Source organism: Anguilla anguilla, chromosome 6 (genome assembly GCF_013347855.1).
Source record: "Anguilla anguilla isolate fAngAng1 chromosome 6, fAngAng1.pri, whole genome shotgun sequence".
Lineage (NCBI taxonomy): Eukaryota > Metazoa > Chordata > Actinopteri > Anguilliformes > Anguillidae > Anguilla > Anguilla anguilla.
The window spans coordinates 9,716,958-9,859,617 of NC_049206.1; the positions used below are offsets into that span (position 1 = coordinate 9,716,958).

General features: G+C 46.7%; 5 protein-coding genes across 6 annotated transcripts; 3 read left to right on the forward strand and 2 right to left on the reverse strand.

Annotated features, from left to right (window-relative positions):
• The first annotated feature begins 723 nt into the window (after positions 1-723).
• Positions 724-4,754, forward strand: LOC118229010 (protein Dr1). The gene is made up of 3 exons (XM_035420623.1): positions 724-1,519; positions 1,894-2,057; positions 3,495-4,754. Exons 1-3 carry the CDS (start codon positions 1,300-1,302, stop codon positions 3,636-3,638), a joined length of 528 nt encoding a protein of 175 aa, XP_035276514.1. The 5' UTR covers positions 724-1,299; the 3' UTR covers positions 3,639-4,754.
• A 4,927-nt stretch (positions 4,755-9,681) lies between these two features.
• Positions 9,682-28,683, forward strand: wls (Wnt ligand secretion mediator). Its single transcript, XM_035423774.1, has 12 exons — positions 9,682-9,949; positions 14,484-14,756; positions 18,713-18,837; positions 19,223-19,384; positions 20,323-20,459; positions 22,165-22,333; positions 22,731-22,828; positions 24,060-24,123; positions 25,908-26,051; positions 26,306-26,389; positions 26,495-26,648; positions 27,508-28,683. Exons 1-12 carry the CDS (start codon positions 9,844-9,846, stop codon positions 27,615-27,617), a joined length of 1,626 nt encoding a protein of 541 aa, XP_035279665.1. The 5' UTR covers positions 9,682-9,843; the 3' UTR covers positions 27,618-28,683.
• A 2,863-nt stretch (positions 28,684-31,546) lies between these two features.
• On the forward strand, positions 31,547-89,474 carry gng12a (guanine nucleotide binding protein (G protein), gamma 12a). Of its 2 annotated transcripts, none has more exons than XM_035422743.1 (4): positions 31,547-31,913; positions 85,313-85,363; positions 85,798-85,906; positions 86,540-89,474. In XM_035422743.1, the coding sequence occupies exons 3-4, from the start codon at positions 85,814-85,816 to the stop codon at positions 86,663-86,665; spliced, it is 219 nt and encodes a 72-aa protein (XP_035278634.1). In that variant the 5' UTR covers positions 31,547-31,913; positions 85,313-85,363; positions 85,798-85,813; the 3' UTR covers positions 86,666-89,474. The 2 variants fall into 2 exon arrangements, with proteins under 2 accessions (XP_035278634.1, XP_035278635.1); XM_035422744.1 differs by lacking the exon at positions 31,547-31,913 and adding an exon at positions 49,131-49,313.
• A 6,108-nt stretch (positions 89,475-95,582) lies between these two features.
• On the reverse strand, positions 95,583-98,762 carry gadd45aa (growth arrest and DNA-damage-inducible, alpha, a). The gene is made up of 4 exons (XM_035421502.1): positions 98,539-98,762; positions 97,908-98,009; positions 97,508-97,721; positions 95,583-96,472 (listed from the first exon to the last, which is right to left on the reverse strand). Exons 1-4 carry the CDS (start codon positions 98,586-98,588, stop codon positions 96,359-96,361), a joined length of 480 nt encoding a protein of 159 aa, XP_035277393.1. The 5' UTR covers positions 98,589-98,762; the 3' UTR covers positions 95,583-96,358.
• Positions 98,763-106,390: 7,628 nt separating this feature from the next.
• Positions 106,391-109,736, reverse strand: LOC118229509 (zinc finger protein 501-like). The gene is made up of 2 exons (XM_035421498.1): positions 109,265-109,736; positions 106,391-108,165 (listed from the first exon to the last, which is right to left on the reverse strand). The coding sequence occupies exon 2, from the start codon at positions 108,136-108,138 to the stop codon at positions 106,738-106,740; it is 1,401 nt and encodes a 466-aa protein (XP_035277389.1). The 5' UTR covers positions 108,139-108,165; positions 109,265-109,736; the 3' UTR covers positions 106,391-106,737.
• Between the last annotated feature and the right edge of the window lie 32,924 nt (positions 109,737-142,660).

Genomic DNA, 142,660 nt, shown 5'->3' on the forward strand with positions numbered 1-142,660 from the left:
CTTGCTGCAAGTGCAGCGTCGAGAAACAAAATGTACTGAACCCACACTGTGCAATTAAAGGAGAGGAAATGACAGAGACCCAGTCCTCTCATGTCGCCATCTGTTTCACAGACAGGCAGACTGCAGGCTTCAGGGCTCCCCTGCTCACATTCACTGGCCAAGTCTCACAAGCTGTTTCAAGCACACAACGGCATTGGTGATCTCAGTGTCAACAGAAATAGTCTGAGAAAATCTGCCTAAACTATGTGTGTTGCAGTTAAAATGGATCAAGTGGCAAACTAGTGGACAGTCTCCCCCTTTCTGCTCCATTTCGAAATAATTTTGAACTATGGTAGCACACTGATTTACACTATGAAATCTAAACGATCAAACAAACAGCAAATAAACATCTTTATCACGAGACGTATTCATGTTTTAGATCCTAAAAAAAACAAGGCCACCCCAGCTCATTCACATCATAGACGTCCCGAAATTGTTACCGATTAAATCTGATGGAATTATTACAGTACAGGGTTTTCATTCCTATATTATTAATATGAATTACCGCAAAACCGCGTCACTGTTTTAGAAGATGGAAAATATATGATACATTAATGATTTCTCATCCAAGTAACAACAACAAACGGTTGAAACTATAGACACAAGTTTATAGCGTATCACGCACAGAGCCACAAGAAGCACCACGCTGTTCAATGCAAGCGGAAGTAGAATAAATGAGTGCTTCAATGTTGGAAAGATCGTTTCCGGAGAAGGTTTGAGCTTGTTCCGGTGCTGACATTAGTGGGAATAGCTAGTCAGCCAGCTAACAGTCGTATGAATTAGCTAGATAATTCACCCACAAGGATTTTAAGCTCACACTTTCGGAAATCTGGTTACAATTTTTGGAAGAAAAGTAGGCACATTTCGAACAAGTGGAACGACAATGTCGCTGACACCGGTCACAGTAGCTACAAGTTAGCCAGCTTGCTAACTAGCTATGTTCACAACAAAAAGCGTTCGTGGGAACATCGTTCACCGGCGTGGGGGACCAGCAGCTGCTCTTGTTTTTATTGACTTCAGTCAGTATTTTTGCTAGTGGTACCTCTATCACATATATAGCTATATATACACTTTCAACTTCAATTAAACTATAGTGGACGGGTCTTCGCCGAGTTTACGTAACTTAGCTAGCTAGCCAGTTTACTGGTTTTGTTCGGTTGTGGATAGCCGGTGAATCTGTCTTAACATTAGGCCATCGTAGAATCCCATTGCAGATATTCATCGTTTTTTTTTTAACTTTGAAACGGAAACTTTTAAACGATGGCCTCTTCGTCTGGGAACGACGACGATCTCACCATACCAAGAGCAGCTATTAATAAAATGATCAAAGAAACTCTCCCTAACGTTCGGGTTGCAAACGACGCCAGGGAACTCGTGGTGAATTGCTGCACTGAATTCATTCACCTCATATCGTCAGAGGCTAATGAAATTTGTAACAAGTCTGAAAAGAAAACAATTTCTCCCGAACACGTTATTAATGGTAAGTTCCTCCAAATGTATGTATACTGTAGCCTGTGTCCCGATGTTAATGTATCATTGCTTCGGTCAATTGCAACGATTTTTTTCCTCTCTAAAAATGGCCAAACCCTTGGAATTACGCATGTACTTTAGCTAGGTATTAATGTACTGTTGTATGGTTTTGCTATGCTGTTTAATGTGTTGCCAGTCAGTCCATTCCCTGATCAATAAACCTGAACCTTTTTGTAAACTGGTTTGTTGTGAAAACGAAATCGCTGACCTGGGCGTCAGTGTAGGCATGATTTGTGACTTCAGTGGATAGATCACTATCTAAACCTACTATTGTCCTTTAATCAACTGAATAATCTTTTTATTTGCATCCTTGTCTGTGCGCAGCACTTGAAAGCTTGGGCTTTGCGTCCTACATCACCGAAGTGAAAGACGTCTTGCAGGAGTGTAAAACTGTAGCACTTAAACGAAGAAAGGCAAGCTCGCGCCTAGAAAACCTTGGCATTCCAGAAGAAGAGCTGCTCAGACAGCAACAGGAGCTGTTCGCCAAGGTAAAAGTCGCGATCTGTGAGCTTCTGACCGCTGTCTCGCCGCTTATGAGTGTGGGGCGTGTCTGATGGCTGGTAGTTGATTAGCAGTACAAATGAGCTCTCTGACTGGAGGAGCTGGACCTCTTTTTTTTTCTTTTTTTTTTTCATTCGACCTCTCCTGCAGGACCCATGTAACAATGTTGCGTTTGTGTTTTTGGTTGAACTTGCCTTACCGGCGCTTGGATACAAGTCCAGTCATCCAGACAAGTGTGCATCACAGTACTAATTATAAAATAGAATTCTACACGTTCAATCAAAGAAACTACAATCATGTCCACATTTGGTCTCCCACTTGATGGATTTCTGTAGTCTGCTTGAGATGCTGTTTGTATTACATGCTAAGGGGTACTGTGGTAATTCGTATGGCAGCTGACTTACTCTGACATTATGTACTCCGCCCTCACTACCAGTCCATCAGGAAAGACTGCAGAAGACTGAGCGTGTGTCTTGGAGGGTGGATGCATCTTCAGCCTCTGAATTTCCCATGTTACTTTGCTTCACATAGTTTATCTTGAAATGCACTTGCTCCTGAAAATTATTGTGCGCTAACTGAAAAAAATAATTTAGGAGTACATCTACTAATTGGGATGCATTAGTGTGCTCATAAATTTTTTAGCTTAGGAGCAAATGTGCTCTTTGGCGGGGGGGGGGGGGGATTAGCAAAGAGCACTGACCATCATTATTTAATTGGGAAATTTAATCACAATGGTCAGTTTTCCTGCTGTGTGGAGGCTTGATGATGACAGAAGTGTTAGCATGTGATTGTTACCTGCTGGCTCTGTGCGGGGTCCTGCCATGTTTGTGTTACCTGTGTGCGCGTGGTCCTGACGCATCTGAATTGTGTGTATGTGTGTGGTCCTCCTGACATGACTGCGTTACATGTGTATTCGTGGTCCTGACGTGTCCCTGTTATGTGTGTGTGCACATGGTCCTGACGTGTCTGTGTTGCATGTGTGTGCCTGATTCTGATGTGTGTGTGTGTGCGGTCCTGACGAGTGTGTGTGTGTGTGTATACATGGTCCTGACGTGTGTGCGTGGTCCTGATGTGTGTGTGCTCCTGACGTGTGTGTGTGCGTGGTCCTGATGTGTGTGTGTGTACGTGGTCCTGACGATTGTGTGTGTGTGTGTGTGTGGTCCTGATGTGTGTGTGTGTGTGTGTGTGTGTGCATGGTACTGATGTGTGTGTGTGTGCGTGTCCTGACTTGTCTGCGCTGTGTGCTCCTGATGTATGTGTGTGCGTGTGCGTGCGTGGTCCTGATGTGTGTGTGTGTGTGTACGTGCGTGGTCCTGATGTGTGTGTGTGTGTGTGTGTGCGTGGTCCTGACGTGTGTGTGTGTGTGCGTGGCCCTGGACGTGTCTGTGTTGTGTGTTCCTGACGTGTGTGCGTGCTCATTGCAGGCGCGGCAGCAGCAGGCGGAGCTGGCGCAGCAGGAGTGGCTGCAGATGCAGCAGGCTGCGCAGCAGGCGCAGTTGGCCGCCGCGTCGGCCAGCGTGCAGCAGGCGGGCTCCTCTCAGGACGAGGACGAAGAGGACGACATGTGACCCCCGCACACCGTGGCCCCGCCCCAATCTCCCTACCCACCCCCCCTGTGAGGAAAGCGCCATCACTGCCTGGCTGCTCCTCCTCTCTCCCGGGTAGAACATCAACAGTGTCGAGATTTTGGGACCCTTCCTTCCCACCAGCTTAAAAGGACTCGTGCCCGTTTTCACTTTCACTGCGAGGCTTTGCCTCCTGTTAGACTTTGTCAGGCTGGAGTCGGGAGATCTCCACCATCTTGATCTCCAGCCCCTCCCACCCCATCCCTCCCATTCTTCCGGCAGTGTGGTTAACAGTGTTTTGACATTATTCAAAGGCATATTCAGGATATGCGCCCTCCGTATCAGTTGGTTTTTTTTTTTCCCCCATCCCTTTATCTTTGGCTTTGTAAGGATTTGTTCTAGATTTGTCACGTTCCTGTGCGTGGAAGATTAAAGAGGCGTCAAGTGAAAGTCGAACAGAACATGCAATCGTTCACTTGACTGGCAGGATCATTGTAGATGGGTAACCTTCACATTCTCCAAATATTGACCTCTTTATGTTATGTGACGTTTTTTTTTTCTTCCTATATATTCAATTAAAATTTCAGTTAAATAATTGTTGCAAGAAGATGTTCTTGCTTGAAGAGATTTTTTCCCCCTCTCTGAGTTTCATTGAGGGTTTTTCTGTAAATTGAATTAAAAATGTGACTATGTGAACTTTAGGTATTTTTTAAGACATTGTGTATTTAGGGCTAGCCCCAATTCCCCAATACAGTATTGCGGTGAAAGTAAACCCTAATGGATATAGGAATTACTTTTTGTCTTGTAGAACCAAAGAGAAGAATAAAATGAGAGAAACAGTAGAAAGATGGATTTAAATGTGAGAAACTATGGATTGTCATTAAGTGAGTGCTCTCCATAGTATTTTATAGCTACAACAAGCTGGTGAACTGTAACATCGCTAAATTGGTTTTGACATGGAGAGCCATCCTTTTTTAAGCGATGTGTAAAAAAAAGCTGCATTGTGGATGAGTGATGTTTTGACTTCTGATTGGTTACAGCTGTTCGTAATGACCGTTCTCTTGCCTTCTCACAAGCTGTATTCTGAGCAATAAAGTCCACGTTTTATAAAAAAGAAAACGAAAAGCCTCTCTATAACCTCTCTGAAAGGATTAATCGCAGCTTTATAAACACGCCCTAAGTTACTATAAGGACCTGTGATGTGCTCAAATCTGCTCTGTTAAATTGCCTGGATATATCATATCCCTTTTCTGAGGAACTTTTGCAGAACAACTGGAGTAAATGCGGGTTCGTTTTAACCAAACATGCTGTAAATACTTTGAAAGCCAGAGGGGCAAGCAGTGTTTTGCATCATGAATCCGACGCTTCCTAATTGTTTCTAAATTTCATCAGGCCACTGCAGCTGGGACAGGATCGGTCCTGTCCGGCTGGTCTTCAACCTGCCGAAATTCACTTGTGAAACATCAGTTTTGAACTCCCGTCACTGGCTTCTGGTGACTGCCTGCATTCGAATAAAATCTCCCACACTGACATACCTGGCTACTAACTGCAATGGCCCTTTCTGTCTGCTGACTGTGATCCCACCACACGATCACAGAGAGCTCTCCATTCAGCATCCTCCTGCCAGCTGGCTGCCCCATCCCACATCTTCGCTCACCTCATCCCGCAATGGTGGAACAACCTGCCGTAATCAGGAAGGTAGATTCACTGGCCATCTTCTGAAAATGTCTCAAAAACTCGCATTTAAAAATTACACCTCACTTTTTTTAGTTGCTTCGGCTAAAAATGTCCGCTAAATGACTGAATTGTAAATTCACTGATTGTGTAATTTGACTTCTGACCACAGGGTGGTGCTGCGGTTATGACTAAACGGAAATATTGACTAAAGATCCTGCTTATTAGCGGCTCTGGTGCTGTTCAAATGCACTTAATATGTGGTGGTCTGCCCTAGGTTAACAACTTCTATCGTATGCTGTCTTGATCTCTGCTGAAGTATAAATATGTGCCGTTGGCGTTGGCTCCAACTGCCACGGGGATTGACAAACTTAACCAGAAGCATCCAGAGAGATCTGGTCTGTATGAAAGTCTGATGAAAGTCTGGTCTTTGCACCGCTCCGTGTTTGAGTTGGCTCAAGCAGAAAGATGATTAGATGAAAGCACGTCCATTTTGGGACCAATGCAGAGGTGGTAGAGATTAACAATTGATAACGATGGTTACAGTGATAATTAACAGAACAAAATGGTTAGTTCTGAGAAAATGTCAGTCTCTTCTCTATCTTGTCATGAAAGAGATGACACTGGATTCACTGCTTTTCATTATCACTAGACGCACACAAGTTTGAGTCATTGGTATTTGCATTTTGGCTGAGGGGGCCATCAAGTAAGCTTTTATGCGTAACCTCTATTTCACTGAAAAAAAATGGTCTGACTCCGAGTTTTCACCAAATAGGGCTTTTTTGGTTGAGAATAACAATTACACTGCCAACTATTTTGGGTGGAATGAGTATTTGTGATAAAACAGAGATTAAAATGGAGATTACAGGTACATTTTAAAAGGCTTTAGCGCATTTGGGGCAAATTGATGTTCTTGTAATCTATAGCCTATCGTATTGTGGAAAAATATCTCAGATGTAAAGTAGGCTACCACAAAGGCTAGCCAAGCCCACAGGCAAAATAACCCGAAGTGCGCTCGAAAGTGGTTTCCTTTATTTAAGCTTGTTTAACGAGCTCGTTTTAAGTCGCATGCCTCCGCAGAAACATCTGTGCTTTTTGCTGAGTCATGCATTTTCTTGTTTAGTTTTTCCAGTTCTGTTTAGTTAGTTTTGCAGTCCACTACCATGCGGCAAGAGATGAAAAAGAAAAAATATGCTTCTATGGCAATAAACAGAAAGCTAGTATTCTACATTTTGCGCACATTCTTTAAAAACATTCGTTTTCAATGGACTTTTATTTATTTTATTTTTTTTTATAGAGCAGTGCTTCTGAATTACAATAGCTTACAATTTTGGGATTCTGAGATTTTAGTAAAATGGTTTTTAACATAAGATCATTGTGTTTTTGTTACACAGTAACACCTAAAATAATTTCTTAAATATGTGAACATTAGCTATACTACGTACACGAGGTACACAATGCCAATATGGGACAGAGAAAAGATTTGATCTATCAAAACCACATCTGCAGTTGAACAATTATAAACCCTTTCTTTATATACGTTTATGCGTTTGTTTCTCAAATAGCATGCGACCAACAAATGACTTATTTACTTAAATAAATTATACCATGCATTAATGAAATATAATTGCCAAAAACAGTTCCACCAAAAATCAGGGCCAGCATAAGACCTCAAGCGAATAAAGCTATTCAACAAATATTCTGTAATTTGAATTCAGCCTCAATTGCCTTAGCTGTGTGCGTTCCTGTCTGGCCAATTAAATCGCTCTCTTTGTGCAATTATAGAGCTGGAGGGAGTATTTTAGTTGGTACCGTCTTTAGTCAGAGCCGCTGAGCCGGTTTATTGACGCGACCCTTTCGAAACCAGAGGAAAATGAAGGGCCAATCTAAATATTGTTGTACAAAGAACGGCGTCTCTGCGTGATCCTCTTGAAGACACTGCAACATCGCCGCGGGAGCGTCTATTCGATCTTTGTGCGAAACGAGAAAAGGGGGAGCGGGGGGGCTCCCGAAAAACTCCCACGGAATAGCCAGGCCTATCCTGCACCGTGTATTGAGTGCCTCAGCAGGCGAGCTGGGTATTACCCTGTCCGAGAGCCGCGAATTCCGGAGAGCTCTTTCTGTCTTTCGCGCAGCTGGTGGCAGGGGGATATTACAGCATGAAAGCGGCGCTGTCAGTCTCAATCATTGTTACTCAAGCTGATGCATTCCAGAGGTTCTGCTGGTCTCCATATTTTATGGCAAACTCCAGAAATAGTGAAACGGCGGGTGTCGGCATTTGTATGCACGTCCACAGAATTAGAAAACGTAGGCCTACTGCATCTATTATTTCGCGGGGGCTCTCTCCACGAACCAATAGTCATTTACAAACATTTCGGTATCATTTACGTGTAGGCTATTCCCTCTTTTGTACATGAAGCTAAAATAAGCACACTCTTCAAGCACACGTGAAATGGGGTGAAATGTTTTTATGCCTAAATTTGAAACATAAAAGTTCACATAATTCCAGTCTTAAAAAGTACTCCATCAGAGTTGATTTCACACTGAGAATTTTGTATGTGCTGTGTTTCCCATCATGCAGCCCAATCCACATAATGGCGCACCCCCAAAATGTGCTGTGCAGAAAAATAGCCTACACACATGGACAATGCATACATATAAAGACAATTAAGGCATTTTTATAGGACAGTGCTTATTTATTTATTACATTGCATCCCAAATTGTCTGGTTCAGACAGGCAGTCCAAAGGGTTAAGGACCACTGCAGTTGATCCATACATTTACATTTTTTATAGTTTTTATTGAGTGGAGGCTTTCATCCACCAGAGCTACTTAAAACGCAGTGCATACAAAACCATTACACCATTCATTAATTATACCACAGAACCCATACAAGTATTATAGGGCAACTCGTACATTATTGAAAAGAACCCTTGAACTTAATTGTTTGATGGAAATGCTTTAAGATGTGATAGGATGTGAGGAGGTTCTTTATTATTTTCAGGTGACCAAAAATCAAATAGCCTAGTAATTTGGGGGAGAGCTATGAATTTGCCCACAACAGTGAATATTGTTAGCATCTATACACTTTGAAAATACATCTCAAAGAAATTCATTAGGTGATTTACAATTATTATGACTCCCAACAAAGCAAAACAGGCATAATGGAAGATATTTAAAGACATGGTAGCAACAAACCTGTCGTACTTAGGTGATCAGAATCATCAAAATAAAAGTGGATTTGAAACACCTTTCCCACAATATTGTGAAATATCATTCAGGATTTGAAACTCCAACACAAAATGAGAAGAGGACATACCATACGTTATAAAATTGGTGTGAAAATTAGTATAGTATTAAATTTCATAAAATGAATACTGATATAAAAATACTGATAGAAGCATATTTGTGTTATAGACATATTTAACTAATAACAATACCAACAAATATATTCACAACCAAAAATTTGAAATATTTAACTTTACAAATGTAATAAACAAAGACTACATTCTATCTGCAATATTAACTTGGCACTGTTTAAAAATAATAATACATAACATAAATAATTTGGGCAGTTGTGCTATATGCTGGGAGTTGTGCTGCATTTTATTTTTTTATTGAGAATGCAGAGATCAGGCAGGTGCCAACAGGTAGCATTGTAGGCTCTAGGTATGAGCGTCCACTGACACAAGAAGAGGGCCTCTGTTAAATGGTCGGTCACATATTATTATGTGGCTCTGGCGTGGCTCTTCCTTCTAGAGGAAGAAGTCCGGGCCGAATGCAAACTATCCAGAACAGAGGACCTGATTGGCATTTGTCATGCTAATTCACTTCCCGTCCTGGGAAATTGCCCGTTTATCCGTTTCCCAGAACCCTGTCTGGGATTCAGGTAAAGAGGGATTAATAGGGGTGCTTCAACTGATATACTCTCCTAACGTCTTTGGTGTGAGATTAATTCTAAATGGTCAGTTTACAGGCTAAATTAACACGCAAATACTGCAATATAGTCATTGTAAGGTCACGCACAATCGCCCATCGACAATCACTGGCAATATTCCTCTGTTGGTTTATAATTAACGGTATATGATTTGGCAAGTTGGCGCATGCAGATGTTAAACAAACATGTATCTGTGCAGGAATGTGTTATCTGCGTTGGTGGAAGTTAAAAAATATTGTCGCACAAAAGGGATAATTTACATAAAATCTCATTTGTGACCGCAAAATCAAAATAATTCGAATCTGGAAGAAAAGCGATTTGGAGGCTGAAAAAAAAAAACGTCCCGGAGAACTATATAGACAAGCAATTTACCCGTGGATACGTATACTCCACTGTTCAGAGCTCAGCGGGCGCCTGCCGCTTTCAGGGCGGTCATGTGATTATTCCTTTCCCCCTATAGTTCTCCTTTAAAAAGCTTGAAGGCAGTAGAGAGCCAGCTACTCTTCAATCTCAGGCTCTGGCGTGGCTGGATGTGGGCACACGTCTGTCGGAGTCACCTTAGTTTCTTTTAATTACAAGGCTTCAATAAACTTTAAAAATGGCCGGAGCAATTATTGAAAATATGAGCACGAAGAAGTTGGTGATTGTCGGAGTTATTCTGCTCTTATTCCAAGTGTTTTCCTTCCTTGTTGGAGGCTTGATTGGTAAGTTGAGCTTTATTCATTTTAATGTTCTCCCGTGTTGGATCCTTTGTTAGCTGTTTGTTACAGTACCATCGACTCGCTCCTGCGATCTAATTGGTACTCTATTGTGAATCGAGACCTTGAGCTGCGTGCGACTGCGAGAGTGTTTCGTTCTTTGTAAAGCCTTTTTAAAGATGGAAAAGTTTTGGCCTAGTTTCAGCAGTTAAATTTCGATTGTTAAGGAAAGACATCTCGAGCACGGTGGCTGATTCAGTTAAAAGTTGTAGCATGGATTTAAGTTTGTGTAGTGTGTGCCCTAGCTAACACTGTGGCTTTTGAAGGAGCGTTCTGGATCATGTTGTTTTCTCGTCATTTCCCCCGGCCACATTTGAGTTGTCCCCGTTTCGTTGCTAGCATTATCGGTGGGGTGGAGTGAGAGCAATTCGTGGATTTTTCCCACTGCAGAAACCGAAGTCCTTTTCTTCCTTTGCTGTCTCAAACAACACCATACACGAACAGTGGTTCTACAGAAAAGATAGTGATCCTTACGCAATAATAAAAAAATAAAAAAAACTTTTGTAACCTTGAACTGGACGGAGGAGACTCCATTTCATTTGGATAAGAACTTGATCTTGTATCAATAAGTGCAATGTTTTAAACATCGCAGACATTTTATTAGTGTGTGGTATATCACTGTCAACTCGATTTTAATGTCATCCATCAGAAGCCAATACGTGAAACACCTCTTACGATTACCTCCAGTCATTTGTGTACGTTGTAGTGCACCATGGTTATTGAATTTGCGATTTGCTTATCAGTAGGGAGCTTGTTAACTGGTAAACCGGTGGAAACCGATGAAGGAAATTTGTTATAAGATGGGTGTGCGTTTTGGGAGATGCAATTGGAATGAAGCTCTAAATGAATAAATGCATGCATTATTAAATTAACAATATAATGTATTATTATGCTTATTATATTACAAATATATGTCTGAACATGGTAGCCTATCCATTTGGAATGTGATGTAATTAATATAGTTTTTTTTATACTCTTGAAAATTAAAGTTGTATTAAGTTTATTGTGTTAAGTTACTGTTCACCTTTCGAAAAACAAGTCCTGCCACCATAGGACGTTGTTGCATTATCCTGAAATATTTAATATGCATGTAAGACTTAAATCTGCTTCATTAAGTAACTTGGATGCGTGGATAAATGTGTCAGTGGGGAAAAGCAGGGAAATTATTAAAATTCAGGTTCTCATATCCTTTTGTCTTGGAACATTTGTGGTATTAGTTGTAAAGGCCAATTGATTAATAAAAGCCCTGGTTAGCACTTAAGTTATCCATTATCTCACTGGAAAGGAATTTGAAGGCATTGAATTGTTAAAAAAAAAAGAAAAAAAAAAAAAAAAGTGAAACCCTCCCAGATATAAAGTAACTGAGCAGTACTCCTCTTCCCTGTGTTCTCCCCTGGGCTGATCTTCACTGTTCAGTTTCCCCGAACCGCTTGCCTGCTTGTGCTGTATATTACTTGTGCCTGATCCACGTCCTTGGTCTTCCTGAATAATTCTCCTTTCTACTCTCATCTACTTGAATTTTTTCCTGTCTATATTTTATTTCCTGTTGTCTCTGGGGCTGTAGCAGAATTTCCCGATTCTTGTGTGTGTGTGTATGTATATATGTGTGTCTGTGTGTGTGGGGGTGTGTGTGTGTTCATTCTTGGGGCATGGTGCTTAATCATCTAAGTGCTGCTCGTCCCTCCTCTTGGAAGGCCTTGGTGCCAGTAGGCTTTACATTCAGCGAGATGAGTGTAACCTCCCTCCCTGCTGGAGCGCGAACGGTTAAGACTGAACCAGTTGACGTATCCTTTGGGGTTCTTGGCCGGTCAGCGGTTGAAACAAAGGTGGAAAAGCTGCGGGATTGCAGCGCTCCAAGACGGGGGCTGAGTAGCTCGAGGCCACAGGCTCCTTCCTGTCTGTGGACTGTAATTGGCAAGATTTTCCCCTTGTGGCGTCCTATGACTCGCTAACCTGAAATCAGTTATTTTTCTGTTGTGGCTTCCTGTTTTGGGTAGGTTCTGTGGTTTTGTTGAGCTTGATACTTGATAAGGTTTGATTCACGTTTTTGCTCTGTTCAGACCAGGTTACTCTGCGTCGTTTTAGGACCGTTAGAAGTGTCCTCACATAGATAGAAGGGGACGTTTGACATTTTGTTCCTGCCCTTCACACGGTACTCTTCGCGAGATGTTCCTCTCCGGGAGAGTTGGGAGTGCTCCCAGTTGCCTCGGTGGACGCGGCAGAGTCTGGATCCCCGGTGATAAATTAGCCTGGTCAGGTCGTCCCCGCCTGCGTTTGATTTAATGAAGCCGAATGCCATTGTGTTTGCTCGGTGGCCGGTGGCAGCCTGGGTAATTGAGTAGAAAGGCGCACTGCTGTCCCTGCTATCGGGCGACTTCGACGCTGCGTGAGGTCACTGAGGCTGAGGGCCGCTGTCGTTGTGGATACATTGTGCTCTGGCATTCCTGGGTCAGCGGCTAATTCGACCGCAGCAGGTTCCGGTTTGGTAAATTCCACATTCCTTGTTATTTATTAAATTTTTTTTTGACATTGTTTTGGCTGGGCACTTAGAGGGCATGTTCTTTTGCGCCGTGGAAGAAAGTGACTCCTCCACCCGCAAATGTGTATTTCTGCAAGGTGAGACGGAGTGGCGAACCTGTTCTTTAAAAGGTTAGTCCTTCTGTGAGGTGTCGAGGACTTGATGTCTGCAGTGTATGTACATGCTGGGGTGGATACAAAATGGAGGCCCTCTGCTGTTTTAAGTGTCCCGATCTGTAAATAATTAGATGTGACTCCAACAGCTAATGGGAACCATCTGTCAAGAGTGTGGTCCAGAAATCTGGGATGTTGGTTAGATCTTGTTTTTTTTGTTTACTGGTTGGTTTTGAGGGGAAGGCGTTTTTTTGTATTTGGTGATTGTGCTGCTACTCTCTTGAATTTGTCCAGTAGGACTTTAAATAACAAGTCACTGGTAACTTAAAAGGCAGAAGGAATTTACCTGAGTGTTTTATGTTTGCCGTGTTCTTTAGTGACCCTGTTTCCCATGATCTCATTTTGTAATTCAATTAGACCGTTGTGCTGCAGGAATTTCTGTGCATTACGATATTGCTCTGAACATGGTTCCCCAGCTGCGCGCTCAAAATAATTCCCCCGTGGTCTAGTGCGAACATGCCTCTGCGATCCCCTATTCTTATATTTCCAGCCTTTGCCATCTGACGAGACATGAAAGCAGAGCTGCGATCTGTCCGTCGAAGCCCAGGGCCAGGGCCTGGTTGTCATTTTCTTCTTTTTTTTTTTTTTGTTCCCGGTCGTTTATGGTCTTCAGGTGTCCCGAGTGACGCAGAAATAGTTCCATTAGCTGACAACACAACGAGCGCCCGCACCCCCCTCCAGGAAGTTAACTTCAGAGGTTCTGGTGCTCTCTAATGTCGTTGCTTAGATCTTGTGCCACGGAGCGAATGCATTTGATCTTTTTTTTGTTCTTCTTCCTCGCGGTGCTTCGGGAAATGGGAGCTTGTCTCGTCTTGAGAGACGTGAACGAGCCGGTTCCCTGCCAGGTGCTTGTTACCGTAGTGCCCGTGGTGGAAGTTTATGCTGTGATTTCTGTTATGAATTTCCCTTCCTCAGTGTTCCTTTTCTTCAAAGCATCCATGCACTAATGGAGGCTTGCCTGTGCTGGCGGGAATGTCTGGGTCTTACTTTGTTTCAGTTGTTCGTGCTAATGAAGAGATGTGTTCTTTGTCTATTTAACAGATGTGTATTAGCGAAATGGAATTCTAAGGTGTGATTTGGGTGTTGCAACTTGCAGGGAACATTGTTCTCTTCAAAACAAATACACAACACCATGTGTAAGTTGGCACATGTCAGTTTACTGCACTCTGTCTTTGGAAAGGTAATTACAGTGCAAACATTAGTGATTTTTCTCAGCTGTCAGGGTAGACCTTTGGGGAAAAAAAAGCCAGGTGAAACCCAAAACCACGCCTACCTGGTTACAGGTATGGTGTGTTATAGCAGTCTCTGAGGAAGAGGCTCAGCTTGATGAACAATGTCAAATTTGGACAAAAATTGTGTGCTGGGGTGTTCTGTGGGAAGCAGGTGGACTGCTGGAGCGTGAATGTAAGGGTGGTCTTAAAACTCAGGCTAGCAGCAGGCTTGAGAAAACTGGGTGGATCAAAAGGCCTGTTTCTTTTTTCTTTTTTTTTTTTTTTGGTCGTCGGCAGCGTAAACCTTTCTGCTCAGGAATGCGGCCAGTGTTCCACCAGCCAATCACGGCGTATCTGCTCCAGTTCCACTCTTGCCCTCCGGCGGTGTTTACGCTCCGGCGTGCTGTGGGACAAAGCTGCTCTCCGCCGGTGTGGCATCACAGACCTGTCTTCCATGTTTGTTTGAGAAGGAAATTTCTGGATTAAGGGAGGGAGAGGAGTGTGTGGTGACACCTCGATATGACTGACCCTGCCGTTAATCCCTGTTTTTTTCCAACATCCCCCCCCCATCCCTTCAGCTCCGAGCCCTACCACCGCGGTCCACTACATGGCCACCAAGTGCGTCGATGTTCGCAAGAGCCAGCAGCGGTCCAAGTGGTTCATGCCCTGGGGCCCGAACCAGTGCAACAAGATCCGCGACTTCGACGAGGCCATGGTGAGGATGATCGAGGCCAACGACATCGTGTTCGCCGTCCACATCCCCCTGCCCAACAAGGAGATGAGCCCCTGGTTTCAGTTCATGCTGGTCATCCTGCAGTTCGACATCGCTTTCAAACTCGTCAACCAAATCGGTAAGCGATGGCCGTCTGGTCACCTTATGCTGCTGCTCTCCTCTGTTAGACTGTGAGTTTTCCCCACTGCAATCATATAAAAAAAGGTGTGTGCTTGAGTCCTGCCCCTTGTATTAGGTCTCTGTTGCTGTCACAGTCTTGGACTTGGGTCATAGCCACACAGCAAAAAAAAATGCAGGCCTCGTGTGCCTTGCGGGAAGCCCTGCTGATGCTACGGCTCGCGGCGTGAGCTGAACGCGTGAACACCCAGAGGAATTCCGCCCCCGCTCCCGCAGCGAAGCGGCCGTCTCCGCACATGGCACGAGCGTAACAATGATGGATGCACCGTTTTCCCCGCAGTAGTCCTAGGGGCCCCCCGACTTGCCAAATAAAGGCTTGTTTTTAAACTAGGCGAGGGTGTAACCAAATTGAGCTGTAGTGTTTTGCTTTTTTAAAATTGGAACTTGATGACCAGAAGATTGTGCACATTTTAACCTGTGTCTTCATTAGATGTTCTATTTCACAGTCTTCCTTTCCTTCTCTAGTCCCATTTCTATAGACGGCCTCTGAAACATTAAGTATGCTGGCATGGGAATGCCTTTTACATGTTTAGTTGATTGATATAATTAATGCATCGCTCTCCACTGATGGGATGGTTTGCCCTTGTGGTGAATATTATAGCGAATGCCAGACCAGAAATAGCTTGGAAAGTGTTGGCATCCATTAAAGTGAATTGTATGTGATCACTAACTGCCATTCGAGAGGATGTGATGGCAGACCGAGAGACCAAGGGAGAGAGAGGAGGAGGAGGAGGAGGAGGAGGAGGGCAGGGTGGGGGGGAAGCGGAGAGAGATTTTTCAGCCACTCCTCAAAGGAAGTTCCTGTGCTGTGCTGTCTGCCGTAATCCGCCTTTTCCTTGTCTAAACAAGATTGTGGGATTGTTACACCCATAGCACAGTGAATATTTTGGCCATTTTCGTTCAGAGGACATTCAGAGGGTGGGGGGATTGGCGGTAGCACAGAGCTGCCTTTCAATGGGGGGATTAAGGGATAACATCGGCTCTTAATGAAGGGGGCGACGCCGCCGCTGCCGCAAGGCTCTATGGGAAAGCCGCTGGAGGACGGGCTCCTGCGGTCAGAGGAGCCCCAAAGAGGAGCATGCTGGGTAATGATGGACTGTTTGGTGACAGTAACAAACGTAAACGGTTTAATGCTGGATGATTCAGGATTCATGAGAGCGGCATGAAGTGGGTTTTGTGGAAACTGGCCTGTCATCAGAAGACTGGACGAATCTGGGCATGACTTTGCGATGGTTCTCCTGAGCAAAGAAATGAATGGTATTATAAGCATGTCTACGGTTTACGATATTACGGTTCTATCCTTTTGGTAAACTAGTGAATACTGCAATCAAAAATAATGTCTGACATCTTAATTATGGATAAGCATAAAGAAAAATGTGCATTACCTAGTTCCCCCCCACATGCACCCCTCCTCTTGATCGTATCATATGAATATTACAGTTCTCTTATTACGGCTTAATGACTTCCACTGTGGAAGTAAAAAAACGTTTTGCTGCTGGTGAGAAGCGCTTTGATTCCTGGTGCTTGAGGAGCTGCCCTGCTGTGTGTTTGCTGTAGACACGGTCAGCAGGGCTGCCGAATGGTGCCCCCCCCCCCCCATGCTCATACCTGTCCAGCTGCTGCTATGTACCAGCCTGCTCATAGCAGCTGGGGCAGCCTCCTCAGATCCGCTGCCAAAAAAAGCTCCGGCGTGGCCCTCTAGCCTCCATGCCAGTCTGTAATGAAGGCCTCGCAGTCGACAGAGCGCGGTCTCTCTTAATGGGAGCGAAGGGGAAAGCTAGTTATGTTGCAAATATTTTCACGGTGCGCCAGGGATGCTGCGTGGGGTTTGTGGTCATGTTAATTTGCGTCGCTAAACCGGTTTCCTCTGACCGCGTGTGACCGTCCTCCTATAAAGAATGCTGTAATTTTATATGGTCCTTGTGACCAGGTTTCCAATTGACGCTAATGAGGAGAAAATAAGTAGATACTCTTTATTTTTTCAACACTGCATGAGTTCAGCCCGACAGAGGATTGAATTAATTGATGAAAGAGGCAACATAACTGTAAACAGAGCCTCCAATCCCCTCTCGGCGCAATAAAGCCGGGCTCCCTGAAATGAATACCCCGGCAACAACCAGCCCTGGCGGAGGTCCAGCAATAACACAGCTGTTGAAATGGCTTAGTCGCCGTGGCGATGGGCGCTGCGCTCGACCGGAATGCTTGTGTGCAGTAAGCTGACATTCAGACTCTTGGCAGAGGGGAGTGGGGTTTGGGGGGGAGAGATAGTGGAGAGAACCCACCCCCCCACCCCCCTCCCATTCCCCAAATCCTTGTTCTGACCACAGATTTTTTTCCCCCTCTCTCTCTCTCTCTCTGGCTTGTTTCATAACAGCACAAGAGTTCCTTTAGAAATGTGAAGTGCGGTGGCGTGTCTGTGCAATCCGATCTAAACCGGGGCTGGCGGTTTGGCAGCCATGCCTCAACCCCAAATGGCATCCCGGGGCGGTGCGGGGTGGGGTGGGACGCCGCTGACGGATGAGCCAGAAATGGGGCCTTTTTTTTTTTTTTTTTTTTTTTTTTGTTTAGGGGGGGGGGGGGCTTTTAGCACTCCCACTCTGTCTCTTTATCATTCTGTGCCTTTGAAGGGAAATGGAGGGAGTTTAGGGTTAGAGCTGTGAATGCTAACGTGGGCGTTTTGGCTGCTCGGCCCCTTTTGTGAGGGGAACAAGTGAGACCCTGCTGCATCTAAGTCTGTGTGCTTTCCTGTTTTTTTTTTTTAATTTATCTTAAAGATTATGTTTGAGGAAGATGGAACACTTCCTTTCCTTTGGTGCATTCTGATAACTGGGTGACACAGTCTTGAAACTTTTGGGAAGGGGGGAGTGGAAGAGTCACATGACCAGACCTCAGTTTTCTTCTCAACTGATCATGATTTTTAAATTACCATTCCTTGTGTTTTTATGGAGACTCAGGTAATGATGCGTTACCTGCCCGAGCAGCTTAACACCCCCCAATATTAACGCTGAGGGTGATGTGTGTGTGTGTGTGTGTGTGTGTGTGTGTGTGTGTGTGTGGGCACGTCATCTGCTCTCTCTCCAAAATGTCAGCTTGTAGATTGGCTGCACTGAGCGTGTCCTTTTCAGCGTTTACACAGGCCCCCGCTGGAATTCTCCCTGAAGGCCAAGGCTGCGTGTCAGTCATCAAGGACTCATTTTATTTCTGGGTCCCCTGTACTTCTTAAAATGTGTTTTTAATTTTCAATTTTCTTATTAATTTGGGATGCTCCATTTAAAGTTTAAGCTCACCCCACTGCTCTCAGCTGGGAGATTGCAGACTAGTGCACAGGCCCCCTCCCCAGTAGCGCACAGATTTGCTACTGCTTGTCTCTCTGCTGCCCATCAGCATTTGCTCCTGAGGCCTACAGTTGTTTCACAGCTGGATTAATTAGGTGGCAGGTGTCTGACCAGCCAGAGGAGTGCACTGGTGTGCATTTGGGTGGAGGGCACCCTGATGATTAAAACTGCCTCCCTGAGATAAAACTAGTCTACTGTGTGCTACCATGGAGGATTCACAGCCATAGTTGGCACTGGGATGGTCAGCATTTAGATTCTGGACCATTGGACCATCCGTGTACTTCTGTAGTATTGACTTAAAGCTAGCCATTTTTATAGCCATTTCTGTGCTCAGTATACGAGAAGTCTCTAAGTTTTAAGCTGGAAGTTGTGTTGCAAAATCATGTTGTCGCAACGTGTCACGCGCATGTTCTCTCTTGTTTTTGAACAGAAGTTACATTTAGATATTGATTTTAACATTTTTGTATTACACAAAATACTGTGAGAAATCGGTCAAACAGCTAGGTTTATCTGTGTAGCCCTTCTGTTATCTTGGTTGCTAAGACCCTGATGTTTCGTGCAGAGGACGGTGCAGTGGTCACCATCGACGTGGGCCTGGCGTACCGAGATGACACCGTTAGCGATTGGACAGAGATGGCGCATTCCATAGAGCAGCGGAAGCTGAGCTGCAACTTCACGACCCCCAAGGTTAGCAGGCTCGCGTTAGCGTGCTAATCAAAATGACAAGGATACATTACAAACCACAACACATTATCCAGTGTACTGTAACATAGTATTACGTGCTAATTTGTAATGCTTGTGCTTAGAATGGTCATTGAAAGAAATGTATGTAAAATAGAGCACTATTTTACACACAACACTATCAATACTGATTTGAATCCACACCACAAGGCGATTTTAAAAGAAAAAAAATGTATATAACCGGGCATTCACAGAACATAATTGCAAGGGTATACGGGGCAAAGAGAGTGCGGTATGTGGTGCAGAACTGCAACTGTGCCGAGACGACCAGCGTTTTCACACGTACTCGTCCTTTCCGACTTCTCTGACCGACTCCGCGTGCGCCCCGCAGACGTTCGAGAACGAGGGCCGGTACTACGAGTGCGACGTCCTCCCCTTCATGGAGGTGGGGAGCGTGGCGCACAAGTACTACCTCCTCAACATCCGCCTTCCGGTGAGCGAACGCAAGCGGGTCAACGTGGGCATCGGGGAGATCAAGGACATCAGGCTGGTGGTGAGCCCCAGAAAACGTCTTCGTTTTGGTTTCGTTTTTTAGCACTTCCAGTTTCAGCCGTCAGAAAAGAAACCGCGCGTATCGTTCTCCTAACAGCGTGCTTATGATAAAGTATCGGAGCCTTCTGTTGGGTTGAGGGGGGGGGGGGGGGGGGGAGGGGGAAATCCACCCTTGTCTTGTAATACAGGCAATCCAGTCAGGAAAACACTTCACAGTCGATCCAATTATAAGGGTCTTTATTCCTGCAGATGGAGTACTCCTGCTGACTGAGTCAACACCATGTTAAAGGATCGTTATTATGCCCTCTCAAAGAGGCTGTGTAACCATGTGCATGTGTCAGGACCAAGGACACCCACCTCATTAGGTAGAAAAGTAAAACTTCATTTCCCACCGTGCAGCTACACACTCCCTTTTTGTTCTTGGCTCAAGGCCTGTAGAACTTTGTGGATTGGCCCCGCCCGATGATATATTGGTACTTGACTCACACGGTTATTCAGCCAGCCCTGATCGAATGGGGAAAATAACAAGCAATGTTGAATGGGGCAGAGTGCACCATTTTATATAACCTGTAATATAAGATGAGAAATGTAGTGTGTGTAGACTACTATGCAGTGATGACTGTGCATAAGGATACGTATTGTAGAGTCAGCATTGTGTTATGAATTAGTGAATCACCCCACCATACTGTATTGCAAAAATTGAATTTATTAAATTAAATAAGTCTAGGGTGAATCCAAATGATGACATTAATGTCTATTATGTGTACATCAAATGGGGCTGATTGGGGAATTTTTGTCAAGCCATTTATGTGGAGTTTGTGCTATTCTAATGGAATGAATCAGTCTAGAATATACTTCAGTCAATTTAATGACTGTAGCCATTTCCCACAGTTGCTGTCATAAAGAACAGCATAAAATGGCGGCTCCCTTTCCCCACAGGGCATCCATCAAAATGGGGGCTTCACAAAGGTGTGGTTCGCCATGAAGACCTTCCTCACGCCCAGCATCCTCATCATCATGGTCTGGTACTGGAGACGCATCACACTGATGACACGCCCCCCTGTCCTGCTGGAGAAGTAAGACTTTTTTGGGGGTGGGGGTTAACTGCCACTAATGTGTGACATTAACTGCGTTCTGTCTCTGCCAACACGTTCCTTCTGTGGTGTCATGTGCCTGAGTACCAGTGCACTGAAATGTTGACACACAACGCTTATTCCTTGCGGCATTGCACGAGGTGCATTTTCCAGTCGATCAGCATCTTTTATCACTGGCATCTGCGCTTTCGGATGTTTAGAAATTAAATACTCAATATAGCAGACTACATATTCGCAATCTCGAACTTCGGCTTTGAATTTGAATTGTATGAATGTCGAGAGCTGCTCTAAACTCAGTTTTGAATGCTCGCAATGCGCGGTGACGCATCAGGGAGGTATTTTGTGCTTTTAGGCTGGCCTTATGACGTGCACTAGTGTTTCCCATTATCGCTGTGTGATGTGGGACTGCGCTGCTCAGAAGCCCAATCTCTCTATAAAGTGAATGAATGAAAAAAAATAAAAGCTGGTGATGTGGATCACTTCATGTGTGTGTGTGTGAGAGAGCCAGACCTTAGAGGTGGTGGAGCAGACTTGATCTTGTTACACGTGGATAAGCCTTTTTACACAAGCACTCATCCTTCCTTCTGCCTATCAGCTAACGGCTGGAGTTTCCCTAGAAACACGAGGGCCCTAGAGTTGTGTCCTCATGGAGAACGTGTGGGGGGGTGGGGTGGGGGGGGAATTATTTTTTCATGTTGTGAAAGCTTCGGCGGTTGTCTGATGTCGTGCTGCTCCACCGAGGCACCATGACGGAAATCGGAGAGCTTTCTAAACTCGGCAGAGGGGGGAGAGAAAAAAGAAAAACGTGGAAAAACGAGCTTGCGTTTCAGGTGCTCCCTGCTGTAATATACTGTGGGAGCGGGGCCAAAATGGCGTTCCGCTCCGCACAAGCAGGGTATTCGAAAGACATCGGCATTTGGATAAGCCTGAATTTGTCTGAAAACGGTCTGCGTCACGGACCGTAGTTTGTGTTTCAAATTATAGCCCCCTTGTGTTCCTGGCCTTGGCTTGCGTCTTGAAAATTTCCATGGACAGTTAATCAACTTTTGGGTCTGTCTGCAAAAGAGCTGGGCTTTTGCCATATGGTGTCATTGCTCAGTGAGTTCTCAATCCTCTCCTTTTTGATAAACCGTGTGAATCGCCTGCTGCGTTTTGGATGAATTGCATGCTTTCATGGAAACGATAGGTCTGCAATGTACGCCGCATGGTTCCCGGGAGACCAATTTGCTTGCCGAACCAGCATGCGAGCGCAGCAAGATTTGTGTCTGTGAGGTTCCTGTTTTTGGGAGTGATTTGGGCGGGGGGGGGATGGGGGTGGGGAGCTTGTGGATTAAGAGCTGAGGAAGCCCTGAAGCCTGTCCTGTTTGAGCCTTACTCCTTTCAACCCCCCTCCTCACCTTCCCTGTGAGTGCGGGACATTCCTGGCATACCAAAGCAATGTGGTATCTCTCTCGCTCTCTTTCTCCTGCGTGCCGCGGCCTTTTCAGCTTTCAGTTGGCTCGAGCTGGAATGCGATTCATATTTCGGGATTTGATTTGAACCTAGTTGCCACCCTCCCCTCCCCCCTTTCGTCTGGCTACTTACGATCTCACTCAGGTAGGCCCAAAGCAGACCCCAGTTCTATCTTTAATTGTCATTCGTGGAGATCTGTTCATCGTTTGTCTTTCCCTCTGTGCGTGTTCTCCAGGGTGATCTTTGCTCTGGGGATCTCCATGACCTTCATTAACATCCCTGTGGAGTGGTTCTCCGTGGGGTTCAACTGGACCTGGATGCTGCTGTTTGGGGACATCCGGCAGGGCATCTTCTACGCCATGCTGCTCTCCTTCTGGATCATCTTCTGTGGAGAACACCTGATGGTTTGTGTTCCCATCTCTGACTCAATGCTGTACGTGATACAGGCCTGCCTTCAATCCAGTTCTGTCCTTAACTTTTGACTTCCCAGTAAAAGTGAGTGGTTTTTTTTTTTTTTCTTCACAAACACAGTATAGCAAGTTCAGGAATCAAGTTCTCAAGGAAGGAGTTGAATTGAACTGTTGCATTTAGTTGGAAGTCTGAGTTAAGGGCAAATGTTGATTTAATCCAGGCCACATTCTCAATCTGCTGTTTCTATGCATTTTGTGTAGAAATGTATCAAAATTGTCTTGGCGAGCGCTTCATCTGTCATCAGTTTGAGCTTTATGATTGAACCTTCCCCTGGAAATCTTCGCCTTTTGGTTTCTTTCCTGATTTGGTTCTTCTCTCCTTTTGCTACAGGATCAGATGGAAAGGAACCGTTTTGCTGTGTACTGGAAGCAGGTTGGGCCCATCGTCTTCGGTTCCTTCTGTCTGTTCATCTTCGATATGTGTGAAAGGTGAGCTCCGTTCCATGTCTGGAGTTACTTATTGTTAATCGCATGGGGAAGAGCATGAGGAAAATGTGCGGTTAGCCACTGAAGACCAGTGACCATCTACTTTCTGTCATGCATCCAAAAACTTTTAGTTTGTTCTGTTTTCAAAGACGCTTATAGTAATGTACTTATGAAAGCTAATAGATCTGTGTTGGTTGAAATTAATTTGAGCATGTATTTCCTATGTGATTGATTTGTTGTATGATTGTGTGTGGATATATTGTAATCCTATCGACACTGTAGCAGAGGTGGAAAAACTGATGACACTTGAGAAGGAAATAAAATTCAAAAGAGCAGGTGGTACAGGTTCCTTTGCATAAAGGACGAATTGTGGCAGTTCACTGTGTGCCAGTCGGTCTTGCTGCCGCCCCAGTGATTTATGGGTAATTCGGGAGAAGGTGGCAACTCTGACACAGATCAGACAGATTAATGGCACTTGGCAGTGTGAGCCAAGCAGGGCAGTTAAATGAAAGTAAGGGGCTGCTCCCTTTTGCGAGTGATGTCACTCCCATCCGCGGATGAAAATGTCACCCAGCAAATCCGGCGGTTTTAAATCAAGCTGGCAGCCGGTGGGGTAGCTGGCCCGGACCTCTCTGAGATTGATTTCCTTCGCTTTTTGAAGCTTGGCAAGTCTCTGGCGCAACGAGTCTGAATAGGAGTCTCCCTGTGAGCATGGGACAGACCCACTGTGCAAACCTAAGCAGACTCCATACAGAGGAGCCTGGCAGCTTGGCTTATAACACTGTGTCAAATTTGGCTTGTTTGAAAGATCCCTCACCTCACTATTGCTTTTTCTTTTTTGTTCAGCAGACAGTTATTCAGAGAAACTTGAAAGCTTGTTTGCGTTGGTATGTTTCCCGTTAGAGAGTTTGTGGAGCCAGCACTAAATTGTCGGCTGTGTTGTACAAGACTGACATTCCCATGCGAAATATCACACTTCACTATTACAAAGGGTTTTTTGCGCAGACCGTCTTATAGATCGTTCTCGGACCTTGGACCTCACCTATAACGTCTTTTGATTTGGCATTCTTTCACTGAAGGCATTCCAGAACCAGGTGGTGCTTTTTTGGGTTTGAAAGATCTGTCCTGGCAGTGTTCTTGAAGTTACACCAGTATTAAAACGTAACAATGTTGGAAGATATTCCTGTAGATTATATTATAGAATGTAATTTTATTAAACTTTTTTCCTTTTCAGAGGGGTCCAGCTGAAGAATCCCTTCTACAGTATCTGGGCGTCAGACGTTGGGACGGAACTTGCTGTATCCTTTCACCCGGATAGTTGAGGCTCAGATCTTTACCTGGCCCTATTCTTCATTCTCCAGAGAGGGGCATTCTTTTGAGGCTAAAAGATACTGGTTGCGTTTATTTTATTGAAACGCATATTTTCAGTGTTTTGTTTCTGCCCTACAAAAACAACTTTTTATTTCAGCTTGAATGATCCTCCATTTCAGTTTGTTTCAGTTTGGGTTTATTCAGAAACTCTAGCAGAAACCACTCTCATAACCAAACCGATTAAGTGGTGTAGGTCCACGAGCTCTCCAAGATTTAGTCCTGAAAATAAAATGAATTTCTTTTTTAGTTGTGATGGATGGATCAAATTCAGTTTTTTGAACACAGTATTATCATCGGTTTCTGTATGTGAGCAGTTGTAAAAGGAGCTCTGTCTTTAAGGAGCCCGCTTGCTCGGGGAGGGGGTGGGGGTGGGGGGGGCTCTGCCAGTACGTGCATGTCCCCCCCCCCTTTGTTTCTGCACATCCCCCCCCCAGCCCGGGGGCCGTCATGTAGCGGATCTGCATGCAGCTCGCGCCTCTTCCCTCCCGCCACCGCCGCCGCCGCCGTTTGATTAATCCGCTGGAGCGCCGCTGACGACGAGCCGGCGAATCCCAGCTGAAAACCGGCGGGCCGATTTAATGCAAGTTTAATTAGCACTGCGCGCCCCCCAGCGCCAGCGCCCCCCCCACACCCTCCCACCCCCCCCAACAAAAAGCCTGGTTTCCGAAGGGCTGCGTGTCTCGCCAACGCAAACGGCTCCTCCCCTCCACCCCCGCGTTTCGGCCCTGTGAAAAAGAGAAGGCCTTTTTCTTCTGCCAGCCGGCCGGGTGGAACGCGACGCGTTTGTTTTTTGCGTTTGACGCGTTTATGAGGATTCTTCCTCCTCGGCCGCGGGCCAGACGAGCGGGTGCCGTTGGGTCAGCCGCGCTCCCAGCTGCCTTCGGGTTCTGTCACCGAGCCGAGAGGAGGCGGCCCGATTTTAGCGGCGGTCGGTGCGAACAAGGCGGCTCTGTAACACCCCGTCCCCCACCCCCCCCCCCACACTCCTCTGCTCCCCTCCCCCGCCCTGGTCCGGTCTCCCTCTGCTCCTCTGGGAATGCCCTCTTCGCGCCGCCGGAGTGGAATGATGTGTTCCAGCTCGCTCTCGCCTGTCCTGCGTCAAAACCCCCGCTGGCGGAAAGACCTCCCCGTCCGCCGTGCTGCTGAAGCGGGGTGTTCCTCCTCTCCACTCTGCGCTCGCCGCTCTGTGCTCGTTTATATGACCTGCGCCGCGGAGACCGCTGCAGCACAGGCGGGCGAGTGCAAGTCTGGGCACGAGCGGGAATGGCTCCGGTCCTGCTTCTCCTCGCATTACCCTGGCTGGTGGGCGTCGCTCCCCTGTGGATTGGCGGTCATTCAGTATTTAGTGTTTTTGGAAAGGGGCATGGGTGCCGTCAGACCAATTCTGCAGCTTCACAGCTTCTAATTAAGCCAACCACGGATCAATACGCACAGGAAAAAAGATCTGTGGGGTACTGCATTTTGATTTTGTGAGTTCACTATTTATGATTCTGAGTGAATAATGGAAAAGCCTGGAGATCCACTGGGAGTTTGGAGCTTTAAAATCAGCAACAGATTTACACCCAAGAAAACAAGTGACTGCACAATTGACTGCTTTAAGTGCAGAGTAACAGTGAAATCCAGTAGACCCTCCGGCTCTACAGGACTGGGGTTGCCCAGTCCTGGTCTAGGGGTGAGCGATCATTGGAGTTCTCCTTGACTGAACCTGCAGATGGCCTTCATCATTGTGGCCGGGATATGTGCCTGCCTCTACTTCCTCTTCCTGTGCTTCATGGTCTTCCAGGTCTTTCGCAACATCAGTGGGAAGAGGACCTGCCTGCCAGCCATGTCCAAAGCCAGGCGGCTGCATTATGAGGTGGGGGGGGGGGCAGTGAAAGACTACTACTTCCTGTGACTAGACTCAAATTGTTGCTCTTCCCACTTTATGGGTTGGCTTTCATTCCAAGTGGTGTCTTGCAAACCTTTTGTTTTAGAATGACATTAAAATGTGTCTGCCACTGGGACAATCTGAAAAGAGCAGTCTGCCTTGCGATTGGATCTGTAGGATGAACTGTTTTATGTTTCAGCCACGTTTGTCTGTACGTTTATGCCGTGTTGTGCCGTTGCCAGGGCCTCATCTTCCGGTTCAAGTTCCTGATGCTGGTCACTCTGGCTTGTGCCGCCATGACGGTCATCTTCTTCATCATCAGCCAGGTGAGCCAGAAGGAATCACTCCAATTTGGGGGGGGGGGGGGCTGGGGCTGGCTTCTGGCTTTAACAGAGCCAAAATAACTGGGCGTGTGTGTCTGTGATTGGCAGGTGAACGAGGGCCACTGGCACTGGGGTGACTACACCGTACAGGTGAACAGCGCCTTCTTCACCGGGATCTACGGCATGTGGAACCTCTACGTCTTCGCCATCATGTTCCTGTACGCGCCCTCGCACAAGCGCTACGGAGACGAGCAGTCCAACGGTACGCTCGACCGCCATCAACGTCGTCCTCCTCTGTTGGCACTTCAGCACGGTCTTTTCCCATTGGTGGAGTGATGGAGTAGCACATCCCTTCTCACTGGGGGTTCAACTGGCAGTATTATTTCCTGATTGTGAGATGAAGTAGCTGCATTTGCCAGACCCTCTTTTTCGGAGCGAGTGCGTATACATCGATTTAGGCAGTGAACAGAGCTCATGCCAAGTCATCAAGTATACATTTTTTTGCAACACTTCAGTTTGAAGTATATAAAAGCAGCACTTCAGTATGCTAAGTAGATATACACGTATATAAAACATAAAATCTACTGGAAAATGATGCATGTTTTAATTACAGGTTGTTGGTGGATCCCTGATTTGCTCTAGCCAGGAGGGTTTTGGTACATGGTTGCTTTGTTTATTTTCCCCCCCACCCCACACCCACTGTGGAAAGAAAATCAGCTGCTCCTTTAGCCCATGAGAAAGGAGTTTCTAATGTAGACTTTGCTTGCTTCCAGAGGTGGTTTTTAATGAAAAACTTTAATCTGACGGTTCAGGGATTTCCTTCCTCCTGGAAAGATGCTGATGATCTTGAGGGGTGTGTTTCTGGATCTCAGGATCTCCTCAGCAGCAGGCTACTGAGGACCAATCACAGACCGGAGAACCTAACCCCCCCCACCCCCCCTAAAAAATATAATAATAATGCCCAAGGTTATGGTCATCATGTGAAATCACACTCCAGATCATTTAGTGCCATCTCTCCCATGTTTCGGAGAGAGACTGAACGTGAGCACCTGACTAAGGTGCAGTGCTTGCACTGCTAGTGTGAACATTATGCGCTGTATAAGTGTCTTTGTGTCACACAGGTGATCTGGGTGTGAACAGCGGGGAGGACATCCAGCTGACCACCACCATCACTCACGTGGATGGCCCGACTGAAATCTATAAGATGACTGGCAAGGGGGCCCAGGAGTAGAGCCTCCATTTTACTTCACTGTGCTCTGACCACCCACTCCCGTCGCCCTTACCGTTGTTCAACAATTTAAACTTTTATTGGTACTTTTTTTTTTTTTTTTTGTCCAGGCATTGCAAATACGATTGCTTTCATAATCCAATCTATGAACAGCCCTGGTACTCTGGAACAGGTAAAGCATTGGTGTAAAAACTATTTATCGCAGGACCGCACATTTCTGATAAAGGCCAGCTTTTATAAAGGCTGTCTGTCTGACTTTCCGATTTGATTGGGTTGTTAAGAGGGATGTAGCACCACCTGGTGGCAGATGGAGGGAAAGAAATGGCACAGTAGTCTGTGGAAAACTGCTTTTTTCTGAGTCTTTAACTCTCTCCTTGTCTGATGGAAAACTGTTGAAGCTCTCGGGGTTGTCTGGGAAGAAAGGGAACACTGAGAAGCAGAGAGTTCTTATTTTGGGCGTGTACTGGCAGCCTGTCTTCCATTCAGTAATGTTTGAGAAATGGGCAGTTTCTTTCTTTTTTTGGTTTCTCAAATATTTGACATTCACCTGATACGTGTGTAACACAATTTTTTTAAAAGTCGACCACACTTTTTTGTGTAAAATTTGTACTGCAGGCATTTCAATATCTTCCACAATTCACTGTAACTATACAACTCAATGTGCAGACTTTGGTACCTCTGTACATTATATTGTTGCCACTTTGGTATCAGAAAGGAACTCCCCACCTCATGTCCTATGTATGTACTTATGGAGCTCTGTATTATGCTTAAAACTACTGAGTTCATTAAGGTCACAAAAAAAGGTGTGGGATCTTTGGCACTGGGCTTGAGTGCATGGATGTTCTGAAGGTCTTCTATAAACACTATGCTCATTATGTTATGATGTAGATATATTTTTTTATAAAGTGCTCATTTGTATGCTTAGGGAAGACTTGCATTTAGATGTATCACCAGTTGTCAGTTCGACGAAATTATCTTTTCTGGATGTTAAAAAAAGATGTTTGTATGACACGTGAGTGTAGAGTTTTGCTTTTTATGCTAATTTAAATAAAACTTTTACTTCATGCTGCTTTTTCCTCAAATTGCACTAAGTATATTTACTGTGATTTTCCAAATACATATGTTTCATTCCTAATGTGGTCAAGTGTTGCCACAACAAGAAACTGCAGAGTTTGTTTCATTTGTGACATTCCCTCATTGTGAGCAATACATAATTTAAAAAGCTGAAGAATCGATGTGTTAACTGGCCTGGGCTGTGTATCAGTGGTGTAGTAGCGGCACCTAGTGGTGAGAACTTACAAGTAATTTATACATTAACTCCTCAAGTTGGGAGGGACCAGGGGCCTCACAGGGTGGTGCACAATTGCCCTGAATGTCACAGAGGGAAGGAGGGTCTGAATCAGCATGTTTCTTCCAGTCTCACTGTGGGGAAAACTGATTCTTGTGAAATTGGGTGCTGACAGTCTGCCCTTGGCAGCGGTATGTGAAATGCACAATATGGCTCTGCCTTTGTACTGAAAGGAGTGGTAGCTGACTGGATATGCTTCAGAGGAGTGCGCTCGTTTGTCCGGACTCTCGGGAATCGGCAGTGGACATTACGGTGGTGGGATGGGTCTGCAACAGTGATTGGGCACTCAAAATTGTAAATGGAAAAAGGATTGGAAAAAACAAACAGAAACCTTCCATTGTGAAGACAGACGTTCCCACCACAAGGTCACTAAACTGACATGCATCCAGAATATAGATTTTATGAAAAATGTGGTTTGACCTAGGAGGGATGCAGAGGTGCAAGGTGAGCACTCTCTTGGGAAGTTCTACAACTAATCAAGGGCTTGATTCGTTGTATCAGGTGTGCAAATACTTGGATCTGGCTTGGGGTCCCCGAGGAGCGGTTTGGGAACCATTGCCATGGGGAGGGGATGCTGAAGCCCCTGTTATTAAAATCTGTAATCACGTTACAGGGCAAATTGCAATAGATCAGCCTCCCCCCCCCCCCGACCATGTTCCTGGAGGTTTACTGTCCGGTAGGTTTTCATTTCAACCCTAATTTGGCACAGCCGATTCTTCTAGTTCGCAGCTCAACAAGATTTCCAAAACAAGATGTGTTTTGTTAGGGTTGGAGTGAATGCCTACAGGATCTCCAGAAACAGCTGTTGGTCAGCCCTGCAGTAGTTCTGAATCCATTATATCATGACACACTAGAGAAGGGGGCTGGCCTCTAGAGGACGTACTTGGACATGAATCTGTTCAATCTGCTCCAGTTCAGATGTAGGTCATCGGACGCTAGTAGCTCACAAACACAATACGGAGAAGTTACTACCAAGATAAGATGACCTTTTTCTGTTTCACAAGACCTTGAAGTTCCGCTGGGTAACTGAGAACCTATTACTTCTGAATGCACCTTAAGCCAGCGTGCTCTTTTTCTCCCTCCTGTTCTATTATCCGCAATGTATTCGAGTAATCGCTTATTGGAGTACCACCTCAGAACTGTTGTGTGTGTAGTTTCATCTTTCATCTCTTTATAACTACTCCGTTTAACGTGGGAATCCTCTGCATTTTCAAGAGGACTGGCAGGTGTTTCTCTTTAACTGGCAGAATTATATAGTAATTTAATACCGGTGTCTCCAGGGCGAGTAGAGTTCTGCTGCCATGTCTCTTCCTCTGTCTTTTTTTTATTTTTTTTTTAGTCTGTCTCATCAATCCTCATTTCTGGTGCAAACCAGTTTTGCATGAAGTTTGTTTTAAACTCGGAACATTTTTAGAAGTAATATGCTTTTAGCTTAAATATGACCCATTTATGGAAGAAGAATCCAGGTACTATTTGTTCCTTGTGTTGTAACGCATACAAACCAATACAAATGCATATTATTTTAAACTGCATAAAGCTTCAAAATCCATTTTCGACAATGAACCTATCAAGTGAATTAGCTTTACAAGGAAAATTCATAAAGCCTGTGAGTGGACTTTTTCCTCTTTGAGTGGCCCTAGGTGCCCTTATATAAACTATACTGTTTCATCCCTACCCATTGCAGTGCAATAGATTCACAGACAGTGTCCTGCTGAAAATTCCAGCTAAAAACAGCAGGGATTCTAAAATGGTCTCTGTCGGTCATATCTGGTCCGTGGGTGGTTAAACTGGTCGAGTAAGATGGTGGCTAAACCGTCAGACTAGCAGATATAGGCTGGTCAGATTGTGAACAGCTGGTTAAATTGTCCAACCAGCCAAAACTCGTTTGACACGCCTGGGGTGTTTTAAACTGGGATTTTCAGCAGGGTGGTGTTTGTATCACTCGGCCATCTCTCCGTACTTATTATGCTGCTGCTCTCTTCAAAGCCGATGTCTGCTCCTCAATCGGCCATTCATATCCTAATAAAGGGGATAATCAGCGTCTGCCTCAATGTATTCTTTTAGAGGTTAGCTGCCAGGTGCACAGTACAGTCCTTTTATAATGCGACAGATTTAGGGTTCCCTTGATGAAGAAGGTGCGTTTTTATTGTGACAGTTGTAAAGACGTTATGGGATAATTATTCTAAGTGGCCCTTCATGCTATAAGGCACGGTGACTGTCAGGGAGACTGCTTACTTGATGTTCACACCTGCGAAGGTTCCACCGGGTATCGCTGGCTCGTCAACTGTTAAAATGTAATTATTTTTCAATTCTAATTCTTTAATGACAGAGCTTATCAAAGATTACACACTACGTAGCATTTTTGTTATACGAAAAGGAAACCCAAACAAACAAAATCCACTTGACTCATTTGCGTAGATGCCACAAACCCTGGTCAAAAAAGTTTTATTTTTTGTTTCATTTACATACTGTCTTCAAACCGCTACAAAATAATAGCTGCAGTTTCGTAAATGCAACTGTTGACATTTATACGGGGCTTTGTGGTTGGGGGAAATGTTGATTCAATTCACACGCATTCACAGACAGAGGGCGCCCAGGATGTGGAACAGAAAAGATGAACGGATGAAAACCTCCACCGTTCCCACCATTCCGTGTCTTTAGGCGGAGCGGAGTGAAAGGTCGTCTCTCCTGTCCAGCCGGTGAAGCGAGTACAGTTGATAGAAGTGTGAAATAAACGAGAGCATGCAACGCAGTCTGAGAAGGGCATAAGTATTAAGAAAGGTTTTCAAAGAGCTCACGAACACGTTTCCAGTTTCGAAGACTGTAAGCAGCTCAAAATTGTCAGTTAAGGTGTCGAAGTACAGCTTGGTTCAAGTATCGTAAAGGTCCCTTATACCACTCTACGGGTTTACAGAAAGTCCACCAGTACTCACGGTGACGCTCTAAACCAGGTAAGTGTTCAGACGGAACAGTACGAGCTGGCTGTATTTGGAATTAAAGTGAAATAATTACAATTTTCAGTGGAACTGGATGTCAGTGGCGTTTTATCCTACTTGGTGAATGTGTTGCGCGTATACAGCAAGTGATCGAAACAATAGCTACGCGTTACGATTGTTGTGGATTAAATGTAAATATGGCCAACTCTTATGAGTAGGGACATGATACGTTTATGGCACGCCGGCCATAAACGCCAAATGCAATTTTAGACCCTTTGTTTTAGTGTAAATTTTGCAGTATATGCATTTGTTAACGATGTATCACTTTAATCATGTTTTTTATTTAAGACAACAAGCAGTTGCAGTTATATACTAGGCTAAATAGTTAAATTTAGCGAACTGTGTTGGTGATAAATTATGTGCCAATTTAACAGTGTCGTTTCCGGGAGTATGCTTAGTGTCTGGAAAAATGCTCGCTAAATTGTATTTAGTCTCAGCAATAAGTAACAATGATAATTAAACATTAGCCTATAGGATATTGTGATCAGTGTGTAATTAATAACAGGAGACATCGTACATATTACTTTTGCCTCAGAGCGAATACTGGGTCTTCCTCAGAGCTATGTGGCTCGTGCCGTCCCTCATTACATTTGGATATGCATATAATAATGACAGCGAAACACTCGTTTCAACTAATGTTTGTGTCTGTGTGTGTGTGTGTGTGTGTGTGTGTGTGTGCGCGCGCGCGCGCGTGTTTTAAAGAATGTTTGCACGTATGAAACATAGATTCATTTCAGGTCTGAGTATATGCGGTCATATTTTCATAGTCTACTTTATATGATTTAGATAGAGGTGCTGTATGAGTGGACGAGGGACAGAGGTCTCAGCTGAGTCTTGTTGAGTTTGCAGAAATAGGATGTCACCTTCTGGGCGGCAAGTTTGATTGTCCTTCAGACTGATACTGAGGCTAATCAATTTCCCTGCTGCACACCTCCCTCTGTACCTTTGCTTTCCAGCCTTTCTCTGTGTATTATTTATAGCCGCCAAGGTACTGCATTTTCTCAATGCCGTAGATCTGTTGTACCATCATCAGTGCCAAGAGTGGTGAATCCAAATTAGACGGAGGAAAAATCCAACGCAAAACGTTTTTGGGGTTTCCTTGAATTTATTTGCTTTGCGGTGGCCACTGTTGACAAGTTTGCAACAGTTTGAGCATCTGTAATGATGCTGATGATGATGATGATGATGAGCTTGATTCAGGGTTCCGCCCAGGAAAACAGTTAGCAGAGGGGTGGTTGCCTAAACGACGGTAGTGTAAAGCGGCAAGCCGAGGTGTTCGCGCAGCATAGCCCACACCTGACCTGGGGAACCTGGGGGAGTTTAGTTAAATAGGGCGTATTTATTGAGTCGTTCAACATAAGATTACGGAGATCTCAGTCTGAGGTTTCATTGATTTTTCTCAGCGTCTCTGCTATTAATACCTGTGAGTAATGCCTGTTAATATCATGTGATTGATTGCATTTATAGCGCACCTTTCACAACCTTAAGGGTGCTTTACAGTGAAAAGGGTGAAGGGGGGGGGGGGAGCTTACTTACAGCCCCCACCTAAGGGACAAATGTGAGTGATGTGATCTCATAAGATGCTAAAGCAGTGGCCTTTAAAAAAAATTTAAAAAGAAGAATAAATGCCAGGGGCGAAGGTCATGACCTTGCTGTTCTGGGAAGCCGGTGACTCTGTAAGAGATGCGATCACACGGACATCATGCTGTAGTTCAGCCCTCTGTGAGGCCTGCCTGCCCTGGCTTCTTTATGCTGTCAGCTTTGATCTCCACATTCAGCTCAGCGTGACCAGCACAGAAGGGGACTGCGGGTGGTTCACCTCAGAGTGGCTCAAACTCCGGACGTCCGTCATCAATCTCCTCTTTCCCTACCGTCATACAGTAGGCGAGGGGAAAAAATGAGCAGGTTTACCGTTGAACAGATTTCATCATAAAGGTCCTCCTTTTAGTGAGATGCTGTGCACTTCCGACGGAACAGGTCGATTGTATTGTTAGCCTCGAAGAAGAAGTGGATTTTTATACCTTGATGAGCTATCAGCATTGTAAAGTTTCTGGCCTGCCGGTGCTCAGGCTGCTAATTAAAGCGATGTTACGGAATCCGAGCCGTTCATGTGACAGACGCCCGGGTGCCCTCCCCTCGAGCGTGTGTACAAACAACACAACTCTTTGTGCTCCCCGAAGTTGCAAGGGGAACGGATTCCGACCGCGACTCGTATTTGGATGTCCTGACCCGCCTCCCGGGCTCGTTGAAATCCGTCACCTCTTTGAATTTCTGTGATCTTAATTATATAAAATTTTTCTAATTATACGAATGCCCTTGACTGTCACCTTCATTCTGTTTGTAGAACAGCAGCTGTGGGTCTCCACCTCCGCCACTGAGCATGCACAGTTTGTCACAGTTGGGGGAAACTGCCTTCATTACAATACCTCCCTTCAGCTCGCCCTGTCTGTGACGATTATCATGTCTGAGAAAGTCACCCGAAGTAAAAAAGAAAGAATCACGGATGATTTTGTTTAGCTGTTTATAGTTTATCTAACTCTAATGGCGTGATGGCCGTTACAGGTAGATAAACTATACGCTTGGGGCCTTTCGCTTGAGCATGATAATCCCACGTGCCACATGCTGTCAATATAAATTTGCCTTTGAATGTTGTCTTGATGTAGGCACTGCATGTCACTCATTCATTGTGGATCTGTCCCACCTAAATGAACAAATAATGGCTTTTGCCATATTATTGTCTGTCTATCTGCGGCTTGTTGTTAAGGGCTCCACGGTTAGGGGCTCGCCAAGTCTCTCCCCTGTCTACTTCAGCTTGCTCTGTTTCCCCGTAGACAATGGATGAATAAGGAAACCGGGGGTCCACAATGGCGCCGTGTTGAGCCGGCATCTGCGGCCTGGCGCAGCGTCCCGGTATGAAAGGAGGGCAGTGTCTCCCTCCGCTGTGTGCGCTAACACAGAGTCGCACTGTGCGAGAGGGACGCGCCGATGAGCACTGAATGTAGATTGGCGTTGGCGGCTTCGCTTCCCTCCTTCCCACTGGCAGTTTGTTTATTTATTTATTTATTTATTTATTTATTTTTTATTCTCGGGCGGCTATGGAAAAGAAACGTCGGCGGGCGCCTGGTTTATCGATTAGCCGCAGATTCAGCGTGTCCTCGTGGTTGTCCTCTCTGTGTGTCCGTTTTTAGTCCCCGTTGTCTTGCACATAGTTTGCAAATGACGTTAAATGTAAACGACAGGCCACAGACTGATGCCAGGTGTGATCTGTCACAGGTTTAGCACTGTTTTTACACAATCCACCGATGCTGTATTTATTACCATCTTTATTTTACTCTTAACCTGGCTGGAATTGTATTTGTTAGTGTCATTTCACAACCAAAAACAGCGGAGTCTTACAATTAAAGGATAAAATTGAATTTTACAGTTTTCCTAAAAAATCTTTGCAGGATTTCAGAGTACATGAAGCAATCATTTTGCTTATTAAAAGAATAAGTTTCATTGTTCACAAATTCTCTGCGATATTATTACAATCTAAATTCCGGTAGACTACACAAAACATGGTGTCATTACCGACTTAATTCAAGAAAAAAAAAAAATCCTTTTTGGCTGGACCACAACAGCGAGGGCCAGCCCTACAAACGTGAATGTCTGTGACTGAGTGAGTGACTGAGTGAGTGATGAAGTTACACCATTGGCCGGCTGGATCACGTGTGTCAGGTCCAGCCATATACTAGGTTTTAACCTGGTCTTGTTTAACATTGAAGCATGTTAGCCGCCAGTACCGCCTTTCTCTGTATGCAGCCCAGTGTTCAATCACTGTAGACCAAGCTGCTCTCAGATGCCAGGCTGGACAAGTATATCTGACAGTGAGTAAAATAAGTACAATTCAGGATGCGACAGGTTTGAGTACGCAGTTTCTAATTCAGTAAAGTCTTTATTGAGAGCAAATGCAGCGTACCAAAATGTTCTGCTTTAGATTTAATAGTGTGAGTGAGACTACTGGGAAATGCGTATGAAGCATCTGGAAAGATAATCATATTTGCTAAAGTGTGTCCTTCCCTGATGTACCAAGAGTTTAGCAAGGTAATTGTATAATGACTAACAAAATTGGTATTTAGAAGCTACGTGGAGATTTACCAGTTTAGAACTGGCAGTCACGGCTTTTGTTTATGAAGAGAATTGGCGAGAACAGAAGGAAAAGCAGACAAGTACACACAGTAGGTAGACTTATATAGAATGTGCTGGAGTGGTATGTTTTCTAGTGGTCTAGTACAGTCCTTCTTGTAAGCTTTGGCGAGCTAAACTTGGTGCTCAGTGTCGTTTTATTTGACTTTCTGACCTTCAAGAAATTCAGGAGGTGCTCACAAGAGCAGATACCGTGGCCACTGGCCAGCCCAAAACTTGCCGTGAGATCCCTGTCTTTGTGTGGGCCTTGCCTGATTGCAGTTTGCTCGCTTTAAAACTGTAGCAGCTTCATAACAACTTTTATCAGGATACACTAGAAAACAGACATTTTGTATATAACGATCAAGCTAAAATGTTCACACCATTTCAACCTGCTGTTTATCAGTGAAAGCTGTTGTTCTGTTGGCAACCATATACCTCATATCTCCCCCAAATACCATATATCTCAAACAATGTCAAACCAGTCAATGTAATGCCAACATATCTTTTTATCTGCACAAATGTGTTTTGTTTATTAATGTAGCTTCTTAGATATTCTAATCCAGGAAATCATTTTGCCATAGAGTGAATGCTATTTCCTTGTCCCCCTAAGATCCAGCATCACCTGTAGGAGATGTGAGTCTTTGGTCTTAATCTCAAGAACCATATATTCTGCTGAAATGTGTTGCTCAAGGGAAATTCATTAACCATTAAATTAATAATATTTAAAAAATATTTTCACCGCAACATGTTTTTGTCTTCCAAGACACTTTTACGTCAGAAAAATGTAAATAGTTTCTGCTGGAAGTCGGGTTATAGAAAATAAGCCTTCAAAAAAAAAAAACGTAATTTGGTTCATGTCATGCTTTGATTCAGTTTATAAACATGATTCCTGTGTGAAAATCGAAGCATCATCACAGCAGGTTTATGCCTCTTTTGAGTTAAAGCGGGAGGAATTCCGGCAATGCCGCGGAACTGGCTGAACAAGATGGCTGAACAGCATGGCTGCCGTGTTGATTGACTGGCTGATTGACTGGCTGTGATGCTGATCTGATGGGGTGGGCCTGCAGCTGTTAAAGCCTGCACTGCACTTCTGTGCTTTAACTGTCCACCTGATTTGCAAGGCCTCGCGGTTACATGTGGTTAACTGGAGGGCCTTGGGTTCAGGCTTCGGGCTAGATTACACCGGTGGTTTAGAAAATGGCACCCACTGCCTCTGCTTGGCACTCATCGATCAAAAACCCGAAATGGATTCGGAGTCGCTAAGCACTGTGTGATTGAGTGGTGTCCTAGTCCCCGGGGTGAATTTGTACATCACGGTGCTTTACTCTTCGAATAGAATCAATCAATCAATCAGCTGTTTTTCATTTTCATTTTTTTATGCCGCCGTTTACAAAAATATCCTCACGCAGCACTTTTCAATAGACATACAGTTTTCAGGCCATGGTTTGAGAACAGCGCAAATCGGGTACGGGCTATTTGTGAATTGTTGGGAACGGAGGTCGAATTAGAGGCAACGGTAGATACCTCCGGCACGTTCTGAGGAAGGTCATTCCAAAGCCTTCAATCTAGAAACTCTGAGGCTGCATTTTGGATCAGCCTAAAAGAGAAGACTATATACAGTTTTGACCGCTAGATAAAGTGTGGTGGCGATCTAACCTTGAAGACTCAAAATGAGCTTGTCTTTAAATGATACAAAAAAAAAAGCTTCATACTCGTGGACAAAAGAATTTTGCTCAAGCATGAGTGACTGATTGACTAGCTTAGTTACATTTTCATGCTCCCTTAAAAAGAAAAGAAAAATCGTTTTATGTGGTTAGGCCCAGCTCAGAGCCATGCTGTCTACATGGCAGTATTTTAAATGTATGTTTAGCTGTGAACTATAGTATATTACGGGGTGGTGTGGAGCATTCTGCCACATCATTCTGAATACAATGGTCAGGCACCACCCTAATCTTCATATGAACTGGGAGTGGAGCCTGTGGCTGTGGTAATCCGTAGGAAGATGAAGACCGGCTGGGCCACACCTTCTCAGCGGGCGACCACACCCACACCGGTCTCTCATGACTGAAAACCTCCAGCTCAGGTTGAGCCAGTTGAAGACAGCAGGCAGGAGCAAGCAGCGGCTCGTTCCCAGTCTCTCTCTGCATGAGGTGTGCAGTCTATATGAGCTGTGAAGTCTGTATGGGCTGTGCAATCTTTATGAGCTATGCAGTCTCTAGTATGAGCTGTGCAGTCTTTATGAGATGTGCAGTCTCCCTGCATGAGCTGTACAGTCTCTCTGTATGAGCTGTGCAGTCTGTATGGGCTGTGCAGTCTTTATGAGATGTGCAGTCTCCCTGCATGAGCTGTACAGTCTCTGTATGAGCTGTGCAGCCTGTACAGGCTGTGCTTTCTTTATGAGCCATGCAGTCTCTAGTATGAGCTGTGCAGTGTTTATGAGATGTGCAGTCTCTCTGCATGAGCTGTACAGTCTCTCCGTATGAGCTGTGACAAAAAAAGATACAAGATGTGGGAACAAATGTCTTTGCTTCTGTGAGAATGAGCTGTGTTACAGGGGACAGGCTGAGACATATCTCTCAGAAACAATGATGGACTGGTGGTTACATGTTCAGAGATAATGGCTATTAGTTAAGTAATAATCATATTTCATTTATAATCTGTCTTTTTATTTACTTAAAAAACAGAAAGTCAGAATGTGCACACCGGATGTCAGTTTATCTGTTGTACAGATAAGGCTTTTGAATTTTGACCTGGTTTCCTTTTGAAGAAGTCGAAAAGTAAAGTTTGTATAATTTTATCACCGGACTAAAACATAATCTCTGTCCATTCCTTACAGTGCAGCTTGCATGAGAAAAATATTATCCTGAGAGCACAATTCCTGCTGCCTGCCAAAATATCCAAAAAATAGAACATTCTCCGTCTCCATCAGAATGGATACCTTGGACCTGTGCCGTTGGAAGTATGAAAGTATGAATCATAAAGTACTAAAAACAAACCTTTGCTTTCCCGGGCACCCTTAATATGTTTTATATGATCATTTATTTTGTGTGAATATATCACTGGAATACTTCGCAAAATATTTTGCCAGATGGAGATTCACCAGTTCCACAGTGTGGGAAGTGTGTGTTCATGACTAGCTGTGTCCTTTTGCCATGAATTTTATTTAACAGAGCTTACATTATTGTGTCGCTACATATCGAGTCAACACAGGTCAGAATGTTTTCCGGGAAGCTCAGCTGTCCGCGTTTGTGCAGAGGCAGTTATGAAATGTTATGGTGGCGGAGGGAAAGCGACGGATTGAAAGGGCCGCTTTGTCTGATGAAACTAAACATCACGTGCTCTTCGGCATCATCATCACAGCCCCAGTTCACCGTTTGCTCCATTTCCTTCCCTTTTACAGTGTAGCTACATTACCCAATTGATTAATTTAAAGAGGCAGAAATGAATGGGTAGTAACTAAAAAAATAAAAATAAGAAAAGGGATTTTTAACAGAATGTTTTCTGAATCTTTTTTCTGTCTGACTTATTTCGGGTCTCTTTCCCTCCGGTTTATGTATGAAAGTTTTTGTTTTTGTCAGGATGGGTAATCGTGGGTGACGGTGAATCATTTTTAAACAGAAATTGATGCAATCGCAGTTAGTTTAGGGTGGCGGCTCCTCTGTGCAGCTCCCAAAATGGCGGCGCAGAGAACTGCTGCCCAGCTTAAAGAATAACCCGGTAGGCGCCGCTACGGGATTGGCCTCGGCTCAAACGCGCGTTCCTGTTGAGCGTCAAACAGGCCGAGCGTCCAGGCTGCTGTCTGCTGGCGTCAGTCAGGGGAGAGAGCTCTGATGCTGGGGAGCTCGGTGGGGAGAGCCCCTGCTGCTCAACACAAGAGGCCATCAGCTTGTTAACCAGCCCTGCCCCGCATGGCCTCGTTCTGCGGGGGGCTGCCTGCCTTGGTTACCTCTGAGACCGAAGGCTGTGATTTTGCCTAGTGAGCTACCCTGCAGCCCCAAAATGCTCTTTTCAAAGGGGTGCAGTCGCACGCATAATGTAGAGGGTTCTGTTCGAATGAATATACTCTTCGAGGCAATGTGACGTTAGCCTTGTATTAACTCAGACCAGAATGTGTGACTTTTCAAATACTTTTCTAAATATTTTGCCTATATTTGCCAACAACAGGCTGCAGTTATTTGTGCCTGCCCTCTTGTATCGTGTTTGTGTTAATCCATTGAGAGTAAAGCTGCGTGGATAGGATTATGCAGTTGTATTATGTATAGGAGCTACTGTATGCAGTTTAGTGACTGTTGTGCATTTAATACATTCAGTAATAAACAGCTGTTTGGTGTGTGATGCAATTATCACTTCCACACTGGTGGTAGAGCTCAGGGAAGCTTTTGAAAAGGATTCCAAGATTACTGGTCAGAGTTATTGCATCATCGTGACAGGGTAACGCCCCTGTGCTCTTTTCTAGCGCAAGCTAATGGCGCGAGTCGGTTCTGGAGCCTGAGGGGGGCCTTGTCACTGCAGTGCTGGGATCAGTCACATTAATTAGAGAGGGTGTGTGGCGAGAGGGAGCGGTTCAGAGGTCCCGTCAGGCCACTTCTAGGCCCACCACCAATGAGCCTTTCCAGGACAGGCTGCACATTCTGTCGCCATGGCACCGATGACATCACAGGGCAGCAGCTCGGCTCTGCCTTTATTACTGAGCCACGCTAAAAAGCTCACCCCCCCCCCCCACACACACACACAGACACTCCCGCTGCTCGGCCTGGAGTCTGCCCGTTACATAGACTCTAACTGTGTGTGTGTGTGTGTGTGTGTGTACGTGTGTGTGCGTGCATGCGGATGGCAGTTACGACTGTGGCCCTGAAAGGGACTGTAAAGGACAGCCAGCTTGGTAGCACAGTAGCAGGTCTCCGTGGAAGGAGGCACTTATAGCTGTCCGTCATTGGTCACTGAAGACCCTTGGCTCCGCCTGCCTTTGTGATGCGGCTGCCAGCAGGGCCGTGTGGGGACACGGATGAGAGACTGGCCGTTTGGCACCGTCAGCTGAGTCAGTTAGCACTTTCTGCTCATTCATGCCTCACGCTTGGCGTCGTCCAGCTCGAGTCGGAGCGCCGCGTCTTCCCAGGGACACTCGTGCTAATGTCACGGAACTCATTATCCCTTTAGACAGATGCAAGGCTAAGATGAGAAACAAAATACCTTTTGAATGAAAGCACAGATTCAGTCTAAACTTTGAACAGCATGCGGTCCAGCCTAAACACACTGCTACTTAGCTGGTTGTTCATTGTGATTCGTGTGTTTTATTTTTTTAAATTCAGGTGCTGAATCTGTGCCTGATTTATCATTGGTTACCAACAGGTTGGCTAAATATCCTCCCAATGCCCAGCAATTCATTTTTGTCTCCTGTAGGGGACATTCTCTTGTCTCAACCTCAAAAACCATAGGTTCGGTATGCTGCTATGCTGAAACCTGCACTATAAGTGACATTCAATAAAACAAAACTATATTAAAATATTTTCACTTTCAATGTTATTGTCATCCAAGTACTGTGCCAAAAAAAGACAATACCCAGGAAGATATTGACTACATTGCAATTCTTTAAATAGCTTAACCTTTTCATTCCTGTTTGAGTTGTTTTCTCATAGGCTAGGAATGGAGTAGATGTCTAAACAACACAAACCGGAATGAAAAGGAATGTTACATACTGTTACATAAATGGATATCTTGCCAGCCTGTTGGTGCAGTTGTAAATCAGACACAAATTTGCCTCGTCAATGCATTTTTTTGCCCAGCAGTGATACAGGTTCTCACCTCATCTAGGACTTGATTGGTCTTTGGATCTGCTGCGCCTCTGCCATGCGCAGGTGCGGCATCCCTAGAATGCGCATTTCCCAGTTCTGCAGCTTTCGGCGCATGGGTGCATGCGGGTTGCAGTCCCGCCCAGTGGGTAAGGCTGAGCGTGACACGTGCTGCGCGAGCGCGTGCTTTCTGTGAGTATGAATGAAGCCTGAGTGAGACTGTGCGACCGCTAAGCATTGTGGGAAAATGGACAAATTGGCGCATGGAATGCAATATTCAGTTTCTGTTTCCATGTGGTGTACATAGCAGTGTTAGGCATGAGCCTTATGAAAAAATCTTATGAAAAAATGGTAGTAAACCACAAGTGTTACAGAAAAAAATTATTAGGGATGGTTTAGTTTATCAATCAGTGCAGAAAATCTGTTTACCCTGTTTACTCATCCCAAATTTCAAAAGTACTCTTGAAGGTTGTTTATATTTTGTTAAAAAGACTTCATTTCATTCCCGTATCAAATGAAGAACATTTTTGAAAAGCAACTGACCATTATCTGGTTGGTTGCTTAATTATTTCACACTGTTTGACAGATAGGGTAACAAGGCATACACAGTACGCCATGGAGCAGCAGTGTGCATGAAACATTTGGCCTGAATGAATGAAAGAAGCTGCAAAGCAGGAGCATAATAAGAGTGCTGTTTTTAAACAGTGAGTACTGAAATGTCGCTCCTTGTGTGTTTGGCTTGGCTTTGTGCTTCACATACACCGTTTTCATAGCCCGGTTTTATTCAGAGCTGTTTTGACATCAGGGGCAGGTGCTGTCACAAAGCAGCACAAATGGACGTAGGTTTTCTTTTACATTTTCACATCTTCATTTAATGTTGTTGGTGAAAAGCAGGCCTCAGTAAATTAGTGTTTGTCGCAAATGCGTCATTGCTCCCCCCCCCCCCACCCCCCATTGTGTGCGATGAGCAGTGTACACTGGGGAATGAAATGTCTCCCCCTAACTGATGTGCTTGACTGATTTCTCGGTTATCATTTCATATCTTTCTCAACATTTGTGATCAGGTGCGTCAGCAAAAAAAAAAAAAAAAAAAAGGCGTATGAGAAGGTACTGTGTAAGAACACGTCAGTACAGTGGAAAGGCAGGCGGCCGCTGCGTGCCCCTGTACGTGTGTGTGTGAGCGCTGTGCGCATACACTCGCTGCGGTTCACACACTCCAATCTTTTTAGGTGTGAGATCACAAACACAAACATGTGATTAGAATATTCTGAGCTGAACATTCTAATGCTGATGTCACAATCACTGCCGGTAATTGAAAGCAGTTCTAGAACACTGACTTAGAATTTGGAAAAAAAAATTCATAATAAATTCCAAGAAACGTACTCTTCAAGGGGTTAAAAAGCCTCCTTCCTCCATGAGGCCTGAAGTTTAATAAGGGGGCAGAAAAGATGCTTGTAGCCAGCATTTAGATTTTTATCATCGAGCCTGAACCCAGTCGCCTCTTCCCCTGCCTGTCTGTGGTGAAAAGAGTACACTTTGAGCGAAAGTAAGGGGTTGGGGGGGTTGGGGGGGCCGGGGGGGTGACTTATCTGTGGAATTTCATTGTGAGATTTTATGGCGCGTGTCTTGAGGAACAGGGCTCACGGTGCTGTGCCGGCTTTGCCGTCATCCTCCCAGCTCCCGGGCTCCTCCATATGCCAGGCCTTTTCCGCGAAATGCGGCTGAAATCGCGTTCTGTTGCAAACCCCCCCCCCACCTCCTCGTTTGTATTTAAAGGAGCGGGCCCTTTGGGAGAGGGGGGGGGGGCCTGTTTGAGGAGGCTATTTTTGGAAGCAGGCAGTGGCGTGACGTGGGCCCTCGGTGACGCTCGCGGTGGCCACCGCCATGGAAACCGTCACGCAGAGACCCCCCGCCTGTCGCTGCGCATCTGAGCCGTCTGCCTCACACCCCCCTCCCTCCCCCCCCCCATCCCGCCCCCCACACCCATCACATGCGCAAACAGGCCTCCCAGGCCCCACCCCGTCCCTCCCAAACCCTCGTCACGCGCTGCAGTGGTGTGATGCGGGTCTGCGTGCTCCACTGCCTGGAGGCTACAGGCAGGAGACCTGCTTTTACTGGGGTCCGTGGGATGCCCCCCCCCCCTCCAGTTCCACCCCACGAAAGGGGGCCCTTCTGGGGCCGAAGCACAAGGGCCCCGGCCCCTGCTGCCCCTCAGTCACATGTACCTCCAGCTGTCTCTGATTCCTGCTGATAACACCTAATTACATTTGCCGGAGAGGCTTCTCATATTAGGTTATCTTCTAGCGGCAAGAGAGAGCAGCAAATTGGGGGGGGGGCGGGCGGGGCCCTGTTGCGTCAAGTCACGACTCTTCCCCCCCTCCCCCAACCCCCCGCTCTCAAACCTGGACCGTCGTCAGTGTAACGTGCATGCAGGTGCAGACAGAGCGGGGAATGGGGGGCGATCGGGGGGGGGGGGGGGGGTTGGCGGGGGGTGTGTGGAATCTGTGACAGTCCTGCGGTGTGTGTGCTCACAGTCCTGTGCTCCTCACACTTGCTTACCACAGACAGGGGACTAACAGCCCCCCCTGACCGGCCCCCCAGTCCTCACACCTCTGCACCACAGCGGTGTCCTCAGGCCTGCTTAATGTGGGAACGCATTTTCTCTCACGTCTTGTGTGGCCCCAAATAGGGTCAAATGTGGAGTTAAAATGTCTAATGTGTCAAAAACCGCTGTGAGTACACTTCAGCTAGTGGAGGGGGAGGGTGTTTACCTCACTGGTTCTTGGGGGTTCAAGCCTGGTTTCTGCCCAGTTTCCCTTCTGTTTCTCTGTAAAGCATCTCTGTGACAGTTCTCTGTAAACTAAGATAAGATAGTTTGTTTACTGTCATTCCTTCTCCTTACAGGTTATGCAAAGAGTAGAACAAAATATAGTGCCCCCGGGGCCATAGTGCAATACTATGAAAGCTCTATACAAAGTGAATTGAATTGAAGAGCACGTGACAAGCCGTGTTTAATTTTACTGGTGCAAATGCACACTATATACAGCACGTTATTTCTGTCATATTTACCCTGCGACTCACCGCAAGCTCACCTACGCTCCCCTGGGCACAGCAGTGACGTCGTGCCACCAGTCCAAACTCTTCCGGAGGGTTCTGCAGGGAGAGTTCGGCCTCTCCGTCCGTCCCGAACAGCCGTCCTCAGTACCGCCCCCCGGTCTCCCGCGTGGAGATGGGGCCCGGCCGTGTCCCCGGCCTGCGGGGGCTCCTGCAGCGGGACCGCCGCGGCGGGTGACCTCCTGGGTGACGTCAGACGGCGGCGAAGGACGGAAGAGGTCCCACCGTCCCCAAGGACACCGTCGCTGGGCCGTTACGGGGGGGGGGGGGGGGGGGGGGTTATTTATAGAAACACCGCCCCGCCCTGTCCAGGAGTGGCCTTCTGCCCGTTACTCGCCCTCTGTCACCTCATCCGATGCACAGAGGTCACGGATTCAGGGTCCAGCAAATGCACCCTTTCATGTCTCCCGTCCATTTGACGCTCCTTTAAATCCATTTTTTTAAAATCTTTCGTGGTGTAAAGGTAACATAATTGGTGAACAAATTTTAAAGCGCAGTTCCTCTTTTCTGTAATTTTAGAGGGCTATACGGAAAGGTGGAGACGGTGGTACCTGCTGGTATTTTTAGAGCGGAGATTTTGATGGATGCGGGATGCAACAGACTCGAATGATTGGTCCAGAAGCGTGAAGCGGTGTAAGCGCTGGCCATCCGTGTTTAGAGACGCGTGTTCAGAGATCGGCGCCCTGAGGAGGCTGGGGGTAAAGAAAATGGCTTTTTAATGCTTTTACCGAATCTTCATAATCGCCCTTCTGTTTTCACTGCTGGAAGTGTGCAGCCGACCAGCAACATCATTTCATGAAGGGAAAGCATCTAATGCGACTCAAGTCCTGGGGTGCGTGGCGGTGATGCTTTAAGGGTATTTTTTAAAATTTAATATTACTAGAGAAAATACGACCAGTGAAATGATACAGACAGAGATGCCACTGAATGTGAGAGGCCCTGAAATATCACACAGCAGGCCTAAAAAGAGACCGCTGCAGTTGTACTGCCCGTGATGTCAGAGCTTAACATTGCATCACTGTCATCGTTCGTCTGAATTGGTGAATTGATTCAGGTTGAGCTGTATTGATCTCGTCCACCAGTGTACCGCAGCTCTCAACCCGGATGTCTCCGCAGGTATAAAGCAGCCCGTGACAAATGTTACTGATGGCTCGCAAACATATTTAACCGTCGTACAGTTTCTCCCTCTAGTCACTCATTGACGGAGTACAGTTAGACTGAGATTAGGGCTGACCTGAGAAGTACTGACTGCTGGAGCTGCTGTGGGAATGGGTTGAGGGACGGCCATTTTGTCAAATTCTCAGCTGGACCTTCGTATGGGGCCCTTGTAATCTGTGAACTCAAGAAGCAGGCCATGGTCACATATTGAATAGCCAGAGAACAGATTCCCACGGTTTTTTTTATCAAGGTGGTGTTATGACCTCATGCTCAATACAGCACTTGGCGTGAGGGACTTTAGTTTCTCTTTAGCTTTCTGGATGGTCTTAACCTGAATTCTTTGGCATGCTAATCCTTCCAGCAAATTGGAACATTGAAACAAGTGACATGAATAGTTGATTTTAGTTGTTTACAGTATGCATGTAGTTTACCTTAAAAAGATGGATCTTACCCAGCTGATTATACTGTGTAATACTGAAAGTAATGTGTAATCCTGAAAGAACTCAAAGGTGATGTGTTCAAAAAAACTACCTGTTACCAGAAGCATGCGGCTGGCTCAGGTAGAAGGGTCATAAATACAAGGAACACAAGCTGACAGCGGAGCTCATAAAGTTATGAGGGCTCATCGAGTTTGTCCATTAACAAAGTTATAGAAATTGAAGTCTCAGGGTGTTGGCGGTTATGGATGGCAGTTGGCGTGTCTCCAGCGATATGCCGGAAGTTTGCCCTGAGTCTGTGTGCCACAGAGTGATTACAGGGCTGCAGTGAACTGTTTGTGTGGCCTCAGTCAGAATCAATGTTTTTCTGACAGAACACAAAAAAAAAATGCAGGCCCAGCCTATTAAAATGAAATCACACTGACTGGCGGTTGTTTTTTTCAGGGCCTGCGTGCCGATTGGCTGGCGGCTGGCAGCTTCCTGCCTTTGTGGTCAGCGGTGATGTGACATGTAAAACACAATAGTGAAGTGCCGTTGTGCTGCCTGTGGTTAATGTGTGCTTTTGTTTACTGTGTCGCAGAGTTTCTGTGAACTTGTTTGCCAAACATTTATCGTGATGTTATCTTTTTTCAAAAGAAGCAAACTAGCACCATGGGCGTAAAAAAGGCGGTTATAGGGATGTTCTCAGTCTGAGAAAAAAAAGGTACAAAAAAGGTAAACCACATGGCCAAAAATATGTGGACACCCAAACATCACACCCATATGTGCTTGTTAAACATCTCATTCCAAAACCATGGGCATTAATATGGAGTCGGTCCCCCCTTTGCTGTTGTAACAGCCTCAACTCTTCTCTGAAGGCTTTCCACTAGATTTTGGAACACGGCTGTGGGGATTTGCTTCCATTCAGCCACAACAGCATTAGTGAGGTTGGGCACTGATGTTGGGCGATAAGGCTGGCTCGCAGTAGGCGTTCCATTTCATCCCAAAGGTGTTCGATGGGTCAAGTTCTTCCACACTAAACTCGCCAAGCCATTTCTTTATCTGCTTCAGCACTCGCCGGTCCCGTTCTGTGAGCTTGTGTGGCCTGCCGCTTCGAAGCTGAGCCGTTGTTGCTACTAAACGTTTCCACTTCACAATGACAGCACGTACAGTTGACCCGGGCAGCTCTAGCAGGGCAGAAATTTGATGAACTGACTTGTTGAAAATGTAGCATCATATGACAGTGCCACGTTGAAAGTCTCTTCAGTACAACCCATTCTACTGCCAATGTTTGTCTATGGAGATTGCATGATTATGCTGCATTTTATGCACCTGTTAGCAATGGGTGTGGCTGAAGTAGCCGAACCTACTAATTAGACGGCGTGTCCACATACTTTTGGCCATGTAGTGTATTAGCACTCTTGTCACTGGTGTGGTACCCTATAGGTACACAAAATTGTACCCCTAGCCTGCGATACCAAAATCATTTGTACCTTTTTTGCATATAAATGGCAGGTGTACCCCGATGAAAACATTATTGTACTTTCAGCTTACATTTGGGAAATTTGTTCCATAAAGAACAAAAAATGTACCTCTACTGTAACTTTATTTCTGACTGTGCTGGGAGAAAATAAAATGTAGGCTAAATTAATCTTGACGTGTCAATAACTTGGTGTGTGCCCAATTGAGTAAAAACACATTCCTCAGGGGTTCTTTTTCCAGTTAATGAAATTCAGTCCAATTATATGCTCGTTTACGTCATACGACAGTTGGAAGTTAAATGACTTCAAATTTTCTAGAGAGCATGCTGGGTGCCATTTAAGTGCCCCCATTTATTTAAATGGTTTAGGAGCTAAATTTGTGATTAGTGGTGCGTCAACCTTTTGATTAAATCTGCGGATGAGCAACAGGAGTTTGTCCTCAGGTAGCTACCATGCTTCATAGCAGAATGAACCCTATTCCTTCTTGCTGTGGCTTTTGTTTGGTTTGTTGGATTTCAAACGTTAGTAAAATTGCCTTATTTTGTGGCTGCTGGGCCTGCATGTCACCATGGATACCATGCTCCTCCTGGGCAATGGGGAACAGTGTTTCCATGACCGTTTTGGAATAGTTTTAAGTAGGGCGGGCTCCTAGTAGCACAGAGAGCAGACAGTCTGCGGTCTAAATAGCAGTATGAAGGGGGCCATCACAAACATGGGACGGGAAGGAGAGTTGCATACTGTAACATGCTGCCTAGCAACTGCTAGACATAATAGGTAGCCTAATAATAGCTTTGTGTAGCTTGTGTTTTTCCTATAAAATATCACTGCTATGTTGAAAGGACGCAATGTTTGTGTGCTTCTGTGAGTTTGCGTTGGCAATAGACTCAAATAGGATATCCTAGCCCATCTGTGTAATGAGTTTGACTAGCTAACGAACTTCAGTGCTCAATGGATAAGGGAAACGTCAGTGGAATCCACAGGGCCAGCGTTTTATGCCGTTACAACTTTGAACAGTGCTGCTGTGACTCAGCTGTCGATGGGTGCGCTTTCACTTGGGTGCGTGTTTAACGATGTGACGCGTTTGCCTTGAATGTAAGCTGACACAACTGTGGTTGAACTGGAACATTTCCTCACTAAGTGTTTGGCTACAGGCCTACTGATATAATTATCCGTTGTCTCTTTTTGGTTTATATTGTTTATGGAGCAGCTGTTATCACAAGACACACAGAGGTAAGCTATGCATTCCGCTAAATCTAAACCATTACTTTGCGGATTTTAGGATTTTGCAGGTCGCCCGTATGACGTTGAATAATCGCTGTAATAGGCCTACTCACCATGCTGTCCATGTTTTAAACATGAATAACAAGGGCAGAGCTGTTAAACGAGGAACAGAAAAACATTCGAAGAGCCGCGCTGCCTGACTTCTGAAACATTTGGAAAAATACAGGAAAGAGAAATATTTGGACTTTGCCTGCGTTCGTCCACGGTTTATGACCCGCTTTGTTCACGGCCGTTTCAGCTGGATGGCCCTCGCTCCTGTCTCGGTGCAGTTTTCCTGCCTGTTGCCTAGCAATCTGTAAACCGTGCGTGAGAGCTCGGGCTCTTATCTGAGTGCTGACCATGAGTTGTGCCTTTAATACTTAAAACCGTAATGCGTTTGAATCGGAAGAGGATTATTTCAGAAGCTTGAATCTGTTTCAGATCCAGTGTCGATCTTGTCCGGTCTTAAGAAAGGTTAGCTTTTGTCAGCGTCAACTGTTTCCCTGCTCTGGGTTAGTGTTCCTAATAGCACTTCTCAGAAGAGCCCAATTCAGTCAGTGATAAACAAGTTCTGAGGTTGTATCTTCAGTAAAATACGAAAAATTGAGTGTGTCCTTTCTATTCCATTAAATCCATTGCCACAAGGTTCTGTAATATTTAGTGATCCATTTATAAAAAATTGCTTCTTACTGATCATGCACAACTTCTTGTCGATTCATAAACACAAGGCCGGGTAGTCTTTTGATCGAAATATTGTTTGTTTTTATTAAAATAAAAATCAAACCTGAGATCTGGTAACTGTATCTCCTGTTTTCTCATTAGACTAAAGTAGACTGAAATAACCAATAACATATAGCAAGCGACTCTGACAGATCCTTCACCTGAGGCTCCAACATCCCATAAACCAAGGAATGCAGTTAGAGCCGACTGGGTGAACGCTGTGAGAGTGAATTTCTTGATTTTACAGAGTTACTAATTCTGCCTTTATCACCTTCTAGCCATGCATGTAATTGTAGGCAGTTTGACTGGAACTTGAGTTTTATTTAATGAATTTTCCCTCCACAACCTCCCTAATTTTGACCACCAACGCTGTTTTGCGTCCGCTAACACACCCCCTGTGTTTGGGTGTGTAATTCTCAGATGAGCACTTTCCTTTTTGTGGGGGGGTAGGTGAATTTCTTAGTGAACTGCAGTGGAATCAGATCCGTGTTTGAATAAAAGTGCATTGACTGCAGAGTTGGGAGGGAGCCAGCGGTGGATGGATGGGGGGGGGGGGGGGGGGGGGCGCATCTGAACCCCAGGTCATTATCTGAGTGCTTGTTGTGGCAGGTGGGGGGGTGGGGGGTGAGGCAGGAACTGTATCTGACTTTCCAACCTCCATTGCATTAACACCGAGAGGAGTAATCAATATAGAGCTTTTTAACTTACTGATCACCTTCAGAACTGATAGCAGTCCAACGTCTCCTAAGCACTAGCTACAGTGAATAAATTACTGTGACTGACTCTCGTGACCTCAGAACTGGCCGTGTTTTAATTCTGTTCTGCCCTCTCAGCTTAAGTGTGTCTTTGCCACAAGGTCATCTTTGATTTTGGAACAATTTCCCATTTAATATTTTAACAAAATGATGAACATGCAAAAACCATCTGAGGGACAATAACAGAGCAGTTGACCTCTAGTTTGATGTGCGCTTCTGTACGTCGCTTTGGATAAAAGCGTCTGCTAAATAAATGTATTGTAATGTAATGTAAATCAGTTGTACCCGATCAGTAAGGTTGATGATAAAGTGGACAGACGGCTCAATGAGATGTTAGCTTGTGACTTTGCTGAGAGCTTTTGCGAGGATATCTTGTCAAAGAGGAAATTCTGCTTTTGCAGCCATGTACACACAAGTCCCTTTAACTCACACCACCCTCAGCTATGAAAACATCTGTGAAGGCAAATATGGACCTGTTGGGCACTTAACTATTTTTTGTGTTATTTACATTTCGCAGGTGAAATAATATTTGCTTTCTTTATCTTTTATGTTCAACGCTACCTGTCAGACTGTCCCACTCTAAGTCAAATGTGTCATCTCAATCAGTGGACCTCCAAATGCTTTTGCATCGTTTATAATAACAATACTCCTGTCCCCTGCTACAGTAAGTTTACATGAACACCAGTATGGACATGGAAAAAATGACTAATGCACTCAAAACATTGAGTCACTTAAAAAAAAAAAAAAGTGTTGCAATAAACATATTGTCATGTGTACAATGTGTGCAATACTGACACTCCAGACTTGCAACATTTCGTATACAAAAAGGTTAGGCCAACATCAGTGCAAACCCAAAAATCAACTGTAACACAATCAAATGAGCTGGTGTCAAAACAAAAAGGAACTGCAATGAACATGTTGTGCCCTACTGAAAAGGAAACGTTACCCAGAAATGCTCTTTTTTTTCTTTTCCACCTCTTCACGTTTTAGGAAGTGCTCTTGCAATCGAGAATCTTAAACCGGCCCTCGTCCCTCACGTTAAACGGGTTTAAATGAGGTCTCCGGGCTATTTGTGCCACGCGAAATGATTTGCTTCATTCCAAGCGGTTTTTGTTTAAGGGTGGCTGAAAGGTTGAATTTGGGAATTTTTCGGGAAAGCGCCATCCTGCTCCAGTGGCCAGAGTGTCTGGCACAGAAAGCTCTCTCCCGGGCCTGGTCTTCACCCAGCCGAAGGACTCGAGTTCCCCCGGCGGCTCGGGTTTCCACCGGACAGCTCCTGCGTCGGCCATTTGTTGTGTAAATATTTAGCTTTGTTGGATTCCCAGTGGCAGACTTTCACGCATTGATTGTGTTGGCTGCGGCCATCGATCATTGCCCCTGCTTAAAAAAACAAAAGGAAGCAATTGGCAGGAAGCGGTGCCCCAGTTAATACATTCCCCAGTCTCCCTGCGATGGCCAGTGGGTGGAAAGAGAAATGGACTGGGGAAGACATTCCAGGACGCACAGTGTCATTCAGAATCTTGATGAAGAAGTTTGAAATGGCTGACCAACTGGCCTGACAGGAATGTAAAGAGGACATGGAAAAGTATGAATGGTTTCCCAGTGAAGTGTTAAAACTTAAATTTAAGTGGGGAATCCTCAAACATTAATTAAGCTGTGGTCATTTTTACAGTGGTCTGCTTGACAGTGGGTTACAAATATCTCCCTCCATTTTTTAGTTGGTACAACATTTGTGTATGTTTGTATACACATACACCCACACGCAGACACACACACACACACACACACACACACAGTCGGCAATGAAGTGTGATGTTATGCTTCCCCCTACTGGAAGGATACAGATCTGCAGTGGGAGAATTTCACACCCTCTTCCTGGATAATTATTACTAATGCCTCTTTGGCACGGGTTGCCGCAAAACTCTTATTCGACTTGACTTAATCATTTCAGGCTGCAAAATAAATCTCAAGGCAATTCAAGCTGCTCAAAATCAGTTGGCTGCTATTTTGTATGTTACCAGGTTTACCATATTTTACCATTTCAATGCCCAAGAAAGACACTGTGGTGTGCTTGGCAACAGAAAGCCCCTCTCTGTATAAGCCTCGGCTTCCAGTCTGCCTGCTTGTTACTGCATTGTTTTGTCACTGTGCTGTCATATATTAGATTGTGCCATTTGCAATGTTTGTCATCTTGTCTCATATTTACATGCCTGCTTAAAGACATGCTGCCACCCACTTATTGGAGAGCAGCATCCTGTGTTTGTGTGGGCTTGTGTCTCTGTTTGTGTCTCCCAGCTGTTGGGTCTCCTTTGGGTCTCCTGTCTGTGGGGAATAGGTTTGCCACCAGTGTCTTCTGACTGTGGTAGGCGCTACCTCCAGATCTTGACCTGGTTAGAGTATATGATGTGATGATGTGAATTTATAATCCAGGAGACGGCCCACGCCAGATTAACTACATATTAACATCAAAGACGAACCAGTTAAACAGGTGATAGAAGTTAAATATTTAGGTCTTATACTGGATCCCCAACTGAAATTTGACAAGCATGTTAAAAAATTGAGTGGAACTGTAAAAGTCAATTTGTACTCATTTAGACTAATCAGAAACTGTTTGCCATTTGACACTGCAAAGTTGTGCATGCACTCTATGATTTTTTCACATTTTAGTTATTGTGTTGCCTCTTGGTCGCAAGCATGCCCCTCGGTTATCAAACCATTAGAAAGGCTCTATAATCGTGCAATAAAAATATTAGACAAAAAGCCGATAAGATTTCACCATTGTCACGTTCTAAAAAAAGTTTTAAGTTTTTAAGTTTTGATAACTTTGTTAAGTTTGCCAATGCCAAACTTACTTTTAAATGCCTATATGATATGGCTCCAACATGTCTTAGTGACATGGTGAAATCTTTGCAGGATTCTGGTCTCACCACTAGGGGCGCAACTGTGGGGAATTGTAACGTTCCATATCGAAAAACTTCTGGCCAGACAGCCTTTTCTGTTAAAGGAGTTAGCATCTGGAATTCTTTACCTGTCCACTTTAAAACCGACCATAACTTTGAGAATTTTAAGTATAAACTGAAGCAATTTTTAAAATGCACCCAGTCGTGTAATCATATGTGATTATGAATTGCTAGGTTTTTATTAAATTTTATGATATCTTTACTCAATTTTAATGTATTTTACAATGCCCTAGTAGTTTATTGTATGTGTTTTATGATTATATGATTTTGTGCTGTATGTATGTGTTTGAAATGCCCAGCTAGGGACAAGCATCGGAAATTAGCATATGCTATAAATGCTGTGATACATTGCATTGGTTATTGTTTGTCAATACGCTATGTTTAAATGCATCTGTCCCTATCAAATAAACATTAAATAAATATTTTATATTTCTTGCTACGTTAGTAAGCAGGAAATGCTTTTTATGGTTTATGTAAAGGATCTGCACCTGTCTTGTTGAGCAGGGAACACCTTCAATTACAGTGGCTTACCCTTTTTACAGCAGATCAGATTACATTCCAGCCCAAAATGATCAATTATTTATTATAGGGTGTCCTCCTCGTGTAAAATTTATTAGCTACACCAGACAATCGTGAGCTTATACGTGAGCCATACTTTATATCATAGTTATGGAACAATTGGTGAACGATTCTCAGCACTAAGTTAGCAAAGGATTTGATAATTTCCTCTGGTTCTTCGTGGTTTTGTCAGGTTTTGATTCGCTGGTTACATTTTCTTTCGTATTGTGTGCAAATTAACAAATGCCTTGAATTGTGATTGGAACTATACAATAATCTACTGTTCACGCACAACGCTGATTCGTAGAAGCACTGATTCCACGACCTCAGCGTGTTTCAACGGGTGTGTCAGGCGTGATGACGGTTAAAATGATTTTAAACTGTATTTTTGCTGAGAGGAAGTTTGAGGATAACTTGTATGCCTGAAGCTAATCTTAATATATATATATATATATGACTATATTTATCCTCTCGCGTGGCTCTTGCAGTTTATGCTTTTACAGTTTCGTTACATTTTAAAATGTGCAAGTTTAACTCAGTTAATCCATACACTGTTTAGAATAAAATCTTCATGCGAAAGCTGCCGTTATATGCCGGACTAAAAGTGCTGTGCTCATTCTTTCCTGTCAGATGATGGCGCTCCGTGCTTGAATGCAATTCTACTTTGCATTGCCTTGACTTGAGTTTTGCCGGTAGCTTGTCTGCTCGGGAGCTTTCTGGAATCGTTCAATTAATGTAGCCTTTGAAAGACACTTTTCATTTCGTCATCGTCAGAATGAATTGTGAAACTTGGCTTGAAGAAACCCAGTATCACCTCTTCTTATGTGATATATATGTATTTAAATATATTTTAAATTCATTTTTATTGTGTATTTTATTTTATTACCGTGCATAATGCATCGCTTTTTAGTTGTTTCAACAGTCACACAGTTACGGGCAAAGTAAGCATACGTTATACGTAACTGATATAGAGTTGGACAGTGGCTCAGACCTGCTGCGTCTTTGCACTTATTACCCATTTCCTTCTCTGTCCACCCGGTGTCGCTGTCGTGTAAAGTCTGTGCAGTTTGCCGCCGAACTCCTCAGAACTCCTTACTACGCGTTTGAATGAGAGACTTGTTAGCCTACCTCGAAAAAGCGCCATGACGGCTATTTAAATTAGTTTTGTTCTCTTAATTGAATAAGCTAACTGAATGAGCTATAGGCTCATTTGTTTCAGGCCCACTAAGTCACAAAAAATATATTCCGCTTTCATTCAAACTCTGCAGATGTCTGCCGCCTGACCTGTTACACAAAGCAGCGACCTTGTACTCTAATTCCCACTTTCGCAGCCTTTGATGGATGGCATCCAGTGTATGACAGTGCAGAATGGAGCGGTGCCAGGCGCTTTCGTTGCCAAAGGGTTTCTCGTCGGAGCACAGGTGCTCGCTCTTTGCCCTCTTGTCACCGGTAAATTACCCGTGCCCAGCTGCCTATTGTTCACCCCTTACCCTGTAATTGCCCTGGAAGTGTGAGTAAGACTTAACCATCGCCCGGGCAGGCCTCACAGGTGTCGAACAATGGCTCTTTCTCCCCGTCAGACAGGTGTCCCAGACGCAGCCTAAAGCCGATGCTGCTTTTTTTGCTGCCGTGCACCGGAGAGAGCGTCCATTAAGGCGCCTGACTGTCAAAAGCATCAGGGGAGCAGTGAAACAGTCATTGTGCTGCTTCTGAACAACGTGCCAGCAAAAGGGCTGTTTGTGCATCTTTGAGTTTGACCTTCAATGTCGGACAGCCCTTAATTAGTGCTGTCTGTGCGTGAGCTTAGGGATGGGAGAGCTTCGGTGAACTGTCAGTCGCACTTGTTTTGAACCATTTCAGATTATTTTCTGCAGTGTAATGACTGGTTCTTATGAGTGTGACAGCTCTGGCCATTTTGGTTGACAGGAATCCTCACTCTCCAATCACTGCCTGACCTCATTTCAAAACTGAAAATATTTCAGAAAAATATACTGATAAACATAGTCACAAAATAAAGCTATAGATACCCTGTGCGTGTGCATGTCTTTATTCATGGTGTTGCCTAAGAGCACGCTTCCCATTCCTTTGTTACGGGAACCTATTTTCCTGACCCTGTGTGTGGTCGTCCTACCTGTCGATAAGGACGAAGTGTAACTCTGAAAGGCTCGTTTCAGCTCATTTTGTTGACCGGCAGGTCAGGGGCGGAGTTGACGGGTTTGAAAGGAGGCGTGGCCACCTGCCAGATCTGTCATCGAATCTGCTTTTCATTTCAGCATGTGCCAGCTGCGAGGGTTTTCCCCCTCTGGATCCCCGTTTTCCCCAATCCTTTTTATAATGTGCAGGGAAGGTTTCTCATCTCTTAGTTTTGAGCGTCTAGGCGTGGCAGGAGGAAGTGGTCTCCGCAGTGTCACTGGTAACTGTCAAAGAGAGATTATCTGTGTCGGCTGCGGCAGGGGGCTGGGGGCTGTTGGTAGGGGTGGGGGACAGGGGGGTGGGGGTGGCGGTGGGGGGCAGGGGGGTGGGGGTGGGGGGCTGGGGGGACTAGATGGGTGGGGGGCTCCGTATCCCTGCTCGGAAAGGCGAGCCGCTGCCGTTTGGGAGCCTCTGACTTCAGACTTCAGACGGCTTCCAGCGGCCCTGCGCTGTCACACAAAGGGGGATTGTGGGAAGTCTTGGGCTGCTTCTTCTTTAGATACGTCCCCTATGTTCCCCCCTTTCTCTTCTGCTGGGAAGAGCACCTGGGGTGTGTGTGTGTGTGTGTATGGGAGAGAGAGAGTGAGGGGAGAGCTTTACAGAAACTTGGCCCCCCACCAAAACTGTGCCCCCCCCCCTTCCAATCCCCACAGCTCTCATGCCTTTTGTTTCAGTCTCCTTTGTGGTGAGAATTGAGCCAGCAGCTGGCTGAGACAGATACAGGACCAGTGTGTGCTGCCACAGCCAGCTCATTCACACACCGCACACACTCACACTGTCTAATGCCCCATTCACGCTCTGCACAGGTGAGCCATGCGTGCTGTCATGCTACGCCATGCGTGCTGCACTTCCTGGTGGGGTGTGCGGTTAGAAACAGGATTCCGCCTGAGGGAACAGCGGTAGTGTCAGACCTGGGAAAGACCCCACACTCTGTGGACCCATGGAGTGCGTTGCTGTCCACTACCCCCCTCTGTCCCTCCTTCTTCTTCATGGTCATTGACTCAGCATTTTCAGGTCTGCAGCAGACTTTTAATCATATAAGTCGTGGAGTTTGCAGTGCTGGTTTATTAAGTCGTGGAGTTTGCAGTGCTGGTTTATTAAGTCGTGGAGTTTGCAGTGCTGGTTCATTAAGTCGTGGAGTTTGCAGTGCTGGTTTATTAAGTCGTGGAGTTTGCAGTGCTGGTTTATTAAGTCATGGAGTTTGCAGTGCTGGTTCATTAAGTCGTGGAGTTTGCAGTGCTGGTTTATTAAGTCGTGGAGTTTGCAGTGCTGGTTTATTAAGTCGTGGAGTTTGCAGTGCTGGTTTATTAAGTCGTGGAGTTTGCAGTGCTGGTTTATTAAGTCGTGGAGTTTGCAGTGCTGGTTTATTAAGTCATGGAGTTTGCAGTGCTGGTTTATTAAGTCGTGGAGTTTGCAGTGCTGGTTTATTAAGTCATGGAGTTTGCAGTGCTGGTTTATTAAGTCGTGGAGTTTGCAGTGCTGGTTTATTAAGTCGTGGAGTTTGCAGTGCTGGGTTATTAAGTCGTGGAGTTTGCAGTGCTGGTTTAATAAATCGTGGAGTTTGCAGCGCTGGTTTTGCAATTCCATTGCTCCTGGTTTTATATGCAGGACTGTTAATCAGTGATCTGTGCAGAGTCCCATGGGGCCTGCGGGTCACGGCTGCAGCACAGGGCTCCAGCCCGTGCAGACAGGACGTCACGAGTCCTCAGCGCTGTGTCTGTGCAGACAGGCGGGCTGGGGCGGGGGGCGGGGGGGCGGGGGGGGGGTGGATTTTGAAAGCGAGGCGGCCATTCAGGAAGTGACCCCTCTCCGACCCCGCGGCTCGTGTTCCTTCGGACGCGCGACGCAGACGGACGGGAAGCGGATTAGAGCAGATCCTCGGACGCTCAAACCGCGACGGGGCTTCAGACGCCAGACGCCGGGCTGATGGAGTGCCCGGATCCGGAGGACAGGGTACGCGGCGTCCCCCCCTGCTCAAACAGAAAGGAACTGGCAGTGAAAAGAGGAGCTTCTCTCCTAAATCTGTGCTCTGATGACTCAGGACAGAGCCGGCCCAGGCCTCCCTGGCCCTGCCACCGTTGCTGATATAATGCGGGTGGATGCGCTTCCCTTTGTCCTGCATTGTGCGTCCCGTTGAGTGAGAGTATCAGCTGAGTGAATGTAATGCAGTCTGATGAGGCTGTTTCACATGGGCGTCGGTTCAGTCCTTTGAACCTGCTTTTTTTGTCCTGAGTGTTTGTGTGTGCTTAACAACCATCTTCCCTGAAGCATTCCCATACATTACTACTGCAGAGTATACAGTGTATACACTGTGTGCAGTGTGTGTGTGTGTCTGTGAGTGTGTCTGTGTGTGTGTATCTGTGTGTGCGTGCATGCATTTTAATCACTGTGCATTTAACTGCTCTCTAATAAAGCATACAAGCCCTCCTTAGGGCCTAGTTCTGGAAAGTTGTCAGTTACAACAGCTGTAACAGCTCTGCCTCTGTTCAGTCATGTTGCAAGTTGCACATGATTTTTTTTGTTTTTTTTAATTGTTGTTCTTGTCACTCCCTGATCAAGTTTGCTTGGATATTTTGGTACTTTTTCAATGATGTCATTGCATAGCTGACTCCACTCTAAATTATGCTGTCATGGGCATAAACGTGCCAACACGGACAGGTGCATCCTACAAATATAACAAGACAGAAATACCTAGAAACTTTCTTCACAAGGTCACTGTGCATTGGTTAAAATATTCTATTGTGCAGTTAGTGGCCATTGTCAGAATCCGAAGTAGCGGTTCTATGCATGAATGCAATCTTCAGGCCTATTTTGATTGACCAGTACACAGGAGATGAGCAGTGTGGTGTAGTGGTCAGAGCACTGTCCCCGGGGGAATTTGGGCATCCCTGCTGCTGTCCTGTTGTCTGGGGTACATCACCCGAACTGTCCCGGTGTTGAACCCCCCCGAACCTCCCCCCCCCCCCCCCTCAGTGGAAGAGTCCGGGTGCGTTTCTCGATCTTTTCGAGGTCGCGGGGGAAAGGGACGCGTAGACCTCGCCGTTTACCCGTTGCTAACTCCACCCCGCGGCCGGCGCGGCGCGGCTCAGCGGTCGTCCTCCGTGCGGCACGGGAAGAGGACGGGAACAGCCTGCTGGGTTTATTCACCTGGATCCTACACCCCCTGACCTACTTTACCCCCCGCTCAAACAAGTAGGTCAGTCTGCATTACTGCCCACTGCGCCTCTCCTGCTGTGCCTCTGCCTCTCCGCGTTTCCCCCGTGTTTCAAATCAGAGTTTAAATCACTGCTCTTTAGAACGCAGATTTTTCTCATTATACTAATATAATAATAACAGTATAGGCTAGTCTTTATTTATGTAGGGTTCACAGCAAGAATACAATGAAGGAGAGGAGTCGTTCTAAAATGGATGCTTTAAATGTAGGGCAGGCGCTTCACGCTGGAGAGAATTAAAGGGACGGCAGGAAAGCTGGCCTGTTTAATAGGGACTTTTCGGGAGGTGTGACCCGACCCCCTACCTCTGCAGCCGCCTGGCTTCTGCGTGGGTGTGAGGTCGTCCATATTTCGGCAGGACCACAGAGTCCTGAGGGGGGACTGCCAAAATGAGGGCTACAGGGGGCGAGCGGTCTCCGCCTTGCAGGCAGCGGAGAGGAATTTGGGACATCGCGGGTTTCCATGTGGGCTGTTTCTACGTTTCATTACTGGCATTTAGCAGACGCTCTCATCCAGAGCATTTTAAAATAATGTTTTATTACATAGTATCCATTTATACAGCATGTGGAGCCATTTAGCCCGAAGCACCTTGCACAGGGTTCAAACGGCCTATCGATGTCTAGCTGGGAATCGAACCTGAAACCTTCAGATTCCAGGCCTGGTTCCTTATTACACTACAGTGCAGTGCAGCCTTGCCGCCGGTGGAACATCCGTGTTCTGGCCCCTCGATGGCTGTGACATGCCGGGCCGCTGAGGTCAGCCAGGAGGCGGGGGCCGTCGTTTCCGGGCTGCGGGGAGAGGGGGGGCGCAGGGGGCCGGCTCCTGCGGCGGCTGGCTGTGAGAGAGGTGTGGGGCTGTGGAAAACGCCGAGCCGCCGCGGTCTTCATGCGGCGCCCGCGAGGAGCTCTTTCCAGCCGCCGCGCGCCTCGCATTCCTGGCGCCCTTCGCATATTTCCGCCCCCCCTCACACCCCCCACCCCCTCCTCTGAAACCTCTCCACCGACAGACCCCAAAACGTCCTGCTGACTGAGCGCTCGGATCAGGCCCCACACGGGCTATTTTTAAAACGTGCGGCCTTTTTTCAAGGCATTTCTCTCCATCCCGACCGTGACCGTGACCGTGACCGTGTGGGAGAGGCTAAGGGAAAGCTCTGTGAAATCCTCTCCCCAGGGCGGGTCCAGGGCCTGTTTTAATGCTTCAGACACAAGCGTTTTTCTGCGTTTGGAGTAAACTTCATGCAAGACTTTTTCCTGTAAAAAAAAAAAAACCCTATCCTCAGCCTCCTCTTGCTTTCCCTCACTTCCTGTTCGTGTGTCTGTCTCTGTATGTATGTTTCGGTGTCTGCGTGCATGTGTGTGTGCCTGCGTGCCTGCGTGCATGTGTGCGTGCAAGCATGCATGTGTCTGTGTGTGTGTGTGTGTGCAGTTTGCAAATGCATGTGTGTGTTTGTCTCTGTATGTGTGTTTCTGTGTGTGCGTGTGTTTCTGTGTGCACAAGTATTTCTCTGTGTGCGAGTGTGTGTGTTTTTGTGTGTGTGTGTGCGTATGTCTGTTTCTGTGTGTGTGTGTGTGTGTTTGTGTTCTTGTACGTTGATTCAGTGACCTGGTTGTGTAAGTGGCTGTGCTCATTTCATTTTAAATGTCTGTTCTCTCTGGCACTGTCTCCTATTGTTGCAGCCCTAACTGGCAGGACGTCAGTGGGAGCTTACAATAGCAGAGAAAAAATGCAGAAGCTCGCACTGACGTCGCTTGCACTTTTACGCTGAACCCCGGTCTGGCCGAACAGGATGTAGCCTCCGTGGAGAGAAAGGGGGCGTGGGAACACCGCGAGAGGAGGCGGTACTGCGGCTGCGCCTTGCACCCTGAAACGTGGGCACTCCAGCAGACCCGGTTGGGGCGTTGACACATGATGCATGATGTGGGACGGTGTGATCACGGTGTGATCACCGCGCAACGTTGCACTGTCAGACCTCCCTTTCTTTCCTCGCCATCGTGTGACTTCATAAACACTCACCTTCTCAGTTCCCCTAAAAAGATAAAGAGCAGAGATTGGACCAGAAGATCATGGCAAAGAACACCGCAAATTGTCCGGGTTCCCAGACGACACCGGCCGGGGTGAAAGTGACCCAGTCGCAATGTTTTGCTCACGTGGCACAGATCGGACATGTCTTATGAACATGTAAACATGGAAAGAAGCGCATGGGACATGGCTGTGGCGGCATGGTTGTTTACTTTTGGTAAACGGTAACCGAACCCCTGTGTACACATGCTGGTTGTTTCGAGTGTAAACCATGTTGACACAGGCGCCGGATATGGGTCGCTTCAAAAAGTGAATGTGCATGTATACAGGTGGTCAAAAAGTAGGATGTAGGCAAAAGGTCAGAACTGGGCATTAAGACCTGCGGTGTAAATGTAGCCGGAAATAGTCCTTGGCTCCACCTGCACCCCGCTCAACCCCCCCACCCCCAACCCTTGAGTTGTGTGCTGGGAGGATGAGTCCCAGGTACAGCATCACACTTTGACAAAGTTTGTGTGACCCACACCCCGCATTCCCTCTCTGCAGCCCTCGCAGAGAGGCCCGGGCTGCTTCAAAAGAGCAGTTGCTCTGCCCGCAATAACACGCTACAGAGCAGGCCCAGCTAGGAGACACTGTGTCTCCATGCCCAATAATATCCTAAAGTACAGGCGTGGGCGTGGCCTAGCTCGCACACGTGGTGCCTTCACCCAGTAACGCCCTGAAGCACCGGTGTGGGTGTGGCCTAGTTATGACTTCCAGGAGACACCGAGCCTTTACCCAGTAACACCCTGATGCATGGGCGTGGGTGTGGCCTAGTTATGACTTCCAAGAGACACCGTGTCTTTACCCAATAATACCCTGAAGCACATTTATGGGTGTGGCCCGAGCTAGGAGACACTGTGCTCCTCCGATGTTCCCCATCACCTCGTAAAATACAATAACAATGTTATGTCTAATCTCTGGCTGCAGTGTTCGAGCGTGCCCTCGTGTGCCCTGTCACCGGTCATTAGGGGGAGCATGGCATGCAGACGGAGGCACCGGGCTGGTCATGTGACTGGACTGCTGTCCTGCTTGCACTCTATGCCCTGGGTTGACCTCAGCCTCTCTTACTCCCCTGTGGGATGTGCTTCACCTGTTTCACGGTTCTCCTTTTTGTTGTTGTCTTCCCAGAATGCTTTGCACTGTGCTAAAATGTCACTGGCATGATACAGAGTGGTTCTCCACCACACCGTCTGAGCCTAGGGCCCATTTAATGAGCACATATTTTCCATAACCCACCCCTTATTTAAAATGTAGACTAAAATATGGAATTAATATGCAGACTAAGCACAGTCAAAGCAACTGTTTGTGCAGTGCTCTTATCTAGTGCAACTTTTAGTTTGATGGTGTGCACATAACCAGAAAGAGCATGATGTAGGTTATCCCAAATTTATTTTGAGACTCGCCTCAGCCACTCTCCTGAGCCACAGTTTGGGTGCAATGAGTGTACAGGTCTAAGCTGCTGACTCATGCTGAGGTTTATGGGATTTGTAGTCATGGGGTAATACACAGAGTTTTCCTTGAAAGGAGACCGAGTGACATTCCTAACCCCGGCCTTCACTATCACGGAGAATTGCATTATTCATCGTGATTTTGTTTTACCTCTTTGCTAATCCACGAGCGTGCAACATTCTTTCATTAATAAAACTTGAAAAGTGAAAAATTGAAGTAAAATGACAAAAATATCTTTAGACATATCCTCGTGTAATGAATGCACCTGCCAGTGTTTATGAGCTGGCATCTCACTTTAATTTCAGTTGGTATTGAACCATCCATACATCATCGTCGTTTTTAGACGCGGAAGGGACTCTTTTCATTCCTCTGTGCCTTATCCTGAACAGCTGCATTAATCATGGTATTGGGTCCTCTCTGCTTCACACCTCCCAGGCAAGAAGACGTAAATACTGCCCCATGAAGGCCCTGTTAGGCAACTACACTCTCTACATGTGGAAACCTTTGTGTTTGTCACAAAGCAAAGAAAAACCTGGCTGCACCTGAAGCTAGATAAATGATTTTGAAAGCATGAAAAATATTCCATGTGGAACATTTCTTTGCTATGGTTTAATATGGTCTCAGAATGCAATAATTTACAATGTGGGATTTTCATTGTGAAAAGTTATTAGTCCATTGCTTGCTAATGTGCAGTTGTGTGCATGTGGCTGTAAGATTTTTCTAGGCTCTGGTGCACATTGATATAAATGTTTGAACTGTTTCTTTGCAGGGACAAAATGTTTTATTTTTTTTTTTGCACAAGATGGCAACCACTGTGCAAACCAAATCATCAACCTGAATAACTTCATTTATGCATTTCTGACTTCTACGCACTGCATGGGGAGGGCTGAATTTGCATATGAATTCATCATCTGTCCTGAATCTGCTATCATGTGTACAGAGCGTTTCTGGGAAATAGTTTTTTTTTTTTTTTTTTTTAAACACCATTGAAGGGTGGGGTTGTTTCTGTGTTATTGTGTTTTTCCTGAACGACTTCCCGATACCTTTTGACTTGCGCTGGCTTTGTTCCGTGCGCAGGCATTGGAAGTATCCGCTGAGCACGTGTCCCGTTGCTTTCCCTCTTCAAGGTCTTTGTCTTTGTTTTACAAGAAATCGCGAGTGTTCGTGAAAGAAGGACCGGAACGTGACCCCGAGCTCCGCTTTACACACGTGGCCTCGTGCCATTGGATTTATCGCATCAAATGAATTCCATATGGGCTTGCGCTGTACCTGCCAGGCCAGCGTTAGCCTTGAATGACCCCGTTCATGGGAATGCGATGTGAAACATGACAACTGTAGCAATGCGTACCTCACCCACCTTAGCCAATGTGTGGTGAGCGTTCTGCTGCAAAATGACTGCCGTGCATCACCCAGGTGGGTGCTGCACATTGGTGGTGGGTGAGGTGAGTTCCCACTCATCACCATAAAGCACTTTGAGTGTTCGGAAAAAGTGCTATATAAATGCAATGATTCATTCATTCATTCATTCATTCATTCATTCATAGTAATGCAGTGTGGCACAGTGTAGTAATGCAGTATGGCACAGTGTAGTAATGCAGTATGGCACAGTGTAGTAATGCAGTGTGGCACAGTGTAGTAATGCAGTATGGCACAGTGTAGTAATGCAGTATGGCACAGTGTAGTAATGCAGTATGGCACAGTGTAGTAATGCAGTATGGCACAGTGTAGTAATGCAGTGTGGCACAGTGTAGTAATGCAGTGTGGCACAGTGTAGTAATGCAGTATGGCACAGTGTAGTAATGCAGTATGGCACAGTGTAGTAATGCAGTGTGGCACAGTGTAGTAATGCAGTATGGCACAGTGTAGTAATGCAGTAGGGCACAGTTGAGTAATGCAGTAGGGCACAGCTGAGTACATCAGTGCAGCACAGCACTGCTCAGCAAAGGTAAGGATGGCGTAATGCAGAACAGGTAAGAATAGAGCGGTGAAGGGGAATGCAGGTCAGCCCAGGTAAACATGAGTGCAGTTTAATGCCAGTAAATGCTAGTCAGCGCAGTTCATTTCAGGGCACGCTGTTTGGAACAACCCAAAACAGCACAGTGGAGGTTTATTTGGTTCTCACGTGAAGACTGCTCTGAAAAGGGAGGCGGGGGCGGGGGGGGCGGGGGGGCGGGGGGGGGGGGGGGGGCAGCATTCCTGTGGTGTGTTACCGGTGATATTAATAACTGAAAACATCAGAGAGAGAGAGCAGAGCCTTTAGGCCTTTAGGCCTTTGTGCGCTCGGGGTTTTGGGTAACGGGCCGGTGCGTGCTGAGCGCGCAGGTGAGCGTGGAGACGGCGCAGAGCGTGGGAACGGGACCCGCCGCTCTGCTCACACAGAGGGACACAGAGCGACGCGGAGCGACACAAAGCGACACACAGCGACACAGAGCGACGTGGAGCGACACAAAGCGACATGAGCAGCGCTCTTCCCAGACTCGCCGAAGACGGTTCCCCCCGCTCTGACCTGACCTGCCGCTGCTCTCTCCCTCCCTCTCTCTCTCTCTCTTTCTCTCTGTCTCTGTCTCTCCCTCTCTCTCTGTCTCTCTCTCTCGCTCTCTCTCTGTCTCTCTCGCTCTCTCTCTGTCTCTCTCTCTTTCTCTGTCTGTCTCTCTCTCTCTCTCTCTCTCTCTGTCTCTGTCTCTCCCTCTCGCTCTCTCTCTGTCTCTCTCTCTCGCTCTCTCTCTGTCTCTCTCTCTTTCTCTGTCTGTCTCTCTCTCTCTCTCTCATATTGCAGCGCTGGAGTGCAAACACACGCCTGCTCAGCACTTTTCTTTTTCTTTTTCTGCGCAATCTTTCCCATAATCTGCAGCGTGGGGCAGCCGTTAGAGGAGTCATGGGAAACTTTTCTTTTTTTGCTGTTCCGACTGTCCCTGTTTCAGGGGGATGCTGGCCCTGGTTACAGACTGATTATGGGGGTTTTTTTGTCTGTTTTTTTGTTTTGTTATGCAAGAAGGCTATTGTTACATTGTTAGAAGATATAGGTTAAAGGTGTGCTAAAAGATTATGCCCCCGATTCCCTCGTGGGTCCCTCGTGTGTACACACACACACACACACACACACTCTGTCTCTCGGAAACTACACGCCTGGGAGGTCTGGGAGGTCTGGGAGAGCTTCTCTCCCTGTCCCATCGTTTGTGCGAAAGATCGCGGGCAGCTATGATTACCGTGGCGTCTGGTTATTTTTGTTTCACAATATTCCGGCTGCAGGGGCTGTTTATGGATTTCCTGTCCGATTCGTCGCCCCCGCTGTGCTAAAGCCGGCCCCCGCTGGCGGCCCCCGGGGGGGTGGGGGGGGTGGGGGGGTGAGGGGGGTGGTTAACAAACACGACCGGCGGTACATGTGACAGCCACAGCTGCACTTTTGTTTTCCAATAAGGAACTGTTTTATTTTCGGTTTACTGAAAAACCCTAGTTAGCATTCCAGCGCAGCGGAACAGGGCGGAGCCCACCGGGACCTTTGACTCTCGACAAATCACATGTAATCAGATGAGCGATAGGTCGCGCGCGGCTGAGCTGGATTTGTTTAAAATTTTTTAAAAGGAAGACTTTGTGTGCAAAAGGGGCTCTGGGAGAACAACGACCCATCGGGGGGGGGGCGGGGGCAGAGGGGGGGTTTGTGTGTGAAATGCATGTGCGCGTTTTGGTGCGGGACATGAATAGCGGTATTATTGGCCCGGGGGGGGGGGGGGGGTGGGGGGCTGACTGGTGGGGAGCGCAGGCAGGCCACACAATGGCTGAGAGGCTGATAATGCTGGTGCTGCACATTCTGCACGTGTGCCCCTGCAGACCGGCTCGCACGGGGCCAACCTGCCTGCCGCAGCCCTCCCTCTCTCTTTCCATTTCTCTTTCCCTCTGTCTCTCTCACTCTCTCTCTTTCCTTTTCTCTTTCTCTTTCCCTCTCTTTCTCCCTCCCTCTCTCTCTTTCCTTCTCTCTTTCTCTTTCCCTCTCCCCAAACAGGGTGCTTTTGAAACAAATGCATTCATATGGGGGGGGGTTCCAGCTTAGTCGACCCCCCCCCAGGTCTTTCTCTCTTTCTCTCTCTCTGAGAGACAAACAAACACCAACAAACATGGTGTTTGTTTTCCTATGGTGAGAGCTGGACTCCGGCTGAACTCACAGGGCGGTGAGCTGCTTGAGTTAACCCTGCTCCATCTCGGGTGGCGGAGGTGCATCCTGCGTCTCCTTGGCCGTTGGCGGGCGTCCGCGGCCGAGGTCCCAGGCCCTGGACCGGCCTTCCCAGCCAGGTGTGCCTCATAGGTCTGAAAGGCTCATGCAACTCACAGTAAGGCCAGAGCACTGTGCTAGTGCTGTTTCTGGTCTAGGAAAAAAATCTACTAATTCACATTGTGCTTCAAAAGCAGTTCTCTGTCACGTTACACAGCTGTGAACGTGAAAGGCTCGGTGTTGAGAACCGCACGTTTACGAGACCTGGGATCGTCAGTGCGCACAGTGCACGTCTGTGGGAGTCCGCAGCAAGCCGGTCGGGGATGGCTGCAGGCCCCGGTGTGGGAACATGCAAATCTCTCCGTTCTGCTGGGCTGTGGAGTGCAGAAGCCTCCTGGCCACGTTTTGCATGACACTGAAATGGGTCCTGCAGTGATTTCAGTAGCTTTTCTTTCTTCACAGAGGGGGGAGAGGGGGGTGGGGGGGGGGTTTGAATTAATCCCGGGAAGGTGTGCTACCCGACAGGTTTAGCTGCCGATCTCAGCCGGTGCAGCGGCTCAGTCAGGTGGCTTCCAGTCAGACGCTGAGCTCCTGACTGCCGGGAAATGCCTGAGCTGAGAGCAGAGAGTCACTCCTCCTTCTACAGCCCCCCCCCCCCCCCCCTCCTCCTCCCCCCCCCCCCCCGCCGTGCTACAGAGTCCGCTCTTCTCCCCGCCTGCTCTGCATTCTGGGCCATAACTCTGGGACAGTCCAAGGATCGTGCAGTGGGGGAGGAATTTCCTGTGAGTGAGGTCATCTCCGCAACCACCCCCCCCCCCCTTTTTGCTCTTTGGTCTGTGGTGATGTCATCACCCTGGGCAGCAAACAGTCAGGTGATGTGGACCGGGTGCCTGTCTGCATGCACAGGAATGCCTTATATGGGCGTGCATAAGGCTTTCTGGTGATTTCATCATCCAGGCCAACGCTGGGCTGCAAAAACATGTGGAATGCTGATGATGCTGATGCTGTGGTCACATCGTCCTTCGGCTCCGTTTCCCCCCAGCTCGTCGGTAATTACAGGCGAGATCATCTTTCCCTGCCTCCGCAGTTAGGGTCCCGCCTTCCCACTGCTGCTGAACTTTTTTCTTTTTTCTTGTGTTGAAATGTTTGCGGTAGGCTTCGGATAAACGCGCGCAGCCACCGTATAAACCGGCGGCTTCCTGCCGTGTTCCTGGAGGTAGGCCGTCCTGCAGGTTTTCAGTTCAACCCTAACTTGGCGCACCTGATTCTACTAATTAGCAGCTCAGTGAGATCTCCAGCTGCTGCATGAGGCCTGCTTTGTTAGGGCTGGAGCGGAAACCTACAGGACGGTAGACCCCCCAGTACAGGGTTGGGGGACTGCCGGCATGAACCCTGCATTTACTGCAGAACTGGACGGCGGCGGCGGCGGCGACACGGCACCTGCTGTGCGGCGAAGGCCGACCCCCGGCGGCGACGCGGCGGCGTAACCCGGCCCTGGCCTTAGACTGAAAGCGGAAACCTCGGGCGCGTTTGTGCGGCCGAGCGCAGGAGTAACCGCAGGAGCCGCTGACCCAGTTTCGTCAGATCTCTGATGTGTGGCGAAGCGCTGCCCCCGCTGTCACTCACCGACAGACTGCGGGCTCTTAAGTGCCGCCCCCTTCCGAGTCCAGCAGAGCTCTCCGATTGGCCCGCAGGTGGGGATACGGCCTGCCGATAGGCCGGGGACCGGCGGGACCTCGCGGTCTGTCTGCGGCAGTTTCTCAAGCGCTCCGAGCCCTGTGACCTACTTAACGAGCCAATAAATGCACTCCAGCATCTGCTCGCATCCAGGTCGGGTTACGCTCCTCTTCAATCCCCTCAATTTGGGAAATTAAAAGAAATTTAATTTTGCAGTTTAACAAAGAAACAAAAAATCCTCGTAGCGTCCTGGACGTTCTTCATTACATTAGATGAATTTCTTTTCATGCCCTTAATTAGCTGGGCTGAAATGGATTTGACACAAACCCTAATGGACACATGGAATTAAATTGCTTTTAAACCATGGCAACAGGGCTGCCTACACATTGTAGCTAGCGCAGTGCATTTAGGCCTACCGTATGCAGTGTTTTACTTGCTTGGTGTCATGTAGTTTTGTCATTTTCGCCCAGTGGCTCACGTCAAGCCTTTTCCACAACCCACCAGTGGAGCCCGGCCCATAGTTTGGAAACCACTGCTCTGCATGATAGTGGCTTTGTGCAGTGCATTGTGGGACATCCCTGTTTAAAAATTCAGTCCGCCTCTCTTTCATGCCAGTTGATTTTCACCATTTGGCACCATTCCTTATACTTCCCAATACTGAAGAAACGTCACCATTCCCGCCTCCTATGTTTCAATTAAGACTGCAGTACAAGGTCCTCCATGTCTAATGTGTAATCATAGCCCTGTGTCTTAGCATAAGCAGACTCTACCGACTCCACCTTCACCCTGGAAGTCACATTTAACAGAGTCCTTTGGCAGGGTTCAATTTCCTTAGTCATTTCTGTAGAAAATGAAATGCTATGCAGGATATCTTGGCTGTATGACTTCCTTATTTCACAGAAGTCGTAAAGCTGCATCAACAGCACTACTGTAATTCTTAGGAGTTTGTGGATCTTAAAATGACTTATTTGCTTTAGTTGCCAGAAGTCTTCTGTTTTTCAGTATTATGGGAGTTGAAGTACTATTTGCTTTTGTGTAAAAATGTGACCCCTTTAAATGCAATGTCTATTTGACTTTACAGATTAAATTATCACTTAGAGCTTGGCTTTGGACTACTTGGTTCCACAGGTAAAGCTTTTGTGTGTTTAAAGAAAATAAAATTAGTAAATATATATATCTCTGTATGAAGCGTGTTGTAATTCTCACAGGGCATATAACTCCATATGTAATCATAGGCAGTGTAGTAACTAACCTGTGTCTACAAACTGAGGGAAGAGTCTGTGAGTACTTGCAGAATAATTGGCTAAACCACAGCAAGGCTGGAAGTGCTTCATCTAAAGTCTCTTTGTTATCGTTCTTCTGTGTGACAGAAGGGATTATGCGATGCGTGTTTGTGCTCAATTCCACTTGAAGAGCTTCGTTTGTCAAGAGCTGGGCTCACTCAAGGGTCAATGCCACTCACCTGTGTGTAACTTGTTTTTGCCACAATGCTATTTGCATCACAAAAAGCCGCCCGCTCTCAGTCACAAGCGTTTGAACCCAGCTGCACGGCGCATCACTTAAAATTAACTTAACATACGCCCAAAGTCGAGTCTCGCATGCTACGTTTCAGACGAGGAAATCGGTTCCTCATTCGCATGCTATTTTGAAAAATTCTTAACGTTTGTCCCTGCAGCAGAATCTTTCAGACCTTTTACCCAAGCCAATGTTGAGTGAGTGACGGATGCACTAGGCCGGTTTGATTTGGTAATGCAAAATAATTCTTTTGGAATGTCGCCCTTATTGTTATCGTCAGGTAAAGCATTTTTAAAATAACTTTCCTGTAGAACTAAGGCGCTAAGTTGTGACGTTTCGTGACAATTAAAAGTTGAGAGTTATTTAAAAAGTTGCACATGTGCTGTTAAGCAAGTCATAAACTTGTTTATAAATGTAGGGGATCTGCTAAAATGGAAACGGGATCCCTTCCTCATTCAGACCAGTGCATTTTAAAAAAATGAATTAGTGGTGTATATTTTGCACCATCGTCTAATCGCTTAACTCTCCGTCAGTGTTAGCTTTCATAAATGACTAAGATTAAGTTTAACGAGTTTAACGTCCCCTCTCATATCACGTTTATCCTGACCCTTTGAAAAAGCCTATAATTGCTCAGCAGTGGCAGCTAAATGGTTGATTTGCATGTGAATGCGCAGCGATGTGTTGGCAGTGCACATTGCTGGACGACGCTCCGGAGGACTGTTGCCCGAGCGACAAACCCCGGCATTATTTGACGACCGGGGGCAGATTAAATCATTCGCTCCACGGCGGGAGAAAAATCATACCAGCGTTTTGTGAGTCAACTGGGGGAGGCGTTGCCGTACTGTGGCGACTCAGCGCTGACTGGGAGAGAAGCTTCGCGGCCGTTTGATGCGGAGGCTGCACGTGGAAACGCTGCTTTGTCAGAGATACGTTCTCAGGAGCGCGAGAATGATCATTTAACGAGCCGTTAATGAGAGCGTAAAATACACTTTTATAGCCGAGCCCCCCACACACATGAAAGTCCGTTTAAAAAGCCCGGCGGACGGTCATTGCACCATGGTTCCTGCGGTCCTATGACGCATTTCGTGATGAAAGGACTGAATTTAAGCGAGCAAGCAAGAAGACTTGCTTTATGTACTCAGGATTAATAAACTGTTGGTCTTAAACTGAATGCAGCTCTTTTGAACCTGCCTTTTTTTCTGGGAAAGGGGGAATTTTTGGCCCTACACTCATCCTTTGATCACACAGCTAAAGTCAACTTGAGCAGCTCACAGCAAGAAATTTCTTGGCCTTTGTATGTTATCTGTGGGCCAGAAGGGATGACTCTTAACACTCTGTAAAAAAAAAAAACGGCCTTGTTGCATTCCAAAAGCCTTTATGTACCTCTGAAAGACCACTTCTTCTCATTTTCTTTTTGAAGTGCTGCGAAAATGCAAACTCTCACAAGAGGTATTTCTTGGAGGGAAATGGGCTTTTTGTAACCATGAGTTTTCCGGATACTTCTGAAGTGAGTCAAGGGCTAGTCCTGCTGTCTAGGCTGGGGCGGATCGTGTAGTTTTGTTCAGCACAGAAAGCCATCTGTGACAAACCCCCGATTTAACACATGCAGGGCTTACTACGAAGAGCAGGAATGACAGAAACTCTGCACATTTATGATGAAGACAAACATTTTGCCAGGACGTGGGATAAAACTGCCTTGCAATTCTGGTGCTTTTTTAAAAACCCATTCCATGGGTTGCAGAATCAGCCACCACCTGCAAAACTGTAGGGTAGACGGAAAAAATGTAGAAGATATTCCAGTTTGGCACGAATGTGTTATAAAGACAAGATTAGCAGAGGGGAGGGGAGAATGTTAGATGCATCAGCAGTACAGCAATATTCATATTTGATTTCGAGCTTTACCGGTCAAACGGCAGTTTTTCTAAAGTCACGCCTGAGCAGGAACCTTTCATTTTCTGCCAGAGGAGGATCAGGAAGAGTTTTGAACGTCACCTCTTCAGTGTGTGCGTGGCAACAAGTACTTTGCATACAAGGATGTGCAAAAGCTGTTTGAGGCAGTTTTCCAAAGGAGTGACATTATGACTACTGTCGAGCATGGGAATGCATTTAGTGCTATTCCATCACCCAGGATGAACGTCATACTTCAAAGATTTTATGTGCATGTATTTGTGCACATAGAACAAACATGCATCATAACCACAATAGACAAAAGAACATGCTGCAGTTACACATTTAAATGATGAAGATAGCGGTGTGTGTGTGTGTGTGTGTATGCATGCCCACACGTGTGTGTGTGTGTGTGTGTGCGTGCTTGCATGTGCATGCAGGTGTGTGTGTGTGTATGTCTGCTTGTTTGAGTGTGCAGTTGCATGTTTGTGTGTGTGTATTTGTTCTTGTATTTGTGTGTTTGCTTGTGTATATGTGTGTGTGTATGTGTATTTGTGTGTTTGCTTGTGTATGTGTGTGTTGTGCTTGCATGTTGTGTGTGTGTGTGTGTGTATCTGCGTGCATATACGTGCACGCATGTGCTCATTTGGTTTTTCGTCACCTCCTCCTGTACCCAGGGGACTTATCCAAATGACCCGAGCTGGCTCCTCTGCGGCTTATCGCCGACAGAGCGTGCGCCTCCTCAGGGAGCAGCTCCCAGGCCTCAGTCACGCTCCCCCGGCCCCCCACCCACCAGGCAGGTCACTGGGCACCGCGCTCTCTCCCCCCTGCAGCAGGAGAGGGGGCTGGGGCCGGCCCTGGCTTCGAAACAGCTTGCTGTGAGCACGTTGCGCAGAACCCCCCCCCCCCCCCCCCCCCCCCCCCCCCCCCCGGGTTCCTGGTAAGGAGAGCACGAGCGCAAGCCAGCCACAGTTGTTGGCCTCTGATAAGACAATGGCATCCAGGAAGGAACTGAAAACAGGACCGGTTGTGTTCTAAACTGAAAAAAATCAACAGGTGTATAATGATTTCTTTTCATGGAAAATGTGTTTGCATTTCTTCCCTGCAAGTTCCTGTTCAGAACACACTGGAGGATTCATTGGAAGTCAAGAGGCTCGTAAACAACCCAGTCTTTAGGCTGAATGAGTTCCACAGTGATTACATCTTGAGCTCTACGCTTCTGCTGGTGCCCTTTGACAAGGACGGAATTGTCTTAGAACTCTGTAACTATCTGTTTGTGCTAAACATCGCTGATAAAAAGTTATCCCTTTCAGAAAGGGGAACATCCTTGTCCAAACCCAGTCGTGAAAGAAGTCGAAGCAGGAGTTGTTTAGGAAGGGAGGTGGCTTCAGGTCATTGCATAAATTGGATAGATTAGTGTTTATCACCCCTCTCGCTGTTGTGCTCTGAGGGTTAAGATAAGTTTGTCTTGACGCAGTTATTGTGTCAGAGGCACTGATGGGAATACCAGGTCAACTGCTGGAAGTGATCTTGTTGTGAAACTCAGCACCCGAAAGCAGGAAACCAGTGCAGTGTGGGGTAAGACCTCCTGTGTTTCTGTGCCCCGTGTGTGTCTAGCGTCCAGCAGGTGTTTCGACTGGCTCCCGACAGTGTCATTCACGGGTGGCAATCACCTGCTGTTGGTTTGTTGCAACTTCTCTTGCCAACTCTGTTTGTCAGTTACAGCAATGACCTGGAGATGACCTGGAGAAGTGCCAACCAGTAAGATATCGGTCAGTGTTTCTCCAGGTCATTGCTGTAAATGATAGACAGAGCCAGCCACATGCAGTCATTTAGGGTCACAACCATCCCCGGGCTACACAATTCAAGTTTTTATTATTTTTTTGAACACATTTTAAGGTCATCTGTGGCACAGGAACACATTCTTGTTTAGGGCCACTGTTCTCTGGAGGTGAGGAATGTGGTCAGCAGTGACTGCAGTTCATGCTTCTGCCTGTTTGGACAGTGACGGGTTAAAAAAAAAAAAAAAAAAGAAAGTCAAATTTGTTCACACTCAAAAAAGCAACAAAGAGTTCCTCTTTTCTTTTCTTTTTTTTTAAACAGTTATTAGACGCCGGGCCTCGGTGTGAACGAGCGGTTAGTCATCACGGTTTAAAGCGCGGTTATCGATGCCAGCAGGCCCCACACGGCGCCTCGCTCCCCCTCACGGTCGCGCGACGGGGGGGGGGGAATCCTCCCCTTTGTTTCCCCCGCGGCTCCTCACTTTCTCACCCTCGCCGGCACAAAGGTGCGCCGCCTTCCTCACCTGTCCAAAAAAAAAAAAAAAAAAAATTCGGGAGATGAAAGAGCGCCTTTGATACGGCCTCAGCGCCCTCGTCCTTTCACGAGATAAGCCGCCTGCCAAAAAAAAGAGGCGGTGAGTCACGAGAGGTGAGCGGCAGCGAGCGCTACCCCGCCAGCGAGCTCGGCGGGAGAACACAGCGGAGCTGTCGAGTTCTGACTCCCCCCCCCCCCGCCCCCCGCTGTCTGCAGGAGAGGGTTTCTGCCCGAGCAGAGGCATAATGCACAATGCGCCATCGGGCGGAAGTTGCCGTCGATTAATCTTGTTTTTTTCGGGAGGAGCGAGACAGAGTCTCGTCTGTGTCCCGGGCCCGGATGGGCTGTCTCGTACCTGGAGGGCTTCTGCGCCAGACAGGTGGGCCCCGCCGACCGGTTGTTATGACAGCCAGAGTGTTCTTTTTATTTTTTTCCCCCTCCCGTGAGTCTCGAGCGCTGCCTTCCTGCGCCCTGCTGTCTGCAGCTTCGTCGCTGCGACTCGAGGCTGCTGGGAGAGGGAGGCGGTGGACGGGCTCGAGGGGGCTCGAGGGTTTCGGGTTGGGGTGAACGTCTGGTCACGTTCCAGTGCTGGTGTGGGCGGTGGAAGTTAACTCCCTTTCTCCTACCCAGAATGCACCTGGCTTTGAATAACCATGGTCAGTCTCAGTGGAGTAGCAACATGAATCCTTTGTTGCCACATAAATATGTGATATATGGTTCCAACTCTCAAATTTTAGTACCCAACCGAAACCACATTGGCTAAAATCCATGCATCATTAGCTCCTAATGCAAGTCAGACTCAGGCTGAATGCACAGAGACTTACTCCCTGTGCTAAACACAGTCATTTAGAACTTGCACAGGTTTACTGAGGCGATGCCTTCATATTTTTATGCACACGGGGCAAAGAACAATCCGGCAAGTTGTGACTCTTCAGCGCACGCGGTGGCCCGGGGTGAACTTGCGCACAGGGATCTCCTTTATGGCAGTTGAGGTGGGCGGAGCTTGTGCTGCAGCCTCGCGGCTCGGCCTGCGCGCTACGTCTCCTTTATCGCGTCAGCGCTGCACTCGACAGACTCGGGAGTTCCCGCGGGTTCCGTCCGCCTTGCCCGACCCCCCCCCCCCCCCCCCCCCCCCCCCCCGGGGTTTGGAGAGAGAGCTCTCCGATAACGGCGGGGCGTTTTTACGACCCGGTCCGGCCGCGCATTCTTCACCGTCTGGCAGCTGTACAGCTGTGCAGCGGGTGGTGGTGGGGTGTGGGGGGGTGAAGACAGACTTTAATCTGCACGCGCTGCTCCCTTTCCCGGGGCATGTGAGGGCACAGGACGTTGGGGATGTGAGCAGGCGCTCGTTCGCCGGCCTAACGCGGGGTCCGCTGAGGCCGTGGTCGCGGCCTGGGGCCCGCTTCCCGCCGGTTCCAGTCCCTGGCCCCCCCCTGGGGGCTTCGCTCGCTCGCTCGCTCTCTCTCGCTCTCCCACACGTGGGTTTGGCTGCTCGGCGGGCCGGGACAGGAGGTGAGGAAGGAGAGAGGGGGGTAAAGGAGAAGAGGGAGGGAGGGAGGGAGGGAGGGGGGAACCTGTTTGTCTGCCTCTGTTCCTTTCCGCCCACCTGGGTCGCGGTGCAGGCAGACGGGGGGGCGAGCCCCAGCGCCCGGGTTCTCGCTTTCTCCCCCTGCAGCCGCGTTTAGGGGCCCCGCCCCGTTCGTCTGTGTGCAACGAAGCGGTCCGAGACCCCCCCCGTCCCGTCCCCTCGTCCCGTCCCGTCCCGTCCCTGCTCTCTCCCCTCGGACCCCCTCCCCTAAACCCCGCCCCCCCCCCAGACGCTCGCTTTCCCCCCACGCTCAGAGCCAGATGCTTGATTTACGGTTGAGGAGCCGTTCGACTTCGGGGGGGGGGGGGTGCGTCGGAGCGGGGGGGAGACGTTAGCGGGGTTCTCCGCAGAGAGAGGTTGGCGTGCTTCAGCGCTGCGCGTTGGCGCTGTGCTCGCTGACCTGCGGTGCTCCGAGGCTCATAAAGGCTCCCTTCACACGCGCTCACAGTCAAACTCTCCTTTGTGCTCCCAGACACCCCTACGGCTTACTCACAGTCACTGTTTGCATTCTTCTGCCGCTCAACCTGAGGAGATCTCTGGAGAAAGTACAATAACCTCACAGAGCATTCATTGTGAAATCTGTAATCCTGTAAACAAAAGCATCAGTGCTGCAACTGAAGGTGTCTCTGTTACTGGACTGAATGCTGGTATCTTCAGTTGCTGTGGCAAAAAGAAGGAGTTTTGCAGACTAGCCTTAGGGTTGTGTTCTTGCAGTCACGCTTCTCGAGGAAAACATGATTGAGCGGCCGCCAACGATCGTAGTTAAGCAGAAGAGCGAAAGAAGAAGAAAGGAAGAGGGGTGGGGAGAAAGAAAGGAGGACACTCGTTTGGGAGGGCGAGTGTTTGCCGTCCTTCAGCATCGTCTCTGAACGTCCTGACCGTTCCCCTCTCAGGACGGGCTCTGTTTGTGAGAAACAGAGACAACCTTTCCCCTCACGCACGAACGGCCCCCTTGCCTGACCAGATCGCAGATAGCGTTGCGTCCCCCACCCCCCTTCCCCCCACCCCGGATTGCTGCCAGTAGGGTTGGTTACGCTGACATGGAGATCTTGAGGCTCCATTGTTGACACCTAAACTTTCGCAAAAGCCGCAGAGGGGGGAGGGGGGAGGGGAGGGGGGGTGGGGGGAGAGAGTGACTGACTGGAGGCTGTCGCTACGCTGATAACACGCCCGCATTATTCCTCCGCTTTTACCAATCCCCGCTGCTGCGGCAGTACGGCGCTGGTCGCGTCTGGCGGCCGCGGCGCCCCGTTGCTAGGCGACATTGTGGGGCCTGAGAGACAGATAAGAGATCTGCCAACTCGCCCCGGCGACTGGTTCGCTGATAAGGGAGCGCTCGCTGGGAAACCAGCATCCTGGCGGTCTTCAGGGACTGGTTTCTAGCCGTTACGCGGCACAGGGTGAACTAAGCGGCAGTCAGCGAGTTCTCCTCAGTTAATCGAGCGTAGCCGTCGGCATACACAGTGCTACTGTGCCAAATTCACAGAGAACAAACCCTTATGAAAAGGTTAAAAAGGGTTATGTTTAAAAACAGTTTTATATTTTTAAATATTTTTTCCAAATCTGTGTTTAGCCATTGCATATCAGGTCTGAACCCCCTACAGTACCTTTAAGGATCCCCAGGGGTCTGTGGGCCCCCCCCCCGTTGAAAACCCAGGGCGTAGAAGTTTATTTATGCGTGTGTCGACCAAAAATAAGGATCAGACTCCTTTCAATTAAAAACCATTTCTGCTGGGAGCCTCTATGCGGATACGTGAGCCGGGCGGGGCGTCGTCGTTAAAGCGCGGGAGACCCCGCGCGGGTCTGGCGGCCCGGTGGAGCCGCTCGGCGTGGAGCGCTGGAGTACAGCGCCCGGGCCGGACCCGCTCCAGCGCCGCGCCGCGCTGCGCCGACTGCATTAAAGGCCCCGCTGTTTGAAACGAGACGTCTGTGAGTCACCCGAGGTGAAGGGTGATGAATGGCATGTTTATGAACAGAACAATGGCGGTGTGCTCGCATGCGATAAGGTCTCGGAAACTGCGCTGCCTAAAGTGCCTTAAAGTCAAGACGGAATGAATGGTAGATTATGCGCTCTGTGTGTGTGCGTGCGCGTGCGCGTGTGTGTGTGTGATGTTTGTGGAGGCACGGGGGGAGCGGTGTGTGTGTTTTTTTTTTTGGAGCGATTCCCGCCGTGCAGGCTAGGTGGTCCTGCCACCGGTTTTCCCACCCAGGAACAGCGAGTCATTCTCATCATCAAAGATTCCCCCCGGAGGTGAGCCAGTCAGTCTGAGAGGGGCCACGGGAGGGGCCAGGGCCCCCGCAGTCTCCCTCCTTTTTCCCCGGCCCGTGACATCACAGCAGACGCGTAATACTAACGTTCCCTCTGCGTCGCCGCGACGATGCGGCAACGTCATGCCTTCACCGCTATGCGGTTGTATCGTCACAGCGACGTTCCGTACATAGCATGCTTCTTTTTTAAGTGCTGTGATGTCGTAGGAATGTTATCTGGCTGCAGCGTTGCAGTAGCACGTTGTGAATTGGATCTTAACTCTCGTCGGCTGGTCATTTAAAACCTCCCCCCCACCCCCGCCCCACCAGGCCCGTGGGGTCCTCGTGCCCCGTTATGCAACCGGCCCAGTTGTTCCCGTACGACAGGATGTGCGAAAGCAGGTTAGCTCCCGTGTCACTTCCCGGGTTTCCGATGGCAACAGTGAGCCGGTTCTCGCTCACTCTGCCTTCTGAGCACGTGCGGGGGTTGCCAGATCTTCCAGGAGTTTCGGGAATCCTGCAATGGGCCAGGACCGCATAGCTGAAACTCTGCTTTCCGTTTTTGGTTGCGCCGGGCTTCCCGGTCGCCAGGGCTGTGGCCGGGGAGGATTCCTTGGGCTATTCTCAGAGCTTGCTCTAAGAGCAGCCTGTGTTCAGCTGACCACACGTGCAAAGCAGGGTCGGCGAGCTCTTGGCTGCAGTCGTTCTGTTTGGCAGGTCACTGTGTCTCAGATGCTCCGGGAACCAACGGTGACACGGCCAAAGCGTGACCCGGCCAAAGCGTGACGCGGCGCTCACAGGAAGCCCGTTAGCTGGCTCCTGCTCGTAAGCGGATCCTCAGTGAATTAACCACTGGGGAGGCTGGGATGCTGGTCAGGGTCCAGCACGCTGAAGGCTTCTTCTCGCTGGCTGCTTCCGCTCGGTTTGCAGATTCCCCGGTCACAGACCCCCTAGTGGGAAGAGAGCACACTTTAAACACCAGGGCTGATTAGTGATGCACTTCAGGTGCGTGTGCCTGCCTAACCAGTATGCGTGGTCCTCCGATTGGTGTGAACCTCTCACGCTAACCGAACCCTTTCACGGTGTATTTTATAGGCGCTTTGGACAGAACGAAAAGTTTCTGACAGTACATCAGAAACGTCTGTTAATATCTCAAATATCCTTCATCATGGACAAAACCCATCTGAGTCTATGGAAAACAGAAACAATAATATTTTTCAACAATCTCAGAAAGTGGACATTCCCTTTCATTTTTTAACACTTAATCATTTGCAATATTTCCATGTTTAGATGTTGGGTAAGTTGCAAAGACTCTGGTAGCAGAACTGGTAAATTAGGCCATATCGATCCATCCTTCTCCTCTCAGTGGGCAGATCTGTGTTATTTAACTGCACAGAGGGGCACAGGCCACAGACTCCCGTCTGCTCTCCTTATCCGCAGATCAGCCGGGCCCGAGCCTCTGCAGTGTAATTAGTTTATTAGCTTGTTTGTTTGTTTGTTTTTGTCTGCTGGTGCGTGTCCACCTTTCCCCTTCCGCCGCAGACTTCAGCCGAAACGTCGGCTTCTTTAATCAGCCGTTCCAAGCGAAGGCCTCTTCCTTCCTGCGCGCGGAGGGAGGGAGGGAGGGAGAGGGGGAGCGAGGAAGAGGGGGCTGATGATGAAAGCGATCTCGGGGTTTTTTTTTACGGTCGTTTTCCGGCGCGCTCCGCATCCTGCCGGAGATTTCCGCCCCGCCCGCCGGCTTCCTCGCGCCTCCCCACCAAACGGTGCCGGGCTCGGCCGGGTTCAGCCGGGGGTCGGGGCAGTCCGAAACTGCGAGTGTCCGATAACCCCGGGGTCAGAGTTCGTCAGGCAGTGAGGCGCGGGGGCGGAAGCGCCGGAGCGCCGCGTCACACCGCGCCCGTCCGCCGTCTCTCCCCGCCTAGCTCTCCGCGCGGTCCGGAACGAGCTGGCGTCATCGGTCGGTGTTTTCATTGGCTCTCGGAGGGGGGGGAATTTGGAAGTGCCTTGTCTGTGAACGGCGGGTTTCTTATTCGCGACCCGCCCGCTGTGCCCGTCTGAGGGCGCGGCCGGCGCGGGGAGGGGCTGGCTGCGGGCGACCACGGAGCTCTTCTGCGACTTGGCCCCGCCCCCACCCCGTCTTGGTCCCGCCCCCACCCCGCTGTTGACCCGGAGCCCTTCGCCGGGAATTAAAAACCCAGCAGGGTGCTGAGGAAGCGCACGGTGGTGGGGGGGGCGGGGGCAGTTTTGGGGGGGGGTGACTACCATTAGCAGCCCCCACTGCGTGCTTATAAATCAGACCCGCTCTTGGGACGGGGACAACATCGGCCCCCACGTGTGCGCAGAGCGCTGCAGCGGTTGACCCCCGAGGTGACCTTGCTCCCGACTTCCAGTCCCCCCCCCCCCCCCCCCCCCCGCTCTTCCTCTTAGCGTTTAGTGTCTGCCTGGAGAGAGAGGTCAGCGCTCATAAACCTCTGGTCCTGATTTATTACCCCTCCTGCCCCCTCAGTCCTGCCCCTAACGCTGCCTCTTTGCCCTTTGATACACCTAAGGGCAGATTAGCGTCTAGCAGTCATCGCCTCCTGCGTCTCGCCTGGCGTTCCTGTACAGCTGAATAACATTAGGCACTGCGTTGTGTAAGCTGCTGCTATTGGCTAAACCGGCGCTAAGCGACCGGCCCTATGACGTGGGCCCGGCGCCCGAGGGCCGCCTCGTCCAATCCGGACGGCGCGAGGAGGGAACCGGTCGAAGGGAACAGCGAGCGGGGCCTGTCCCGTGTGACGCGCGAACCCTCTCTGACACCGGTCGTCCGGCTGATGGGAAGAGCCGTTCCATCGCGCGTTTACTGTTAATAAAGGAAAACGCGATGCGGGGGACAGCGCCTCAGACTCCCCGGCCGGATTCCTGACAGTATTTACACACAGCAGAGCCCACAGCACTGGAAACAGGGAGCAGGCCTGCCGGCGGTTGGCTGGCTGCCTCTACCCTGCAGCACAGCAGCACACGTGTGTGTTTTTGTGTGCGTTCTGTTTATGGTTGAGTGATGCGCACAGGACAGAACGGCTTCTGCCGTTTGACTGTCACGGTGACATGACACGGCCTCATCAGGGCCCATTGATTACATTTTATCTTCAAAAGTCTTTTCTTTTTTTTTTTCAAGTTCTAGGAACCCCTCCCTCGTGTAGGGTATTGTGGTCAGATGATTTGAATGTGGGGGGGGGGGGGAAGTGGCCCTGTTCTCTTTTCTTTTCTGAGAAGTTGCGGGGTGGTATTGGGTGGGGGAGTGTTTGGAACAGCTCCAGGCTAATGTTCCTGAAAGCAGAGTGTTGTAATTGCGTTTGCATCAGCATGTGTGACTGTGTGTCCTCTGCCAGTCCTGTATCCAGGATTAGATGCATGGTGGCCACTCGTTACTGCACCATGCGTGAGTAGTTATGTGTGTGTGTGTGTGTGTGTGTGTGTGCGTGTGTGCGTGTGCGTGCGCTGAGGTAGAACATTTGTGTGTGTGTGCATGCGTTGAGGTCGGGAGCTGGTTGCTGTATGTGTGTGGGCTTGCTTGAGACCTTGTGTGTGTTCTTTGAGGTCAAGTGCGTGTGTGTTCTGAAGTAGCTTGCATATATGTGTGTTTGCTCATTTAATAGAACTTGTGTGTCTGCTGAAGTAGAGTATTTGTGTGTGTGTGTGTGTGTTGAGGTAGAACATTTGTGTGTGTGTGTAGGCTGAGGTAGAACATTTGTGTGTGTGTGTGCGTGTGTGTAGGCTGAGGTAGAACATTTGTGTGTGTGTGTATGTGTATGTGTGTGTCTGCGTGTGCGTGTGTGATTGTGGAGTGCATGACGTGTTTTGGAAAAGTGGAAGTGGTGGGCAGAGATAGAAAGAAGAAAGGGATTATCTCTTCTTTCAGAGGGACGGAGAGGGAAAGAGAAAGAGAGCAAAGGTCGAGAGGAATGGAGGAGTGCACAGGAAGCTGTGCGCGCGTGTGTGTGTGTGTGTGTGTGTGTGTGTGTGTGTGTCTGTCCGGGCACAGCCCCTCACGACCGGGGATTGCTGACAGGAAGAGGAAGTGACAGCCGAGGCGTCTCCAGAGGGCCCTAATCTTGGGCGGGGCGCGGTGGGGGCCCTCTCACCGCTCTCTCGCTGTGCTGCACAGTAGCGCACCCCGCCGCTCTCTCGCCGTGCTGCACAGTAGCGCACCGCTCTCTCACCGTGCTGCACAGTAGCGCACCGCTCCCTCACCATGCTGCACAGTAGCGCACCGCTCCCTCACCGTGCTGCACAGTAGCGCACCGCTCCCTCACCGTGCTGCACAGTAGCGCACCGCTCCCTCACCGTGCTGCACAGTAGCGCACCGCTCCCTCACCGTGCTGCACAGTAGCGCACCCCGCCGCTCTCTCACCGTGCTGCACAGTAGCGCACCCCGCCGCTCTCTCGCCGTGCTGCACAGTAGCGCACCGCTCTCTCGCCGTGCTGCACAGTAGCGCACCCCGCCGCTCTCTCACCGTGCTGCACAGTAGCGCACCGCTCCCTCACCGTGCTGCACAGTAGCGCACCCCGTCGCTCTCTCACCGTGCTGCACAGTAGCGCACCGCTCTCTCACCGTGCTGCACAGTAGCGCACTGCCGCTCCCTCACCGTGCTGCACAGTAGCGCACCCCGTCGCTCTCTCACTGTGCTGCACAGTAGCGCACCGCTCCCTCACCGTGCTGCACAGTAGCGCACTGCCGCTCCCTCACCGTGCTGCACAGTAGCGCACCGCTCCCTCACCGTGCTGCACAGTAGCGCACCCCGTCGCTCTCTCACCGTGCTGCACAGTAGCGCACTGCCGCTCTCTCACCGTGCTGCACAGTAGCGCACCGCTCCCTCACCGTGCTGCACAGTAGCGCACCGCTCTCTCACTGTGCTGCACAGTAGCGCACCCCGCCGCTCCCTCACCGTGCTGCACAGTAGCGTACCGCTCTCTCACTGTGCTGCACAGTAGCGCACTGCCGCTCCCTCACCTTGCTGCACAGTAGCGTACCGCTCTCTCACTGTGCTGCATAGTAGCGCACCGCTCTCTCACCGTGCTGCACAGTTGCGTACCGCTCTCTCACCGTGCTGCACAGTTGCGTACCGCTCTCTCACTGTGCTGCACAGTAGCGCACTGCCGCTCCCTCACCTTGCTGCACAGTAGCGTACCGCTCTCTCACTGTGCTGCACAGTAGCGCACCGCTGGCTGACTGCGCTGCTTTGGGAGTAAAAATAGCCGGCGCCTGCCAGCAAAACCGCCGCCCTGCCGCTCATAAAGCCGACTGTGAGCCTTTGATTGGGAGCCCGGTTCTGGCAGCCCCCCCGCCCCGGTTCTTAAGCCTGAACTGCCCAATCCCCCCCGCCCACCCGCCCAGCCGCCTCCCCCCCTGCTGCGCAACAGCTGCTTCCGGGACACAAGGTGGGCTCAGTCCAACCAGCGGCACGTTACCGTTCGGCTCGTGTTGTGCAACCGTTTTCCCGTTTGAGAGGGGGCGGAAGGGGAGGGTGGGGGTGCAGGGGGGGAGAGACACTACTTGCGTAAGATGAATCGGCAGAAAAAAAGGTGCAGTTGTCGTTTCGGTGTGGGGGGGGGGGGGGGGGGGGGGGCATGGAGCGGCATGGCAGGGGAACAGCTGCTAGCCTGTGCGTTTGGCTGCGCTTCAAAGGCAGAAGAGCACACGCACTCTGCAGCATCTCCTCCAAACGGAGCGTGCTGCACACTGGCCTCCCCCTCACCAGGCTTGCCTACATCACATCACAGCAGACCCCCCACGGGCCCCTTCATGTCTGGGGTTAAAATGTTCTCCTGGCTCTAAGTTGGGTTTGGAGTGTGGGGCCCTGTTGTGGGGTTAGCAGCGACTATAAGTCACTTGCGGCTGGTAATGACGTGTGTGTGTGCACAGTGTGTGTGTGTGTGTGTGTGTGTGTGTTCCTTGTTCATTTGTGTGTGTCATTGTGTATTATACCTAACTCAGTGCTGTACAGGTATGGGACATGCCGCCCCACCAAGCCGTGACTTCACCTGCCATCCCAGTGCTTACATTTATTTTGCATATGTGCATTTATTTACTGTAAATATCTCATAGAGTGCATCAGGAAGGGGGCAAATATGTTTTTATGGCACTCTATATGTATGCATAAATATTGCATATGTTATATATGTTTGCATAAAAATGTATGTATCCTCCTAAGACCCAGAAATTAATTATTGTCCTCTGTAAGTCTCCGGTCTTAACTGCAAGATGCGTATGTTCTACTCTGCTGAAATCTGCGCTGCCAGTGACGTTCAGTACAGAATGCAATAATACATTTGAAAGTATTTTCACTACAGCAGTTTTTTTGTTTGTTCAAGGCATACAGTACATATATATATATATTTGCATATGTGCATACCTGCATGTTTTACGAATGCGTGTTGAGCAAGGGCTTTCCACCCGGCTCTGCAGCGCGGCTTCGGTGTTGAGCGTGCTCCCTGTGCGTCACGGATGTGCGTGCGCGGTGGCGAACTTCCTGACTGGAAGGCTCGGGCTGCCTTCACGGAAGAGCGGCGGCAGTCACGCGCTCTCCCAGAGGCCCGGTTTCAGCACAGACTTACATCAGTCCACCGCTTTGTGCTTCACAGGTAACGGCCAGGCCGGCTTCTGCCGTTGGAGTCCACCTAAAGGAGAACGCAGTAAGTAAGGCCTTTCCTTCCAGTGCTCCAACCCTCCACGGGTGGGTTCTGATTTTACCCCAGTGGAAGTTGCATGGTGGGAGTGGGTTGTAATTTTTCCCAGTGGAAGTTGCATAGTGGGAGTGGGTTGTACATTTTCTCAGTAGAGGTTGCATGATGGGAGTGGGTTCTAATTTCCCCCAGGAAAAGTTGCAGGGTGGGTGTTGGTGCTAATTTTCCCCAGTGCAAGTTGCATGGTGGGAGTGGGTTCTAATTTCCCCCAGTAAAAGTTGCAGAGTGGGAGTGGGTTTTAATTTCCCCCAGTGGATGTTTCATGGTGGGAGTGGGTTCTAATTTTCCCCTGTGGAAGTTACATGATGGGTGTGGATTCTAATTTCCCTCAGTAGAAGTTGCATTGTGGGAAAGCTCCTGTGTTTGTCATTGCTCTGGTGTAGGTGCCCGTAGACTAAGATGTCCTCTAATATGCCGAGCTCTAACAGCATAGTGCAGGCACGGAGGACGGTGATGCAGCTGAGGATGGAGGCTAGCATGAATAGGATAAAGGTAAGGCCCCCCTCACGTCAGCCCTGCGCAGGTGGGGGTCCCAGGTGGGGCTTCCGGGTGGGGTACTAGTCGTTCCGTTCAGCGGGGTGATTCACCTGGAGTAAGCGTACTGTTAACATGCTAATATTATTAGCCAGTGCGTCACCAGTGCGTTAATCATTGATATCATAATAGAATATTTCCAGAACCCCAGGCGCATTCTTTTTGGACTGCATCACACACATCGCTTTCTGACTCCACACGCCTGTGCGGAGTTTCCTGAATATAGAAGAGTGCTTCTGGATCTTCAGGTTTCTGTGTAAATGTGAATTCCAGAATCTGATTGGTCGTGCAAAATGATCAACAGAAAGAGAAAGATGTTTTTGAAAAACAACAGGAACTAAAATGGGTAAACAAAAAGTGCTGCAAGGGTTTCTGGGAAGGTGTGGTTTTATGTGAGTTGCAGATCAAAGGGCCATCCAATCATTTGTGTGTTTGTATGTGTGTGTTCACAAATGTATGTGTGTGTGTGTGTGTGCGCATGTTTGTCTGAGTGTTTTAGTTCTTACATCCATGTGTGTTTTATGTGTTTGTGTGTTTCTGTTTGTGTGACAGTTTCTGCTTGTAAGTAACCCTGGATCTTGTGTACCGTAGGTGTCCAACGCATCAGCAGACCTCATGCGCTACTGTGGAGAAAACGCCAAGTACGACCCCTTGCTCATGGGCATCCATCCGTCAGAAAACCCCTTCAAGGACAAAAAGCCCTGCACAATATTGTAGTGGGTCGCCCCCTAACTCGTGTGCTTTTTAAATGTTCCTTTTTTATAGATCGAAAACAATTTAAAACAACTGTAAGTTCCCCTGAAATCACCCTAAATGTGCCCCCCTTATTAAAACTAGTGCAAGTTAACAGGCTGAATTGCAGCCATTGTTTGCCTTCGCCACTGCATTCCGACTGATCGAAAGGAGAAGAAGAAAAAGCACAATGTAAACACGCGCCGCGATTTCTGAGATGTAATTGGCTGGTAATCTGTGTCCGTGGAAACAAAGCTTGAGGATGAGGAATGGATGCTGATATTGGATTCGGCGTGAAGCCCGCAAGGGCAGCGTCATGCAAGCTGCCATTGCTGCTGCTTTTGAGACCAGCTGCCCTGGAATACAAAAAATAAAGAAATTGTAGTCATCAAAAGCCTAAACAATGGTCTCTAGTTCCTAGTGTCCGTACTTTCTTCAGCCAATCAGGACCCATTGATAACTCGGCTTGATTAGATCATTTGTTAATAGTGAATGGCGCTGATAAGCAGTTGCAACACTGCCCTAGCAAGCTCGCAGCGTCTCTATCTTCCGTATGACCGGCCTGCACTGTTAATGAATGACCCCCCGTGCTGAAAAGGAAGCCCTGGTTCTCGCGGCCGTTCGTCACAGAGGGAGGGGGCGGGGCTGGACTAAAAGGTCACTGCCTTCACGTAAGAGTCTGGAAACTACGCTTTAGTGTGGGCCGTGACAGTGCGTCAGTTGTGACCTCATCATGCTGGCCACGCCCCTCCCTCGATGTGACTGCATAGATTTACGTACAGAGACGCAGCGGGAAGGGGCGTAACCGTTCAGTGGGGGGTTTTTTAATTGTTATGATGAGGCTACATGCTTAAATTGAACGGGAAGAATGAAAGAAGGGGACAAAGCAATAAAAACTAAAAAAAGAAACTCTCTTACTTGATTATTATCTGCTTCAGATCAATGCATGTCTGAGGCCAGTCTGATGTTCACCTCAAACTCTGTTTCCGTATCTCCTTCCTGTTCCTTCTGTTGAACATATGGAGACTCTCCGGTTTACATGATTTTGTGTTCAGTTCTTTTGTGAGGTGATACAGCTTAAGGAACCTGTGAACCCACCCTACCCAGTCACTTTTTTTTTTTTTTTTTTTACCCCAGCAAGTGTTTTTAAACACCATTGCTGTTCATTGTGCATAGTTTCTCCATATTGCTGGTCTAATTTATTCTTAATTCAGCTAAAGAATCAATAATCCTATTTTTTCAGTGATTAAATTCAAGTTCCAAGGACAAACTTACAAATATCCTCCACCGCTGATCGGTTCCATGCAGTACATTGCTACAGTATTCCATTACAGGAGCAAGTCTCTGCAGTCATTGCAGTATATATGTGCAACGATGCACAGCCATTTGTTTGATGACTAATAAGTAAGAGTTTTGAAGTACTGTATTAAAACCTAGAATAAATCCTGTACTTGTTTGCCTTTGAAATCGGTACCCTGTGACTAGCCTAGCTAAGCTCAACCAGCCGTAGGTATGTGATAGCCATGCAGGACAATTTTATTGCTGTGTAATATGATGATGTTTAAATGGTAACCCTTTAAAGTGCATATGCCTTACATTACTATGAAGGAAATTTCTGTTTCTGTCAGTTTTTTATTTTTTTTTTATTTTTAATAATTGACATCTACACGAATATAAGAGTTCAAGCTTACTTGTGCCATTGTGTTCACGGATTGTACCAGAAACGGAAGCATTATGTCATAAAAAAAAGGTTTGCCTGGTTGTACTACAAATACACGGTGCTCATAGCTCAACATACTGCTGTGGCTGATGTCTGAAAAGGGTCTTCATTCAAGTGATTATATTAACGTGATTTTGTTTTTTGTTTGGATTATTGCACGGTTTGACATTCCATGTTTACAGCTGTCCTCCTCTTCCCGGTCATACAGTGCCACGGTCGTGCCGCAGATGGAGGTGCCACTGCCTGACTGGCAGGTTATAGCCGCTTAGCAGCAATGGCCTTAGCTAAAGTGCATCTAGCTCCCCCGCTCATCATCCACTGATAGTGACTCTCTGTGACTGTTCACCTGTGAGTGACCTGACCTGTCCTGTCCTCAGCGCCATGTTCCCCGCTAACAAAAACTGTTCTCACAGTTTTGTCACTGTTGTAATATTGCCATAACATTGCAGCAACGTCATGTGAATGTTTTGTGTTAGCTGGCTTAACGCCTTCTCGGCTCTGTGTCCCCACGCCTTCTCTCTTGTGTTTCAGATATAAAGTTGGTTCATTTTCTTTTGTGACTCCACTGCAGTCTCTCTGACTGCGTACTGTCTTAAGGGGAGCGCTGTTTGAGCAGATTTCTGCCTGTTGCAGAAGTTAAATCTGTGGAAGGTGATTGTGTTTCTGCGTGGTTCTTACTCCAAACGTGCCCTCTCACTACCTAACTAAAATGGCCTGGTGATCACTGTGGAAAATTCCTCTCTTGAAGATGTCTCCTTTGCTGTTTCTTTGTATGGTATAACTTGCCTAACTAGCTCCAGACTTGATTCTTGCTTTTTAAAAAATGTTATTGTTATTTTATTTTATTTTGGTCCTTTTGGTACCTTTTTTGCCTTTACTTTCAAGAACACTGCTTAAAGAAAAAGGAAACTCATTGTTTTTTGCCAACTTAACTCCTGTAACTGATGGATTTGCTTTCTTTAGATTTAGATTTAGCTATTCCTCTTGGTGGATTTTGGAGCTGTATTTTAGTTTCCTGTACTGTAAATGTTGAAAGGTTTCCTACTTCATTAAACATAATTGTGGTCTAGTTGACTATTGTTGTCCTTTTTCTACTGATTGTTTTCTCCTTTTTTATTGACACCTGAGGGAAGAATATGGACTTCATTCAATAAACTGTAAAGGGGATGCAGTTAAATTTGAGTGGTGATCAAAGTGCAAATATAAAGCAATACTTAAATGTAATAATAGGCCTTGAAAAGTACTTTTGAAAGTAAAGTAGTTTGGTTTATCAATTCAATTTAAATAATTGATTACAGTGCTCTCAAAATACTTGATTACTGACACACAAGTGTTTTGCAGGAATTTTTGATTCTGTCAGAGAGACATTTATGTGTTGTCTACTGCATATGTCATCACTTCAGTGGTTTGTCAGTTGCCATGTATTTGGTGATGTCAGAAGGGACTTTTTTCATTTCCTGTGCATTGGCGTGGTAGGCCCTACTGGTTTTTCATTTCAGTGCATCAATCCTAAAAAAATATTCACAACGTCTTGTATATCAAACCTTTCGCAAACCTTCCATATAAAAAGCAAAAAAAAAAAAAACAAAACCTCTACGATACATGCCCTCGTGTAATAAGGGTCCCTCTCACAATTGACAGACGGCCATTCTGTGTCGGGTCAGGAAGGCGTTTCACAGTTTGCCCCAGTTTCTATTTTCGTGCGGCGGCCGCGACGCGTTGCCATTATTCACCCGTCGCAGAAAAGTCCCTGAAAGCAGCCTTTCGGTCAGGCCTGCAATTACCTGTGGAATCAGGTCAGTCCATATTCGCTGGCCCACATTGATGTAATCGCCACTTGTGCTCACCTGCGACAGATGGGCCGGCATTGTGGCCAGAGGTTGTTTGTCGTTTGACGGCGATTGTGTTTCCAAACAGCCGGCCAGAGAAGCGGTGGCATAAGCCGGTAATTCGGTATGCGCCCATTCAGTATGTCACCTACTTTTCCGTGGGGTTACCAGAGCGATTCGGAATGAGGTCTTGAGAGCCGGACAGGAAATCTTTTGTAACATGGCCCCCATGTTCTGACATGTCGCACAACAGGACACGTTTGCGTACCCGTGATCTCTGTGGCCCCCCCCCCCCCCGCCCCCCTCCTTCGCTGTAACCGGTCCTTGCCGTAGAGCGCTGCTCCTCATGCTAACTGACAGCCGGTCGTGACCATTCACAAAAACGCTGCTTTGGTGAACCGTTCTCTCACACGTGCAGCAGCACAATTTCATACCTTTACTGATGATTGTGTTTGTTATTAATGCGTTTGAATGCGATGTGGGCATCGCATTTTTCAGCCGGTAAAGGAAAAGCTGTAGAGGGTAGATATCACCATGACAACATCTGTACAGTCTGTACTTCCTGGCCTGTCACGTGCCAGAGTGCGCTGGAGCGAGATAGCGGCGTTTTGGCCATAGTCCACTATTTGCAGGCATTCTTGCCCTTTACCTCACTAACCCCACACGGGTGTAAAATACTGAGAAAGGGAACCTTCGGAGGATTCCCATTCCTTGCTCCTCGATCCTGGATTTGTAGTCCCGAAGGGCAGTGCCCCCCCCCCCCCCCAATTGTATTTTGCCAGCCTACCAAACCCCAAACCACACTACAGCAGTCTCATGCCATATGGCTGAAGACAATCTAGGCTGGGCCAGATTAGCTCTTAAATGGAAGACAATCTATGAAAACAGGTTTGTGGTAAAGAAAAAAAAAAGGAACAGTGCTGGAAAGCTATGAAACACTCCTCCCTCTGAAACTGGTTAAAACCAATACCCTATTGTACTGATGGGGGGGGGGGGGGGTGCGGTTACGGATGCTGTATAGCTTGAGGGCCTTTCTTTATTATCTCCACGTGGTCATTAAAGATACAGTACCATGGTACTCCTCTAAAGAGTGTTGGCTGCGATATAGCCAAACTGGCTCTTTGTAGCTGACAATCCTGTTGTTGGTGAGGGATTGTGCTTTCTCTCCCCAGCATGTGTTTTCCCATTTTCTTACTATGGGGTAAAAAAAAAAGGCCTGGTTTCCCTTGTCAGTCCTCCAAATAAACCGTTAAAAATAAACTAATTTGAGCCAACAGGTTTTGGTTGCAAAGTAAACACTCCAAATTCCACTTGTCAGTTTACTCTTATCTTAGCTCCCCCTCAATCCTGGAAAAAAGCAGCCAGTCACTGTATTCACTGCATTTCATAAAACTTGTATCGGCCCTGCATGCAGTCTTTAAATTGTAAAAGTGTAAAATTACGATCTAATGTAACATTTTTTTTTTTTTCGAGCTGCGACCGAAGCCCCGTTGGCTTTGTTAACCCCGTCCCCCCCCCCCCCCCCCCCCCGCCCCGGGTAGGGAGATTTCACCACTGGGGAATGTGCTGACTCATGAGGCTGGGGAGGTGTATTAATTTACCGTGCCGCGGCAAAGCCCACCGACTCCTGGCTCAATGGCAGGTCCTGCGTAATGTGGCTCTCTTTCACGTGCCTCTCCTTTTCAGCCCAGGTCTCTGGAATTTTCTCTCCTCTCTTCCTGCTGACATTCTGCCTTGACTCACCCCCCAAACGTTTTTGTTCGTTGCTGTCTTTGATTCTCTAAAAAAAAAACAATCCAACTGCGGGGGAGGGAGGGGGCCCCCCCAGAAATCTATAGACGCTGTACATGAATCAGTCTTTTCTCTCTAATCTCATTGCATCAATTTACATCCTCTGACTAGATCACAGTCTCTAGCTTCCGGCTGGCTGGCAGACATTTTGGGCTGTGGGAGGTGGGACGGTGTTCTAAAAATAGAAGCAGTGAGAATCCTGATTTCCTCTCTGCATGATGGGAGCTATTTTTAAACTACCGAACATCAGGTGGTGACCTTAAGCTGTTTTTATTGGTCCTGACATCATGGAATTCGAGAAAACATGCTCTTCACAATGGCGACAAAACGGTGGATTACGAGCGTGTGACAAAACACTTATGTCACCAGGTTTAGAGGTCAGGCAGGTTTAGCCACAGGGTTAAAAAAGACACAACCCTCCGCTTGTGATTTTCCAAATGTTCTTCATTGTGTCAATGCAGGAAACACTTTATATGTACCAGTGGGTATGTTTAAAAAAAGCCTGTTGTGCATAGGATTTTTCTCTGAAAAGATTGTTTTGCAATACAATACTGTATGAAAAAGGAATGGGTCGCAACAACATGCATTGTGTGACGGCTGAGCACAAACGTTTACTATGAATTTGGCGCAGGGGCGAATTTTTCTGTGCAACTTCGGCACTAGCCGGCTACGAACAGGAAAAAAAAAAGAAAAGTTTTCTGAATTTACACTGGAAATCCTGGGGGCTTCGGTGGAGCCTAATCTGATGTTCTTCTGAGCATGTGCACATATTTCTGGCAACAGTGAGAACCCACTGGGTTCCATCGAGCGCCTGTTTAGCCACATCAGAGCTGGAGAAGACACGGTCTGTTTCTCCCTCACTTCCTCTGTCGCTCTTAATAAGCACAACCGGCTTTTATCCTTTCATCTCATCTCTTCTCGGGCTCGTACTTTCATCCTGAATGCACATATCTCTGCGACGCACAGACGGCGCGGAGACAGTCCGGTCTGTAGTCCAGACATTGAACCCAGAAACCAGAGCTTTCCACACTGAGTCACTGCCACAGACCATCGCCCTCTTTTAAGATCTCATTGCAAAATATCTGCTCTCAGCAAGTATATGGATCAAATTAGGTAATAACACAGAACAGTGCATGATCATATGTTAATAATCTACTGATGTAAAGAAAAGGTTTGCATATCACATTTTATTGTAAATTTATTGAATCAATGCTATACCTAAATAATGTTCTTTGATAGCTCATAGATATAAATCTCATTTTAGGTTACCATAAATGTTTTATGGTAACAAAAGATTTTATTTGGAAACGGTCCTTCTTTCCAGAAATTTATAGCATTTCTGTGTACAAATGCATTTCCACCATTTCCTGCCATTCACTATTCCGTTAGACCATCATATAGAGGGGAATTAGCTAGCTCTATTATGTGATCCTGATTTTAAAGCATATAGGTGACCTCCAAGCAGGGACACCATAAGGGGTGGGGGAGTTGGGCCTTAACTGACTGGGGCTCTCAAAAATATTGGAACATAGGATTGTCTGGGGTGGTGGGGCCCAATGTGAGATCTTTTCATGGGCTCCAAAATCTCTGGTGGCCCCCCTGCCTCAAAGTGTTGCACAAAGCACTCTCATAAGTAAAAATGTGACTCTGTTAATGTTAAATTTCACTCTCTGGTATATCTGTGCTTCCCACGGGTGGTTATGGGACTGCGTGGCTAAAGTCGCTCCCTTCCTAATTCTCCATAGCCCCATGGGGAGGGGAAACGCCCTGTCCTCACGGTGGTTTTTTTGGTGCCGGTCACGTTCTGCGGCCTGGAAAAAAACAAGCCGGCTCCACCGCGGCGTCCTCCGCCGCCGCTCCCGTACGGCTGGGCGTGGTGTCAGGGGCCCGGAATGTGCTGAGCTGGGATCTGACACGGGGGGGGGGGCTTTAGGGCCGATGCCTCCCCAAAAGCGTCTGCGCCCCAGACAGCGCCGCCGCTTTGTCCGTTTGCTTGTTTGTGTGCGCGGTCACCCGTGCAGGCAGACCCCGCGGCTCAGCGTTGATGGGCCCATAGGGCCTCTCTCTCTCTCTCTCTGCAGCCTGGGGCTTTGGTTGAGCAGGGACTCGGCCGCTGGAGCCATTCATTTAAATTGCGTTGCCGCGGTTCATTTCCCATGTGCCGTCCCTCCCCTCCCCTTGTGCAGCATGCAAAGCAGGATCCTATCAGGTCGCAGGGAAGGAAATCCTGGAGGACACCGGCGAGACTGCAACTCTTCCAGGACAGTACAGCATGTACCGAACTCGCTCAGCTCCGCTGGAGGGTAGATCTGTGCACAAATGGATGATACCCACCATGCTGTGCACAGGCGGAGCCGGGCTGTGACTGCCATAGCAACGCATTTCTAGCTCGACGAGACAGCAGAGAGGATTACAGAGACTTACCCTCTGATTTAGAAGTCACCTGTGATGTCACTGCTCTGACATCATCATGCTGCTCTGCAAAGGCACATCCATGATGTCACCTGCTCTGACATCACATTGTTCTAACTATATTCAGAATGAACTACCCCTGACATCACATCAAACGTGACCGATACTGTACCCTAAAATAGCTCATGAATTAATACAGGTAACTCAGCTGTGACATTATGACATTAAATGCCACTTTTTTTGTAATAAGATTACAAAATGATTATCTACAGAAGCAAATCTAGACATTTTAAATAGAATCTCAGCTCTCCTCAGACTGACAGCTCCTGTTGCACAGCTATTTCGTAAGGAGTCAGAGCAGCATGCAAAAATAGCTCCTTTATGGGATTGAATGTTTTTATAGACGCTTTCCCTCCACCCCCTTTCCCTTTTCTCAGATAACACCCATTGTTTCATTCTCTCCGCTCACAAAGAGTGTGCAATGCGGAGGTCAGGTGCTGGAATGGAGTTTGGCTGTTCAAAGGTGCTTTGTATCTTGTGATCTGCAATGTGACCCGGGGGATTGCCTGTCTTGCGTCAGGTCTGACATCAGCCACTTTCCCTGTGTCAAAAGCTCCAGCATCACCCGTGCGGATGTCACAGCTGAGGTTATACAAGCATTCACTTCCTGTCCAGCTCGCACTGCGCGTGGCGAAGGCCACACACACGCTGAGATTTTATTCTTGAGCTGCGCGGTAAAATCAGTTTTCTGCAGAAGCTTTTTTGTCTACTGTGCCAAACAGGGAGTTTAAGTTGAGCTACAAAACTCTGCTCGTAATTCATCCCCTTGCATGTTTCCTGCTCTAAAGGTATTCAAAGCTGACCCCGCCCCTTCCCGTCTGCACAGACTAACTGGCTCCTGTGCTATTTTGTTGTCTCCTTTCGTAGGACATTCCAACGAGTGAACTCTGCACCTCTGCCAAAACACGAGCGAACTAACTAGCCTTGTTGCCAAGTAAGCCTTCTCTGTATGCGTCAGGGTTCGCTCTGATAGAGGTGAAAGGTCACGACGACCTCATTAACTCACGTGTGACGCACAAGGCCCGAACAGAGTTCAACAGCGACCTCAATTCAATTGATATTTTCAATGACCTCACTGCCACCTCTGAGATCTGGTTGAAAAACATTTTATTCAACAAAATACATCTGTACCACTGTTTTACAGAATTGCAAATGATGATGGAAACTTCAACATAAATACATTTAAATTAATATCATAAAATATCTCAGTGACAGTAAAAAAGAACAGTTCACTTGTAAAACAATTGTTAGCATAAATATCAAATGCATTGTTTTTCCTGCACATTGGTGTTCTGGGCATTCCCTTTTAAATAATTCTAATAACAATAACAACAACGGCAACAGCATTATTTTATAAAAATGATAATTGCAAAACTATTGAGTCCAGAAATTCTGTATGTGCGGCAGTCCCGTAGGTTCCCCTGAAGTTGTGAAAGAGCCAGGAAGCCCCAGTCTTTGTTCCTCTCCGCTTCTTCCTCGCCAGTCTGTGCTTGTTTCGAATCCCAGCTTGAACTTCCACGCACCGGTGTGCCCACACATGATCCGTTTCCTGTACAGCGTCCCTCCTCCGAAACCCGGCTCTAAAGCAAGCCCAACCCCTGGCTGTCCTTTCGCTCAAAACTGCTGAGTCACTCCTCCCTGCACCGAGCCAAGAATACAGCTCTCGTTGGACTGAACTCCACCCCCTTTTTTTTCCCCCGTCAAGAGAGCTGGATTTTTTTTTCTTTCCTTTTTCTCTTTCTTTATTTTTGTTCTCGTTTCATCAGCATTAGGGATTTTTTTTTTTGTTCCTGAGGGATCCACTGGAGCGTCACACAAATCCAGCGTGGTTTTTCATGAAAAGCAAAGTCCAGGTCGCCTGGCTCTTCATCGCTCGGGGAGGTTGATGACCGGGACCCACTGATCCAGGCAGCGGCTCTCCCTGCAGAACCTGTTCAGCTTGCTCAGCGCCGGGTCTTTCCACGCAGACGAGTGCGGGGTCTGGAAAACAAAAAGGCGCAGGCAGGGTTAGCTCACCGTCTGGGTCACGCAACACGTGCACGCAACGCGGAGCCCGGCGTCTGCAGCGGTGGAACCTTATTGTCAGAGATGTTTGCGCAGAGGAAAGATTTGTGGGTGAGCTCTGCAGAGCCAGGGCCACACATGCAGCTTGGGGGGTGGGTGGGAGTCATTGAAGCGTGTCAGAAAAGGAGAAAAAAACGAAGGCGCTTCTTTTGGGAGTCACATTAACAAATTCTGCCCTCAGTCATCCCAGTTCCTGGAACAGGCCTCTGCAGGGGTGTCCCACAGGAAGTACGCTGTGATCTGCCAAAACTGCCACTGAATCCCACAAACTGGGAACAGTTCGCTCGCTCGACTGCGCCTCTGGGAAGCTTAGCCCACAATCCACATCACGGTGCCAGCGAGACTGGTGCGACTTCAAAGAATTTTAGACAGTCCTAGCTATGCAGCCATGGCGCCTCTACAACAGGCGAAACTGTGCAGAGCTAACTGCTGGCTGCAGAATTCTGAGGGTTATTATTGATGTGTGGTATCAAAATGCATTAACTATGATGTGCATGCTTGACACATCCTGCCACAGTGTATTGTGCTCATCAACCCTTTTTATATATAGAAAAAATATGTTTAAAAAAAACCACAGGGGGGAAGAAACAAAGGAATCCTGCAGTAAATTCGTTTGTTTTTGTTTTATCTACATGCTCAGGCTTTCCTAATTTTGGAAAAGGCTCTTTAAAACCCACATTTGAAAAAATTTGAATAAATGTCAAGACGGATAATAAAAAGCCGGATACAGGAAGTCTGAACATAAGAGTTCCGGCAACTTAAAAGACACCCCGTGGGAGCAAGTACAGACAAGTTCACCGCAGTTTGGGATAATGACACTGCCGTTACTACGAAGCAGCAGAACAATGAAAATATGCTAGAGTAATTCTTAACAGCTTATATGCAGAATAATCACGAAAAGGCCATTGTTTAAATGTGGTAGGCACGACAGAAATGCCAACGTATGCCTACCGTGACTAAGATGCAGTGTAAATCCATTGGTTCTCCGCCTTGTTTCTGCCCACCAAGGATCTCCGCCAGACGCCTCATGTTGTTCACACGCAGTATGTTAATGTCATTCTCGCAGCAGAACGCCTGAATCAGGGTAAAATGGATCTGAAGAGCAACGTCCTTGACGTCCTCCTCGTCGGTAGCCAGGAGGCAAAGTACCACGTTATCCGGATCCCTGGGGAGCAATGAACAATGCACTCGTCAGCATACAACTCGTGAGTCTTAACTTACCGGGTACCCAAGCGACGATGAGTCACCGTTACGCACCACTGCTTTTTGCCGTGTGCCATTAAAAAATAACGAGGAAAAAATTGACAACCTACGCTCGAAACCAAAAAGCACATTATAACAGATAACTTACACATTTAGTGATTTGGCCGCTTCGTAAACTCCAACTGTAATGCATCCCTGAGGTAAGGCAGAACTGAGGACCTCCTCCAAGGCTCTAGCCACTGAATCCATCCTAAATAAAATAAATAGAAACATTAACCATGTGCAAAAACATTTTTTAAAACACATCGTGAAAATTAATGCACATATGACAACTAAGAGATAGGTAGCTAGCCAACAGCTGTCGGTAAGTTATAGCGTGACATAGTGTAACTAACGTCATCGATCTTGCTCGACTAACTAGCTCGCTACCTTAGCTAACGTTATCTAAGTGGCTTGGAAGTAACAAAAGCTAGTTACCTCACTAAACATCCAGAAATAAAATTCTGAATCGTTAATTTACTCGACCAAGACCTAGTTTACAAGATGCGGCAAATTGATCATTTGTGTGTGAAAAGAATGCTTCTGTTTAAATTCTACCTGACACGGACAGCTGTTGTAGCTATGGTACGGATCGTGCAGCCCCAGAGCCTCACGAGCTCGCAAGAGAATGTTGTCATGTTTCATTTTTTTCTGAGAGGGTTTGCACGAAACAGGTAGTTCAGTACGAAACAGGTATCTCACTAGCACGAGCAAAAGCCGGTTATAGTTGGATAACTTACCTTTCAACTGAATGATCTCCACTTAGTTCCTCAAAAGTCATGTTGCACATGAAATCCAACAAGTGTTATATCCCCCCGCTTGTCCAGTTCTGTAGCCTATTGTAGTTTTTAACTGGCCAGAATACAATCCACAGTTGTTGCTATGTGCACTCGGTCTTCTCTCTGACAGCTGTTCAGTTTGAATGCTTGTAGTTCGCTGCGTACGGATAAATTTAACAGTGGGCAATGTGTTCAGTACACTTTGTCTCCAAGTATTTGCATAACTAAGCTTATTGGCCACATGCTAATTTAGCAAGGAAGGGATGAGGCCGCCTGCAAGTGGAGTGGCTGTCATGACAGCAGCAACACAAATAAACGATTCTGATTGGAGACACTCGGTTGGAGAGGTGTGGCTTGTTACTAACTCACGAGACCGAATGCCCCTCTTTACAGTAAAGCGGGAATTATATTTTATGTTGCGAGTTGCTAAACGCGCTGACTTTGAGAAAATGATTAGACCTTAACCAAGATGGTTAGTTGAGAGCAGATTGGGATGGCAGGTATGCCATCCCGCCAAGTTACGCCTCTTTTACAACGACGACCTTAAATGGCTAGTAACAGCAACTGAACAAATCTGCACAATAAGGAGCAGATTGTCATTGTGATAAAAATAAAACACTGACTTGTAGATATTTACAACCAGTAGAACATAACTGTGCGATTTGTGTGCTGTAAAGCGGTGGTTGGTTCGCATAAATTTTGCAGTGCACGCAATGTTTTGTTCTGTCATGGAAGTTACAGATTGTTCCAACCGCTTTTGCGTCGACTAACAGAAATCAAATGGACAGCTGAATGGCGACGCCTAGTGGCTACAGTGTGGAGTACTCGAAACTGGTTAGACAAATGAGAAGGCTTATCTGCAGAACGGTCACGCTGCGTGATTGGCTATGACCATCTCAGGACAATTAAGCAGGCTTGTAATCGGAGCTACTCGGCATGTCACAAACGATTTTAGTATATTTTGCAGTTGCTATCTTTGAGAATAATCTGTTATTTTTGAAATGCATTTTGAGATTGAGAGTTGCAATATGAGAGCTCACCTGTAATGAAATGTAAACTAGACAGATAAACAGGCTAGGTAACTTGTAAAGATAACAAGATAAAGTTTATTTCCAGTAGGACAGGTGCGCGTGCGAGGCTGATAGTTCTTTTGTAACCTTGGCAGGCTGCCATGGGGAATCCAGTAAGTGAGATGACAAGGTCAAGTATAATAATTGTAATTGTAAAAGTATTAATTTAAAGAAATTAAATTTGCGCATTCACAGAAAATGTGATATGATGCATACGTGTTGTGCACACACGTATAATGAGCGTGTATGAATATCAAAGTATGTACATGCATGTGTGTGTGAACTGACTATGGCATTGAATTCTATCTGGATCTTAGCCAGGACAGACGCAGTTCAAGAGCAAGAAATCACGTGACACAGTAAGGCCAAACCTGCTCATGCAATCTTGTTGCTAGGCTGCAAGTAATAAGCACAGCAAATTCAAGTAAGCAGGACTTATATAAATCCATGTCCAGATAGCACTTGATGGCAAAGGTGGAAAAGGGAAACTGTGGCGGAATCTTACTGCCAGATGTGCATGTTCCATATGCTTTTTTTTTCTTTTTGCAAGATACTGTGACACAGCACTATTTTGCAAGCTGACAGAGTGTACTCTTTCTTCCACTCTTCTAAGAAAAGGAGTATTTGTAGCCAATTTAAACTGAGCAAATACCAGCAGGACCTCTTGTTTTTGGAGTTTGTCAATAAATATAAAAAATATTTTTTCAGGATTATTTCAATGTGAAGATAGAATGTCTTGAAGCCAGCTTGCACTACATTTTTAATTTCACTCAACAGGAAATGAGTCTGCACAGTTTAGCAAGTAATATCATGCCTTAGAAAGTGTGAAATAGTTTTATGCAACATGTACACAATCTGCATAGACATGGATAACAGTATCTGTATTGCATTCAAGGCCACTTCTCAAGGTGCCAGTTAATGCACAGGTTTGTGCTTTGATTGCAGGAAACAAGCATGGCACGGTTATAATATAGATATGATTTCGAGGCCAAATTGTTCCAAAATCATTCTAATACTTCAGGGTTTTCCTTGTTTAGTGTCAGTTAGTAGCTGTCTGTTACACGAACGTTAGACTTCAGAAGAATTTCCAAGGAAGAAGATCATTAAGGTGCATTATCAGTTGGGTGCAAAAAAAAAAGGGCAAATAGTCAAAGCATGAAATAGTCACATGTTGCTGACCATCGTGGCCGATATGAGTGATAAGTATAGACTCCAGTGTATGGGTGCCATGTTGTTTGCTCAGAATGATTTTGTGGAATCTATGACGCACTCTTGTTTCCGTGTTTGGGAGCTGGGCAAACACTTCCTCGTGAAAAAAAAGCCGAGTCATTAGCCAGGTGCGTGTTTACTTTAAAAGCTCATTGCCCTGCAACCTGTCAATTGCAAGACTTGAAAGCAGAGATGATACTATGACCGAGCGGAGCAGAGCAGATTGATCAGTTTCCACAATCAGTTTTTTTTTCCTACAGGGGGGCCAGAGGTCATTTGAAAACACAGCACAGGAGACCGTTTATCTAGTCATGAGCAGTTGTCTTTATTGTTACCAGCTCCATTGAAAATTTCATTTTTAGTGCGAGTAAATCCAGGAAGTTATTGATGGCTGCAGCTATTAACTCTGAAAGTACTTGAAAATTTTGATTTCATGAAAACCTCAGATTTCATTAACCTCAGAATACTAACCCACCAAACAAGTCACTAACCTGCGTTATGGCGATTTTCGGTGATTATCACCAAATTCTTATCTTTTAAGGCCCGAGTAACACAGATTCAAATGGAACTGCAGCAGTTGTGTTTACTTACAGTGCACTTTGAGTTCACGTGCAGGGGAAAGGTGAAGGGTCATGCTAGTATTCTGCTCAAAAGGACAGCGCACATTCTACCTGTAAATCAGCCCAGTGCTTTTAGATTGTCCTTAGGACCTGTGGCTCAGCAGGGACAGAGTGATGTATTCTGAGGAGTCCGCTCACAGCGTGTTGCTGTTAAATTGAGGCTTACCGTGTCTCCACAGGTCGTCTGGTGGAGACGCCAGAGCAGCTGGAAGTCCCATGTGCCCTCCTCAGGTAACGTCTCTTAGAACCTTCCAGAACAGACCCAAGTGAAACATAGCCATAGGTGCTTTGTTGTTATCACTGTACTTGAAGTGGACCTTATGTTATGTGGCCTGTATAATGTTGTCATAAACCCTTCATAATTACATTTTGAAGTTGTTTAACAGCATAACCATTACTGCTTAACAAAACATGAGAAAAATGATCACCATAGAGCAAAAAGACCCATAACTAAATGACTATGACTAAATATATTTGCATGTGGGATGTCACATTTGGTTATCACTGGTTATGAAACTGTCAGAATGATGATGTGGTTCCTATGCATACTGTAGGCAAAGTAAGATGCTCACTATAAGGGTTGCCACCAGGGATTTTGCACCTCATGAAAAGATTTCACACTGGGCCGCCACTGACCAAAAAAAATGTAGGTTCTAATATTAGGGCCCCTGTCAGTCTGTACCATTAGAATCGTCCTAACCCCCCCCCCCCCCCCCACCCTCCCCCCAATTCTTACGGCACACCTCTGTACATTATTGTGTAGTTGTATTATTAGTTCACACCTTAACTCTAAATATTGTCTGAAGAGCCAAACCTAAATAATGTTAATGTTGGAAATGCTGATTGGCAGCAAAATGTGAGGAAAATGCAGTCGGTTTTCAGAGCTGAAACGACAATGGCACTTTTTGTCTAGCATCAAATTGGCTTCAGTGGGATCATTCTATCAAACCTCTCCAGATACAGTACATGGTCGTGCTTATGCAGCTTTTCAGAGATCTGTAACTTGTTATCACTCACCCAGTGAAACCCACTCCCACTCCTAAGTAAAGAAAGCCCCTTTGAGAAAGATAAAAACTGCCAGAAAATGCCTGCTGCCCTCTTGTGGAAATAATGCCTCATGACTGCACTGTTATGCAGACGGAATGAAATTGGATACTTCCAGGAGATTTGAGTGTGCTTTAGCTCGCATAGCTATGAATGTATAAGCATATCGATCACTCTTATTTTTAAACCGTTGCACACATACACCCGGGCATCTGGAACAGGGAAGCCCTGGCAGGGTAATTTGGAGGTGAAACACAACCGTGTCTCTATTTCACACTATTAAACAGAGATTTATGAGATCCTCTTAAAGAAATCTCTGCTATGAAAAGACAAGCAAAACAGGTCCTATGGAATTAGAATTGACCTCATTCCCAAGTAGAACAAGTATCTTTTTTGTGAAATAAATACAGTGATCATTGGTTTTTATTTTAAAAAAGAACATATGAATGGTTGTATCATTAATTAAAGGATGACAATTGAGGCTATTTGAATCAGTGTTCACAGACACACACAGACAAGTTAAGATATGTTCTGTGAAGCCATTATGTGACATCCTAAGACATTGTAATCCTGTGCTAAGTCACCGCCATGCCCCTGCACTCCCATGCTGGACAGCATGGCCACTGGTCTTTCATTTTTCTAAGCCCACATGGTAGTTTCCAGTACTCCGGTTTCACCATTAGCAGGGCCTCCTCTGCGAATGCAAAAGGGGAGGAGGGGGTCCCTGACGCTCCCTGCAGTGGCATTCGGCTGTCATTGTGTTTCATGATCCCGTATGTGTGACCTGTAGCCTCCCCAGCAAAGCGCCCCCTAGTGGCTCCCTGGGAGGCTCCTGGCTACAGTGTGCGGCATACTCAACCAATCCCAGTGGAGCCTTTCATTTTCAAGACGTGTTGTACTTACACAGCTCTCCCAAGAGTGGCCGAGATTCCTGTATCCATCAACAGAGGAAGACGCATAGAAAACAATGTAGCTACGTGCTTCTTAAAGGAGCCGGATAATGTTTTACTTTGCCTGTGATGGCTAGATTTTCTGCTTCAAGAACGACTTTATCTGTGTGTCTTTCCGTACTTTGATTTTATTAAACTGCTTGCACTTATATAGCACTTTTCAGTCCGTGAAGTTAAAGTGCTTTACAGTGAAAAAGGGCAAAGTCACCTCAACTGCCACTAATTTGAAGCACTTATATGGGTGATGCATGGGAGCCCTCACCCATAAGAAGGCTAATCAAAAAGCAGCGACCAGCTGACTCAATTACATGCTCAGTTGGAGAGGGGACTAGTGGACACTGGGCCACAGAGAGACTCAGTGGTCTCAGGCTTTTGGGGTTTGCTTTCAATCAGCTGCAAATTTAGGTTTGGAAACTAAGTGTGTCCCACTCTATTAGGCAGCCAATGGCTTAAATGTAGCACTTAAGTTATGAAACACCGAAAACCAGCAGATACTGTGGCCAACCAGGACACTTCTGGAGTTGGAAATTTGTGCTGTAGAAGTCATGAAGGTGACAGTCATATTGTGGAATGGCTTGTGCATCAGAGGTTCTCAAACTTTTCTGATCCAGGGACTCCCACCCAGACTCAATGGCATCCAGGAAACCCCCGTCAAAAGTCAAAAAGGTTTTTATTTTGATATATTTTTGCAAACATAGTCATTGCATATCAAGTCTGGCCAGGGACCCCCTGTGGTACACTACATTCCCAAATGTAAGTAGACACCCCTTCTAATTAGAGGTTTTGCTTTCAGCCATACCCATTGCTAACAGGTGCATGGAATCAAGCATACAGCCGTGCTATCTCCATTGACAAATATTGGGTTGTACTGAAGAACCCAGTGACTTTCAACGTGGCACTGTCATAGAAGTGACAACAGCTCAGCCGTACAAAAAACGTCAGCACAAGAACTGTTCGTCAAGAGCTTCATGAAATGGGTTTCCATGGCCGAGCAGCCGTACACAAGCCTGAGATCACCATGCGCAAATGCCAAGCGTCGACTGGAGTGATGTAAAGCACACCGCCATTTGACCCTGGAGCTGTGGGAACGCTTTCCCTGGAGTGATGAGTCTCACTTCACTAACTGGCAGTCTGATGGACGAATCTGGGTTTAGAATGCATAGTGACACCTATACTGGCCCGAATAGTGCCAACTATAAAGTTTGGTGAAGGAGGAATAATGGTCTGGAAATCTTAATGCTACACCATGCAATGACGTTCTACAGAATTGTGTGCTTCCAACTTTTTTTCCAACAGTTTGGGTTTTTTTTCCTGTTTCAGTATGACAATACCTCGTGCACAAAGCAAGGTCCACAAAGAAATGGTTTGCTGAGTTTGGTGAGGAAATAACTAGACTGGCCTGCAAAGAGCCCTGACCTCTACCCCAGCAAACACGTTTCGGATGAACCGGAATGCTGACTGTGAGCAAGGCCTTAAGCCCAACATTAGTGCCCAACCTCACTAATGCTCTTGTGGCTAAATGGAAGCAAATCCTCACAGCCATGTTCCACAATCTGGTGGACAGCCTCATCAGTAGAGTGGAGGCTGTTACACCAGAGCTTGAAGGGGGGTCCAACTCCATACGAATGCCCATGGTTTTGGAATGAGGTATATACATATGGGTGTTCACATACCTTTGGAAATGTAGTGTACCTTTAAGATCTAATGCGCGACAAATTTCGCCTTCGCTGAAGGCCAGGGAATGGTGTGTCTTACACGTTACTCAAGACTGCAGAAAGAAAGTCCTGCTAACTGGAGGACTGCATTCTGCACGGGCCATCGGATTCCCCTACAAACTTGGCAGCCCTGCAGTCGCAGCTGCTGAGTAAGAGGAGAAGCAGGACTGCTTGTTGCCAACTTTCCCGGCACTGGCAAGACCTACGAGTGCCCATTTCCCAATTTATGATGTTGACAATTAGATTTAGGAAAACAGACCCCCCCCCCCCCCCCCCTTTCTTGGCTCGAGAGGTGGTTGCTCTACGGGCTGTGAACACATCTCGCCTGGGGAAAAATAATTTTACATCAAAAAGAAAATGTCTGACGCTGCAGGGTAGCTCACCCTATTAGGACGCAGTTCCAGTCTCGACAGTGCCAATGCAGGCTGTGGCCAATATCCTTGCAGGGCGAAACTTATTGGGTGGCAACATAGCTCAGGATTAGAGAGGATTCATACGATCTGAGCGCTCGTCACTCTATAGTGACCCCTGCTGGTCGATGCGATGCAGGCGGTCTCCTCGCTAAAGCTTCTTCAACTTATGTCTGAGCAAGCTTGGCTTGTTTGGAAGCACGTGTGCAAGTTTTCACTCTGTGTTATCTAATGTGACTTTTGGACTCCTTATGTCAAATAATGTTTTTGGAATGCATATGTTTATTTTCTCACAACAGTAACTGTGTCACAAACCTGACCTTTTCTGGAGTAAAGATTTTCCTTTCTCTGATGTGCAGCTATACAAGTCCATTTGTTATCTCCTGTTTCAAGGTCCATGCAGTAGCAAGTATAGTGTTGCTACATTCATTCTGTAACCTTTATGACTGCCAAATTCCTGAAGGTCATTGGCTATAGTTACATAATTAACTTGCCAGACTTTATAGCTTCACCTAAGCCTGGGGTTTCCTGCATCTTCATTAACTTTCATCTTACCATTTCTCTGCAATTAAGTTTAACTACTGTCCCCAGTCAAGGACACAGCTATAGGACTGGGGCCATCAATGCTGCAATTTTTTCTCTCTAAATAAATCCATCACACCCATGCCCTGTACATTGTCTTTGACTCTTGCTACCTTCAGACAGGTTTTGGCAATTCAATTATGAACGAATTAATGAATTTCCTTGTTTGAGGTAGAATGCTGAAATTTGCCTTTCCATGAAAAATTACAGATGTAGTTACCGCATTGTTTTTATTGACACACTTCTGTTTTAAAGATGCAAATACAATCAGCTACAGTATTACTGGAAGCAGAATTGTACATTGGGCTTTTAACAAGAGGGCAAAAGTCTGACACCTAAAATAACACTGCATTCTTACACCTGGGTGTGACTCACATAACGCTTAACCTACGGCCTAACAAAACCTTGGGCACACAATACAGTCGTGTCAAGTGACTTCAGCTTGTCAGCGTCTGTCAAACAATAGGGCACAATGAGTACCGGGCTTGTCTATGAATAGTTTTATTAGCCTTGTGCCTCAAAAGTGAATGTATGGTCACACTATATGGAAGTGCCCAGACTCAAAGGTCGGTCTGCTCCGAGCAGTCTGAGGAAGAGCTTGACGACGGTGCGCTGTCTGCTGGAGGGAGCTCTCCTTGGCCCGGGCAGTGGTCTGTCTGGTTTGGCAGAGTGAGGTCATAGTGAGACTGGGAGTTGACCGCTGAGCACTGGGCAGGCTCCCGGTGGGCGGCGGTGCCAGCGCGGAGAGAGTCCCTTTCGCTGCAGTGCCTCTGCTGGTGGCGCCGGAGGGTGGCGGAGTGGGCGAAGCTGAGCCCGCAGCCCGGGCACTCGTAGGGCCGCTCGCCAGTGTGGACGTGCTGGTGCCGGGCCAGGCGGGAGGCCCGGGCGAAGGCGCCGCCGCACTGGGTGCAGCGGAAGGGCCGCAGGCCGGAGTGCAGCGCCTGGTGCTCCGCCAGGCCGGAGGCTCTGCTGAAGCACTTCAGGCAGACGGGGCAGGAGTAGGGCCGCACCCCGCTGTGGGTCTTCTGGTGCTCCACCATGCGGCTGGCCACGGCGAAGTCCTTCCCGCAGTCGGGGCAGCGGAAGGGCCGGTCCCCGAGGTGCGAGCGCTGGTGGCGGAGCAGGGACAGGGGCTTGTTGAAGGTCTTGCCGCACTGCGGGCACGGGTAGGGCTTGTTGTTGGCGTGGATGTTGCGCTCGTGCTTGCGCAGGTCGGAGGAGCGGGCGAAGTCCTTGCCGCAGGCCCCGCACGCGTACGGCTTCTCGCCCGTGTGCGAGCGGATGTGCTTGCGGAAGTCCGAGGACCAGACGTAGGTGCGGTCGCAGTGGGGGCAGTGGTAGGGCCGCTCGCCCGTGTGCAGCCGCTTGTGCTGCTGGAGGGTGCCCTGGTGGGTGTAGGCCTTGCCGCACAGCTCGCACACGTGAGGCTTAAGGCCCCTGTGCGTCTCCATGTGGCTCTGGAGGTTGCTGGCCCTCTTGAAAGCCCAGCAGCACTCCGGGCACTTGTGGGGCCTGTTCTCTGTTTCTCCTTCGGCTCCGGCCTTCTTCATCGCGGGGACAATCGAGGCCCCTGTCGGCCTTTCTGCTAGAGCCAACTCTGCGGCCTTCTGCGGGAGTGTCGCTGGATCGGCACTCCAGGTGTAGGCCGCGTCTTCTTCCGAGAGCTCTTCCCCTGCTGGCTGCCTGCTGCCAGCATCGCGCTGGTCCCTCTCCTCCTGAGCTGTGGACCCAGCAGCAGCCGGGACGGGTGGCGGGGCGCACGGGAGGCGGGCAGAGGTGCCCACGGCCCTCTCCTGGCCCATCTTTGGGCTGGACCACTGCCCGGTGTCCGAGTCACTGCCAGAATAACTTGAGGATGCCGTGCTCTCCGTACCGGCAGGTGGGGAATCTTCCCCTTCCTCTCCAATAGCGCTGACTCGGGAGACGCTTCCGTACGTCAAACCGACAGCCCCTCCCAGCATGCCTCTGAGCTCCTCTTCTCAGCACTCCTGGGAACAACAGCCAGTATGAACACTTGTGAAGCCAAGCAACACTTTCTGTGCCATTAGTTTGCTTACTGGTACCTTCCTGGGCTCACACTGTTTAACATCTCTCTGCACAGTCAGATATTCAGTGTCAGATATTCATATGAGTTCAACTGGACTCATATGTACTCTGTTAGAGTTGAATTAACATGGGACATTTTACTGTGTGCAAGAGTTACGTGCATTGACTTTATCAGCACCTTTGCGTCCACAAAGGCTAGCGCTTGAAAGTGACTGAGAATACGTTCTCGCAAGTAATTCAAAATGCACAATGGAATATCTGTAACAATGCTGACATGGCCAAAAAGAAAGGGCATATATGTAAATGTAAGCTGTTTAAATAAATGTCTGAAACCTTGCACAAATGCACAAAACCACAAAATAATATATTTACATATTTACGTTATAAATGTATAATTTCTTTGTAGCGAATGTACTCTTTCACCGTTCTTTTCTAAACATCAAATAGGCTATGGAAAAGTATTTTATTCTGTTAAGCTAACAAGTTTAAGGCATTTTCTGTCACATTTGCCCCCGACAGTCGTGTAGAAAGCACCTCCCACGTGTAATCAGCTGGTTAAATATATCACACAACATGCGTATTTGTCACGTGCTTGGATTGTATTTCAGATTGTCAAATAAACTCAATTTCTGAAGCAAAAATTTGTCAGCTAACAATCTTTTAAGATGGACAAAGTGAAACTTCTCCTTAAGCCATCGTGTCACCATTGGCATTGGCGTAATCTCATTTACGGCACGCAATTATTTTTTATGTGTTGGTTTAAACTGTTGACCATGAACTATATTTACAATTCTGCGAATTTCTGCATAAGAAATGGAATAAAGTGACAGCGATCTGGATCAAGAAAACGATTTGTCTGATCTTGCATTCCCGAAAGAAATAAGCAATTACTTAGGAATACACACACAGCCGCTCGGTGTACAATTCTCAGCTGTTAGCACATTGCTACTTAGACATTCTTTGGGACGCACTTGCTATGGCGATACCACGTGCCTTCTTTGCAGTAATAGGCTACTTAAGACAACCTATTCAACGACTTACCTTAAAAGTTTCAAAGGAAACAAGCTCCCAGTTCTGATGGTCCGTAGGCTATGCCTTAATTCATATTTTCATTTGTGCGTAGTGCAGTCCTGTCATTAAGGTATGCAGCCATATAGGCAGGAGAAGCTAGCCAGTCTGAACAGGAATCAACGACGGAATTGAAACAACGACGTCAGTTGTCATAGTAAGATCTTTCAATCGTTTGCGAGAGTAGGCTAACGAACTGCAACCAGCTTCTCGCTTTAGAAAACTACTACTGCGTTCGGACCGGGTTAGCCGCCCGCAACCTGATCTCACATAGCTGCAGCGCCCATACCAGGCGATATCCAGCCACCATCCAATCGCTGAGCATTTTGTTGGTGCACTTTTCACATTGTAAATTATACAAATTTGTCTCTCTAATCGAAATTTTATATCAGGGCTGCCCAACCCTATTCCTGGAGATATTCGTCCTCTAGATTTCCATTTAAACCCTGCTTTGGCATAGCCTACACGATCCTACTATTTAAAAAAATAAAAAACCGAACAGATTTAGCAAAGCAAGCAAATGTGACGTATTTTTACTTTGTATCTATTTAATACTTTGCTACAGTTCGAACGCAGCCCCCCACTACCAGGAATTAGATTAGATTAGATATTAGACAATTCTTCTAATTATATAGCAAATGTAACAAAATTAGTATGCAGAAGTTACGACAAAAGGGTGAATATCTTCTAAAGTTTTGTCAGTAATCGTGGCTTTGATCGTGGCATTATGGCAGCATTATAGTGTGCTTGTAGAAAATATGAGGTGACTACTTCACTCCGATATGAGTTTGATATGGTTTGTATGACTATTGCGGGGCCAGCTGGTGACCACTGGGCCTTAGGGTCTTGTATTGGCCTATGAGGGTCAGAGGCAGTACCACCGGGAACCTGAATGGGTTTGATTTCCGAACATGGAGGGACTTGGCTCTTGGCCCTTGAAGGTAATGTTGGAGTTGGAGTACTAGGGATGGACTCCCACCTCAGTCTTGGCAGATGTGGCCAGGTGCTTTCAGTTGCTGGTGAGCAACTGTTACAACTGGGTTTTGAGACTGAAGAGATTGATCGGGTGTTTTGAGCGGTTGCATCAGAAGTTCCCTCCGTGCGTGAGCTGCAGCCCAAGCCGTGAGGAGCAGGTCCTCTGCCTGCTGCCATGGTCCTTCCCCCTGCAGCTTCACCCTGGTTACAGAGGCCCTGCCACTGTTAGCATAAGCTTGTGGGCAATACTTAAACCTGTGCTCTGTCAACGGTTACACCTCAGAGCAGTGGTACATATTTCAGTGGTGAGCCTTTACCTAGCGTTTCTTGCCTGGTTCTACAGTACAGGCGACGGCCAGGCGGTCTTGGCCTCTGCAGCATCTGCGCTAGTTTAGCTGTCCTGCGTAAAAAGCAGAACCTCAACGTGCACCCAACAGAATTGTATTTGGTAGATGTTGAGCTATATACCCCAAGAGAACCTGGAAATGAGTTACACCAGTCGTTACTCCATCAGTCTCTTTCACCTTGATCAAATTTACCACAGTACAATATCTTCAGATCCACATAATCGTATCTTCATTTTTAACCATTTCCGATTAAAAAGCCACATGCACATGTCTTTTGATCCCTTTCAGACAAGGGGATAACACAGATTTTCTGGAAGCCAGGAAAGGATGTCTTCTTTGTCTCAAATTTGTCAATACAGGTTTCAGATAAAGTACTTAGCAAAAACTACTTCAATGTTTTTTTTTTGTCAGGAAAGGCAAAAACATAGTCCAGATGATGAGTTTAAAAATGTAGTTGGTTTTGCAAAACTTGCCTGCTGAATTGAAGTGGGCCCATTACCAGGTCATCTAGAAGTTTAAAACCAATGGCATTCTGAGGTATTCCTCCAAATGTCAATTTCCAGAAGTCCTACTGCACTGCACTACCAACTGTTGGTAGATGAAAGGAAAAACAAGAAGCATCAACCCACATTTTGTGTACTAGCCCTTGGGCACTGCTGATTCTACTCAACAAGCTTTTTAGATGTTGAATGAGGTGTGCAGTGTTCAGGTTGAAGTGAAAACCTACAGGAAAGTAGATTTCCAGGGACATGGTTGGGCAGCCCTGTGTTGTATTATACAATAGAAATACTTAAGTCTTTATTTCTTTTATGCATACCGTAAAACCGTGCATAAATCATGCACATTTATTATTCAACAACCTGTTGAATGGGATATTAGTTTTCATGGCTCTTTCACGACTAATAGGTTTCCCTCTGGGGTCCCCGTTGGTGCCTGAAAGCATTATAACTCACCTTGGATATGGTTGCCTGCTAAGTAAAATGAGGAAAAAACACAGATATGAACAAAACAGGCACTGTTGAAAAGCAGCAGTAACTTTCATGTCTCTGTCGTGCCCTGGGGGTAACCGCTCTTACCTGGGCGAGCGAAGGCTTGCTTCATTGGTCACAGTCAATAATGGTAATTAGGGGCCCTCCCTCAGGACTCTGTATCACTTAACAATCTCATCTCTAGGGCTTATCCCACGGTCAATCTTGCTAAATCTCACACAAAGGCTCACCTATCATGTCCCCATTATACCAATCATCAAGATTATCAAGCCATTTCCTAACCATTATGCCACTCTGGTACTGTGGTCCAGTTGCCCGCAAAGGCCAAAATGTTGCTTTTAACTTGTACTGGAGATAGAGTAGTAATTTTTCCTTGATTGGAGTACATCCCAGAGAGTTGAGCATTCTTGACCCTGACTTTGAAGCTAATCACAAGAGCACAAACTACCTATCTGGTTTTTCAGATAGCTGCTTTACACGTAAAATGTTTAGGGCATAGAGAAATCTGGAACAATGAGAATTGTGTACAGGAAAAACCATTTTTGGCTGAAATGCAGTATGTGCCAGCTAATAAAGAATATTTGGCACCCCCTGCACACAGAGTAGGCTTTAGGATTTTGATTTTGGTGGCCCTGAATAAGAATGAACTGAGGGGAACGGATCGCAGACCGAAAGGACAGCACAGACCGTTTATGGCAGCAGCTGGTTCTGTCTGCATAAACTGAATGCTGAATTTTGGATTCCTCCGTCGTACAGAGCTGTTCCTCTGACTCTCTGCTGCTGCTCCTCCCCTAAATGATTAAACGTGTAGCCTTTAATCACCCACCCACCTCTCTCAGAACGACCTCTAAGACCCCAGCCAGTCTGGCCTCACACTCAATAAACTAAGACTGCCTTCACTGCAATCGGTGGAGGATTCATCTCTGCCAGACCTACCTCGCTCCCCTCCCTCAGTAGTGATCCTTTCTTGACCTCTTGGCTGTAAGCGTCATGGTCAAATTTTCCCTCTGAACCATAGCTGGGTCACTTCTACCTCTCGGACCCCACATGTCAAGTTACACGGAAAGGTTATGTCTCAACTCTCCCTGCAGGAGTTCCTCAGGGTTTAAGGCTCAGCCCACTGCTGTCCTTGCTGCACACAAAGCCTCTTTGTCCGTTTACCACCTCCACTGGTTTCTCCTACTGCTGCTAGGTGGCAGTACTGAGCTCTGACAACCAAGGACTCCCGAGCTTCTCTGTATGCTAGTCAATGCACTGTGACAAAAACCTCTGGGACATGGAATATCAGAGTAAAGATTCCGTTTATAACCAGAAGGGAAAATTGTTGATTTGTGAAATTAGTCTTGATAAAAGTGAATTTTCGATAAGGCCTGGTCTTGGCTAACCCGGTGGTCGAAGGAACATCTCCCATGTAACTGTGAGCCTGTGACAGACCTGATGCCATTCTAGGATGCAGTGATCTGCTGTGCTATGTCCAGTTGCTTAGCCCCACAAGCCCTGAAAGTTGTACTGCTTAATTTAACCCCTTCTCAGCCTCAGCTGCCATTGTGGAATGAGCTGCCCAGAACAATCAAGACTAGCTGGGTTAGTGATAGGGTCAGGATTATGATTATTTTTAAGATTATGGTTAGGTTTTTCATGACATATTTTTTAATAGATGACTTCAGACACATTTCTTTGTGTATATTCAGTTGTGTTTATTATATTTAAACAGTTCCCTGTCCATCTTAATAGAAAAATTACATATTTCATATGACTTAGTTTTTTCACTTTTTGGTTGCATGACAGCCTTATGTATTATGGTTAGGCTTAGGTTTAGGAACATGGGTAGGGTTACGATTAGGATCGAGAATGAAGCTTTTCTCAATTTGATCAACAACATGCAGTATATTACCCATGATTAACATTTTTTAAAATTTCCAAAAAAGCATATTTAGCATGATTTTGATCATGATCAGGATTCATCTTCCCAACTGTATAGTTTCCATCTTTTTCTTCTCAAACGGGGTATTTACTATGTTATGTCCTGGTTTACCATGATTATTATCATTATTTACAGTGATTATCACATTTTACCATGATTTACTAAGATTTACTATGATTTACCATAGTTTACCATGATTACCACAGTTTACCATGCTTTACCGTGATTACCACAATTTACCATGGTTTACCATGGTTTACCATGATTACCACAATTTACCATGATTTACAATGGTTTACCATGATTACCACAATTTACCATGATGTATCCTCATTTACTATGATTACCACAATTTAGCATGATTTACCATGCTTTACCATGATTACCACAATTTACTATGATTTACCATGCTTTACATGACTACCACAATTTACCAAGATTTACCATGCTTAACCATGATTTACCATGCTTTACCATGATTACCACAATTAAGCATGATTTACCATGCTTTACCATGAATACTACAATTTACCATGCTTTACCATGATTTACTAAGATTTACCATGATTGACTTTGATTTAGCACAATTTACTATTATTTACCAATTCTATCACCACAGTCCTCCTTTAATTGGCAGTGATGTTATAGCTCTGTGAAGGTCAGCTATGTAGTGGCATTTGCTTTTGTTTACCATACTAATCGTGGGGTTGTTTGGCTAACTTCCCAGGTACTCATAAACAGTTCTTATTTTAACTGAGGATCTGACAAGGGCATTGAATCAATGCGGTGTCATTTTCTTTCCTAGTCTTGCTTATAAATTTACAACCACAAGGGGGAGACTGAGTGCTAAGCTTGATGTTTTGGTGTGCTCACACTAAATTATAATGGAAAGCAGACACTTCTCAACTAGACTGTTCTCTCTTGATTGTTTCACGTGTTGTATTAGCCATGAATCTTTGAAAACATTAACAATGTTAATGCATATGGATTAAGGAACCGTATATTTAAAATGCATTAGTCACATACATTAGCGTTGCCTTCAGATGGCATAAAATATACTGTGAGTTTACTGTGAAGATCGCTGCAGGTTAAATATAGGCCATACAAGCTGCATGCAAATGTTTCCGGCACAGTGGGCTTCCGAACACAGACTTTGTTGCTAATGAGCAATGCTGTCATAATCCATCTGTATGAACATCGTAGGCATATTCAGAACTGCAGTGAAAATTGTACTGTTTGATCTAAGCGTTATGAATAATCTGTTTGCTATATTTAAACTGCCCTTGCTGCTAGCAGTGTGCACTTTAATAATGACAAATTTTGCCTCCTCAAAAATGCATCATGACCTGCCTTTAAATTATGAACACAGCAGTGCTTCTACAGGTTATGCAACCCAGTACAGCCAACATACTTTTTAAAAGTGGTTGTTTGGTTCAGAATCATCCCTGTTTGCACTGATGTTCTATCACAGGCCTTCCCAGGAACCCCTGGGGTCTGAGCATTATGCCAGATAAATATGTGCGTGCATGTGAAAAATATTATACATGTGTATTTTTTATGGTAGCATTGTGGTAATATATGTGATAGAATAATGTCATTATGCTGTGGTATATAAAGCTTCTTATTGCTTCACTGGTTTCACTAAGCTTACCTTGGTGCTTTGCTGATTTTTTTATTGCTTGTTTTACCATAGCCCTTTTGAATTGTGAAATGTGTATTGGACGCTGTTCAAGAGGCCAGATATGTTTCCCTTTGAGGGTAACTGTCCTTTTCAAAGCTGCAAATTGCCCATTTCAATGCATCCTTAAGATCAGTGGATGTGGGCCCTCTCTCCTCATCTGTAAACAGATAATTGGCCCATGTGCCCAGAGTTTTTAAATGTGACGCTTTAAATATCAGTTGGATGTTACGTAAGGCTCTTAGCGAGGACGACCTTCTGTTGTGCTGAGTGAGAGGAAGAGACACTGAGATGCCGATGGAAAAGAACTGCGTAACTGTAACCCAACACGCTACCCCACAGGTGAGGAGGCTGCGGAGAGGCCGTCGCTAACCTAAGCCTCACCCGGTGACTCACCATAGAGATTAGAGTCAGCTAGAAAAAAAAGGGAGCTCCCGAGGGAAAGAGATTACCTTCAGCTTTATGCTTGAAATATTATTTTCAATTCTCCAAGTTTTTTTTGTTTTTTTAAACAACCACATACAGCAGCTTTATTGCTCTTAAAAAAAAAAAAAAATTCACATTACTATTGCACTGGTGTTGATTCCAATCAACATATTTAATCGCATGTCATTTCATGCAACTTGCATGTAATCTTGCATAACATGTATTACATAAAAAATATTAGTTGGTTTTAACTATATTTAAATAGCAGGAGCTGAGTTGTCACATGCAGCTACGTATATGCAATATTTGCATGTGAAAAGATTTGCAGGAGTTTTTGCCTGCAGGATTTTTAATGAGGGAAAACCGAGTACATGATAATGGATACTGTACAAGCACGTCCCTTCAAATGACTTACCAAGACTCACCAAGATTGAGAAGTGTTGAAAAATGACTTGCAAAAAATAGGAATATCTAATTACTTTCACAAGTAAAGCATATCAATAGAGGTGGTTGTATTCAGAACAGAACGAATCAAATTGGATTACAATATTAATGCAACCTGCAGTAGTTTTTTGTAGAAACATTTTCATGTAAAAATTGTTTAAATGTTTTGAGTTTCATTTCACTGCGAACCCCTTCAGCCAAAAACCTCAGATACCATGAAGACAGAAACAAGCAGCAAATAGATGAAGAGAAATGCAATGTGGAAGTGGGTAAATTAGCTTTTAAATGCACTGATATTCTCCTTCTAATATGGAGCTGTTTGATTGCAGCTTCCCAGGTGATACAGCAAATTATTATCAGCTGAAGATGACTCTTTGTAGCTGACCTGAATACTTTTACATGAGCATGTTAGCATGTGCCTGACTTAGGGAAATGTTCATTGCCAGGGTGAATGGGTTTGAGGATAAACCTCAACTATGTTTAAATATTTATCCCTGTGGTAATGTACTGTACAGGTCAAAGTTTGAGGTCAAGGTCTCTGTTAATGAATGCCATTTTTACTGGACCAAATGAGGGATCTAGTCTTGTCTGCAGGTTAATGGAAAGCCACGAGCCTGCCTGACATTATGTCGGCATGGTTGTAACATGGTTAGTGCTGGTAGGCCAGTATGGGGCGACCTTCCATTTGGTGGAATAAATCCCAATGCCCCAGTGCAGTGATGGGGACACTGTGCTGTAGGAGATGCTGTCATTCAGATGAGACGTTAAACCGAGATCCGGTCTCACTTTCATTGTTGAAGACCCCATGCCACTTATCACAAAAGAGTGGGGGATTACCCAGTGTTCTGGCCAAACCTGCCTGCTAATCATCTGCCAGTTTAATTGGCTAAAACCATTCTAACCCTCTCCACCTCAGCTGATGTGTGGGTTTGAGTATGAGAAAGGTGCTATATACATGCAATGCATCATCATCATCATCATTATCAACATGGTGGTGTTCTTGCATGCAAAGAAAGGCTTAGATACTCCAGTACTTCACATAATGTGCAGAACCTAACTAAAACGGAGTGTGGCACAGTGGGTAAGCAACTGTGCTTGTAACCGAAAGGTCGTAGGTTCGATTCCCGGGTAAGGACACTGCCGTTGTACCCTTGAGCAAGGTACTTAACCTGCATTGCTTCAGTATATATCCAGCTGTATAAATGGATACAATGTAAAGTGCTATGTAAAAAGTTGTGTAAGTCGCTCTGGATAAGAGCGTCTGCTAAATGCCCTGTAATGTAATGTAATGTAAAAACTTTTTGACATTATCACTTTTTTGATATTGTCAGTATTGTTGCTTTGTAAAACAGCCAACCCTCTTGTGCCTGTGGCATTATTTAATCATTATCGATATATTTCCTGCTTAACCATTTTTCCCACTTTTTATTTTTTCTCCCTAATTTAAAATGGCCATTTGTAGCTGTCAACTGGCCTGCACCAATATGCAAGTAGTGCTGCTGAAACCAATTCGCTTATCACATGCATCTGTTCCTCGTATGTGGGCCAGTGACCAGTTTACTGATAGGAGGGACATTTATTTTAAGAGGGGTTGTGTAGTGGATAAGCGATTGTGGATCTGAACTCTAGCATTTGGACTGTGTCCAACTGTGCCGTGCCTGACTATTTGTGAGATGCCCCACAGAGCTATTCTAGTAACAGGCCTCAGAAATAGCTTACCAAGAAAACATTTGAATTTATCATTGCAGTTGATGTTGCCTATGAAATACAGCGAAATTACATTGGCTCAGGCATCATTTCAAAAATAAGCAGTTACTTTCAGAATGGTTGCCTTCTTCACTATGACTATGTGACTGTCTAAAGGAAATAGCTTTCAACTCTGTTCTGTATAATAACCGTTCTGTTCATGCAAAAGCCAAATAACACTGATTAAAAATATCTGGTGGGAGCTGACAGCTGGAAACAGATTGGCTGACGTTGGGCCAGGCATGCAATGAGCATACCCATGTCAGTGGGTTTCAATATGGGCAAATCACTGACTGAATGGATTACAAAGGAAGACACTGGCAACACGGTGAGGACAGGGTCACACCAGCACCCGGTAGAAGCCAGCGTGGCCGCTGTGGTGAATGCTGCTCTGTCCACCTCAAACCGGACAGCGGCGGCAGCGTGCCTTAAACGAGCCTATGGGAGCCCTCCCCGCTGCAGACTAGGTCACGAGCAGCCAATCGGGAGGAGAGGACCAGGGAAGGGAGGCGGAAGGGAACGAGGAGCCGCCAGCCCGAGGTCAATATGAGCTGGCGGTCCTTACCCAACACCAGCCCCCCGTTTGCCCTGCCTAGTAAGAACATCCTTGCATTTCAAAAAGGTTGAGATGACATCCCCTGTCTATGCTGAGCAGATCCTCATTGAGCACAAACAAATGGGAAAACATTAGCTTGATTCTTTCCACCAGCCGTCATGTTGCAGAAGCCACTCTAAAGGCTGCAGTCTGGCCCCTTGATGAACTGTCCGCTTTAGATGTCGCTCGGTTCCTGCTTTAATCCTCCTGCAGCAGCTAAGACAAAGACATGCGAGAGGAAGCAGCGACGAGCGGATGAATCATGGGAGCTATCACCAGGCAGTCAGAAGAGGAAGAGCCTTTTGCGATATTGAGGAGTGCCCTGGCATGAAGCGGGCTTCGTCTGGCAGGGGTCCGGACGCACGGGGAGAGAGAGCCAAGCTAAGCTGGCAGTGGGCCTCGTGCCAATGCCAGGGCACTCAGCAGGCAGGGCACTGGGGTACCGCGGGACAAGAGGGGGTTTCCAGCGCACAGATTTAGAGCTCTCAAACAGCCATAATGCTCCTCACACGGCCCACAGAATACCAATAACCCGCTACTCAGTGCGGTCACGGAACTGCACTTTTTGTCCTGTGGAGACCGGCAGAGCTGGCTACACAGCTGAGGCTATTGCGTAAGCTTCCATTCAGTCTTTTTCGGGGAAGGAAGAAAAAAAAAAAAACCTCTCCGGGCTTGTTTATATAAGTAACATATTCCCAAAACGTGTTTTTGTGCCTTTTAGCTTTGAATGATGGTGGCCTGGGAGATGAAAGGACGAGGCAGTTGTGCAAACCGTGGATCGATGACTCTTCGGTGCATTCCACAATTTGGCGGCAGCAGATCAATAACATGCTGTACTGTTTCAATGAAACCCTCTGGTATCTAGTGGGGCAACGGGTTTTTTTTTCCAAGGAAGTGAAGAAGAGATTTAGTTTTGTTTCTGCTGAATGTGTCTTCACCTTCACCTAGGTATTATCTTTCCTTTGTTGTTGACGCACCAAATGGATCAATTTGTTGATTACAAAGCATTCACAAATAGATATGGTATTAGATATACTACTTGTAGATAACTATGAATTGCTGCAAGCAAATCACACAGATTTGGTGACTAAGATTGTAGGCTACATATATTTTAATTTGTCAGAATTCAGAGAATACAGAGAGGTTACATTCATCACACTTACATGCATTTAAGAGTGCAACAGTTACTTGAGGTACAAAGTGCAATAATACAATATGACAACAACAAAAAAAACAGGCTATTGTTGAATGTATGTTGTTGAATATATTTTGAAAGTGCATTTCATGTTTGTTACATATTTGGAGAGCAATCTGTGTCTTGGGGAGAATGACGTCCTGAAGTGCTGAAATGAGCTCTTTTTCAAGGTAGGGACAAAATGTGTCAGTTTCCACGAACATGGAATTCGTAAGAAACGTACTGTACAAGTGTGTATATTCCCAGACTCATGCTCAACATTCCTGCAGCCTATTTCCCGCTGCAGTGGGGGCTGGTAAACAAGGTGTGATACCAAGGTCTGTCCAGCAGAGGCCTCTGTGGTTCAAAGAACCGACATAGTGAAAAACGACCCGTCTTTGTTTATGCCGAGCAAGCCACTTCGGATTTAGTACATTTTGTACTTTTAGTACGCCCATGTTTACGTCTCTCCGTTTGCTATGACTTGCCAAAGAGACAAATTCAGCCAATACCAATTTTCAGCCTGTCCGTCAATACACAGTGTGCATGCCTTTTCAGTTCCTCCAGGTGCAATCAAAATCAAAGAATCACAATTAATGTGAACTGCTTTACATATCGTGTATCATTACACAACAACGCACCAGCGAAATCTGATGAAAACAAGATATTCCATGTAGTATTATTAAGTACCAGTCCAACAATTGCTGCGTGTGCTGTGGACAGGCATCTATCGTGTTTTGAAAGTAAAGAAATAAACAATCCTTCATTTACTGGACAGAGATGGTCACATCAGTTACAGAATTCCGAATTATATGGTAATAAAATAGCAAGGTATTGCATCGATCATTTGTTAATCGTTTTAAGTAAAAATGCACATTAATGCACGTTAACGAGTAAACGTATAGTTTCACTACAGGTATATGCAAATTGGTTCACAACTATTAACATTTCAAGTCCGTTATCCAGTGATCTTATGCGGTGTGTAATAATAGTCTGCTAATGTTAACATTCATGTGTGATTATGTTAGTGGGGTTAAAGAAAAGTTATTTTATTTTTTATTATATTGATGGAAAGCTTTTGTGAGTACAGGCTCATTGCCTTATTCCCATTTCCCCTGCTGTCTGAAGTGCATCCAACACTATGCCAGGTGCGGTTTGGAACACTCTGGTGACCTTTGTACACCAAAAGTCCTGCTGTAGCTTTTCCATGCATTATCATTAGGGTGACAATTTTTTCCATTTTGTTCTCTCACCTGTATTTCAATCATCAGCCCACCATGAGGTCAGTAGAGTTTTCTTTGATCACATGTGTTAGAAAATTATCATATCAATCAGTTAATCAATCAATCCAATTTGATCTGTATAGTGCATTTGCAAAGGGTTTATCGCAATATGCTTCAGAGTTATATGCTTGACAGTTCATGGGGACTAAACCCCCACAGAGCAAACCAGAGGCCACAGTGGTAAGGAAAGTAACTATTTTTGGTTATCAGAACCACATGTGGCAAGAGTGTATTTTTATAATGTGCCCTCTAACCAGTGGATCATTTTGATGTTGCTTTTGCCATGTCTGTGATTAATGCTAATGGTAAATGAGATGTGCCCCAGAACCCTAATTGCACAATACCACCCCTGAGCTGTGCAATCACATCAGTATTTGGTGAGATGTCCATCTCCGGGTGCATAAATCTGGAATAGATATTGCGGCAGTGGGACTGGTACAACACTCCACCACATGTCTGCTTTGCCATTGATTGCATACTTATTGAGTAAGTAGTTGTTTCCCTGTTTTTCTGAAATGTTTGCATCGGTCAAATCATGGATGACACCTATCCGCTGCTCAAAGCTCTCGTGTGCCCTACTGACAAATGATTCCCCCTTGTTGCTGATATTCCTACAACAAGGCCATAGTTTATGTTTTAAAAAAAATGTCTTGTTCCGTGTGTGTGTATGGATGAAATGTAAACTGTGCAAAGTATTTAATGCACCATAGCCTACCATGGCTTTTATGTGACGTATTGTGTAATGTTTACATGTTGCACATACACAAAGGCAACTTTCTTGGTGGAAGATCACCACCCACTGAGCTTTTGGGGTTTTTTATACCCTTGTGTCGGTTGGGGCGTTTTGGGGGGGGGGGGGGCCTGGTCGAGCTCTTTACGGGGTGAGCGGTGTGCGAGCGCGGACGTGCTTCGCCAGTCCAGCCTCCCGTGGCACACGGGAGCCCGCGGTGCCCTTAATTTCGCTCATTAATGCCGAAACCTAATCATCTCCCTCTCAGTGCTCTTCCAGAGAGACTTAAAAGGGAAGACTTTGCACTTTAATGACTTTCCCACGCTATTTCAGAAGCGCTGCGCCGAGGCCAGGGCGGGCGACGGTCCCGTAACAAGGCCGGGATACAGAGTCTCTGTCCGTCCACTCCCCCAATTTGTCGCTCTGCCAAGAGCCGGAATAATCGGCCATTATCTCGCCCGGGGGGGGGGGCTGAGGGGACAGCGTTGGCATTGTCCCCCCCCCCCCCCCCCCGGCTGGTCGGGGGTCCGAGGAGGAGCCGACGGCGGGGAGCGACGCGGCCACGCAGCGCCCTGATCCTGTGCTTCGGAGGCCTCGGGACAGGTTGTCCCCGCCAATCGGCGAATGAACCGGGAGAAGCGCTGAACGCGGAGCTGTCCGCACCCCCCCAATACCCCCCCCCGACCCCGTCCCGGCACACACAATGCCGGCTGGAATTTAGCATGACCCCTGGGCCCGGGGCCCTCACGGCCTCCTTCCTGTTCCCGTTCTCTCGCTGGGGCGGAGCCTGCTTTTTTTCCCCCCGGAGGTTTGAGTTATGAGCGCGCGGTGAGGCGCTTGCTCTGCTGTGTGACCTGCGGGGCGACCGACCGGGCGTGCTCAGGGAAGACAACGTGCGCTCTCATGACGCTGCTGTGACTTTGTAGCGATGTCATCATGTTACAGTATTTGAGGGGGGGCGGGGTTACGTGTTACCACAAGTTGTTCATAGGGTGACTATGAAACATGCCACAGGGTGGTGTTTTTCCGTAACCAAATGGGGAAAAAACCACCCAAAACCATACAGTGGTCACCGTCTTTGAGAAATCTCATTCACGATCATTTATCTGAATGCGTTTGTTCATTGTTAGGTTGTTAAACCCAGGGATTGTGTTTGTTTGAGCTGCGGTTTTGTGTGAGACAGGCGGGATCGTCAACTCCAGACATGCCTGAGATGTGGGTTTCGTGCTTTAATTCACTGATGAAAAGGAATATCCTCCGTTTGTGCTGTAGGCTTGGGGGAAACTCATTAAAGTGTTAAGAAATGGGGCATTTAATGCTCTACTTAAAACGACAGTACATTTTGAATTAATGTTGTTCTCGAGTGATGTTGTTTCAAGCGATGTGGCCAGTTGTAGATGTAAATGTTAGCAAAATTGTTGATTTATGTAGAATGTAGATTTAAGTGAATTTGGTGTCTTTGGTATTAACAGCAGAGCAACAGAAAACAGATTAGTCTACAAATGCCCACATTAAACGGTGAATTAATGCAAAACCACATGCTTATACTTTGTGATAATTGGGGATTCTGTTTATTATTATTATTATTATTATTAATAATAATAATAATAATAATAATAATAATAATAATAATAATAATAAAACCAGTTCCACCATTTATGTAGAAAGCAGTAAAAAAATATTTTATATAGAGGAACACAGGCATCACCTATCTTATTGACCCTAATGGACATTTCATGGGAAAACTCCATTAAATAATAATAATCTCTATGAAGCAACAATAATCTATACAGCGCTCATATTGGGAACATTAAGTTTTGTTTCACAAAGTTTAAGAGACCCCCACGTTGAGTTGAGCAGTTAAGTTGTTCAAATCGGTGTGTTGTAGACACCTGCCAGAATTTCATTCTCAGCTGGTGATTGAAATTTGTTCGCCTCTTCTTGAAATTTGAGTTTTGTCTCATCGTTTGAGACCTTCACATCCGGTAGCGCAGTTCTGTGTGTCGCAGTTTGCCTTGTTTGCCTTGTTTTATCCTGCATGTGGCTTTGGGTACTGTGCCAGGGTGTGAAGTGCGTGCGTATGCAGAGGTAGGGCCCAGCTGTGGCTCAAACCCCTGCCCCTTGGCGCTGTCAGTCCTAAAGTGCCCCCCCCCGCCCCCCCCCCGGCCACGTTCAGCATGCGCCTCTCAGAAAGCCTGTGCGTGGTCCTGGCGAAGTGGGTCCTTCTCGAGTCCTTAAATGCACCGGATGTGGCTCAGTGTTGACATTCCCTCACAGCAGAAACATGCTGACGTCCAGTTCTCTGGAAAAGGGGAGACGTAGCATTACGTAAGAGAGCGAGTGGGCGGAAAGGGTGGATATCGGTACTTTTGAACTGTTATTTTTGTATCAGTGTAATTGTGTGTGTAGCGTATCCTTATTGGAATGTTGTGCCGCAGTCCAGGAAGTGTCACAAGTAGCACATTGGCAGCGCATTGTCTGGGTGTCCTTGGATGACTGATGGGGGGGAGGCTTCAACACATGTTGAAGAACATCACTACGGGGCCAGCTGCGTTGAAAAGGCAGCCAGCCCAAGGAACCAGGGGACATAGTTTACGTATGGTTGGCTGTTGAATGCCTATGAAGCTGTTGTTGGGGAAGGTTGGTAATGTTCTGTGAAGGACATTGGTCTTCTGTGAAGGTGTTGCTGCCTTCATTGTATCAAACAAATGTGATTGGATAAAAGTATGATTTGCTCTGTTTGGTAGGGACCAGGGCCTTTAGCCCCGCCTGTGAATCATGCTGAAAGTCAGTGACATTCTTGTTTACTCTTGTTTACATGTTCTTTGTTGTTGTTAGGGATAGGGATCGTTCTGCCACAGAACACGCTAAAAGGGCAGTGTTTTCCCACTCCAAACAAAGTGTGTTTTGAACAGAGTGAATGTTTTGGCCGCAGCCTCAATGATAAAACAGATAATTCTAGTAATTTTAGAACTGGCTAATGATTGAACGACCAAGATTTGCTGCAAATGACTGAATGTCGCTTAAAAATCTCAAAGCGATGTGGCACTAAGGCTATAGCGCGTGCTAGCGAGGTTCTTCCCGCGAGAATAAACCGGAGCCGAGTCGAGTTATTCCCGTCTGTCCGACAAGCGCTGCCAGCGGACAGGCGAAGTTCAAAGGGCCCGCCGAGGATGTGGTGTAGGCGGGAAAAAGGAACTGCCTCGTCACCTCTGCCCTATTTACTCTTCAAAAGAGCCAGAGGCCCTTCGCCACGTTGCAGGAGTTATGTGTGTCACCGGCTGCGGCTCAGCCCACTTCTCGCTGTGCCTGTGTCCGAGCTCACAGACACCTCAGACGCGCTATTAGTGTGCTTCCTGTGCAGATGCGTGTCCTGCTATGGGGCTGGGATCTATTTGCTCACCTGTTTGAATCCAGGAGGCATTCACGGTGTTCAAAGATGGATGCGCGTCATATGAAAGGTTAAGATCTTTGTGTTTGGAAAATCTGCAACCGTACATGTGAACGCATGCGGAAGCTGAACAATAGGTACGAATAGTTTTCTAAAGCTGAGTGGGAGGAAAAGTCTATGCGACAGGGAAGGGTGCGATTATTTAAAAGTCAGTCTGTCTGCTCTCCTCCGTCTCCTCCTCTGTCCTCGTCCGTCACCGCTCAGCCCTGAAAGATTTAGTGCGATTGCGTAGCAGAGTGTCGCCTGACATTTGCGTCAGGGCTCCCCCAAGAGAATTACACCTCGTACAGACGCGTTCCCTCCACGACCGGTATCGCCCCCGTCGTAAAAGTTCACGCACTCCTCTAATAAAGCATCTTTGTTTGTCTTTCACAATGCTCCCCATATTGGATTTCTCTGCCTTTAGTCCCCGTAAAGATCTGGTTTTATTTCCCGTTGGGGGGGGTGGGTGGGGTGGGGGTGTATTGGGTGAGCTGCTGTCGTGTAAGAACAGGCCCCTCCACTGCCCCCTTTTCTGCAGTCCCTAATCTACCCCTGATCTGCTTACCGGCACCACTCTGTAGAGACGGAGGAGCGGCCTGAAAAAAACAACAGCGCCTGTTTGTGTTCACACGCATTAGTGCCACCGCGTTCCAAAAAAACAGGGCGGGACTCGCGGGGGAACGCAGGGCCTAAAAACGAGTTCTCAGACCAGCGTTGTTTTTCCGATTTTCCGGCTGAACTCCGGTGCCTCGGAGGTTAGTGGGTTAGAGTCGCGCGGTGCTTGTTGTTGCCCCGCGTTCGTTCCGGCGGCCTGGCCTGGCCTGGCCTGTCCAGGCGGCCCGTTTGCGGTCTGCGATGGGGGTGAAACAATGCAGGGTCAGACGCGAGCACCCTCCAAAAACATGGCAGTTAAGCCTGAACGCCTCCGTTGACCCCTGTATGGGGAAATAGGAGGGAGGGGGTGCTTGGGGTGGGGGGGGGGGGGGGGGTGTAAATGAGGGGTCTCTCCCAAGTCCCAGATGAGTGGTGCTTGCATGTGCTCACTATGCACATGGCTGGGCTGTTCACTGACCCCTACCTACTGACCTCCTCTAAGCCCCTGCAAACCTGACACCAGGTTCTCTTGTTTTTGTTCTTCTCAGTGAAAAGATTTCTGCAGTGAGCACCCATCTGGTCACGTTGTCTCAAACACGCATTATACATTCAAACATTGCAAATTCGCCGTGACATTTCTCTTTGAATGACTGTACCAGTTGGTTCATTGTTAGCTTAGCTGTTTGTGCGTGGTGTGGATCTGAGGCCTTGGGGCTAAGGCCTTTCATGCCTTGGTGTTGGCTTTCGCTGTTGCTGGTTTTCTTTTGAATCTTTGTCAACATGCGCAGCGGGCCTTTTTACCAACTTGAACCTCTCGTCTCAGAAAATATGAGGCGTGAAAACCTACTGAAAGGAGATCTAATCCATCAGTTTAGTACGTCATCCTGGCAGCGTGATCTTTATTGGTTGGACAAGCTCTGAAAAGTTCCTCTGGTGCTTGTGGGGAAAGGAAAGGCTCTTTATTTCCTGTCCTGACTTTAATGACTTCCTCACCTTTTGAGTTTTTAGTGTTTGTTGCTGAGAAGGGGCTGGGCTGTGAGGACTCATTGCTTTGATTTAAATTAGTAAGCTTAATGGTTGTTCTCTTTCTTTGGCTTTTTTTTGTCTCTGTAACTTCTTCAGACTGCTAATTTCGGATGTTAGGTCCTGAATGATTTTAAACTGTGCCAAGATGGTTATGATTAATAAATGTTTATGATAGTCATTTTCTATTAGAGTGTGGGCTTATGTCTTTCTTTTTGTTTGGAGAAGCCGATGCAGCAAAATGCTTATATTTTTGGAGGGCAAAGGTTAGCAATGACTGAGTGGCTTTGCTGTGATCTGATTGGTCTTGGTGGGTATCTGCCACTTGATTTGGTTGGCTGGAGAAAGCTATTGTCTCTATTTCACCGTTGCATTGTTACAGCTATGAACTGGGAAGATTGTGTGGCTATATGTTAATATATGTATGTTATATATGTTAACTAGCTTGATTGCTCCTTGTATTTAAACATATATGAGCACATTAACTGTAATAATGGTATGGTCACCATTCCTAGTGGCTAGCTAGCTGGCTGACAGTTATTTCCCAAAGTCTATTTGCCTTGCTTATCACCAGCATTATAGAAGGGTAAATGAGGAAACCTTCTGACTTCTGTGTAACCACCACAGCCAGCACAACAGCCATTCTCCTTTAAACAAATAACCCAAAGTCACATTGACTCGCCTGGTGTTTTGGCTCTTTCAAGCTAGAAGTGGCCGTAAATTGCAAGTAAAGACTAAGGCTTGTTTCAGTGTGTACATTATTTATGGCGGCAGCACCAGAGGATGTTCCGGCTTTGAATCACCGCCTCTAATTGGACACCCACCCACACAAGTCTGTGATTAGTCACGTCAGGTGAGTGGTCAGAAGCGTTGACTCTCCATTGGTTTATTGATAGATCATTATCCTCGGAGTTAGGTGGAGTTCTGCCACGTTCTGGTGCTAAGGTTGTCTGGCTGTAATATTGAGAACACTGATCTTGACTTGTATGCTTGTAATTACCTTTAGAATCAGGCTAAAGGTAACAACAGTGAATTTAGCTTTGCAATATAACTCAGTTCAGTTTGGTTGAGATACAATAAAAAACTTTTCATTATATTTTGACTCAGAATTAAATGGCGGTTTTAGTTTTTTATTTTGGCACACACAGCTTGCTGAATAAATTTCTGTGTTCTCGGAACTTACCGAACTGCAAAGATAAACAATTTGGGATTAATCGTGCGCCAAAGTCAGGGACAGCTGTTAATCGAATCCAGACCTTAGTCTGGCGGGAATGTTGTGTTGTATGATTTTTATAAAAAAACCAAAAAAAAAAAAAACCAGTTCCCTCGGTTTTATTTGGAAAACAGAGCATTTCAACCGAAGCGATTCCCAGAAAGAGTAATTGCACTGTGTTTTTAAAACAGTTTTAATTCCGTGATACACGGGTTCAGGAGAGTGGGCGGAAGAAAACAAAATGTTTATGAAAATGCCCAGGAAACATGCGGCCGTTTCCACGGCAGCAGTCATCCCGCTGCGAGACGGACATAATGGGCCGTGTGTGCCGCGGCACCCCCTCTCCCGGGCTTAAGTATTGGTTTCCTAGCTACTTGGCAACTGCAGTGGCCCGGGAGCCAATCAGAACCGGGCAGGCTGCGGAGCGGAGGGAAGCGTGGAAGCGAGCTGCTCACAGTGGCTGTGCGGTGTGCATTTCTCTCAGCGGGGAAAAGGAATAAAGACCGTTTCCTGATGGAAGAGGGGGAGAAAAGAGGCTGGGGTCACCACTTTGTCGCCTGAAAAAACGAGGAGCCATTGAGTGGTTATTGAGAGCAGCCCTCAGTGTGACCTGGAGGAGGGGGGGGGGCTATTGTTGGGGTGGGGGGGGGCGCAGGGGTGGGGGCTCCCTGCAGCCAGCCTGGGAATTGGAGAGCTCGAGTGAACTGCGTCTGGGAAGAGGGACTGTTATCTAACCGAGCTGTTTGTGCGGGGAGGGGGCTGGTTTAGTCCAGATTCAACCAGTTTTCCAAGACCCGCTGTCCTCCTTTTGATTGCCGCTGTTGTGTGTGTGTGTTTGTGTGTGTGTGTGCCTGTTTGCGTGTTGCAGGTGTGCATCCATGCATGTTTATATGCGTTCTTATTTTCTGCTCTGTCAGGCTTTGCAGTGTATTTAACATTGATCCCACAATGGATATTGCCTGTCAACAGGCACCTGTAGTGACTGGACTTTGCTAACCTTCCCCCATTACAGAAGCCCATGTGAATTCTTATCTTCTGATTGTGACATCATATATCTGTAGCAAGGTACACATCCATTTAGAAAACCTCTGCTTTTGCTTAGAAAAGAAACGCATGCTGAATAACAACCATTGCATGTCTTAATTTTTTTGTTTACTGTGAAAGTTCTCTATTTGTGATTACCCACTGAAGAATGCCTGACGTTGTTCTGAATGTCTGAATGTGCGTCGGCAACCAGGGATCCAGTTGCTCCGGTGATGATATGGAGTGATTTTTTTTTCTCTTCAGATTATAATTTCAAGGCGTGCTATATAAGCACAGGCTGTTTCTGTCCATTTTGGCACTGTGCCCTGCCTCTGTGGGATTGAGCTACAGTGTAGAGTTCTGTGTTATGTAATTCCTGGCATGACTTGCAGTACCGGGAAAAGAGTGTTGGGAATTAAGAAGTGCAGACTGTGCCATGCCTCAGTGTCTCTTTCTTCCTCTCCTTTCAACCAAATCCCTCATTCTCTCCCAGGACAAAGGACTCTGTGTGAGACTGAGCACGGCAGTGCCACATTATAACTGTCATTCCCCTACTGTGGGAAAACCACGAAGACCAAGAACATGATTGATTCTGGCAGTTGACACTGACTGGCAGGCTCGTTCTATTGAGGTTGTTATTGCACTAATATTCGCGTTCTGTCATCTTCTGAACTCGCTAACGCTCACGAGAAATAGTCTGTCTTGGAAAAAAAAAATGTCTGCATAATCATCATCAGCTGCCTGTCGCGTTTTTATTTTATCTGAAGAGATAGAACGGAGAAGATGATTGGAAATTGCCCATCATGAGCATAGCAGAAGTCCCTGAGGTTTCTTGTCCAACAGGGCCTTGTTTGTGAGGAAACTAAGAGAAAACAAGAAAGCTCCCTGATGGTGCAAATGTAGCTCAATGCAGTGACTCAACAAGGCTGTCTAACATTTAAGCTTACTGATCTGCAGAGGTTAATGTACTGAGGCTTCTGGGGGTGGTATGGTCTCGTTGGTAGTTGTGTTATCATGGGCTTGCTGTGGGGTTATTAAACAGAGCCCCCCCCCCCCCCCATGCTAGTCGGCGGGCTCCCCCACAAGGCCGCAGTGAAAGCCCGTATTGATGGTGTCATGTGACTGCGAAGGCGTGGGACTGATGTCGTCTGTCCCTGTCAGCTGGCAGAACCTCCCAGAAGGACAAGGGACCCTGTATGCAGCTTCAGTATGTCTTTTAGGAGATGGGCTGTTTCCATTTTTGGGGACAAATTAGATTTCACTAGTGACTGTAACACTGCCTGTAACATCAGCCGTTTTATCCCAGGACTGGTTTGCAGATAATCGAAATGTTGAAGAGAAAAAGAAAGCAATGAAATAAAATCCCCCATTTTTTTTCCTTTGAGTGATCATTCTGTCATGATTAATGCGGAACTGTGATGCACATCACTGGTTATTGGCCGGGTTGCGTACCGTGAATCCCATCGGAGACGAGGTTAACGCAGGTGCCTTGTGTGAGGTGTACCGGCTGTGACAGGAATGAGCACGGAAGGCAGAGCGAGCCTTCGCACATGCTCAGAGTTTATCCGCTCGCTTCCAGTAAGAATCTGATCAAACTGCTTTAATCTGGCTGCAGTGCACGGGGAGATTGGACATGGCGGACGGATCATAGCAGAACGTAGTGCCCACTTTTTCCGGATGGCATTTCATCATCGCAAAGGGACAGACTCCTCTCATAAGCCTTAGGCTGTGGGCCAGAAAGCAGCCAATGACAAGTGTCCCTTCCCCACCCTCCACATTCCCCTTCCACGCCCCCCCCCCCCCCACCACCATGATTGAAATCACGTTCTAGAGCACAGCACGTCCATTAATCAGGAGAGACTGAGCTTAGCTGCACTGTCGGGATTTCTTCTCAATACCCGTCTGTAGCACTTCTGATAAAGCTGGACAAGACAGACGGAGAGAAACGAAGCACTCTGATCTCTTTCAAAGAACAGAAATGCTAAATGATATGAAAGATGTGGAGTACTATTGCTGCTGATGAGTCATTTTCATGACAATCTGCTCTTGATGTACAGTGTGCTTGTATGAATCACAGTCATAATAAGCCATTATTGTGGCCTCCTGATTGGTTCTTTTGGCTAACCTGCTAGTGCTCGCCGAAGTGACGGCCCCAGAGTCCAGAATTTAATCTTGGCAGTGCCAGTGCCAGCTTTGGCAGAGAACCCAGCAGGAAAATGCAGAGCTGGCATTACATTGCCAAGGCTGTCAGAATTTCAGTTGTGCAGGATATTCTCTGTCCTACTGCCAATAACAACTCCTCTGGTCAAATGGCTGCAGTACGAGTTTGCAGACCAGCTGGGTCTAGTTGGGGTTTAGGTTCCTACATAGGCCAGCAGGCACTTTACCTGCCTGATAATCCAGTATCACATTTTTAAACTCTGTGGTCTGAATTCAGATGAGGACAGGCTGGGCGTATGTGTATCCTGGAAGGTTGAAAGGAAGACGAGTGTCAGCATTCTGGAAGTGTTGGAGTGCGTTTTCCGGGAGTCTGGACAGGAAGCAGCTCTTGCGGGAACAGCGGCCGGCTGGGCGTTCCCTACTATGCTGGGGGGACCATGCAGCAATGGGACGGGCGCACAAACATGGCCGCCCAATCCAAATTACAGAAGATGCCAAAAAATGGGATTGAATGTAAAAGAATCAATTTCTTGTTAACATGACGTCGTTTAATCAGAGCCAGTGAAGGCCCATATGAAAGGTTCTGCTCGCTAAATTAATTAATGATTATTAATAATAATAATAATAATAATAATAATAATAATAATAATAATAATAATAATAATAATAATAATAATCTCTTATAGGAACCAATGGTTGCCATCCACTGCAGAGGATGAATCTAGCCTCTGAATCTAATCGAGGTTAAAGGGTACAGATGACAGGTTGTGTTTTGCTGTGCCGTCTGCCAGAGGTCGTTCATTTCAACACTAATAGCAACAGCAACAACAAAATACTTTGGCCAAAAATAGATCTGTTCCTTTGGACCGTCCTGAGTCCACAAAATACTGATAGCTGAACAAACTGACCTCATAGCTTTGATATGTCGACTTGGACCTCATACATTTTGGATGGGACCTCTGTCGATGTTTGCTGAAGCAATCCATTTTTTTACTAGTAGCCTGAATTCACCTATAAGTGATATTAGAAAACAGGTTGTTTCAAACCTGGATACTGATTGGCTGAGACCGCGTTCCATGGTGATTGTAAATCTGATACAATAACAGTAAATGAAACAGCCTGTTTTGTAATTTCCATGCACAAATCGTAACTTACAAATATGACAAAATATATAATATTGTGTCATCAATTGTTTCTATATGTTGTAACCATATTGTAAAAGCAGTACGGCGCTCGAGGCCGTGCTGTATGGTGAATACAGTCATTACTGTCACTGCGCTTTGTGTCATGCCTAAATGGACTGTAAATGGACTGCATTTATATAGCGCTTTTATCCAAAGCGCTTTACAATTGATGCCTCACATTCACCAGAGCAGTTAGGGGTTAGGTGTCTTGCTCAGGGACACTTCGACACGCCCAGGGTGGGGATTCGAACCGGCAACTCTCCGACTGCCAGATAACCGCTCTTCCCTCCTGAGCTATGTCGCCCCAACACCCCTGTAGCTGTGACTGTATTCACGATACGGCACGGCCTCTCATGCCATACTGCTTTATTCTCGCTACCAACCTGCAAGAAAATTTTCTTCTATCAAGAATTACATTGTTCTAAAAAAAAAAAAGGAAAAATGTCCTGTTCATTTCAGCGACGTTTCTTAACTGTCTTTATATCTTGTTTAAACCGCCAAGCTGTTGTACCTGTCGGAGGGCCACTGATGCGCTGGATGAGGAATAAGAGGCTTTGCGTTAAGCTAAGCATTGCCTCAGAGGGGCTTTAGAAAATAAGCCTCGGTAAACAATGACCCAGCTGTTTTGCTTTCGGTGTATAGCACATCTGAACAGGTCCGCACACGCGGCTTTCGTCAGCGAGCAGGGTGCGGGGTCAGCGTGGCGGTTATAAGTTCGTACGGCTCGTCGTTAGTGCGTGAGGAGCTGGGCCAGACAGCTTGGGCCCAGAGAGAGACGCAGATGCTCCCAACGTGTGGCCAGTGTGGGGGGGGGGTGGAAGTGGCAGTGCCCGGGATTACCCACAATGCTTCTGCACTGCGCCGCAATAGCGTGCGTATGGCATGATTTAATTTCACACCTCTGTTTGTCGCATACTTCATCGATGTGTTTTCCTCATGCACTGATGGACTGAAGGCAGTTTGGAATTGGTGCTCACAAGCCATACTTATGTAATGCAGAGACAGAGGAATGTAACATGGACATAACTGATTGCAATTGTACGTGCACACACACGCATACACATACACACATACACACTCAAACACACATACCCACACACCCACACACACACACACATTAGGAAAGGAACGATTCCCCTCTTTTGTGAGACTTTCCAGTATCACGTTTGAATTTCTTGGTTGACGTCCATGGGTCTTAATTAGCAAGTTTATTGGAAGGTTTAAAATGAATCATTTTATTGTTTTTTTTTTTTCCACGATAAAACTGTTGGGGAAAATCACCCCAAAGAGGTTCTGTCTAAATCAATTTCTAGTGTGCCGTGCAAAGTAATACAGGAAACATTTCAACAGTGTCAAGGGAAGGCGATGAGGTGAAGTACCATGAGGTGAAGAAACTGTTTGTGCATCAAACAAAAAAACTCTACGTGTGTTACTGGCCCAATGCCAGTGTTATCTGATAAGCACAATTATCTGACAAGCACAGAAAAGCTTTGTATGTTTGTTCGTGAGTCCGTGAGAGCGCAAAGGTGGTGTGTAAGTGTAAGTAAATGTAAGGTTTCATCCTCTCGGCTGGGAAGTGGATTTCGATCTCGGCACTCCCGTATCAGGAGGGCCGGGAGACCTGGGCGCTGGCACAAGCGGGAGCCGATGTTTTTTTTGTGCCAGCGATTTGAATAAAGGGCTGTCTCAGGTATCCAGTTCCCTGCTTTGCGACCAGTGCTGCTTTCGCTTTCTCACTGCCACAGCGCAGCCCGCCGATACCTGTGGACCTTCCCACGGTGGAGACGGACAGACGTACAATGCAGTGCGTGTCGTTTCCCGGTGTTCCCTTTCTCTGGGGAGGCCTCAGAGCAAAGCCACCTGGGACGGCGTGACGCAGACCGGACCGCGGTAAAGAAAAACACAAAGGGAACCGAGACGAGGGAGCAGCTTGGCCGATCCGAAAGGTCGGGGGCTCGCAAACAAGTACGCTCCGTCTAATAATGGGAGCTCCTCCGGTTCCCTCGCCCTCGGCCGCTACCCTCGCTCATTTTATTATTTCTTTTGTTCTTTTTGGCCCCAAACCCCAGTGTTCTAAGCTGCTTACGCTGGAGCTTGAAGCTGTGCCAAATCAGGACTGACTGCGTGCTTATTTCAAATTTAAGTGGAACTGACTCAGAAGGTTTCCGTTGGCTCTTTTGAGCGCGGTCTCTTGTTTGTTTTAACACCCCGTTCCACGTGCCAGTGCTGACATTTAAGGACAGGGAATGCCGCTGCTCTTCTTGCAGCAGAGCAGTCAGCAGAGAGGACATGGTCTTGCCACTGCTGGTGTAAACACAGCACTAGACTGAGGCAGCTCTTACAGTAAAAACTTTTTTTTTTTTTTTACTTTTTAGAGTGTTGCTTTGTGAATCTTTCACTGATTTGAACCAATCAAAAATATTTATTGTAAGTGAAGCACTGTTGGCTGCCTGCGCATTGCCCACATTGTGCACTGCAGAGCAGACCAGCCCTCGCAGTGCTCGCTTGCGTCTGGCCGAGAAGACTACCCCGCCCAAGTGTGACGTGCTGAGGCCTCGCCCGACCTGCGGGGCGTAAGGTACGGCAGAGTACCTCCCGTGCCCACTGGGAGGCGTTCTCTGTCCTCCTCTCCTCTGCGTGCCCTCTCAGGGTGGCACGTTGCGGCTCTGTGCTCCCTCTGGTGCGCCACGGGCCCAAGGGGGTTGAATGCGGGCTCTTAAATTTCTTAGAAAGTGCAGCAGTGTTTGTGTGCCTGAGTGTGCCCAGTGCCCATGGCAACTACACCCCGGTCGGCCATTACAGTCGGCCCACCTGTCGAATGTTAGTGGCGGATCCGCTGGCTGTAGCCCATGTGCCCGTCCTTTTCTCTTCGCCCTTGTAACACTCTTACCGGCTGTCCTTTGTCCTTGAGTGCAGATTGCTGGCTCAGAAGGGGCCTGTCTGTGCCTGATGCAGCCGTGACGCACGCGGGATATAGCTCTGAATGAGAGTTTAAAAATTAATTTGAGTTTTCTATTGCTATATAGGCGCCTCAAGTGACTCAGTCTAGTTCTTTGGAACACCCTGACTGATAAGAGGGTTGTAAAAAAGAAAAAAGCCGGGAAGATAGAGTTTTATTTTACTCTGGCTCTAGTTTACTTACACTTTTTGTTTGGGCAATAGTTTCTCTGGGTTGTTAATCCTTTCCAGTGCTGCAGCAGCAGATGTTGCGTTCTGCCCTGGTCTCTTACGTAAGGGATCCCCTGACCCCTCGGCCCCGATTCAATCCCCTCTGCGAAGCCGGCGTTAAACCTGAAGACGGAAACCGAAGCTGCTGATTGGTGGGTTTTTTGCCGCTTTCTGTGCAGTGGCGGGTTAAAAAAGGGCAGAATAAGCAGAGGGAACAACGCTGAGCCCCTCGTCCGGATCCCGCCGAGCCAGCTGTGAAAACCGGGTCAGCTGCAGCGGGGGGGTAAAAGCGACGGAACCCTCCTGCCGCACGGAGCACGCTGTGGGCTTATCGTTCCTCCTCTGAATTTCCCTAATTTCTGAGCTGCGCTGACTGAGCAAACAGTCTTGACCCCCCCCCCCCCCCCCCCCCAACCTTCCCTGGGAGTCACCACATCTTACGTGAGCACCGTGTTGCACGGCCCCACCCCCGCTGTGGTTAAATGAATCAGACGTTTGCGCACTCCGCAGCTGCTGTTGACGTTGGGTGTCGGCAGCCTCTTAGGGGGATGTGCCACGTCGTTCTCTCCGGCTCTTGGCCTGCGAGTGCATCGAGCGAAACGGCAGGGCTGGGTAGACCGGTCTCCTCCGTCACACGTCACCCGTAACACGTCACATTCTCAGCTCCTCTGTTTAGGCGGAATGGTGAAGCGTAGGTCTAATCTGAAAGTCCTGTTGTGCGTCTCATGACTCTGTGTGTGACGCGAGTGTGATACGAATATCAGGCGCCCGTTGATTGTCGTATCTCGCAGCGCTTAAACTTTAATGCTTCGGCCGAAGTTATATCTCTTCCTTACGCAGACTTAGGGTCCATTAGAAATGGTGGAAGTCAAACATCTGCGAGCCAGATTAGAGACTGTCTGATCCCAGAGTCTTATATAATCTCCAAGATATCACCTCGTCTTTGACGTCAGCTAGTGTTGGTTTCTCTCGCTCTTAAAAAGAAAAAAAAACTTTTATATATTTTTACTGCGCATTTTCTTGATTCTGTTGACGTGGTCTTGTATCTAATCTGCATATCTGCGAAATTGTGTGACGCTGGCAAGCAAGGTCAATCACTGCCAACCGCAAAGTCTCTCTCCTTCTGCTGAAGCCTTTGGCTTCAAACCGTTGACATCCAGTCTTGAACGGTTTGAGGCGGAGTGGTGAGGGGTGGTGGTATCATATTAAATGTCACATTCTGGACGATTTCAGCCTTTGACCTTTTAGGAAGGAAAATATGACTTTTTAAGGTGTGAGTATGAATGCACATGAAGTGGCAAACAGCACAGTGTGCTTACACCAGTGGTGGCCACTGGGCTACTCATGGTTACCGTGGCTACTGTGGAATCTGGTTGTCTGTGTCCTGATGCTCCGCCATCTGATCTTTGTTGGGAGGTGGCAAAAAAGTTGGCACATGCCCTCATGCCCCCGGTCAGGATACTCTCTATGGTAGTGAAGCGGCAGAAATTCACGAGCGTCTGTGTGCTCGTGCCCCACTTCTACGGACACCTTAGGAAGCACAGGCCCTGTAGTGACTTCTTCAGGTTGGCTTTGACGTTGCAGAGCCAGGCGATGCCATCAGAGATCCACATCCCCAGGAACCTGAAGCGCTTGACTGTCTCCATAAATGGTGATAGGGGAGTGGCTCCCCTTGCTTTTTCTAAAATTGACTATTAGCTCCTTTGTTTTGTTGGCATTCAGGGCCAGGTCATTGCTCTTTCACCACCTTGTTAGGTGTAATTACCTCCTGCCTGTAGGCCAACTCGTAGTTGCAGGTGATGGGACCAATCACTGTGGTGTGCCATCTTTCAATTTTATGATGTGGTTGCTGTTCTGTTCGGCTGTTGACACATGAGTGTACAGTCAGTACAGCCTTGGGCCCAGGCTGCAGTGTAGTGGTGCTCCTGTGTTGAGAACCAGTGTGGAACAGATTTTGTTGCCTATCCTCACCACCTGTGATCTGCCAGTGAGAAAGTCCAGTAACCAGATGGAGCTGCATTGGCCCACATGCTGTTATTCCAGATGACTGTGTAGTCATGTTGAAAATAATTAAATCTGAAAATGCTCTGGGCCAAAATGCAACAATCTTGGCCTTGATTTTTATTTTCTAGGCCACTGAATTGTATTAAAACTGAACTGCTGTTCCTAACCCGTGCTTAGGCCAATGCAGCTGTCTCACTCAGACCTTAACCATTTCACAAGGGTTAACAGGACGCAACAAGGATATTTTCCAACCCCATCCATGGATGTGGACCCATACGCATTGCAATGCTCATTGTAGGTATGGTGTTTATTATGTCCTGTGCATGGAGGAGTAATCAGATTATGAACGGCTTCTGGTCATAACTACTAAGTGTCACTTATAATGTCAGTGGTCTCACCCAAATCATTCAGAATCAGTCACTGGTAGCAGATCTTGATTTCCTTTAAAGAAATATGTGAAAATGTACTTCTGTTAATTGTGTGGCTAAAGCAAAATACCTAGACAGTATACACTACAACACATCCTAAATAAATAAATGAATAAATAAAGCTTACTCAATCAAGTAAGTGACCAGCCAGTGAACAAAACAAGGTGTAGGAGACCAGTGGAATGAAATGGACTATTTTTATACATATAAGGGCGAAATATGTAGTCTTGGCAACTATTCCATACTTGTGTTTCTATCTTTCTACGTGATTTAAAAGATGACTGTAAATTTAGCGTGCTTAGCCGCGTTTGTATGGCATGCTGAGGGAGATCCCTGTTCCAGTCTGTTGTTTCAACAAAGTGGTGGCCAGTCTGATTAGTGGAACGGTTGATCAGTCTGTGAATACATTTTTGCATGGTGAAGTCTTGCATGAGTCAGGACTTGTTTTACTGTCAAAAAAAAATGCTGACTTCAGATTTAGCTGGTGCTCTTGATTATGTAATATTATATAAATACAAAACACTCATTTATATAACTTTAAATGGAGTACAAATAGAACCAGAAAGCCATTTTTGCTTAAAATGTGGTCTACTCCCTAGGCTACCACAAAAATACATAAATGAGCTTTTAAAGACCACTCACATAGAACATAAGCCTTCATTGCTAGTACTAAATTATTGGCTGTAACCATAACAACCCACCTTTCATAATATTTATCATGCCATTATTATGCAATTACCATGGTTTAAAGGTTTTGGCTAAGTGGTGTAATAATAAAGAACGGAACCAGAAATACTCCTACAGTATTTACAGGAACAGAATAACTATTGAATTAAAATAGCAGTATGAACATTTCAAAATATATATTCATTTTGCTTGCGATATTAATTACATGCCTGTATTATTTGCATAGACTGCTTTGCTGCTGGTTTTCTTTGTGTTCATCAGATTAACCTACAGGGTCCAAGTTAAACTATGCGGCCGCTCCCTGCACTTGGAACTGTACTTCCCTCTAGGGTTTACAACACACTTGTCCCTGGTTACGGTTATACACTTTGTTGTACGTCACTCTGGATAAGAGCGTCAGGCCAAATGCCTGTAATGTAATGTAATGTAATGCTAGAATACGAGTATTTAATTGCCAATAAATGCTCTTGACGAATTGACGAATATTACTATTTGTCTATATAAGGAAGCGTTTCATAGGAAACACACTGCCAGTGTAAGGGGTTTGCATACAGTGATTGGGCATTGGAGAGGAGCCAAACACTGGGGCCAAATAAAGCCCACAGTACATGCGATGCCAGCGACCGGGTCGGTTGCCGCGGACTTCCCATGGCCAAGCGGCACGCCCACCCAGCGCTGAAACAATGATCCCGTTCCGCGCGGAAGACGCAAACCGGGGACGGGAATCTTTCGGACCTGCGTCATTGCGCCCCGCCCGCCTCGTCCCCGCTTGATTGCTCCCGCGGGATTAGCGGTCGATTCCGCCGTAGGGAATCTTCTCCCGCCGCGGATTTTCCCCGCATTCTCCGCTTCTCCGTTCAGAACTGCGCACATTAACTCCTAATCCGCCCACTCTGTTTAGAAGAAAATAAAGGATTATGAGGATCAGGCCTGCTGCTAGAGATTGGCGAGACGAGAAAATGTGGGTCCCGCTGTCAGATGCGCGGACAGGGCTTATCCCTCCAGGTGCACAGGGCACCTTTTCCACATCATCCGCAAACCTTTGGACGAGAGACACGCTCAGAGAGCTTGTTTTCCGTGAGCTGTCTACGGTCGTTAACTTACAGATTCGGTTATTTTTGGAGCGCCGACCTGTTCCACGGACGGTTGTGACGCTGACCGGCATGCTGTGGACAATTTCCAGAATTTAATCTGAGCGACGGACGTCACGGCCTTCCAGTGCGCCAGGACACTCTGTTCCCGGCTCGCTCGTAGATGTAGGCTGACATACTGGCACTCACACAGTAGGCCGTTGTGGATCAGAGTCACTATTGTCCTGCTGATTGAATGCTGCTGCATAGGAAACAGACGCGCTCCTGCCACACCGAGCTCCTGCTGTCATAATTGCAGTGGCCTATCAAACCACCAAGTGCAAAGCACTGTCGCCATGGTGGCACCATGGCAACCTCTCACTCTGTGAGTCTGAGAAGACTCACCGATTACATAACAGGCAGTTAACCAGAGAGAGAGGTGATAAAACACTCCTACGCAGAACCTCACACATGATCTGCCAATAAGTCAACAGCAGCAAAAACGCAATATCAATACACCGTGTAAAACATCACACAATACACCACATTCATCACCACAGATTACACCACATAAACACCATGCAGTACTCCACACAAAACACCACATAGTATATCACAGAATACACCATACGGAACACCACACAATATACCACATAACACACCATGCAATGCACAGCGAAAAACCCTTCACCAAACACAACATAAAACAGTACACTGTACACCACATAAATACCACAGATTACACCACATTAAACTTGCGCCTGCGCTATTTCTTGAACCATACTCATTAAATTGCTTTTTAAATAAGAATCGGCCACTGTCAAGTGTTCGAGAGTTGGTTTGTACCCCACCGCCAAACAAGGGTGACGGTGGGATTTGGAGTCTTGAAAGAGGGTATTAGTCATCGTACAGGGGGGACTACTGCCCCCTGACCGCTCTGTGTGATTTAGTGTCGGCGTGGGGTACCAGGTCAGCTCGCGGGGTTCACCCGCAGGCCACGTAATGTGACCGCCGCTCTCCCTGAGACTTATCGCCCAAGTGCTGTGTAGCGGTGCGTGCGACTGACATTTTTCACCGTGACGCAGAAGGGAAACCCCTAACGGGCAACGTGATGGAGAGTTACAACCGCTCCTGTTTTAACAAGACGGTCTGTGGTACACAGGGCTAGTGATACCATGATCTCTGGATGCTTATACGGTCGTGGTTATGTTGTAGATTAAGAAAGTTTAGGCCCAAGGCTTTTCGTATGTCATTGTTGCATAGTTACAGGCAACAGCAATGATCGGCATTCCATTTTTAACACTGGTAAGACCATGCAGTAGGTATCATGTAGGAACCTAATGGAAAAATGTTATCTGTTGTCTAAATATTATCTTTATCTTTTATGCCGGTGTCGTCATAGCTACTGTTTTCTGTTTCATCATGGCCGGGTTTATAGAGCTCTGAAATGGCGCACGCTGTTTTTCAGATCGGAGTGCGTAAACGGTGTGTAAACGGAGTGTGTAAACGCTCTGTGTGTCTGATTTTCCACTCATTGTCACCGTGAGCTCCGTTTACTGACTGTATTGTCCACAAAATAGAAAGCTGCATTGGAGAAATTAATCCCGCTCAAACGCAGCGTTGATGGTCCCCTTACGGAAATAACAGTCCAGTTTTCTCACGCATTGCACCTGTGTCTTCTTTATTTCTGAACACGAAAAGCCATGAACAGGCCGATGGATCAGGTGGGTAGAGAGAAAATTGCCGAATCCCAACCTGAGCTTCACAGGTATTTCTGCAATATAAATAGATATGGTTCTTCCACCAGAGGTATACATGAACTGTTCCTATCACACACACATGTGTGTATTGATGTGCAAGTGTGTGTGTGTGTTCATGTATACAACCCAGAAAGTACATCCAATTCTGTCATAAGTCACGCCGTGGCCATGTAGGCCACCGTCAACGTGATTCACACAGATCTCTTGAGAAAAGGGCAGTTGCATTTATAGCTGCATTACTTCCATGTATGCACTGTGGGGTTTATGATTTAATTTGTGTTTTTCAAATGGATGTTTCATGCATAAGAAGAACATTGGCAGCAGGTGCTGAATTCAGTCAGTGGAGAAAATTAAAGTAAAAATAGGCATTTAAATGTGTTGTACAGCAGATCCCAATACCTTGTATGCAAATACACACATTTTCTGGCACTGATTTACTTGAATTTCTGAACTTCTGTACTAATATGAATTCACCTACCCAAATAAAAGGAGCAACACTGACTGTTTGAAGTTGCACTTGTAAGCATGTGAAGTATTTCTGTTTTGGCATGCCGTACACTATTTATTATATCACAGCTGAAAACATCGTAAGAACGCCACACATGCATTTGTGTTTGGGAGGATGCCAAATAAGAATATTTATTTAAAACATGGTGCATCGTGAAACTCGCCTGCAGTGGTCAGTTTCTAAGGACTGTACAAAATGTAATAATTATCAGTGGAGCTGTTCTCAGGAAGTGACATTCTTCTCTTTTCTGTGACTGCTCATCTGATTTCCTTGGGAGCAAGTCACGAGTAACTTTTTTTTCTTTCATTAAAGCATCAAAATTGTTCTCTGCGGTGTGACGTTTGTCTTACCAACCCATTATAACAACCGCCTGGGCATTCCTTTCTAATAGCTGCGGTGCAGTTTTGGTCATGTAACCACCTTATTGTTTTGTATTAATTACCATGGAACGGTGACTCCTACAAATAAATTCTGCCAAAATAGATGAGGCGGCAGATAAATATGTTCGCACCTTTTGAATAAAAAATTTTCAGGGAGTGTGATTATTAACCAAAACCACCCACGTTCTGGAATGGCGCAGACGATACTGCATAAAATATTGGCACAGACGATACCATTTAATTACATCTGTGGCCTTTGTCAACAAGACAAACACCGAGTATTCACCTACAAAAATAAAAATGAATTGAACATTTAATCAACAAACATTATGTGCAAAAACTGTCTCCTTCATGTTTTAAGTCCTAGTACGAGGACTGCTTATGATAATCCTGTCCATTCGTTTTGACACGTCACAACTTTTT

Coding starts and splice junctions, on each gene's coding strand:
- LOC118229509 (XM_035421498.1), bottom strand. CDS start 108,138: ATGCTGGGAGGGGCTGTCGGTTTGACGTACGGAAGCGTCTCCCGAGTC.
- gng12a (XM_035422743.1), top strand. CDS start 85,814: ATGTCCTCTAATATGCCGAGCTCTAACAGCATAGTGCAGGCACGGAGG. Junction 85,907..86,539: donor CTAGCATGAATAGGATAAAG/GTAAGGCCCCCC, acceptor TGTGTACCGTAG/GTGTCCAACGCATCAGCAGA.
- gadd45aa (XM_035421502.1), bottom strand. CDS start 98,588: ATGTGCAACATGACTTTTGAGGAACTAAGTGGAGATCATTCAGTTGAA. Junction 98,010..98,538: donor GGAGATCATTCAGTTGAAAG/GTAAGTTATCCA, acceptor TATTTTATTTAG/GATGGATTCAGTGGCTAGAG. Junction 96,473..97,507: donor TACACTGCATCTTAGTCACG/GTAGGCATACGT, acceptor TTTGTTTTCCAG/ACCCCGCACTCGTCTGCGTG.
- wls (XM_035423774.1), top strand. CDS start 9,844: ATGGCCGGAGCAATTATTGAAAATATGAGCACGAAGAAGTTGGTGATT. Junction 22,829..24,059: donor ATCTTCGATATGTGTGAAAG/GTGAGCTCCGTT, acceptor TTTCCTTTTCAG/AGGGGTCCAGCTGAAGAATC. Junction 24,124..25,907: donor ACGTTGGGACGGAACTTGCT/GTATCCTTTCAC, acceptor CTGAACCTGCAG/ATGGCCTTCATCATTGTGGC.
- LOC118229010 (XM_035420623.1), top strand. CDS start 1,300: ATGGCCTCTTCGTCTGGGAACGACGACGATCTCACCATACCAAGAGCA. Junction 1,520..1,893: donor TCCCGAACACGTTATTAATG/GTAAGTTCCTCC, acceptor GTCTGTGCGCAG/CACTTGAAAGCTTGGGCTTT. Junction 2,058..3,494: donor AACAGGAGCTGTTCGCCAAG/GTAAAAGTCGCG, acceptor TGCTCATTGCAG/GCGCGGCAGCAGCAGGCGGA.